This window comes from Salarias fasciatus, chromosome 11 (genome assembly GCF_902148845.1).
Source record: "Salarias fasciatus chromosome 11, fSalaFa1.1, whole genome shotgun sequence".
Taxonomy (NCBI): Eukaryota; Metazoa; Chordata; class Actinopteri; order Blenniiformes; family Blenniidae; genus Salarias; species Salarias fasciatus.
Genome location: NC_043755.1, coordinates 24,123,868 through 24,262,553, shown reverse-complemented (window position 1 = coordinate 24,262,553; position 138,686 = coordinate 24,123,868). Strand labels below are relative to the sequence as shown.

The 138,686-nt window shown below is 48.5% G+C and overlaps 5 protein-coding genes across 6 annotated transcripts in view; 2 read left to right on the top strand and 3 right to left on the bottom strand.

The window, feature by feature from the left end:
- Window positions 1-17,120: 17,120 nt before the first annotated feature.
- LOC115396424 (1-acylglycerol-3-phosphate O-acyltransferase ABHD5-like) lies at window positions 17,121-31,071 on the bottom strand. Its single transcript, XM_030102303.1, has 8 exons — window positions 31,032-31,071; window positions 28,360-28,440; window positions 24,372-24,457; window positions 23,542-23,917; window positions 21,123-21,277; window positions 20,665-20,776; window positions 20,344-20,530; window positions 17,121-19,674 (listed from the first exon to the last, which is right to left on the bottom strand). The coding sequence occupies exons 1-8, from the start codon at window positions 31,058-31,060 to the stop codon at window positions 19,585-19,587; spliced, it is 1,116 nt and encodes a 371-aa protein (XP_029958163.1). The 5' UTR covers window positions 31,061-31,071; the 3' UTR covers window positions 17,121-19,584.
- A 162-nt stretch (window positions 31,072-31,233) lies between these two features.
- LOC115396415 (anoctamin-10-like) lies at window positions 31,234-57,398 on the top strand. 2 transcript variants are annotated; one of them, XM_030102290.1, is made up of 15 exons: window positions 31,234-31,287; window positions 32,173-32,377; window positions 33,712-33,849; window positions 33,918-34,115; window positions 35,753-35,887; window positions 38,327-38,446; window positions 38,620-38,804; window positions 38,932-39,316; window positions 39,391-39,446; window positions 39,532-39,606; window positions 40,603-40,791; window positions 40,884-41,075; window positions 42,084-42,212; window positions 51,244-51,360; window positions 54,305-57,398. In XM_030102290.1, exons 3-15 carry the CDS (start codon window positions 33,723-33,725, stop codon window positions 54,344-54,346), a joined length of 1,950 nt encoding a protein of 649 aa, XP_029958150.1. In that variant the 5' UTR covers window positions 31,234-31,287; window positions 32,173-32,377; window positions 33,712-33,722; the 3' UTR covers window positions 54,347-57,398. The 2 variants fall into 2 exon arrangements, with proteins under 2 accessions (XP_029958150.1, XP_029958151.1); XM_030102291.1 differs by lacking the exons at window positions 31,234-31,287; window positions 32,173-32,377 and adding an exon at window positions 33,522-33,606.
- A 4,728-nt stretch (window positions 57,399-62,126) lies between these two features.
- LOC115396411 (SNF-related serine/threonine-protein kinase-like) lies at window positions 62,127-93,062 on the bottom strand. Its single transcript, XM_030102285.1, is given in 10 exon segments — window positions 62,127-62,508; window positions 62,510-63,243; window positions 63,245-63,464; window positions 63,533-63,645; window positions 64,238-64,436; window positions 65,632-65,766; window positions 69,516-69,728; window positions 72,502-72,643; window positions 87,741-88,454; window positions 92,851-93,062. Coding segments are annotated over 9 exon segments (2,586 nt in total). The 5' UTR covers window positions 88,420-88,454; window positions 92,851-93,062; the 3' UTR covers window positions 62,127-62,357.
- Window positions 93,063-103,166: 10,104 nt separating this feature from the next.
- Window positions 103,167-118,132, top strand: LOC115396418 (protein O-linked-mannose beta-1,4-N-acetylglucosaminyltransferase 2). The gene is made up of 2 exons (XM_030102295.1): window positions 103,167-103,457; window positions 114,479-118,132. The coding sequence occupies exon 2, from the start codon at window positions 114,567-114,569 to the stop codon at window positions 116,367-116,369; it is 1,803 nt and encodes a 600-aa protein (XP_029958155.1). The 5' UTR covers window positions 103,167-103,457; window positions 114,479-114,566; the 3' UTR covers window positions 116,370-118,132.
- Window positions 118,133-131,774: 13,642 nt separating this feature from the next.
- Window positions 131,775-138,686, bottom strand: part of LOC115396417 (Golgi-associated kinase 1A-like) — a 42,947-nt gene continuing 36,035 nt past the window's right edge. Inside the window, exons 4-6 of the mRNA XM_030102294.1 lie at window positions 135,494-135,616; window positions 133,697-133,800; window positions 131,775-132,913 (exon numbers count right to left, since the gene is read on the bottom strand). Of these exons, the coding sequence (XP_029958154.1) occupies window positions 132,709-132,913; window positions 133,697-133,800; window positions 135,494-135,616 (432 nt within the window). The 3' untranslated portion in view covers window positions 131,775-132,708. The remainder of the gene's footprint in view (window positions 132,914-133,696; window positions 133,801-135,493; window positions 135,617-138,686) is intronic.

Sequence of the window (138,686 nt, the reverse complement as noted above, 5' to 3'; positions counted from 1 at the left end):
GAGTGTCGGACCGAAGCGTCTAGAATAGCAGTACTTGTGGTTGTTGTTGGTTTCGGCGCAGCCTCCTCAGGCTCGTCTCTCCGTGACGCTGACAGTGATCCCAGGCGGAGATTAAAGCTTCCGGGACGGAGCGTCCGTACAGGCGGCTTCCTCCCAGCTGATTACCCCGACAGGCTGAGGAGCCCGGACCCGCATGCCTTCATCTCCAGCCTCTAATGACTGACGCTCTGTCAGACGGCGGTACAGATGCCAGGAGCAGCAGTGGCCTCTGGGGTTCAGGGCGGCGTGAGCAGCAGCTGCAGGAGGCTCCGGGAGGAGCGACCCCGCCGACCTCTGACCTCTCATCTGCACCTTGTTTCGGTGTTTCTTCTGCTTCTCCCATCTTTTGTGTAAAAACAGCCCCGACCAGTGGAGCTCTGCACTCACTCTCTACGCTTCTCTCTGTCCACATTTGTTGATCCAGCATTATTCATAAGTGGGTTAAATCTTGCCTGGTTTCCTCCAACACGACTCCCGGCGCTCGCACCACAGAATTCAGTCTTCATCTCAGCAGCCCAGAGAACACCGTTCCTCCTGGTGAGAGTGACCTTCATTTTGTCAAACTCCAGATGGGTCACGGCGAGTCTGAGATTCAGGAGAGGCTTCGTCCAGCCGCACAGCCTGATTGGTGGATTGTTGCAGAGAAGGTTCTCCTGTCTCCACAGGTGGACTGTGGCTCTCGGACAGATTGTCCATCGGGTCACCTTCCTAACTGAGGCCCTTCTTCTCTGATCGCTCAGCTCCAGGAAGAGTCCTGGTGGTTGAGCTTCTTCTGTTTATGGACGATGGAGGTCACGGCGTTCTCTGTCATCCTGTTCCCAGAGGCCACTGGCAGCAGACCGCTGGTCCTGTGGAAGTCAGGGTCCAGCTTCACAGACTGTAAACTCAACGTTTAATCAAGTATAACTCACAATCTTAATGAATTCACTGTTTGTACGTCTCTGTGAGGGAAATATACAGTTAGAAATCAACATAATGTCTCTTAAAAACCAAATATGTAAAGTCAGACAGTCTTTAGAGGTTTCTCATCGTGATTTATTATTATGCCTATAATCTCTGTCTGATGGTACAAAAACAACTTAAAAAAACCTCCTGAGTGAAAGAAAGATGGAAATAATATTTCTGTTTGGACATTAGAATCCTGTCTCAAGTGAAAACACAGTTTTTCCTTCTTGGATCACGATGTCTGTTCACTCGGACACGCCGGAAATGCTGAAAACGATGGAATGACCGAGCTGTGCCGCTGTCGCCCTTCTACTGAGCACGTGCAGAACAGCTGTTTCCTCCAGCGGCGGTGAGCATGTGCAGCGGCATGGAGTCACTGAAAATGCAACTTTCTGAAAACACAATGAAAGTTTAGTATTTTGCCTTGAAGGAGGAAACGGAGCCTCGGAGCTCGGCTTGTTTCTTATTCAGCCTGTTAAGTCAATCAGAGGAGACTCTTATTTACAACCTCAAGAGCTCCTTTGAGGAAGAAAAACAGGGACTGGAGGACAGGACGGAGGTGAGATGATCAACAGATTATAACAGTAAATCATAGATAAAGCACAGATCACTGAGAAGAGAACTCAGTCTGACTGGATGAAACCATTTCACCACCAGTTGCTCCAACCGACAGAAAAACATGACATTTTGATGCAGATCTGATGAATCTGTTGCTGTTGTCTCCACGGCAGCGGCCTGGTGTGTGCAGTCCGGGCTGAGCGGAGTTTACCTGCCGCCAGCAGGCGGAGCGCTGAGCGGGGCGGACGGCGGCGCTCTGCAGGCCGGCGTTACGGCGGATGTCATCAGACTCAAATCAGGCAGATCTGGGGAAGGTTCATCCCCACATCAAAGATCACGTCCGCCCCCGGCAACAAAAGGCTTTCTGCTGCGCAGATTTGCTCAATTTGTCTAATTCTTTGATTTTCACGGCCACAGTTTATGACCCCTAACGCCACGTCCGACCCTTCAAAGAGGCCCGCTTTACCAAACTACTGCTGCGAGCGGGACGTGAAACACTGAAGCAACAGCTGAGTCCTGCAGTCTGGGAGCTGAAGGGGCCGGTCAAGGAACAAAGCAGGGCGGCTTCATGAGATGACGGAGTTCTGACAGGACGGCAGCAGCAGCAGGCCTCTTCAGTCCTGCAGCTCAGACCAGGTCCTCCTGGACCAGGCTCGGTCTGGGACGACTGTTTAAAATGAGGGTGATTCAAAGCTTTTCGGGTTCATGTTCACTGCAGAGGGATTCCAGCGTTTTCAAGAGAAAACAGGACACCTTCGGTTTGTTTTTAGTGTCCATTTACACCGTGAGTTCAGGCTATGACAGTTTTTTGATGGAAACAGTAATATTTCTACAGTCCGAATCATCTTTGAGAGAACATTTCATCCTGTGCTTGAAGTCAAAGACATGAACTGTATGTTGGACAGCCCTGATTTAATCTATCGGTAATATCTATGGAAAGAGAAAAACCCTGCAGTATCAGGGAGAACATGGAAACTCCACACGGGAATCAAACCTGGCTCCTCTGGCTGTGAGGCAGCAGAGCTCTCCACTCTGTCATAGTCACATTATGGACATTGTCAAATGCATTTAGGTGTGTGTGTGCGTGTGTGTGTGTGTGTGTGTGTGTGTGTGTGCGCGTGTGCGTGTGTGTGTGTGCGTGCGTGTGTGTGCGTGTGTGTGTGTGTGTGTGGTGGTTTAATCTGTAAACACAACAGTACACGGTCTGGATGTGTTTTAGATTCTCTCGTTTCCATGACAACATTTTCCAGTGGGGAAAAAAAAGTATAAAACAACAGCAGAGCCTCGTATCCCGACATGCTAACTACATTCAGTCTTTCTACTGTTTTTAATGGAAACGTTCATCATTTTGAAAAGGTAAAACTTCCTGAAACTCTTTCTGGGGTGTTGAAGGACCTGAAGATGCTCGACTGATCAGCTTCATCCTGCTGGACACTTTCTGTTGGTCTGAGTTCACTTCAGTCACTGCCACTGAAATGTAAATCCCCGCTCCTTCATTCTGTATTTCTAGCTTTGCACTTTCAATGTGTTGCATGAAATACCAGCAGCTGAGAAACTGTTCTGTTTAACCTCACTAATGCAAACACTCGTATCCTCGGATCATTCTGTCATTTTGTGTTTTTTAAGAGTGACTTTCAACAGCAGTAACGTTTGTTTCCTGGAGCTTGAAGCTGAAACCAAACCAAACAGAAACTGGTTTTGCTAACACAGTGAGCTCCTAAATGAGTTTTGAGGATTCATTAAATATTCCTGCTCTGTGATCACAAGCCTGGAAAACAGAGGAAACACTTGAACCAAGGAGGAGGAGGACGGCTGATCCCACCGACCTGTCTGGATACGTCTGGACTGACGAACGCAGAGAAACAGACTCGTGTGTCTTCAGTGTCATGTTGCGTCATTTACTGCGGTGAAAGGAAAACATCGCTAAAACACATCCAGTAGAAAAACAGGAAGTGACTAGAATGGAGGTGACCGACGCGGCGTGGTGCAACGCATCCAGCATGGGCTCATGTGGGCTTTAAAAGAATACTCCGAAGATTTTGGACCCATGCCCTATCCCGATCATTTACAGAGTGAGATAAGCTCATAAATACCTTTTCGTGTCCGTTAGTCCAGTGCCTGGATAACAGCTGCTAGCATCGTAGTTAGCTTAGCCCAACTACGTCAGGTGAAGAGGAGACAGAGCCAGACTGAGAAAGTGGACAAAATACTCCTTCCAGTGGTCCAGGGAATGGCGAAGTAAATCCGAATGGTTATAAAACTTTTTAAAAGACGTGTTTTTTCTTCAATCCATTAAAATAATGTTTTGATCCACACAGACCTGTGTATGCGCAGTGCTCCGTGGAAGGATATACCGGAGCACAGCAGTAGAAGCCATAGACTCAGCTGCTGTGTGCCTGGTATATCCTTCCGCAGCGCACTATGCTTGTTCAGTTTTGTGTGTATCAAAACGCTATTTTAAGGGATTGAAAAGAAAACACGTCTTTTAAAAAGTTTTATAACCATTCGGATTTACTTCGCCATTCCCTGGACCACTGGAAGGAGTATTTTGTCCACTTTCTCAGTCTGCCTCTGTTTCCTCTTCACCTGCCATAGTTGAGCTAAGCTAACTACGATGCTAACAGCTGTTAGCCAGGCACTGGACGAACGGACACAAAAAGGTATTTATGGGCTTAGCTCACTTTGTAAACGATAGAGATAGGGCGTGGGTTCAAAATCTTCGGAGTATTCTTTTAAGGTTTATATTAATGATATCTGACTTTGACTTTTGGGGATTATTGGTTCTCCAGACAGGAGGAGCTCATCCACAGTTTAGACCAAAGGCTTCACCCGCAGTGTGTCCTGAGGCGCCTTCAGCTCCACGCTGATCATCCAGGGTGCGGCGGCGAGCGGCGGAGGGTCAGCATGGTGAAATGGTCTGAGTCCATCCAGGAAAGCAGGATCCACTGGATCAGGCGGCTCGTGTCTGGGACGACGTGAACGATGCTGTCGCCATGGAGACGTGTCAGAGAGCACAGCCTCACCTGCACCGGGCGGGATAACAGCCCCCCCCCCCCCCCACCCCCATCCACCCCGGTCGTCACACGACAGCCGCCGATCACAGTTATGGGGTATTTTTACACACTTCTCTGTTTTCTCTCCTCTTCACAGAACCCGACACAGCTGGCTTCACATTGATTTTGTGAGATCTCTCTCTCTCTCACACACTCTCTCTCTCTCTCTCTCTCTCTCTCTCTCCTCCACACTCACATTTCCCCCTCTGCCTGTCTCCCCCCCCCCCCCTTCATCCACCATCCTCATCCTCTGCTATTCATTCTCGCCGTGCTGCCGGCACTTTGCAGTCTTTCCAGCTCTCCTCTCTTCCTTCCATTCATCTCCTGCTCCCTCCTTCCTCCGCTTTCATATTTATTCCCCGTGCCCTGTCACAGCGGCGAGGCCTGCCACGAGCAGTCTGTGGGTACCTGAGCCTGTGTGTGTGTGTGTGTGTGTGTGTGTGTGTGTGTCTGTGTGTGTGTCTCTGTGTGTGTGTGTACAATAGGACCAGCAGTCCTTGTGAGGTGGGTGGCACAAACAACATCCGCAGGGCAGCAAACAGAATTTTATTCCACTGGTGCAAAAACACATTGAGAGAAGAAAGAAGGAAGCGAGAAGGTAGAGAGAGAGAGAGAGAGAGAGAGAGAGAGAGAGAGAGAGAGACCTTTGGATGGTGTTGAAAAATGCATTTTCTCTTCCAGATGCTTTTCACTGGGCTCTTAATTCCTCCTCTGGCTGGAGACTCTGGGTTTTTGTCGACATCTGTGCCGCTCTCCGTCCTGAGGATCCGGCCAGCAGAGGCCTCCGGACTGTTCCTCCTCTTGTCATGCTGCATCGGGCGGTCGGCGGGCGGGAGGAGACCACGGCCGTGCGGACCATCACCGCACCGTGGAGGCGAAGAGGAAATCCATCCCAGAACATAAAGAGAGCGTCTCGTTCTGCTGAGCAGGAGGGCGTCGGCGGTGGCGTTCGTCCAGTTCTGTAGACCATAAGGACTGAAGGTGATGACTGTTAATGCAGCATTGTGAGCACATTTAAACCTTATTTAAACCTGCTGAGGTTCTCATTAGTGGGATGAAGTCAGTTTAGACATAGATTAGACATAAAATAATTTCATGCCTGTAATTATCACTGGTAATGAACATTAATTGGGAATGAGTGAATCATAGGATCAATAAAAGGCTCAAACCTCTTTCATCAGCAATAACCATCAACACGCTGCACAGCATTTAACAGGGACTGCAGCCGCTGTGGCTAAACTGCAGCAGATTATCCTCAGACACAGCAGAACCAGAGCTGGACTCAGAACAGAGCCCACTAGTGGCCTGGCATGCTAACTGCATCCTTTTCAGCATTTCTGCGGTTTCAATGGAAACTGACGTCATTTTCAAAATGTTGTGGTGTAAACAAGAAACTTTTCTGAAACACAAATCCAAAACGTTGGCTTTTTACTTGAAACTTTATCGTGTGAACAGTAACACTCAATACTTCAATACTACTAACGCAATGATTCACACTTTTTTCAGTCTTGACCAGTCATCCAGCTTCCAAACAAAAATATTGCAGCACATACGAAGCTCAAAGTTCGCACCTGTCTGCTTGTTTTAACGAGGAAAACAGCTAAAAGCTGCCATTACTCACTCAGAATAATATATCTGGACAAGTAGTTTCTAAATCTCAGTTAAAGCTGGAAAAAAATTGACGTGAAGCATGATTCATGAAAGATTCATAGAGGCGGCCATTTTGAATGGTACTATGAATCCACCATGATTCTCAGCTCACCTCGGTTATTATTATGGGGTTTTTGCGAGAATATTAATAACTGTGTTTAATTTATTTTTAAAAATGTGTAAAATAACTTTCTCTTTTTTAGTGTCTTGATTTGAAACAACATAAAACGTTGAGCCAAAATGAAAACGTAAAAGAACTACTAGCCAGCGGTTACATTATGATGAGCTTCGGACTCTCTCCTGATTAGTTATCCAATGACTGATTTGGACACGTTGCCGTTTTGAGCGCTGACATGTGATTTGGACCACTAGAGGTCGCTGTACGACAAGAGAACACCGGTGCAGTGCCACAGGAAAACCTCATCACAGCTGGATTTCACTGACATAGCAGGAAGAATGTGGGTTATTTTTCTGTCTTGCTTGATAGTCCAGAAAATACAGTGATTTCATATCCAGTCTCAAACTGTCCTCCGTTTTTGGAGAGTTCTCTACATCCGAGGCAAACAACCGCAGTGCCTCACAATGAGGAGAGCAGTTTTCCAAATAGATTCTCACTGGCTGCAGAAGTCGCTCTAAGGTATTTGGCTCCCCATCAAGAACTTTCTGCTGGGCCCTCATCAATAATTACAGGCTCACTTGTGTTCCCCAAACTCCGTAATGATTTTATTTGTCACCCTTCCATCCTCACCTCCACGCCTCGGGCGCTCGGCTCTTCACTGTATTAGAGGAATCCTCTGGGCTTTGCGGCTCCGCGTGGTTTTAAGGCCTCAGTCTCTCTGTCTTTGTTCTCAATCAGCACATATCAAGACACCTCTGAGGAAAAACCCGGCCAGGATTTAGACCACTGCCTCGGTGCTCTGTGTGTACATGCACTGAATATCCACCCGGCGCTCAAGCAGACTTCCACTCAGCCTCTTCTGTCAGTACAGAAGTCCAGATTTTAGTGGAAGAACGTCAGATACTGAGACCAATATGAGCATGTCAGGAGATCATCAGAAAATCTCCCCTCAGCATTGAAAGGGTTTAACAGAGAACGTTAAAGTTATAGTGACGTTTAAAAAAGTTGTGGGGGGCCAGTAGAGGAATCGCCTTCCAGTCACAGCAGCATGTTTATGAAAGGCTGACCTCAGACCAGATGACGGACCACAAACAGTGACAACATGAGACATTATTGTTATAAATTAACCTTTTTGCTTGTTTGCAACATCTGGAACAAAGACTCGACCGTGATAACAATCCAGCTTGGTGGTCCGTCCATACGGATGTCCGTGTCCACTGTTAATGTTTGGGGTGTATTAACGTCTACATGTTTGCGTCTACGTCGTCACCATTTTCAAAACACTGCCGTGGAAACACAAAAAAATGTCTGAAATGAAACCTCAAATTTAAAAAAAGCCTTTCCACTTGAGAGGACGCCACGCCTGAAGGATGCGGCAGTGCTGATCTACGTGTGGATTTCTCTCACCCCCGACAGATGAGGGCTTTCTAAATCCCGGACTGAGTCTATTTATTTCCGTCCTGAAAAAAGCCTCCATCTGCGAGCAGACTTTCCCAACACGCTGGCTGACGGCGCTCCTCTCTGCTGTTTGCCGTGTCTGTTTGCTTTCAGCAAATCAAGCCTCTCAACACAGTCTGTAAAGCAGCTGCCCGGATTTCCAGCCACATCGCCGTCCACTGTCTTTTGACTGATTCTGTTCATAAGTCCACCTACGCCGCGGTGCTACCCTCCGAGTGGCGGCGGCGGCGGCGGGGGGTTCCAGCTGAGTGGAGTCCTCTCCTCTCTTCAGAGACATATCGAGGACCATCAGTCATCTTGGCAGGAGGAGCAGCTCCTCGTTCCTCCACCCAGCAGCGCCCACACTCCATCAGGAGACTCCATCAGCATCTGATTAACTGGAAAAGCCTTTCACTGCCGGCTCCACTGTTTGCAACTCATCACAAAATCTCCACATTTTCATTGTGTCCAGTTTTAGAATAGAAATATTGATGCATGATTGGCTTGACTCAAACTGTGAATCTCTTTTTAGGGTGGTTGAACACTATCGTTTCACTTTAATATAGAACAAACACTATTTCAGGGATTATGCATAAACAGGTGTTTGGCCTCCCGACTTTAACTTAAACAATTTATAACATGACCGGTGTTTCTGAGATGCCCTGAGGATAAAAAAATGTTTTATTTTGTCACATAGTTCAGAAAACTGTTAAGTTTGTATATAATAGAGACTGATAAACTGTCTGTGGTCCAGAATATTAAAATCCCTCAATAGAGACATACTGTCTGCCTCTTCAGTTCCTCATTTTCACTCTAGTTTTATACTCAAGTATGCAAATGGCCTCGCTAGCAGGTAAATCTCACAGCCCATTCTGTTAAATAATCCCCCAAAAATTCACAAATTTTTGCATTAATGAAGCTTTCTTATTCACTGAAATGTGGAACAATACAACAAAATACTGGGTCATTAATTTTGTCTTATCTTGAGGACAATAAAGCCCATTTAAACACAATAGAAAGCATTAAGTAGAATGACTATACACATCTAGCATCTCAAGTCATTACAATCAAGTTATTCTTACATGTGACTCAAAGCATCATAAATTAGTGCTATAAATGTCTCCAATAACGTCTTGTTAGTTAAAACAAATGGAACCTCAATGACTAAGATCCATCATAAAGTGAACTAGGTTGATTTTAATGCTAACAGATGATGCTTTAACTTGTGAGGTTGTGTTTTTGCAGGTGAATATTTACACCATGTATGATATCATTCATTCATTCATGAATGAATGAATGAATGAATGAATGAATGAATGAATGAATGAATGAATGAATGATATCAAATGCATTGAAATGATGGTCTGTGTGTTTTAGATCCTGTTTGTATGGGAAGAATCTTCTAAAAACTAGATCTTCTTCTTGTGCAGCTTTGCAGTGACTCAGCAGAGCAGTTCCACTCTTCTGGTTGTTCTGAAAACATGAAGTGTAAAGTGACGTTCAGGACTTTTGGGTTGTTGGATTCAGGCTGAGATTGCAGTCCTGTGAGCGCGCCGACAGCACACAACACAAACACACAAAAACACACACCACAAACACAACACGGGTCCGTCTGTATGAAATCAGAACTGACAGGAAGTGACAGTGGCGTGCAGCGGAGGGCCTCGGCGGGACGACACAGGAACAAGACCACCGAGTCCTGGATGTGAATTCAAATGTCTCAACGCATGCACAGTCAGAGCATTTGTGTGTGTGTGTGTGTGTCTGCTGAAGTAATTCATTAATCTGGCTGACAGTTCTCTGTGAACTCGGCCGTGCCGCCGCTGCTGAGGAATCACAATGAGACGAAGCGAACGCAGCGCCGCCGCTCCTCTGACATCTTAAAGACTTTTAAAAACAGCCAGACTGGGTTCCAGAGGTAATGAGAGAAGACAAACGTGGAGAGAAACTGGGAAAACAGTCCGTGATAAGAAGAAGACAAAACGCCGGTGAGAAACTGGACAACGTGTCTGCAGGACCTCACCTGACGCCAACAAACAGTGCTCTTTCTCTCGGCCCGGATTTACAGTGTTTCAGAAGCAGGTCGCTGAGTTTGTGTTCATCGATCAAACATGTCTGCATTAGTAGAACACAACTCTTGTGATTCACAGCAGGTACAGCGGAACTGCTCATCAGACGGTGACGATGCTAACTGAAATATGAGATTTGTTCCTGATTAAAGTAGCCTCCATCAAATGAAGTGAAAATGAGTCAGGTCAGAGTTTTTGCAGCGTCGTGGTTTTGACCCGTTCCGTCTGACTTGGACTTGACGTTCACTAAACAGAGGTAGAAAAATCCTCCAAGAAGCTCCATCACACCACAGCGTCTTCCACTTCCAATTCAGTTCAAGTTTCCCCCTGCCTCAAGGCGCCAAACCGGTGGGTGGGTCTTCCTCCCCTCCTCCATCACCGTCCCACACTGTCACAGCGGAGATCCTCAGGGCGCCCGTGATTCATGGGAAGTTGAGGCGGAGAGACGGCGTTGGCTGAGAGGGAACAGGTGAGGAGATGGAGATAAATTCCGGTTTAATAAGCGATCTGATGGCGCCGGTATTCCTGGGCATTTGACGCTTCCAGGCCAAACAGCGGCCCCCCCCCCGGTGATCCCACGCCTCGCCCATCTGCCGCGTCACCGAGCCGACTCCACGCTCACTCTGCTCAGGCCAACAGGGAGTGCAGCAGGGTGGGATACTGTCAGGTCGGCACCAATCCAAGTCGGCCCTGCCCAACTCGGCACCGCCCCCAGGATACAGTCAAGACGGCACCGAGTGAAGTCGGCATCAAGCCAAATCAGCCTCGCGGGGGGGGGGGTTGCTCTCAAGTGGCCAAGTTGGTCGGTCCCGACTTGACTGTAAGCTGCTTATCAACTCGGCCAAAAGCCTCCTTTTTTTAATCATGATGTCTGCTACGGCGTGACGATTTGCACGGTTTTTTTCGTGCGCCGCTTCTCCTCACGTAGCAGGCGGGGGGACTGGAGGACAAACTGTGTGACTATGGTGACTGACAGGTTAGAGGTGGATGATGTACCTGGAGCTTCATGTTTGACTTTCTGTTTGAAACAAGTAGCTTAGCTATGAGCGCGCAGCATGAGCGGCTGTCTGGTCATGTGACCAGATCATGTGATCAGGCAGCGTTCGCGGAACGCTGCCTGATCAAAGCAGTCGCCTGCATTATAATTTTATTGTCATGGTCTCCACCCCTGACGTTTGGTCAGCCAGTACAATTAATTTATTTTTACCCTATCAGTGGAAACCTCGGAAGACTGAAGCTGCATGATCTGATCACATGATCACATGATCATGTGCCCCCCCACACCTCCCCCTCCCCCCCACACCCCGCCCCCCCGCGAGGCCGACTTGGCTTGATGCCGACTTGACTGTATCCCGGGGGCAGGGCCGAGTTGGGCAGGGCCGACTTGGATTGGTGCCGACTTGACTGTAATCCTAGCAGAGTGATCGGGAAATAACCGTGACCTCCACCACCACATCCACCCAACACCCCCACCCTCAGCTGACCAGGACGAAGACGGGAAAACTCCCATGTCGCTCTGCACATCTTCTCCATTTCATCACAGCAAAGCACAATTAGGACAGACACAAAGGGCTGTGTGTGTGTGTGTGTGTGTGTGTGTGTGTGTGTGTGAGAGAGAGAGAGAGAGAGACAACCCCACACTCGGCAGTAGTGCGATGACTCATGTCAGCGTCGATCTGATCTGCCGAAAAGCAGCGATAATCAATCAGAAGCGGATTTATTTTCCACTGCCTACCATGGTTTATGTCACGGTATTAGAACAATAAATATACAGATATATCTTAGATGTGATTTAGAAAAATGATGCCCCTACTTTTTGGTTTGATGTGAGCCTCATGTTACTAAATATAGGTGTGCGAGGGCGATGAAAGGCTGCTCAAGCTTTGAAATACTTACGAGGTATGGCTTTATTTTGACTCATTTTTAATACTGGTGTTGTGAAAAGTGGCCATGATTCTTCATAAAGCCCTGCAGGGCAGCCGTCTGCTCCGGGTGATTCAATATGTAGTATAAACTGTAAAGTTTTGATGAGCTGTTTAATGGTAAGTGATATTTCTGGACTGTGTTTCTGTTAGTTTTGGTGGAGAGAACCTTCTCAGAAACGGGTCCTGGGGTGATGCTGTGGTCTGGAGCTTCATACATATTCAGATCAACTGTAATTCATGATTATGCATCACAGGGTGAAGGTTTCACATGCAGTTTATCTCAAAACGTCCAGGCGCAACAAAAAAAGGAGAAAATAGCAAAGTCCTCAGAGGATTAGTGAGGTTCCACCGTTCCAACCGTCCACTGCTGCAGTCTGTGGTTCGTTTACAATATACGATATACAGTATACGATCATGAGGAAATAAGGGAATCAAACCCGAATTCTCTAAGTAAATGAAGTCACCCAGCCTTTCCACTGTAGAGCACGGCAGAGGCATCATCATGCTGCGGGGCTGCTTCTCTGCTTCTGGATGGGGAGGTGGTGAACGCACTGAAGTGGTGAGGAAAAGAGAAGTGTGTCCTGCAGCGAGAGACAGCGAATAGGGACGTCTGGTTCAGGTGGTAGAGCGGGTTGTCTTTCAGGTTCAGTCCCCCGTCGTGCGTTGTCCGTATGTTAAAGTGTCCTTGAGCAAGGCGCTGAACCCAGAATTGCTCCCAGTGGATGAATTTAGTGTCTGGCATGGCAGCTGTCATGGGTGGTTTGGGTGAAAGTCAGTGAAAAGGTGCTTTGGAGGCTGTTGAAGTGGTGAAAATTGTGAGAACGAGGCTTAAAGTCAGGATGTTTGGTGCTTTAGAGACAACAAAGAGACAAACCTGACCTCCAGCAACACAGAGGAGAAACTACAGCGATCAGCAGTGACTTCTGGCCTCATTTCAAACCTCTGGGCCAAACTGAAATCCCTTCCTGAAGAGAAAAATCCAGCAAACCTCAGAGAACGTCTCCACGGACGCGAGATGTGTACTGAAGACACTGACATGCTGGAATTTGACTTACACTCACTAAGTTCTCATCTGGAAACAAAAAACACTTTGATTCTCTGGCATCAGCACTCCGAAGCATCCTGTGTAAAACGCGCTCCTGTATTGATCATGTGGAATGTGTAAGATCATCGATCGGGTTGAAGATAGCGATGGCGGCGTCTGAATAATTCAGCCAATAAGCAGAGCAAAGTGCTTGAGAGCAGGAGGGCTGCTGCATCAACATTTATGAATCCAGAGGACAGAGAAGAGCCCGAGTCCCAGTCTAAATGGTAATGCGCCGCTGTGCCGGTGTTTACAGGAGCCCCGTGTTCTGAGTGCTGCTCGGCGAAGTCGCAGAAGGTCTGGCTCGCCCGAGGGCGGCACTGCCGGCTCGGCCAGGAAGATATGGGGGTGGCGAAGGAGCCGCGGCAGCCTGGGAGAAGAAGGAGAAGGAAAAAGAAAGAGCGTCTGAGATGGAGGGAGGATGGGAAGGAGAGAGAGCTCAGGGAAGATACAGCCACGTACACTGGGAGGAAGCTGGGGAGCGCCTAATAGCAGCGGAGGAAGAGCGAGGAGAGGAGGGGTGAGGAGGGAGATAAGCTCCTTAGAGGGTGGGAAAGATAACGGCAGATAGGGAAAGCAGCATGGAGGCCGAAAGTGAGCGAGCCAGACAGACACAGGAAGAGAAAGAGAGAGATACAGAGGAGGCAAGAGGCTGAGTTTAATAAATTAGATCAGGCGCCTTGCTGGTTTCCTAGCAACCCAGACGAGACGAGCCCGGTCTGGCACGGCCTGGTCTGTGCTCCGAGTAAAGGTCTCTCTCCTCCGCTGCCGCCCTCCACCTCCTCTGCTCGCTCGTATCAGGACACGATCACCGTCCGGCGCTTCGTTACAGACGGCAGGTTCAGCCGATGGGAGCCTGACAGGCAGAGCGCTCACAACTCCTGTTGACCGTCGTCCACCAGGGACGGACAGAGCGTGGTGTCCAGACAGGAACGTTCCAGGTGCCTGTCCCAACGGTCCATCACAGGACGGAGGAACCTCCCAGCTGACTCTGGCGAATTTGTTGAAAAATGTACCCATGAGCAAAGCTTTTAGAGAAGAAGAGGTGCTCTTCCATCGACCACTTCCTGCTTCCTGTCTACCTCTGAAATGGATCCACGTCGTGTTCTGTTGTCATGCTGCATCATGGTTGTATTTACTCGCAGTTCTACAGTCTCAGCAGTTACTCATCCCGAAAACACGTCTGTCCAGGAGAACGAGGTTCTTCAGTTCAGTGCTGAATTCTTTGGTTTTCTATTTCCTGCACACGTCTAGGTATACACGTTTATAACGAACGAATGTTTCTATGTATCTGCTGAAAACTTTTGTTGCGGTTTGGGCGTCTGTTTGGTTGGCAGTGGCCTGTGGAGTCACCGAAAAGGCAACTCGATGAAAACATCTCGCAAGGTGGAACTTTTTGAAAACACTGTTTCCATGGAAATTATGGGATATGCCCCTTTTTCTGAAGTGTTGCTACTGCGGATCACAACATGCTAATTCCATTGTTTTCAGGGTTTCTTCAGTTTCCTGAGTAACCGGACATCGTTTTCAAAAAGTAGCCATGTCAATGTGAAACTTTTCTGAAATGAAAACAAAACCGAAGCTTTTCATTTGAATCGTCATGTAAACGGGGCCTGGATTTGGTTTAACCAGCCGAAGTTTAACCGGTTCTCAGTCTGAAAGGTTCAAGTTGAGTTCAGGAAGTTTAGATCTAAGAGTAGGAGTTCAAGTATTTTAATCATTTGTTGTTGAGAGCGTTCAGGTCTGTCTTGGTAGGGTTAGGGTTAGTTATAAGTGAGGTTAACCAGTAACCCTCTGGTTTGAATAAGTTTTAAGATTTCTTCAACTTCATGAAGACTTAAAGGGGCTGTATCATGCAAAATTCACTTTTTGTATGTTTTAACCTTGTCATATAGTTTTGTACTCACCTAAAACACCCCAAAGCATTTTTTTCCTTCGTGCCTGCGTGTTTAAGCTTTCCCAGTATTTGTGCTGCTCAGAGAGGCAGCCCCTCCCGTACCCGTGAAAACGCTCTGTTTTCCCACGTTCACGTCACACTCTGAAGATGGCTCCCCTCAGCCCCCTCCCGCAGGCCCTCAGCAATCAGCGTTGCTGCTTTTTGTAACTCCGATTTCGAGGATAAACTTTGACCATCGTCTGAAAGCAACAGTCAAGCAAGAGCAAGAGTCTGAAGGGTCTGGAGGGTCTGGAGGGTCTGCGCTTGGTGAGTTTCTCACAGGAAAAGACGTTTTTGCGTGTAGAAAAGCGAGAGCTAAAGAGCTAAAGCTAGCTAGCGTATTTGTTTTGAAGCGCTGATTGGTTGAAGTAGCTGTCAGTCAAAGTCCACAGGGGGAGAGGCGGGACTTCAGTGAAACGGAGCGTTTTGTCTTCCGGGTTTCAGAATTAGCCCAGAAAATCTTTTATTTCACACAAAATTACTTTTCCTTAGCGCCAAAAATAATCTATTACCATGTTAATTCCATTTCTAGGGTTTGAACTAGTTAAAAAAGCATGATACAGCCCCTTTAAGACTTAAAAACAGATTAGTTTCAGAGTCTGGGTTTTATTCTAAAAGGCCTGAAGACCAAGAGTCTGTTTTAAAGAGTCTAAGACCTTTCAAAGAGTCTGATTAAAGGTCAACAAGTTCAGGATTCTTCTAAATATGCTCCCCAGCTGCTATAAGTGTGAACAGAACAGGAGCACCGGGTGCAGACCAAACCCATTCCACCAAGACCTTCAAAGGTCTTCCTGTTGGACTCTGGTCTGGTCATCGTCTGCCTCACGTTCTCCAGATCTTTGATTTTTTTTTTTTAATATTCTAACCGTTTTTCAGCTGTCAGATCCAGTTTAGCTGCAAAGCTTTTTGTGTTTTTAGGAATTTTAGCCATTTCACCATATTTAAAGCAATTCTTCACTGTTTTAGTGTGTGACTTATAAGTAGTTTGTACATTTAAGACATTCAGATGGATGGATGGATGGATGGATGGATGGATGGATGGATGGATGGATGGATGGATTGCTGATAAACATCCTGCGGGTTTCGTGGAGGTCTCAGGTTTCGTGGAGGTCTCAGGTCTCAGTGTTCGTCTTGGTGACGACGTCGGCTGATGATTGAGCGACTGAACCAGCTTGATGCTTCTGCACTGCCTGGCTGTGATTGATGGTGAAGATATTATCTGATCAGCTGAGGAAAATAAAGACAGATGGTCAGACTGCGCTCTGAGAGGTGTTCACCTGCTCCTCGGTTCCCTCCTCAGTCTTCATCAGGACCTGATGCTGCTGCTGCTCCTCTTCCTCTCCCCTCACTTGTTTGAAAGCCTTCCGCTCTGCTGATCAATGCTGTGCTTCATCGGAGGGATTTTCTCGGTGAGCGGAGTGACTCTCGGGGTCCGGGGCGGCCCCGCCCTGCCACGCTGTGTTTAATGGTCTCCCATCAGGGGGAGGATGGCATTACTGGGGCTTTGCGGCCGCCGCCCCGAGGTGTGCTCCCGGCTAATTGCTCCACATCCAACTAATGCCGCAGATAAGCTGCAGCTCCTCCGGTCTGGAGTGGGCGGATGCATTTCCACGTGCGGCGCCGGTCACACTGGATGGAGCAACATTCTGACATGCAGAACGGCTGCTGGTGGAGGCATGGCGGTGCTCCTGATCCAGGGGTAAAGCGAAAAACAAAAAGGGAAAACAGACAGGAAGTCTGAGGAGGAGGAGGAGGAGGATGAAGGGTTAAACACTCTACACCCTCTGTCCACTCAGCCTGCCCCTCTGGGACAATTTAACAACAAGCTGGACAAGCTCCCCCCCCCCCCCCCCCCCCAGACAGTCTTTTGGTAATTGCCAGTGTGGAAAAAAGGATCTGCTGTCATGTGACTTTTCCATCCGCGACCCCTAACAGGCGAGAAGGTGGGAATGAATGGAGAGAAGCTGGACCTCTACACATGAGTGCCCTCTGGTGGCGAGGACAGGGAACTACCGCGCGCTGACACTAATGCAATAGGAGTCATTTTTCTCTGCTGCATGCAGAGGAGCTGACAGCAGGAGAGAAATATTGACTCTGCTGCTCTGAAACAAGGAGCTGAAGGTGTGGGAACAGGTTTACATGATGCAAGGAGTCAAATGGATTTCTTTCACTGCTTCAGCAGTTTCGAAGTGGTTCACAGCCATGGTGGCTCGTTGTCGTTCTACGTACATACAGGGCGAGGTGGGATTGAACCCGCAAGCCCGCAATTAAAAAACAGAAGGCAGTAGAGTCAAAATACTGCGAGTGTTTTATTTCATTTGTACATGACATGACAGCAAAACAGTCAAAGGAGAAACTGTGCAAGACTAAACACACGTCGACGTGACACAAGTGAAACGCAGAACTCTCATTCTGGGGTCAGTTTACACGACAGTGTTGCTCTGAGAGGCTGGAAACCTTTTGGAAAACCTGGAAGTTTTTATTGTTGCTCAGGTTCTGCAGAAACAAAGGGAAATGCAACTTTTCTGAAACACTGCTACCATGCATCTGCCATAGTAAATGAGGGAGTAGATGTTCTCCCATTAATGTTTAAAACGTTTTGTTCTCTGCAGCGTGTGTGTGTGTGTGTGTGTGTGTGTGTGTGTGTGTGTGTGTGTGTGTGTGTGTGGCTCTCTTGGCTCAACATGCTAATTCCATCCTTTGGAAACGCATCTTCTTCTCAAAATGCTATGTAAACGAAAAACCTTACTGAAACGAAAATGCAAAATAATCATGCTTTGTCACTTGAAACGTCGTGGAAATGGGTCTTCAGTCTTCACATTAACAATCAGTTTTAAAAAATGGAGCAAAACTCAGTCAGTGTGCGTCTCTGGAGAACACGATCAGTTAATCTGAATTCCTCACGTCAGTGGAATGAAGTCGCCTCCACTTCCATCATCTTAAAGCCGATTGAGTATTAAAGTGACCTCTTTTCAGGCCCATCGGTCACTCCTGGGTAAAACTTTAACAGAAGGAAAACCAGCCTGCTCCTCCAGCACACCCTCAACATCACTGTGGGGGTCTCAAACGTGTGGTCCGAGGGCCAAAACCGGCCCTGCCTGATGAGCTTTCATGAGTAAAGGAGACAGAACTGAGATGTGAGCAGAATCAGTGACCTTCAACACTCTGAGGGCGAATATGTAAATAACATGCATTAAATCTGCATAACACTGCAAGCACATGACTTTCTGGCTGAAGTTTGTATCAGAAAACTTTGTCAAAATGGATTAATGCTAAAATTAAAATATAAATTTGAGGCTGTTTTTCCAGTTGTTTTGAAAACATAAACTAAATATAAACTTTTCCATTATGCTCTCAAGCATCTTCGCCCTGAACCTTCTGGTTTTGGGTCACGTGAAGCTGAAGTTCCTCTTGAGTGGGCCGGACCAGTACAGCAGCGCCATAAAGAACAAGCTTTAGACCTGAAGCTTTGTCCATGCTGTGGTTCAGAAGACGATGAAAATATCTACATTTCCACAAAACCAAACAATTGAAAAGAAAAGAACGACAGTGTCAACATGAAGCCATGTTAATCAACCTTCTGCTGCAGAAACCCAGTGGAAAAAAAAAAGCTTCTCTCGCTGTTGCTTCATGCTTTTTTCTATAAACTCTCCCTGAGTTCGACTGGACTGGAGCCTCATGCGGGCCAGTTTGGGCCCGCGGGCCTTATGTTGGGCACCCCTGCACTAAACAAAAAGAGATCAAAGTATTTAGAGGCTGTTCTCATCTCACATGTTCTGCTGGTGTGTGAAAACGAGCGTCCTGGAGGAGATATCCGGACTCCGGGGGACGCTCTGTGTAAGAGGATCCGTGAAGATCCCCGGTGGAGAACCACAGGCGGAGAAACCTGACCTCTCAGTGGCGGGGCACTGCTGATCGCTTCTCATTTCATCTCCTTCATGTGCTTGGTTAAATCCCACAATGCATCATGTTGTTGCCAACTCCGGTTCAGGAAAAAACACCAAGAAAGCTTCTTTTGAATACGAACTTCTTATTGTAGTGAGAAGGCATAAAAACAGCTCATCACGCCTACTGCATGTCTGTTTTTAACCAAGGATCAGTGCAGTTTTTGAGGCAAAAAGATCAGTGAAATCCACATTTTACCATTTCATAAAGCTCCAGCTGTTTCACACTGACATTTAGAGTGATAAAAAATTTACTCCTGAGGAGCCAAACGGGTTAAAAGAACCGGAAAAGATCGTCTGGGACGCTGTGAAGCAGGCTATCATGAGGTGGATCAATGTGAACGGCTGCTTCCTGATGCTGACGGCGTCGTTCTGCGTGCTGAAAGTTATACTTCCGTCTGCGTCGTTCAGGAAAACCGCAAAGAGAAACACATGACGCTGCGGAACCCGGCCCCCCCTGTTCAATATTACTCCCAACTAATACCAATATCATCATAAATTAGCGACATATAATACCTCCTATGTGGGCGGCTGGGCTGAGAGGGCGGCTGCATGTCAAAGAGGCCGTTCTTGTGAGAGGCAGGCATGTGCTCCGGGCCTGCAGGCTCTGCTGGGAAATGACATTTTCTAGTGGGTTTGGTGGAGGTGGAGGAGTCAGAGGACGTATTGAGCAGGATTCCAGGAAGAGGCCTGACTCAGCCGTCAGATGACAGAACGTCAGCTCGCTCGCCCGCTCACTTGTTCTCTCACCGCCGGCGCAGCGTGTGCACACGCTCCAGACCAGAGGGGTTCAGACCGGGGAGCTCCCGGCCCGGGACAGCGCCGCTCAGTCCACCGTCTCACACACCTGCGATACCCTCTGGTTGAAGTCTTCGGGCTGGTCGGCGAACACGTAGTGCCCGGCGCCGCGGATCGTCTGCAGGGGAACCAAACCTCAGATCATTAAGCAGAACCCGGCCGGCCGTCGTTCTCCCTCCACAGCTCCACTTTATGCACATGTAGCCAGTTTAGCTAACGTCGGACAGTCTGAGGTCTCGTTTACACGACAACGTTTCAACTGAAAATTCATCATGTTTGCATTTTCATTTCAGAAAAGTTTCAGGTTCACCTGGCAGCGTTTTGAAGACGATGTCCCGAAAACAGTGCAGTTAGCACATCAGGCCACCAGGTGGCACTGCTGTTTGCTTGGTTAAGTTTCCATGGAGACAGAGTTGAAATTTTCAGAATCTCCAGGCATCGATGTCACGATGCACGATGTCTTCACCTGAATGCGTTGTCGTGGAAACATGAATTCAGAAAAGCCTTTTCATGTCTTTCACGCCGTGCTCTGAATCCTCCCAGACGCTGCACATCCTCCTTCTCCTGAGAAGCCCATGATGATGCCGCCACCGTGCTTCACTGCAGTAATCTCTCTATTCTCCGTGAACCATGAAGGCACATCAACTCTGAAGGCGTCGAGCCAAAACCTGCAGGTCCAGACTGAAACCTGCGCTCCTGAGTTCGAACAGAGTCGTGGACGGATGCAGAACTGGAAAAGCTCTGACTGAAGGTTTGACGGTTGACACAGGGAGCTGTAAGAACGTACCATGATCTCCACGTGGGAGTAAGGTCTGAGCTCCTTCAGCGCACCGCCGGCGTCGCAGTCGATGCTCGACCGGGAGCCGTAGACGACGGTGAGCGGGACGTCCGGTCGCAGCCGGTGGATCCTCTGCAGCATCGGCCTCTTGGCCCAGCCGTACTCGCCACGCATGCTCTTGAACGCCGCCTCTCCACTGAGGAGGAACCCGGAAGAATGAAGACAGTGATGAGCAGGGAGGGAAGGCAGACGGGGGCAGGAAGCGGCAGACGGGGGCAGGAAGCGGCAGACAGGGCAGGAAGCGACAGACGGGGGCAGGAAGCGGCAGACCTGGGAGTTTGCACGTTGAGGTGGTAGATGTACTCCGACACCGTGTTGTCCGTGAACATGGAGGTGAACTTCCTCCTGAGGTCGGGTCTGAAGGTCTGGACCAGAGACGGACCTGCAGGAGGACCACCAGTTTGTCAACCGACATTATATTCACTCATTATATCATTGTTTTGCTAGATCAGACTATTTATATTGCTAGCCTCAAACGTTTCTGAGAGTTTTAATTCAATATTGATCCCAGTTAAATTCACATTGATAATGAATAAACCAATGAGTGTTTTCCTACAAACCCCCATGGTCTTGCTCCCATCACACTTTCTAATCCTTTACTGCAGCTCTGCTCTCATCCCGGCTGGCTGTGCCACAGCACCAACCAAACTCCGCTCTGCCACTCCGTCCAGTCTCATTAGAGTTTGTGTCGCCAGCACTTCCCCCTCCCCACCCCCGTCCGGTCTCACCCAGCGGTCCCACCAGTCGCAGGCCGGCCAGCGGGTTGAAGGGGCTGAACACGGCGCCCAGGGCTTTGATCCACACCGGGACGGGCCGGTCGGCCTCCGATGAGTCCGGACGCTCGGGGAAACCCCACGGCTCCACCAGGATCACGTGCTTCACTCTGCAGAGCAGGAGCAGGAACATATTCAACTCCTGCTACGAAGGATGGACCAATACCCAAACCAGTACCAGGGATCAGGTCTGATCATGCACGAAGGACTGGTTAAAGAAGACCCTCGAAACCACTTTGACTCAAACAACAGGTTGCTTCATTACAGCAAAAATAAAACCAAAACACAAGATGGAAATGGTTGAGAAGCCATGAGAAAGTGGTAGGAGAGACAATGTCATCTAAACCGAATTCCTGGTCACTTTGTTGGAGTCAGTCTCACCTCCACCTGGTCCAGGCACCATCCTCAGTGACCATCTGTGAATGCCAGCTAACCCTTCATGTTTCCTCTCCTAGTCTCTGGTGAGAGGAGCCTTTCAGCTTTAAAGTTGAATAAAGCATATTTGAGTAGGAGCTAAACAGAGTTTCTGAGATTTAAGAAGATAAATCTGATGAAAAGCTGTTTTCATAATGACGACGTGCTTCGAGTAAATCTGCTCAACACAGAGCTTCTGTCTCTTCTGCTACTCATTTGTGAATGAACGGTTTTCACTCTGTATTCTGGGAACACTAAAGTGAGGACTCTCCCTGGCAGATACATTTGAAGGCCTCACATTGGGCACGGTACGAATTGGTTTTAATGGTGAAAATGGGCATCGGGATTTGTCTCCAGGCAGCCAGCTGAACAGTAGGCACAGCTAACATAAGAAAGTGTTGTGACTTAAAGGCCATTTTTGAGCCTGAGATAAGAGGGCCGGGGATTTTTCTGTGTTTTTGATGAGGAGGGCCGATAAGGGACAGTCGAGTCGCTTTATCAAACCATCCTCGGGGAAAACTGAAGACTTGGAGAAGAATCTGGGGAGAAACACTTTGTTATCATGGTCTGAAGACACCTTGGTGAGTGAACTGTGGCAGCTGGAGCCACTGCTCCACACCGCCAGGTTCTCTCATACCGGTCAAACTCCAATGGATATTTGGGGATTGTATGTTTTGCTCATTTAACAGTAGCGTTTAAAGGAACTTTCCTTCAAGAGTTTGGTCTTTATCTCACTCAACCGCTTCATCCTGTCGGTGAAACCTCTCTCTGCCACCCGACCTCGTCCTGAGCTTTGTCTCGACTCCATGACCCTTACAGTCCTTCGCCAGGTGGGTTTTGGCCTTGTTTCCTCCTTCCATTCGGAGTCCAACTCTTCCAGACCTTGGAATCCTGTCATTGGGCATCCGTCGGTCATAACCAAACCATCGCAGCCTGAGATTATTCCTGATTTCAAGAGTCACATTCATATTGTCCATCATCATTTGTGATCTTGTGTCAGGAGAGGACGCAGATCTTACAGAGGAAGTGCTGTTATAAAGCCTGATCTTTATTTTCAGGCTGTACTGTTCAGACTTCCAGATGTTACAGACCCGACTGAAGGCTCCTCTGGTTCTGCTCAGACTCTCTTCATGGGAACCACCGTGACCACTTAAGGCTTCTGAGGCCGGTGAGACCTTCAGTGCCCTCCAGTTCCTCTCCATCAGTGGTGACTGGGGCTAGTGGGGCTAGTGGGGCTAGTGGGGCGTGAACCTGACTCTTTCTGGTTGATATGCATACCAGTTTGCTTAACCGGTCACATATCTCCTGGAAATGGTGATGGCTGGGTGGTACGACTGCCGGGTCCTTGGCAAAGACAAGACGGATTAAAGAGGAACGGTCTGATGTTGCTTCATGCATCGCCCAGCCAATGAAAACAAGGCAACGAGGCTGGGAGGAGAATGCAGCTGCCTCATTCTCCAGACTCAAGAGGGAACAATTCAATTCTCCAGGATGACTCCACATTTAAACAGTCAGCTTGATCCTCACTGGTGTGTTAAATACCATTTATTTCATTTATTCATTCTCAACCTATTTAGGAACAGGTTTAGGAACAGTTTATCAAATATGGACAGAATACTAAGGAGTGAGGTGAGCAGGTGAGCAGCACCGTTGACCACGACAGCGGTCACCACCGCTTTCATTGAATGGAAAATAAAGATGCATTTCTGTTTTGTGCATCCAAATTAAACAGGCCAGAAAACTCCACTGAAACTCATAAAATCGCTGCCGATTTAAAAATATCTTTAAAAATAACAACCTTCAATAAGATCTAGAAAGTATCATCTGCTGGTGGCTTCGGATTTATCTCAGCTGTTGGCTTTTATTATTATGTGAAAAGCACCGGGATCAGCCACATGGGCACCAGAGGAAGACAGACAGATCCCCTTTAAATGAGTCCAGCCCTCTGAGCTGCACCCACCTGCCTGGATGTCTGATGGAGTACGACACCGCCAGGTATCCTCCCAGGTTGTGTCCCAGCAGGATCATGGACTCCAGGCCCACTTTGGCCCTCCACTGCTCCACGGCCTCCACGAACTGGTCCTCGGCCCGCCGGGGGTCTTTAGAGAAGTGGGGTCTGGAGCTCTGGCCGAAGCCCAGCAGGTCCACGGCGAAGACGGGCCGGCCCCGAGACAGAGCGTCCAGGTTCTGCACCCAGAGGCCCACGCCGCCTCCGAAGCCGTGCAGCAGGACCAGGGGGGTCTTCCCCCGGGACCCGGCTCCGCCGCAGGCCAGGGTCCACAGCTGGCAGCCGTTGGAGACCGGGATGAAGTGTCTGGTGAAAGAACAGCTGACGCCTGAAGAGAGAGGGGGAGGAGGGGAGGAAGAGGAACTTAAAGGACCCTGACCGAAACACCTCACTCTTCCTCATCTGAGCTTCGAGGAATCTGGATTCCTCCTCCTTCCTGAAACACTTCCTCCACCGACCCCGGGTTCTTCACTTTCTGTTCCTTTTCCTCGATCGCTCCGTCTGCAGCTTCCTGAACGCACATTTTGAAACCGAATTCCTACAAAGTCTTAAGTGAAGCAACCAAAACACTAGAATCTCTGTTCCTCCACACACAGCCGGTGGTCCACTCCGACCCGGTCCAGGAACCCACAATCTGAACCAAGAAACTCCCACTGAACACTGAACATGATCATAACATGTGACGGCTAACACATCGTGCTGATTTTCTGTTTCAAATAAGCTGATCATCACAATCATCGACCAACTCGACAGTTTGGTCTGCGGATCTGAGCACGACTCACATCGAAGCATCCGGGTCTCTGCAGCCTGCAGGTCTTTCTGAGAGGTGGGACACCAGGAAGGGAGCCAGTTTGGGATCCAGCACCACCTGAAACCACACAAACTGATGACGAAGGGTTTGATCCCGGTACAGGCAGGCCATCAAACATCAGTACCTACAGCTAACTCCCTCACAAAGGGGAAAATCTGCATGTAGATATTGTGACAAAATTAGAGTGTATTATAAAACAGGTTGATTTCAAACCATCTATTTATTCTTCTCACACTGATGGGAGCAGCAGAATTTCCAGAGAACTGGGCCACTAAACCAGAGAGTCTGTGTTTACTTCACAGAATTTAATACAAAATTATATTGGAAAGAAAAAAAAAAAACGGTTTCAGCATCTTGAAGCAGAAACACAAACAACAAATAACTTTCTAACTCTTTTAATAGTTTCATTTAAAACACTGCACACTGGATCACATTGGTGGCAGGTGTAAACACGTGCACGCACACACACGTGCACAAAGACGAAAAGAGATAAAGTCATGTTGAACTTTTACCAACACTTCAATGAAACTGGTTACTGGTTTACCAAACGCTTCCTGTTTGTTCAGTTCTTTATGACACACACGCACGCACGCACGCACGCACGCACGCACGCACGCACGCACGCACGCACACACACACACACACTAACTGGAAGCTGCAACTTGAAAAAAATCCACTGTGAAGGTGTGAAACAGCAACATTTGAGCAGCAGAATAAAGGCTGATGTTAGTGACGCCACAGGGAGCCGCTGGTATAACGGGGCGTTTATTCTGCGAGCGTCACGTCTCATGACCCCGACATCAGCTGCTCGGCCCGTCCTCCAACACTCCGGCAGCTCTGCGGACGCCAAACTTCACAGTACACTTAATTCGGCATGGAAAATGAGGAAAGAAAATGTTCTTTTTCTTAAAGCGGAGGATTAGGAAAGCTCAGCGAGGAGGTGTCGAAATGAAACATGAAGAAAGAGCTGAGGGATTTTAAAGTCCACACACTCCTCATAACGCCACACACGCTGGATGATTATGTCTGATATATTAGAAAAACCAAGCAGCGTCCATGAAGTGAAACATCACTGCACTGGGGAGTCCCAGCCTTATGAATACATGCTGACAGCTCAACACAAACACTGAGATAAAGGAGAAATGAATCATTTATCTGCACAGAGGAAGAAAAATGAAAAGTAAGAACTTTTCCTTATTTCCCATGACAGTGCTTCAAAATGAAGGGGGCGTGTTTTAGATCTGACTGACATTTTCAGTAGCTAGCTGTAAAAACGACACGGCCACCGGTACAGGAAGAGTCTTCAGGCATTTCACACAGTTTGTCACAAATACAAGAGGATAGGCACACGCACATTAAAAGAAAAAAAAAAACACCTGTTGTGGCCCTTCCTAGACGCGGGGTCCTCTACCAGAGGCCTGGGAGCTTGAGGGTTCTAGCACTGCACTCTTCTGGACAGAGATCTCAGATGCTGTTCCCGGTATTTCCTGGAGCCAGGCATCCAGCCTGGGGGTTCCTGCCCCTAGCGCCCCCATCACTACTGGACCACTGCTGCCTTCACAGCCCACATCTTCTCCAGCTGCTCTTCCAGCCCTTGGCATTTCTCCAGCTGTTGCTGTTCCTTCTTCCTGCTGTTCTGTCCCTGGGGACTGCTGCATCCATCACTGCTGCTCTCTTCTCATGTTTCTCCTTTACCAGTTTGTCAGTCTGACTCTTGAAGTCCCACAGGATCTTGGCTTGGTTGTTTTCCACCACTTTTGGGGGTGTTGTCCATCTAGACTCTGGGTTCTCCAGTCCGTACTCGGCACATATGTTTCTGGATACTATGCCTCAACCTGGTTATGGCGTTCCATGTCTGTCTTTCGTGCCAGCATCTTGCCCCCTGCTGTGATGTGTTGTTTCAGGGGCTTCCTGTCACAGTCTGCTCCTGGGGTCTGGTATAGTGTGTTCCACCCCGGCCTCTACTGATCTGGTATTTAGAGCCTCCGTGCTTCAGTCCTCTTCCTCACGGGGTTCCACTGTCTGAGGCATTCACGGAGCAGGTTGTCATGGGAGCCATTTTCTGGAGGTATTCTTGGAGGGAAGACGTTTCCTCCTGGGTGGTGGCTTTAACACTCACCAGTCCTCGGCCTCCCTCACTTTGCTTTGTGTCCAGCCTCAGGACGCTGGACTTCAGGTGAAGCCCTCCGTGCATTGTGAGGAGTTTGCTTGTCTTGTTATCGGTAGCTTGCATCTCTTCCAGTGGCCAGGACATGATATCAGCTGGGTATCTGATTACTGGTAGGGCATATGTGTTAGTGGCCTGGATTTGATTCTTGCCATTCAGCTGACTGTTCAGACCGGTCTCACCCTCTGAAGGGATTTGGCTGTGGCTGACTTCCCAGCTGTTTCATCCTGGTTGCCATTTACCTGTGGGATCCCCAGGTACTTGTAGCTGTCCTGCACATCTGTTATGTTCCCTTCAGGCAATTCAACTCCTTCAGTTGTGATCACCTTCCCTCTTCTAGATACCATTCGTCCACACTTATCCAGTCCGAATGACATCCAAATGTCTTTGCTGAATATCCTGGTGAGGTGAATCAGGGAGTCGATGTCACGCTCATTCTTGGCATACAGTTTGATGTCATCCATGTAGAGGAGGTGGCTGACAGTTGTTCCACTCTTGAACCGGTATCCAAAGCCGCTCTTGGTAATGATCTGGCTGAGGAGATTCAGGCCTCTGCAGAACAGCAGGGGGGACAGGGCATCTCCTTGGTATATGCCGCATTTGATTTTCACCTCTGCCACTGGCTTCCAGTTAGCTTCCAGTGTTGTCTTCCATAGCTTCATTGAGTTTCCCAGGCAGGTTCTCAGTTCCCTGTTGATGTTGTACAGTTTCAAGCACTCCAGTATCCCTGTGGCATTGAGTCATAGGCTTTCTTGTAATCAATCCAGGCAGTGCACAGGTTAGAGTTTCTGGTCTTACAGTCTTGTGCAATTACCCCGTCGATCAGTAACTGGTGTTTGGCTTCTCTGCTGTTACTGCCAATTCCTTTCTCTGCTCTGCTCATGTATTGTTCCATGTTCCTGTTCATCTTAGCCACTATGATGCAGGTAGGAGTTTCCATGTGGTGCTGAGACAGGTTACAGGCCGGTAGTTGGACGGTATTGTTCCCTTCTGGGGGGTTCTTCATGATAAGGACCGTTGGACCTTGGGTCAACCACTGTGGGTGGTTCCGTTCTCTTGGCAGCTGGATTATTTGGGCTGCCAGGCCTTCATGGAGTGCAGGTAGCTTCTTCAGCCAGTAGGTGTGAATCCTGTCAAGACCTGGAGCTGGCCAGTTCTCCATTTTTGCCACTTTTTTTCTGGATGTCTGCTGTTGTGATGACTACTGGTTCTTGTTCTAGGAGGTTGCAGAGTTCTACTTGTAGGTCTGCTAGCCACTTTGCATTGGTGTTGTGTGGCACCTCTTTGAGAGGATACCTTTGCTGGATTGTTGGAGAATGATGTTTATCCTCCTGGCTTCCACTTCTCTTGTATGTCTCTTTAGGGGGGTAGCTCAGGCTGACAGTCTTTGCTCTTCAGTCCCCAGTGCCTCGGCTGTGGACAACTTGCTGTATTTCTCAGGCAGTTCCTTCTTAAGCTTCACACCTCTGTTCAGTTCTGTCAGGAGGCTACCTGCTTTCCATGTTGCCTTGATTTTTGCCTCTAGCCTTCTTTTCTAAGGAGGGTCTGACTTCTGGCTACTCATGCTGTTCATCTTGTAGCCAAGCATCTCTAGGATAACTGATGCCGTACCGTAGATCAGTTGGTTGGTCTGTGACGTTCTGGGTAGAGATACTCAGCAGTGCTTTGTTTACATCGTCCAGTAGAGATCTTTCTGGTATTCTGTTCTTTAGCCTTCACGATCTCGTGATAAGAATGAATCAGCGATGTATTGTGATGGGTGTGATGGATTAAGAGGGTCAACCAGGATTACCTGATGGTGGTGTCCACGTAGCCCCGGACGCCGCTGGCCAGACCGTAGACCCCCACAGCGGTCAGCGCTCTGTGAACAACCCTGCAGCCACAAGAAAACCAGGACTGAGCAGACCTGGTCCGAGCAGACCTGGACTGACCCAGACCAGGACCAATCCAGATCCAGACAGAAGGATTGGTCAGCAGCACGGGGAAGCTGGTACTCTATTGGTAAAAATGATCCGTCGCTCACACATGACAGAATGTCAGGAAATATGAATTATTATTGATAATCCCAGAAAAAGAAATGGATCCAGAGATTATGAAGGAACCTGGCCTGACAATCCTGGGAGTTTAATCTCACTTGATTTTGAGAGGAAATGAAAAAGGCAGATTTCATTAGAGCACTTGAAGCTGTCTGACGTGTCTGTGACTGTTTTATGACCAGCTGTTTTCCTCTGATGGTGTTTTTATCTTCGTCTATGAAGCCATAAACTATTATTTCCACCCGGGGACAATAACATCTACTCTGTCTGTTTTTATGTAATTGTTGTGAATGCTCAAGCACACATGTGCTTACAAGTCTCCTCATAACACAGATTGTCTAGAGTTTTACCAAATAAAATCTATTTCTCCAGAAACCAATGCATCTTCTCTGACTTACTAATCTGAATTTCTGAATTACTTCATCACCGTGAATGTATCATAAACATAGAGCCACATTTCAGGAAAACAGCAAAACATTTGATCTCCGACCCAGTTAAATTTAATAATACTCAACAGAAATCCCATGTGAACTAAAATTAGGATCTAAAGGAAAGGACATTTCTCTTATTTTTTTGTTTTGTTTTGGGGTTTTTTTTTCAGAAAGAATGGAGCGAATGGAACAGAGTTATCCAGGAGCGTTGGACTTGAACGACTTGACAAATACTGTCAAGAGCAAACAAAATGACTGTATGGAATTTTGGGAACCTTACATAAACATCATTCGGGATAAATGATATATCAGCATCGATGTCGCACAGACAGGTCAGCTTCATATAAAGGAAGATCTTTTCCGACATGTAGCAGCAGCTTCAGTGATGCAGTGTTTGATTTTCCTCCTGTGATTTGTTCTGACATTTTTCAGATTTACCTGTAGTTTAAATGACATAAAAGAGGCAACTTCAATCAAAAAATGATTTTAAAATCAAATATATGTATGTGTTATGTATGGGAGAGCATCAGGGCCACCCGGGAAAAAAGAGGTAGACTCATTTTTAACATTTTCAACATTATATTTCAACTTTTTTCACAAAGTGCATGATGAAATAAACATATCTGTCCTCAAACTTTTTTCCCCCCTCATGAGCGTCTTTAATACTCCTCCAGAGTTGGTCTCTCTGTAAACCCCGGTCCAAGCCCCGGTCCAGGCCAGTGCAGCTGGACTTTCATGAAGTGCTGCAGCGAGCGAGCTGCCCTCCAGAGCTCTACAGTGCACTACATTAATGTGGCATTTTTAATCTTTTCACATTCAGATTCTCATTTGTGAGGAATGTCAGTTTCAACTGATATCATCGTATTTATGCGGAATACCATTGTGATGGTTCACTGTAAATAAAATACATTATAGTGTACAAAGACAATGTTTCTTCTTTTTTTTTGCATAATATTTTCAATACCTTTTTTGATTTTTGCACTGATTTGTTTCATTTTGCTCAAATTTTACTCATAATAAATGAAATTCCAAGATTCACATAAACTGTTGTCTATTGTTTTTTCAAAGTGCTTTTTTTGTGTGTAATAAGCATTAATAAATAGGAATAAAACACCCGACTGCTCTCAGATTATAACAGCAGGATTCCAGTCTGGGGTTGGTAGAGATGTTCATGACTGCTTGTTGAGAGAGGGCCAAAAAGAAAATGACAACATATGGAAAATAGACAGTATGATGGAAATTACATGTTCACCCACTGTTAGTTTGAGTTTTGATTTAATTTAAATTTGTTAAAACCTGACTGAATTTGACACATGCATCTCTTCTATATTTCATAACACATCATTCCTTGATTTTTGTGTCTGACTCAGCTCTATAGCCACCAGCTGGGAAACACGACCATCTCTCCTACAATGCAACCGATTAAAGACACAATTTCAGTAAATCAATTGTGGTTATTCACAGTTTTGTTTCGTATTTGAAATTCTGTCATTTTAAATTTTGCAGAGCATGAATGCATAGTGCATGAAAACATTTCATATCAGTCAGTCTGGTATAGTAACAGTCATATTTTGTTCGTACGCAGATTAGATCTGCACAGTTCATCACAAATGTATCAATATCTTCAATAATACACATATTCATACATATTTACAAAATTATATTTTAGCAAATTCAGAATGACACTTTTCAAAAATGAAAAAAGTGCAAATTATTGAAATAAATTAACTAAAATTGGGCTTAAAAAGCACAATGTTTGTTGTACAACTAAGAGTTTTGGAGGTTTTCATAGGACCTCCTGCATGTTGACATGTGAGAGGCACGGACAGGGGATGTTTACCTCAACTTCACTCACTCCGTGAGTGTCACAACTCGTTAAACCTCGAAACAAGAGCGGAAAACATTTGAAACGTGCGCAGCCAGAAGCTCTTCAACAGCGGCGACAGATCCGCGCCGAAAAACAGAGGTTAAAGCGGTGTTTTAGAGTAAAAACTCACCCTTTGCTCGCCGCCTCTTCTCCTGCCATTCCGCTGTCGGAGCAGCTCCGCGTCACGTGACCTCAGCGCCGCGATTCCAGCCGTTTGATTTACTCACCGGCGTCACGTCAGCGGGGCGGCGCGTGCAGAGGCCGTCCCCGCCCACTGCTCCTCCTCTTTGAAGTACAAAAACAAGCGTCTCCGTGTGGAATGCGGAAGTTGGTTTGCTGTCAAGTGAAGTGATCAGCTGCTGAGCAGAGAGAGAGGAGGGTTTCTGGTAAGTTTGTGAATAAAACTCACGATTTATCATCTGCTGCGCTCTAACTGAACTCCTCACGTCTAAATCTCTTGTGTGCAGTTTGTTCTGGAAGCTTTTAGCGCTGTTGTATTCTAATGTGCACAAAACTGGTGTTTGATGTTGAGTCATCCTAAAAAAAAAATCCATGTATTGACTTTTTAGTTCTTCATGTTTCTGGATGATGAAAACATTTATTATTGGATTAATCTGTCAGATAATCAGTGATTTCTTCGTCCAGCTTCACATCTGAAAGCCAGTGATAGAAGTGAATGTTTTAAAGTCTGTCAGTTCAGCTGTTTGAGCTGCACTGTTCAGTAACAATGCAGTGGAAAGTCATTTACATCAACAAACATGCACAGATTACAGGAGGAAAGGCAGCAAGAAGGGAGGATAAGCAGAAAATATCAGGGGAAACCTTAAAGAAGAGTTCATTCAGTGCAGCATTAAAAAAAGAAATAAAAAAAAACCTCAAGAATCAACAAACAGGAAGAAGTAACTTTATACAGAACTGAGGATAAAATCATGATTAAATCTGTGAAAACACATTTTCATGAGTGAACCTGTTCAAGGTGTAAGAGAGATGGATTGAAATCACAAAATGTGCTTGAAAAACTTTTAGTCCTGCAGATAATATATAAAGATTCCCCTGACCTTTGAACCTGGTACTAGCACAGGAGAGGACTTCTTCTTGATTGGTCGTATTGATTATGAACCTTAGTGTTGTCTAAAATCCTCCCGCAGTGAAGATTTGTGTATAAATAAACAGAGAAGGACCTGAGCAGTGACGGCAGGCTGGTGACGTGGAGAATCCAGCCCCCCCCTTCCACCCTCCCCCCTGACCTGCCCTGCTGTGTGCTGCTGCAGGTTAGACCCACACCGGAGTGGGAGTGGCAGCAGGCTGGTGACGTGGAGGCTGCAGACCCCACCCCCCTCCACCCCCCCACCCTGGGTGCAGCAGGCTTCAGACCGCTCAGACCTGTCCTCCACTCCTCCGCCCTGTCCCTGTGCTCCTCCGACCAGCACGGCTCCTGAGACCGGCGCTCACACACACACACACACACACACCGCAGTGAGTATGAGCAGGTGACCTCGGTAAGAAACCGACCGAAGGGGCAAACTGCGGGGAGCAGGGGCAGCAGTGTGAAGGCCCCTCCCTCTGTGTGTGAGTGTGAGTGTGTGTGTGAGTGTGAGTGTGAGTGTGAGTGAGTGACAGAGTGTGTTATTTTGTGTGTGTGTGTGTGTCGGTCAGCTGTTTCTGTCTGTCGTCTGGCTCTGTGGTTTGATTCGTCCTCTCAGATCCTCCACATGAACCCGGACCAACTGTTTCTATATCTGAGTTCCAGTCCCTCCATTCATTATGCTCACATGCACGCTCACATGCACTCATGCACAGGATCTCGTTATTATAACAGCACCCTCTGTTTATATTTCTTCTCCTATTTATCCTCGGGTTGTAAAGGGAACGGTTTCATGTTACAGTTTTTAATGGGAAATAAAGTTAAAAGGTCAAAAACGACAGACGGTTTAAAAAAAAAAACTTTCTAAAGACGAATCCTTTCAGTAGTATTAGACTAGACGAGTGCTGTCAGTTTTAATTGTGACTAATCACGATTAATTCATGGAGGGCTGTCAACGATTAATCGCCATTGGCTCAAAGAAAAGAAACAGCAGATAAAACTCATGTTCCTCGTTGGGACGGTGTTTTCCATCCCTGAGCAGTTCAGCTGAATTATGAGGTTTAGATTCCTCATTTGACGCTTGAGTACAAGTTCAAAAATGATGTGATTAATCGCAATTAAAAAAAAAACGTTGACAGCCCTCCCCGAATTAATTGCTGAAAACACTCAGCAGTATTTGTTGTCATTTTTTTTTTTTTTATAAAGACTTGAAACTTGAAAGTTTAAATATAAAGAGAAGCAGAAGATATGTGGTTAGAATGTCTGTATTTTCACCAAAGCCAAACAGTTGGTCACATGTCCAGAAATCTTCTCTGCTAGCAGTTTCATTCTGGCTGTTCCTCCAAACCCCCCCACAGCACGGCTTTGATAGAAAGCAGGCAGCAGTTCTCACAGCAGCGTCAGGTTTTGATTGTTTGGCCCCGTTTGGAGCCTGCTGCGGGCCAGTTTTGGCCCAGGGGCCTTATGTTTGCCCCCCTGAACTGAAACAGTGAATGGATTTCACTCACATGACTCCTGGCGTTCAGGATCAAGGACACTTCAACATGTGGCCCTCGGGAATCACACTTGCAACCCTCCACCACTGCACCCGGGCCTCAGAGGCCGTCGGCAGAGTGATCATGTGAGCCTGAGCCCGAGGTTTCAGTGAGGGAGGAAAGGCTTCCAGGACTCTGCTGCAGCTGCCTGAACATCTGGACAGGAAGTCAACAGCTGGTGTGTCCTGCAGGTGGAGCCACCATGCTGCAGGACGACGGCGGCGGCTCCGCCTTCGCCCCCCTGGTGGTGCTGGAGCTGGCCCCGGACACCAAGGAGGAGGCGGTGGCCTGGCTGCTGAGCAGGATCAGAGACCCGCAGCACAGTGGAGGTGTGGAGCTCCGCCCACCTTTAACCCCCCCTCCCCCCGCTTGTCTTTAACCCTTCACCTCCCGCCAGGCGCCGAGCTGCTGGTGCGGCAGCTGGGCCCCGGGGTGGAGGCCGGGGAGAAGACCAACCCCAACGTGTTCCTGGTGGGGGCGTCGCGGCGGCGGCTGCTGTCCGGGGCCGAGGACCTGGGGCTCTTCAAGGAGTACAGCGACGGCTCCATGAGGGGCTTCACCTGCGCCAACAAGCTCAACTTCAAAGGCTTCACAGGTGAACCGGGAGGCGGGGTCTGGTTGACTGTGGAAGTCCTGTAATTACCTCCGCCAAGGAGGTTATGTAATCACTTCGGTTTGTTGGTTGGTTGGTTTGTTAGCAACATTACGGAAAAAGTAATGGACGGATTGCAATGACACTTTGTGGAGAGGTGGGTCTTGGGCTCACTTAGAATCCATTAACTTTTGGTGATGATCCGGGTCACTGTCTGGATCCAGGAATTTTTTATTGTTGTTGGTGACTGATTTGAGCTGTGGTGGAGGTCTGCGCTCTGAGTGCCAAATTCTAGTTCATCATGGTTTAAAAATGTATATATTCAATATATACATTTTTAAACCATGATATATACAATATATAATATACAATATATAACATGTCATGTTATATATTATATATTATATATTGTATATACAGACCAGTAATGTCTTTAACCAGTAACCAATTCTCTTTCTCTTCTATGTGAATGATATTGTGTCTGCTTCAAATGTACTAAAATGTATTTTATTTGCAGACGATACCACATTGTTTTACACGGGAAAAAAACATAAATGAGGTGTTACAAACAGTGGAAAATGAGTTTGAGAAACTATTACAGTGGTTTAATGCTAACAAACTATCTATAAACATTAACAAGACAAAATTTATGGTCTTTACTTGTAAAGATAAAGATGTTGGTGCAAGACTTTCTATTCAAGGGTTAGAGATCGAACGAGTGCATGAAGTAAAGTTCTTGGGTGTTTTAATTGATGAACATTTAACATGGAAATCACACATAGAACATGTTAAAACAAAATTATCCCAAACTATTGCTGTGTTACACAAGGTTAAAGAGTCTCTCAATAAGAATGCTTTGTTACTGTTGTATAATTCCTTAATTATTCTACATTTGACTTACTGTATGTAAGGGGAAATGAATGTGTGGGGAAATGCATGTAAAACTTACCTTGATCCAATTTGCATTTTACAGAAACGTGCTCTTCGTGTTGTAAATGGCAGTGGATACAGAGCTCACACAAATCCTTTTTTTTACAATTAGGAACATTAAAATTTAATGAATTGGTTGAACTTAACGTTCTCAAATGTATGTATAAAGCTCACCAGAAAACATTACCAGAAAACCTGCAAAATAGATTCAAAAAGAGAGAAAGTGATCAGATTTTTTTTGTAAACCTAAGTTTAGAACTAAACCAAAGGAAAGGTGTGTCTCAGTCCACGGTGTAAATCTATGGAACAGCCTTGAGTGTGAAATCAAAACCTCAAAATCCATCCATTGTTTTAAAAAGAGTGTGAAACTAATTCTGATGGATAGATACATAGACGCCATGTAGGACATCTTTGAAATTTGTGTTGTATGATGACAACTTGTTTTTTTTGTTATGTATTGTTTCTTTGTTATGTATTGTATGTAGCGCGCACATCGGAAGTTTAAAGGATTCTGAATTGATGAGGGGCAGATATTATAAGCTTTTGCTTCTTTCTGTACCTTTGCATTCATATCTGTGCTGAAGTATGTAGATGCAAGTATGTTGCATTCACTTTTTGTTTTATTTAAATGAATGAAATAAATAAATCAAATCAAAAATCAAATCAAATCAAATGTCTCCTCCGTCGCTGGTCTCTCCTCGTCTCTCCAGGGGACGGAGACGACTTCCTGAGCATGGCCGAGTGTCAGTACATCATCAAACACGAGCTGGACACCCTGCGAGCCAAAGAGGAGACCCACGTCCCGGGACACAGCCAGGCCAAGCTCTACCCGGGGAAGTCCATCGGTGAGCGATCCACCGCCCGGCTCCAGGCTCCGCCCCTGGCTCCAGGCACCGCCCCCGGCTCCAGGCTCCGCCTCTGGCTCCAGGCTCCGCCCCCGGCTCCAGGCTCCGCCCCCGGCTGCACAGCGAGCTGCGTTTCCAGGGTCCAGTCACAGAACCGCAGTGCTGGAAACACAGCGTCTGCTGCTGCAGCTGGTTGGGTTCATGGATGGTCTGGAAGTTTCATTACAGATGTTGTTTTTAGATCGAATTACCCATAGTGCATTTCAGCAGGTGGTTCCTGAATCTGTGCAGGATAGGTCTCAGTGAGGATAAGGCTTCATGATACAATGTCAGCAGTATTTGAGAGAAATCGGTCTTTTTGTGAATTGCTGTTGCAGCAACGCTTCACCAGTCGGGTCAAAGTAAGAAAAAGTCTCATTCTTCCTTCACACTGACCAACTCGGCCCGCCGCGGCCTGCTGGTCACCACAGCAGTGGACCGCCGTGCGTCATGGTGCTGGGCTGGATGAGGAGCCTTTCTCCCGGAGAAAAGAGCTTGTCTGTGTCTCATCTCTAGCGGATGCTGGCAGAGTCGTCTCGTGCTGGTGGACTGTACAGAACACGTGGCTAAAACCACAGATGAATGCTGTTCATTACAGAGAGACGGCGTTCTGTTCTCCTGCAATTCAGTCTGATCTCGTTAAATCTCCCGTCGTCACAGAATGATCTAATAAAAACTGCTTCAGATTGAATTCCATGCGGGTTGCCCTGCACAGCCACGTATGCTTGGTTAAAACTGTAAACAGCAGGTGAATCATCATTTCTACCTGTGGTTTAGACCAGGACGGTACCTGGACTGAACAGTGGATATGAACCTGGAAGAAGTGATTTCCCACCATTAGAGAAGCTTTACTGCTGAGGAGGAATAACTGGATCTAGCAGAGAAGGTTTGTAAAGAGGAGATGAACCAGGAGGAGGAGAAGCTGAGTGGTGAGACTCTTGCTTCCTGCCGTTGGGAGACTGTTAGCACGCTGATAATGGATCCTCACTTATAGCTTTGGGTTCGGGTTAGGTTCATTAGTGTGAAAGGAGTCTCAGAGTTTGAGTTGTCATGAAGCATGGGAGCAAAACCAACAGCTGGAGTGTTGAGAAGCTTCTCCTGATGATGACGTTTGTAAAGACGAGTCCCGAATGAGCCCAGACATCACGATGGTGTAAACGTGGCAGTAAATCCTCAGTCTCTGCTCTGACATGTGGCTTTTTTCCCACACAATTTCTCTGTTTCTGTTTGGACTGAGGTTTTCTCTTCAGCTGCAGTGACGCCGTTATGTTGGAGGGAAAAAGCAGCCGCCTTTGAACAAACCCTCCCCTCCGTTTCTCGCCTGTCTCTCCCCCTTTCTGGCTTCAGTATGGAAACAATAAATATGCAAATGCAGTGAAATATTCTAACGGGCAGATAAGGAAGCAATGAACTCGCGGAGGAGATAGGACGCGTCTATTCAGCTCCCGTGTTCGACAAATCGCAGTGAAGCAGGACGTAATCACTCCTCGCAAATGATGCACTCAAGAGCTGGCAGATGAGCAGATAGGCCCTTCAAGCCGGCGTGTCGGACGGCGGGAATTAGCCCATTGTGCGCAATAATCCAGCTCACGCCTATTGTTTTAGGGCTTTTGTTTCTGGAAAATGAAGCTGCTTGTTTAGCAGCGGGGAGGCAGTCGATGCTCTGGTGTCAACAGGAAGTCAGTCCGTCCTCCTTCACGGCCCAGAGCGAGGCAGACAAACCCGGACGGCCTGAACTCACACTGAGTCTGAGGCTCCGGTCACACGACGGCGCTCCTCCTCCAGGTGAAAGGGGGAAACTTCTGTAGCGTTCTGGGTGTTCGTTCACACGGTGGCAGCTTGGAGCCGAGGAAAACACAACTTTCTGGAAACGGCTTCCAAAGTGGAACTTTGTAAGTAGCCTGACCACAGGTGACTTTAGTGGCATCTTGAAGTCCGTTTACATGACAACGCTGTCTGCAGTCGCTGGAAATGCACCTTTGTGAAATGCTCTGGCTCTGTCTCCATGTAAGACCGTGGAAACGCTGCTCCTGCTCCGGTCCTTCAGGGACCTGTGTGCTTTCATTACAAAGACAAGTGGTGCCAACTAGTGGCCCAACGTGCCAACTGCATCAACCTCAGGGTTCCTGCTGTTTCCATGTAAACAGAACTCGTGCTCAACGTGCAAAAACGCTGCGTTTTCACTTGAAGCGTCGAGATGAAAATAGAAGCTACAGTTTAAACCCAGCATCTTAGATCATATGGAGGTTTCTTCTCCGAGTGCGAACGCTCTTTTAGCTCATCTTCTCACACACAGAACCAAACACTCACTTTCACATCTATTGAGGACCATGGAGTTACTGAGCTATAAGACGTTCTGTTACCGTGTGGACGTAATGAAGCCTTCTGGTTTTCTTCCAGTTCGTAGACTGCAGTCCAAAGGCATCTTGGTCCAGATGTTTCCTCTCCACGAGAAAGAAGAGCTGAAGAGACTTTCTTTCTCCTGGTATAAGAAGGTCAAGTTGGCCTTCCAGCCTCTTGGTGAGTGAAGAAAGATCCTCATCTCTTGTTTGTAATAAAACGATGTGAGGGAGCTGGAATGTCTTCATTCCCTCCTCCTCCTCTTATCTCCAGCTCAATTCTTTATTGTTTTTGTGTGAATTCTGTGTTGCTGTTCCTCCACACACTTCTTCCTGCTTGTGCTCCGCCTCCAGACGATATCAGGCACTACTACGGCGAGGGCCTGGGCCTCTACTTCGGCTTCCTGGAGTACTTCACGTTGGCGCTGGTGCCCATGGCGCTCGTCGGCCTGCCTTACTACCTGTTCGACTGGGAGGACTACGACAAATATGTTGTGTTTGCTGCTTTCAACTTGGTCTGGTGCACGATCATCCTGGAGGTACGGAGCCGCCCAGTGCTTCAGAGGGGGATCTGATGAAGGGAGGAGGAGCCTCATCCTTCACACTCATTCGTCCTTCCAGTGTTTCAGCCTGACCTCTCAGCTGACTGAACCTTTCCTCCTCCAGCTGTGGAAACAGTTCAGCGCCTCTCTGGCGTTCCGCTGGGGCACCCTGAGCAGAAAGAGGGCCTTCGAAGAGCCGCGCCCCGGCTTCCACGGCGTCCTGGGGTTCAACCCCGTGACGGGGCGCGAGGAGCCGGTGTACCCCGCGGCCAAGAGGCACGTGCGCATCTACCTGGTGTCCGTGCCCTTCGTCCTGCTGTGCCTGTACCTGTCGCTCCACGTCATGATGATCTACTTCCAGATGGAAGGCTGGGCGCTGACGCTGCACGACCAGGACCCCACCTTCTGGACGGGCGTTCTGGTCTTCGTGCCCAGCGTCATCTACGCCGTGGTCATAGAGATCATGAACCTCATCTACAGATACGCTGCCGAGTTCCTCACTGAGTGGGGTGAGTCCGTCCGTCCGGTGGGGGCGGGGCCAACCCCACGGACGCCCTGGTGACTGTGTCTTCTGACTGTTCAGAAAACCACCGGCTGGAGTCTTCCTATCAGAACCACCTGGTCCTCAAGGTGCTGGTGGTGAGTGTCCTGAGTGGAGTTGGGGGCTCCGTCACGCCTCCACCCTCCGCCGTCTGACCGCAGGGCTCCTCTCTCCTCCTCACAGTTCAACTTCTTCAACTGCTTCGCCTCCCTGTTCTACATCGCCTTCGTCATGCAGGACATGGTGCTGCTGAGACAGGTGGGAACGCCGCTGCTACACCCCCGCTACACCTCTACTACACCCCCACTACGCCTCTACTACACCCCCACTACGCCTCTAGTACACCTCCACTACCCCTTCACTACAACCCTACTGGACTACACCTACACCCCAGTACAATCCCACGAGACCGCGACTACACCTCCACTACTACCCTACCACACCTCCACCACTCAACACCTCCCCTACACTGCTACTACACCTCCACTACTACCCTACTGTACCCCCACCACACCTCCACCCCTCTATACCTCAACTACACAGCTGCTACACCTCCACTGCATTCCTACTATACCTCCACCACCCAACCCCGCCCTACACTGCTGCTAGACCTCCACTACAGCCCTACTACACCTCCCCTACGCTGCTGCTACACCTCCCTTATATCCTTACTATGCCTCCACCACTCAACACCTCCCCTGCACTACTACTACACCCCTACATCCCTACAGTACCCCTACCACACCTCCATCGCTCTATACCTCAACTACACCTCTGCTACACCTCTGCTACACCCCCATTTCCACCCCCACTACGCCTCTAGTACCCCCCACCGCACTACACCTACATCCCAGTACAATCCCTCAAGACAGTGACTACACCTCCACTACATTCCAACTATACCTCCACCACTCAACACCTCCCCTTCACTGCTACTACACCTCCACTACATCCCTACTGTACCGCTACCACACCTCCACCTCTCTATACCTGAACTACACAGCTACAGCTGCTACATCTCCACTACAACCCGATTGCACCTCCACAACACCTCCACTACAGGCTACCTCCTTTACACCCCTACTACACCTCCACTACAGCCCTACTACACCGAGAACTGTACTACGCCTCCTCTCCACCTCACATCTGTTACTCTTCCTTTTGTTCTGTAATTCCAGCACATCAGCGTCCTGACCTGGTGTTTCTCCTTGGTTTGTTTGTTTGTTTGTTTGTTTGTTGTCTGGTGCCCCTCAGAGTCTGGCCACCCTGCTGATCACCAGCCAGATCCTGAACCAGGTGATGGAGGCCTTCCTGCCCTACTGGCTCCAGAGGAGGCGCAACAAGAAGATGATCCGCAGGGTGCAGAAGAGGCGGACTCTGGGGGAGCAGGAGCTCCCCCTGGAGGAGCAGGTCCGGCTGGAGGCCGACATGAGCACCTACCTGGTGAGGGAGCACACACCTGCTCCGTCAGGGGGGACGGCCCGGCAGAGGACTGAGGGAGGGTGTGTGTGTGTGTGTGTGTGTGGTGATCTCAGGGCACCTTCGACGACTACCTGGAGCTCTTCCTGCTGTTCGGCTACGTCAGCCTGTTCTCCTGCGTCTACCCGCTGGCCGCCGTCCTGGTGGTCCTCAACAACGTGACGGAGGTCTACTCCGACGCCTTCAAGATGTGCCACGTCTTCAAGAGGCCCTTCTCCGACCCCGCCGCCAACATCGGCGTCTGGCAGGTGAGACACACACACACACACACACACACACACACACACACACACACACACACACACACACACACACACACACACACACACACACACACACACAGTCTCGTATTTCTATCCTTGTGGGGACCTTCCATTGACTCCCATTCATGTCTAGCCCCTAACCCTGACCCTTACCCTAACCCTAACCCACACCACAACAAAGCCTAATCCTAAAGAAATGTTTTTGCACTTTTACTTTTTTCAGTAACAACAACATGGTCAAGAAAACACTGTTTGTCCTACTTAGGACCGGAAAAAGGTCCCACAAGGCACGTCGTTCCACGTTTTGCTATCCTTGTGGGGACATTTGGCCCCGACAAGGATAGAAATACGAGAACACACACACACACACACACACACACACACACACACTCTGTGAAGCCCAGCATGTTGCTGCAGTAGAAGCCACAGCCATGACGCTGCATTAAGCTGGAATCATGTATTGACCATGTGCTTTATCACATCTAGTCTGCATTCAGAACACATGTTGCTGTATCTTTAAAAATATTTTTGCTGCATTTAGCATACGTATAGCTGCATTTACTTTGCATTTTGTTGATGCATTTATTGTTTAAGTTGCTGCATTTAAAATTAATATTATCAAAATTCATATGCATCAGTTGCTTTTTGTTTTTACCTACTTAAATCTATATATTTAGAATGCATGTTGCTCTCAATTAACCTTCATATCTGTTGTTTATCTGTTGTTTCTCATACATTCTCAGTAAAACATTTCAATTCCTGTTAAATAAATTTCAAAGTGTTGTAACTTTTAGTGGAAAATCAAAGTTAGTTTTGTTTTTTAAGTGAAGTTGGTTTGGTTGGACTCTGGTTTACTTCACTGAAAGCAAATATGTCAAAGGCAAACCTCCACGTTTTGTTTTAAATATTTAGTTCTGTTAACAGCTAGCCGAGCCGAGCCGAGCTGAGCAGTGTGTCTGTGCGTCTGTGTGTGTGTGTGTGCTTCTCTTCCAGCTGGCCTTCGAGGCCATGAGTGTGATCGCTGTGGTGACGAACTGCGCCCTGATCGGCATGTCTCCTCAAGTCAAGGCCTACTTCCCCGAGTCGGACACACAGCTCATCCTGTGGACCGTGGCCATCGAGGTGGTCCATCCTCACACACACACACACACACACACACACACAGGATGAGATGAGCATCTTTATTGAAAGCAGTTGAGCAGCCATGTTCGCCACATCCTGACACTCGGTGATGTTTCCCACTAGGTGGAGCCACAGTTTAAACTAGCTGCACACACACTGTGAGGGGTGCTGAGGGAGTGTGTGTGTGTCTGTGTGTAACTGTGTGTGCATTAATGCTTTCCATGGATTATTTATGTGCCTTACATTGTTTGGGCCTTTGTTCATGTCTATTAATTTCAGTAATCCTGCTGTAGACTCCCGTTCTCCTCAGGCTGCATCTGTTAGCATTAACAACAGCGCCTCACACACACACACACACACACACACACACACACACACACAGACAGTAGTGAGCAGGGCTGTGACGGTGAAGAAGACATTCGTAGAGAAGACATTAGTATAAGTGATGAGAGGCTCCAGGCAGGTGAATCGTTCCTCCGTCTTGTTTCAGTCTCACACTGTGAAATGCTCCATATAGGTGTGTGTACCTGGCCGGGCTATAGGGGGAGAGTGTGTGAGTGTGGGTGTGTGTGTGTACGACCGGCAGAAACTGGGTCATATTGATCGTCTGCACGTTTGGTAGACTGTGTGTGGAGCACAATCAACCAGCCGTCAGCCGTGTGATTCTTCTTCCTCCTCTTCCATTACTTCTTTGACGTCTTCCTCTTCTTCTTCATCTTTGTGTTCTTCTACCACTTCTTCGTCTTCGTCATCGTCATTTTCTTTTTCATCGACTTCTGCTTCTTCTTTGTCTTCTTCTTGGAACAGAACCTCCCACATGTATTTTTCATGAAAGACTGTCTTTACCGTTGTGTAACTAAAAACGATCAGCAATATCACCATCTAATGTAAGTACACTCTTACAGTTTTATACGGGATAATTTCCCTACAGGCCTTGCTGCTGTTAGTTTATTTTATGATCGTAGGATGAGGATTTTTTTTTTATTATTCTTAGCATTTTACTTTTTTCTGTTAGTGGGAGAAACAGTATTACGACACAATAATGTTTCGAGTGGAAACACGTCGTTTTTGTGTTTTCATTCCAGGAAAGTTTCGTGTTTACATGTCAGCGCCGTGAAAACGCTGTGAGGTTTGGCCGCCGGTGAGAACATGGATCTGATGTTCAGCGGCAGTGTATCAGAGCTGTCTGGTTTTCCCCGGTTCGCCCCACGGTCCACCGTTCAGCCGGCGTTTGTGATTGATGTTTTCTCCTCTAACTTGTTGACATGTTCAACAGTGCAGTGTATTCCGCAGCGTTTAAGTGTTTTGCGTTAAAGCGTTCTCTGTTGATTTGAGTATCTGCATGTTTTGATCAGGGCTTTGTTTCTTCCTCTGGGTTTTTCGCCGCTGCAGCCACACAGTTTCCCATCAGGCCTGAATAAAGCACCAGTCTCTCTCTGACATGTTATGTCGAGTCTTTTGGTTCTGTTGAAGCAGAGGTCAGAGGTTACTCAGGGTGGGCCTGGCTGGAGGTCGGGTTGGGTTTACCGGACTGGGCTTCTGGGTACCGTGTGCTCGGAGCGTCTTTGAGTCATGGTTCCCCTCCTTGTGAGCTGGGGTCTTGGACTGGACTGTGGGGGGTCAGGGCAGTGCCGGGGGATGTCCCGATCCGATCACGTGATCGGAAATCGGCCCCGATCACGTGATTACGGACTCGCTCAGGATCGGAAGATTCCTCCCGATTTGGACTCGGTTGGATACAGATGTTTATTTTTTCTTTAATTTCCTTTTTAACCCATTGAAGCCGGGACGCGTTTACGATAGTGGTGTTGTTGCGCAATTCCATCATTAATCCCGGAAGCGCTGTTGCATTGACGCCGGGTCTTTTTTTCTTCTTCTTTGCGCTAATCAGCTGTTTCTTGGGCAATTAAATGCATCAAACTGGCGCATATGCATAACTGGTCCTGTTTCCGGGTCCGGATCGTGTTGCTGCACTGCCTCCTAACTTTGTATTGAACGTTTCTGGCCACTGCTGCTCACTGAAGCAGAAACTGAAAGGTCTTAAAAGCAGAGACTGTGTCAGCCTGAAACTGAACTGAAGCTGGGAGCCGGTTCCTCTGCCTCCTGTTCTACTGTTAGAGAACCCAGGAACCTCCAGCAGACCACTCTAGAACCAAGTGTTCTCCTGGGGCAGCCTGGGACTAACAGCTGTTTTTAAACACTATTGAATTAGAACATCCGACTCTGGGAGTAATGAATGGATGAATGGATTACTCTGAATCTCCATGTTCCTGATTTTAAAGACATTGTGTTTGACCAGAGAGGGTTCTTCTGTGAGGCGACAGAGCGAACCACTACCCCACCGTGCCATAAGCGGTGATCTTCCTCTTCTTCCCAGCCTGTGTCGGTCGTCTCTGCTCTCAGCCGATCGAGGATCGAGCAGAACTGGAAGCATAAAAACCAGAATCCAGGGCGGCTGGCACCGTTCCCCTCCACCCGCCTCCTCGGGTGGGCGTGTGTGTGTGTGTGTCGGCGGTTGACAGCCTCCATCAGTCGGCCCTTTCGTGCACACGCCTGCACGCACGTTATTTCCTCGCTGGTGGAGGAAACATGGCGTCGAGCCTCGATAAGAGGAGCGAGACGGTCGATACATGAAGGCAGGTGGGAGAGGCAGTTAAGGAAGGAGGGGAGGGCGATCCAGAGAGGAGAGGAAACCACACCGAGTGTGTGTGTGTGTGTGTGTGTGTGTGTGTGTGTGTGTGTGATGGACCTGAGTCACGAGCTGATTGTACATCTGAGCACGTTCCTGCCTGCTACCATCCTGCACATTTCCTGGAATAGAGCGAGACGACTGCTGAAGAGGAGAGAGAGAGGGAGAGCACGGCCGCCTGTTTAACGTTCAGTCGAACAAACATCCATGATCCTCAGCGGCTGGATCGCAGAACGCTCCTGTTCCTCAGATCATCTCCGCCTGCAGGCTCAGGTTCTTCCTTCTGTTATTAAAGGAGGGAAGACGATCAGGGATCTGATTGGAAAGGGCTTAAAAAAAAAAAACAAGCACTCTTATCTCAGTTATGAGGTTGGGTTAGGACGAGCAAGGGGGGTGGGGGTGAGCGAGGGGGGGGGGGGCAGCACCTCACTGCTTTCCAGTGGCGGTGCTATGATACCTGGGTAATTACTGTACGCAGCTTATACACATGAGCGAGCAGTAACCAGGCAACCAGCCGGCCTGCCACTGACACACACACACACACACACACACACACACAGAGCTAACCTGCTACTTCCAGACGCTGGTCCCTCATCGTCTGTCGCTCTGTACCGATGAAGACTTCAACACTAGACTGACCAAAAAAAGCACTCTTGGAGAAACAGCCAGGTGTGATTCATTGATCTTTTTGATCTTCTCTGCTGAGATCTATCGGAGAGAAAAGGCTGTTTCTGTCCGGCACACAGTGGAAACTCCAATAAGAACTCCTGATCCGACGGTTTCTCTGAGGAGACACGAGCTCGTGGACGTTTCTCTGAACACTGACTCTGCAGTCTCTGCTTTAATCACGACGACGAGTTCAAATAGTTGCTCTGAGAGCAGACATTGTGTTTCACTCAGTCATTCTCTCCAGCATTAACATAAATGCTGAGCAAACCAGCAGTTTATGGCAGTCAGATGAGGCTGTGACAGGTTCTGTTGGCCCAAGCTTGTTATCTTTCTGTGAAGCGATTATTTTCCTGTGGCTGTTTGGCCGAGCTCATGTGTGGTATCTGCCAGTCCCACCTCTCCTCAGATCATACTTAGCAGAGCACTGCGCAGTAATCTCCTCCCTCTGTTTTTAAAGATAATCTGATTATTTTAGACCACCTGGCACGGCGGCGGCCCTCCTCCTCATCCCTCATGTCCTCACAGTGCGCCCGCTGAACTCGTCTTTAGACACATTATGTAACGGGAAGTCCTCGGTGGCAGTTATTACCAGCTCTGATTGAAGGACGGTGGATCGGTTGGCAGAGTAGAGGCTCTCGATCGGAATGTTGCAGGCTCAGTTCCCCATCTATATGTGCTGAAGTGTCCTTGAGCAAGACCTAACATTGCAGCCGTCTTCGTTGATACGTGTGAATGGGTGAATGTGACTGACAGTGTGATGTGTGTTGGAATCGCTCTGGATGTGAGGTGCTGAATAAAGGCCTCCACACACTACAGGATAATCGGGCCGAATTTTGCCCCGATCCTCTCCTCCCGATCGAGGCCGACAGGGTCCGATTGTCGGGAGTATGCAAATGAGTTCGGGTCCGATCTTCGTGTAGTGTGCGGTGTGTTCCGAGAGATTTTTTCCGGTCGGAGCCTCTCGGGAGGCGTCGGAAGGGGAGATCGGAGATAATGAACATGTTCAATATTTCCGATCGCAAATCCTGTAGTGTGTGGTGCGCTCCGAGAGGCGCCGATCAGCTCTGAGTAGAGCTGTCCACACCCTCGAAATAAAGCTCTCTGATTGGATGAACAGCTCCGTCTCACCAAGGTGCCGCTGATTAAAAAAAATCCCCCCGCAGCTGTCAGAGCTGGATGAATATATGTCTGTGAAATATATTCACTATATATGACAGTGAAACAGAAAAGCCAGAGCTCTAAACTCAGCCGTGCAGAAAGTGATGGTTAATCCTGTCGCTCCTGGATGAACCGTATTTCCTCCATTCAGACTCAAACTCCGATCTAATATCTACATCTCCGCCAGTCCTGCAATAATCCCAATGTTTTAATTAATCTCCGTTATTAACCATCACGGAAGAATGGGGAACAAAAAAATAATAATAAAAGAAAAAAAAAAAACTTTCCACTGATTCCGTGCCCTCAGAGACAGAGCGGACTATAATGAAACTTTCCTAATCAACGTATTTTTACTCTGATTTAAACTATCAAATCTGTGGACATAAAGAATGATTTAAGATATTTGATGATTTAAAAAAGTAGCTTTTATTTGACACGGTCTGCTAATAACTTTATTCTACTGCTGCACTCGGGACTCAAAAGTAAAAAAAACCCAAAAAAAACCACACAAACAGATTAGCTAATAAGCTGAATTATTATTAAATGTAAATTATAATAAAATGATCTGAAACTATGTTTCCCTCTTCTGTACTGGAACATTTAAATTTTCTAACAAGGTGCTGACAGTCCGTGCTCCGTGCGCACGGCGGGTGGGGGTCTGCACTGAAGGAGCGATACCGATGTGAATGAATGAACTGAGGGAACGAATGAGTTCTCCACTTATTATTGAAAGTGGAGATGAATGTAAAAACTGCAATGAAGGGAAACAGCACAAAGTCACGTCGGACGACGTGAGATTTGGAGGAGTGAGGAGCCGATTCTCGGCTGAAGAATCTGCTAGTGTGTTGTCTGCTCCGAAGTGACACCGCACACTAGACGATCAGGAGAGGAAGATCGGGTACGATCTGTCCTCTGCTGTTGTGTAGTGTGTGGTGTCTGAATCGGGGAAGATTGAAAAAATCCTGTAGTGTGTGGCCGGCTTAAGTGAAGTTCAGTCTGTCTTCAGGGTGGATTAGTGTTTCATGATGGCGCCACTCAGAGTCACCTCAGGTTATGGATCATTTTGGGATTTCCCACTCATGACATGCATGACGCAGAGCCGCTGGAGAGCCGCTGGAGAGGCGCTGGAGAGCCGCTGGAGAGGCGCCCCAGCACATATACAGGTAAAGCAACGTTGTTCCGTCTAGTTTTTCCACCACAGACAATCTTTGAGAGAGACTCTTAATGTACAGACTGCTTCAGTAGTTTGTCAGATAAACTGTTTCACACCAGATAAATTAATCAGATGCACCTGTCAGTAAGCTCACCATGAATACATCCAAATAAAGTGGAACTCTTTGACACTAACCTATTCCACCATCAGTAATAGTGTATACCTCAGTGTTTGGTGCATGGAGATATGTGGGAAATTAAAGAATGTACATATGTGTGTGTGTACATATATATATATATATATATATGTATACACACACACACACACACACACACACACACACATATATACACTCTACTACCGGTCAAAAGTTTTTTTCCAGTTATTTATTGCAAGTCACTCAAGTCCAATCAGTAGCTTGAAATGATACAACGGTAAGTGGTGAACTACCACAGGCTAAAATAAAAAGTAAGGTTACCCAAAACTGAAAAACAGAGTACATTTCAGAACAATAACACACAGTGGGTTAACAATTGAAAGCTGTCCTGCAACAATGGAGGGTGACTAAGCCTTAAAAAGCTGGTGCTACTAATTCCTACAGGTGTTCCAAGTGTACTTGATTACTAACAAGCCCCTCTGTCAGCATAGAAGCAGTGTTTGAACACAGTGTGGTACCAGACCCTCATGAGCATCAGTTGAACAGTGTTGTACTGCAGAAAGTAGTGTGTTGCAACAGAAGTGGCAAGAAAAAGGCAATTAACAGTGGAAGAGAGACAGAACATCATGACACTGAAAACTATAGGTATTTCCTACAGAGAAATTGCAAAGAAAGTCAAGATGTCAGTGAGTACAGTTTCCTTCACCATCAACAGGAAGTCAGAAACTGGGGCAAACTTTGACAGGAAGAGGTCTGGCAGACCCAAAGCCACAACTGAATCAGAGGACAAGTTTCTGAGAGTCAACAGTTTGCGTGATAGGTGGCTCACAGGACAACAGCTTCAAGCACAGCTTAATAGTGGTCGTAGTAAGAAAGTCTCTGTTTCAACTGTGAAGAGAAGACTTGGAGCTGTGGGTTTGACTGGACGAGCTGCAGCAAGAAAACTGTTGCTAAGACGTCAGAATAAGACACAGAGGCTTGTCTGGGTCAAGAAACATTGTCATTGGACTACTGAAGACTGGAAAAAGGTATTATGGACTGATGAATCAAAATTTGAAATCTTGGGTTCATCACGGAGGATGTTTGTACGGCGTGGAACAGGTGAAAGGATGCTTCCATAGTGTGTGGCTTCAACATATATATATATATATATATATATATATATAATCTCAAAATCAACAAATGGCAGCTGTCGTTTTTTTTATTTAATGGTCCTCATCAGGTGGATTGAAATGCTAATTTTCTAATTAACGGTGACCCGTTGCCATGGTAACAGCCATATGTGTTGAATACTGAATAGATGAAGTGTTATGGTGCTTTTGAAGACGTGTCAGTACTCTAGCGTTTACATGGTTTAGGTTGGGTGTATTGATGATCTTGGAGAACGTCGGCTAATAAAATAAAGTTTCCCTTCACCAACGCAGAGGCTGTAAATGTTCTACTGGTGTGAATCACAGCAGCTCTCTGATGATGACGTCTTGCTGCTGTGATAATCCTGATCCGGCCACATGTCGGTGTGTGTGGTTGATTCTGTGCAGCCGTCAGTTCTTCCTGTGCTCCGTTGGAATCGGCTGCCGTGCAGCCTGAATTAGCCGCCCGGTGCAGGCATGGCCCCCCATACCGGCCTCGTAACGCTTCCTGGAAGTCCTGTACTTCCCCGCATCGGGTGTCGTCCTCTGCGTTCGGTGGATTTCCTCGGCCGTGAGAGAACGCTGAGCCCTCCAGCTCCGGTTTCGCCTCTGGAGCGAGAAGAAAGGTGCAGCAGCCTCACCTGACGGGAGGATTAGCGCTGGCCGGCGGCCATGTTGGCAGGGCAGAGACGAGCTGTCCTCCAGTCGCAAGTTTTATAAGACCCCGTTTACACGACAACGCCTCTCGTTTCCATGGCAGCGTGGAAAAATCAGGTCGTGTAAACTGTTAGAAATGCTGAATCTTAATGTGAGAGGATTAATCTGTCCCCGTTCAGACCGCCAGCGTCTGGAGTTCGCTGACACGCTTCCTGTCAGGCGAAGCCAGATTTATTGTCAGACGCAAACGTTTCGCCGGCCGCTTCCTGCTGGCAGCAGCGTCCGCCGTCTGCAGGCTGACCTTGTGCTGCTGAACACTCACAAATATAAATTAGCCCCGAATAGCATGAGCAATCAGCTAAGAGCCGGAGTGTTTATTGTGCACCTTCAATCAATGTGACAAGTCGGTGGGATCAGGGATTTCTCCTTCTGCCTGCTGATGAGTGGAGCCGACTGGAACGGCAAACCCTCCCAGTCCCCGCTGCTGGCTCAGCCCCGACCGCTCCGTCAGTTTCCCAGACGTCTCCTTTAGTTCTGCATAAATAACGTGGAGAATCCAGCTGAAGACGGCGTCCGGACCGCTGCGTTTCAGAGAAAACCTGAGGCCGGCTGAACGTTGCATGTTTCAGGATCTCATCAGAGGAAGTACGAGAACGGAGCGGCGTCCCATCATCGCTGATCTGACTGAAATCACCTGGTTTGATCAGGCTGGGGGGCGCTGTGGCCTCCCGCCGCCATTGCTGCGACGAGGAGCAGAGCGCTGAATCAGCTGCTGCCAGTCCTACACACACCGGCACAGGGGTGTGTGTGTACGTGAAGGTATCAGTGTTGGAGGGAACTAAACCTGTTCACACTCTCACAGGACAGGGACAGAAATCCAGTCCAGGAAGGAATCATGTGGAATCCAGGTGTAGACATGTTGTTCAGTCTTTGTTCTGAGCTGATTGCGCTCCTGAGTGATGAATAATTAGGACATACTGAATAAAGTGGACTCTGGACAAAATGTGACACTTTGCGTTTCATGGTTCTTGAATCACTGTGGTTTTTCAGCGTTTTCTGACATCTTGACGCAGCAGCTGGCCGTTTGGGAGTCAGAGTGAAGTAATTGATCACTGGAGTTGGACGGCTTCTTGCTTGTTGAGCACAGCTGGGGAACACACCACGAACACCACGACTTTGAACAGATGCTCTTCACCACCGACACACCCAAACACACACGAGACCGACAGACGCTGGTTCCTCGCCGTGTCTTTCATTGTGTTGTCAAGCGAAACCAGCAGCGACTGTCGGCTGACTGTCTTCCTCCCGATCGTCTCGTACAGACTCAGAACGGTCTAACAAAGCGTCATGGCGTTACGTTGATTCAGGATCTGTCTTCCTCTGCTTGGCTGAGTCCCGTGTTGTGACTTTCGTTTCAGCATTTCCTGCTGGCCGTCAAGTTCATCCTGACCTTCCTCATCCCCGACGTACCCAAACACATCCGGATCAAACTGGCCCGGCTGGAGTTCGAGTCCCTGGAGGCCCTCAAGAGGAAGGTAAAAGCCGACTCCTCCTCGCCACGCCGGTGTTAAAGTCTTTGCTGTGTCAGACGAGGTGGAAGGCGCTCTCTGTCAGTGAAGCGAGACGTCTTTAGGCTGAAAGAGTCAAAACAAACCGTCAGAGAGAGCAGAGACCCGAGGTGTGGCCGGATCAGCTGCTGGGTGCATCTTTAATGAGCAGTAAAGCTCCGGTGGGCTGAGGCCAGACCGCCGAGAACCAGTGTGGAGCACAGGAGGGTTCTTCCACTCATCCTGCAGGATCAATAATGGGGACAACTCCAGTGTTCTGAGGCCATCAGCAGTCAGGCTGGTGTCATTATGGTCTGTCTTCGTACAGTGAGACGGCGCAGGGCGGAATGTGCTGCTCCCAGTGAAATGGAGGACCAGAGCTGGTATCCATAACGGCCCGCCGCTCCGCTGCCTCTCATTTAGCATTCAGAACGAGCTCTCGGTGCCTGTCCCAGACCACTTTGGAGAGAACAAACGGCGCGGCCTCTGCTAATAGCACTGCCACGGCTCCGCTCTGCACCGCGAGGCTGAGTGCTTCCCCGGAGCTCCTGATGCCGCCGTGTCAGGAGCTTGACGCTCCATTCCAGGAAGCAGAGTTTGAATAATACCAGCAGATACGTTACAGTTCCTCCAGTTTCCCCGCCGCTCCACGGGGGAACGCCACAGATCGTACAAGGTTCTATCTCGATTGGGGCTTTTTGTCGGAGCCTTTTGCCTGTGGTGTAACTGGTGTTGTTGTTCTGCAGAGACAGCTCCATGGAGGGTGAGTAACTGCTGGTGTGTGGCTGCAGCTCACCGCGCTAAACGCTTCCTTTCTGTGTAAATTAATTTTCATCAAGTTAACTTCTCAACTGTTGTGCTGTGGATTGGTGATCTAACGCTGACTTGGATTTTGTGTTTTTATGATCAAAGTAGACTGATTTCCATTCTTTTCACTCTTGACTGATTGTATGCGCATCATTTTAAAAGTCGTGAATGAACGATCTTCACACAGTTGCTGGACAACCTGTTGAAAAGAAAAACTTGAAGGAACATGTGAGGAAGCTCCCGGTCAGTGTATCGACAGTTAGCCGTGGGACTGATATGTTGTAATTGGGGGGGTGAGGGTTATCTGAAGGTGGATGGGTTCCTGTAGCAGCTGTGTGTGTTTTAATGTTCAGAGTAGGACTTATGGCCACATGGTCCTGCAGTTCACCTGAGGATGAACAATAATACAATCAGGCCAGTAAACTGGATGAAACACATATTGAAGTATGTCCGTGTTGACGTTCAGTCACTTCTTTAGGTCCTGAAGTTGTATTAATGTCATTTCAGATGATTTTTGTTGATGTTAGTAAGTGATTTTGAACATGTGAGTCTGCTGACTGTTCTCTCCCGGTTGGATCTGGACATGTTGAGCAGCTAATCGACTTTGTCAGAAAGTGGATTTGAGTGATGAAAAGCTGCGCAGTTCAGGCTGAAGCGAAGGATAGGTTGGTACGGATCGTGTGTAACAAGGCGCCCTTTACCCTCAGCTGCTCACTGAATAATGATGTGGTGGCATTAAGATTAGCTGGGCAGCCCAGGGAGCTGCTCCAGGTCTGCAGGACGGAGCCGACGAGAGACGCTGGGCGAACGCCGGGCATTGCTCAAGGAGACACTTGATCAGGAGTCACTTGGTCGGCTGAACTCACCCAGCAGCAAGTCACCCGGCTCTGCAGGGTCTGCTGCCAGCATTCGAACCTCCGAGCAGCCAATCGGAGTGTGAGACACCCAGGAGCCCCCACCAAACACACTTCATCAAACAGCTACCCTGTTATGTCAAAATACATGAAAACACTACAGATTTTACCTTTTTAACTTCTGACTGAAACATCTCTGGAGCCTCCTGATTAGGGGAAAAAAAGAAAAAACTGAAGTGGGCCTAACACCAAACCCTGTGGAACACCGCCACAGCCTTTTGTAGTCATTACATGTTTCTTTAAGATGTGAATCAGAACATGACACTATGAAATACTAAGTTCTAATTTTTCAGGATGTTTAACAGAACATCAGGCTCACAGAACTCTACAGAGGGCCTGTTACTGCAGGAAAACGTCTAGAGAAGCTATCAGCTGCGTCAGTCCTGACTGTGATATGATTAGTTTATAATCTAAATCCTCGGAGAATGAAGTAGCATTCATATGATCCGTTAAAGCAGTGTTTACTCTGTGAATAGTCTGACAGTGTGGCAGTTTAGCTGTCATGTGATATCACACACACACACACACACACACACACACACACACACACACACACACACACACACACACACACACACACACACACACACACACACACACACACACACACACACACACAGCTGTGGTCAGACTGGACCAGGACTGCACAGGCCCGTGTCTTCTTCTGATGGTCTGAAGCTCCATTGGGGTTTCAGGACGAGGGGGCGGGGCTTATTCAGAGGAGGGAACTCAGGTCCTGTCTACATGATGTTTTCAAACGGGAAACTTTTGTTGCATTTCGGCTGCCGGTTTAAACGACAGCTGTGCTCAAAACCACTGAAAACACAACCTTTTGAAAACGGCTTCCAAACCGGAACGTTCTGAAAACGCTCCGTCTCTATGTAAATCCAACTGTGTCGCTATGGAAACAGGAGAAAACACAACTTTCTCTGAAACACTGCTGTTTGCCTGACGTTAGTTTCACTGTTCAGTGCATCGGGAGGATTTTACTGCTAGCTGTGCTACATGCTACATGCTAAAGAGTTGCTGGAGTAAACAGGATTCAATGTTAGGTCTGAACCGACACTATGACCAGTATCGATATCGGGTCCCAGGGTCTCAGATCAGTATCGGGGGCTGTAAAGTACGATCTGGACTCTGAACCCGGTCCTTTACTTCACTGGTCCCAGTGGGTCAGGCTGACGCTGATGAACTTCTTCTGTGTATTTCAGAAAATGCTGGAAGCCTCGGAGCTCCGGAAGGGGGGCCAGTGAGGACCTGAGGCTCCACAGATACTGACCCCGGCTCGGCTCGGCTCTGCGCACGCACACACACACACACACACACACACACACACACACACACACACACACACACACACACACACACACACACACACACACACACACACACACACACACACACACCCGCTGCTTCCACGGCAGAGCCACATCTGTCCCAGATGTGCTGCTTTGAACGAGCTGTACTGTGGAGGGGAGCCGCTGTAAACATGGTGTACTGTAGAAAGGACGGATTTATTCCGGAGAAAGTTTTTAATTTATGCTTGGCTTTCTGCTCTTCAGCCACTGAAGTCACTCCTGTCTTCTGGGACGATGCAATTTTTTGATCATTAGTTAAACTGCTGTCGGGTTTGTTTCCAAATGATAATAGGAGAGGATGAAGAGCGCCGACAAGGGACGAAGAGGATGAACTCCATGGAACTCCATTTAGCCTTTAGCGCAAGACAATCTGATACAGCGGGAGACCAGCACACTCCACACTGGTCCCAGCTGGTCCCGACAGGTCCAGGTGGCTTTAAGACACGCCCCTTTTGGTACGAGACACACTCAACACAGGACAGGTCTCCTTTCATGTTACGTTCATTTCTACTTGACCACGCCCTTAGTTTAGGCCACGCCCCTAAGTTCAGACCACACCCTTTTAGGTATTGGACACAAGCACTTAGTAACAAACAAATGTATTCAGGACACACACATTCACCACTAAAGACAAGATGAGCACCCTTAAAGACACACCGGTTTCATTTAAGACACGCCCCTTTGATTTAGGACACGCCCCTTTCATTTAATATCTCCTCCTCAGCAATAAACCCTTGTTTTCTCAGAAATCCACCTCCAGTCATTAGAAGTGAGATGAGCTGGTTTCATTTCCAGAACTTTCCTCCTCGGTTCATTGGGTGTTTGACGCCTTTAACGCTGGACGTCTGGTTTTATCGACGGATACTCCCCCTTCAGGACAAAAGGACACTTCAGGATTTTTGTTTTAAATTTAACAGTCTTTGACACTCTCAGTTATACTGAAATGTCGATTCTGTCCTGATCTTCATGCTTTTTCAGCTGGTTTTGGTTTGATAACTGTCCTGAGCGTGAAGTCGGACAAACACGGAGGGGGAGATGAAGCTGTTATTTGACACCGGACTCGTCCAGCCTGGAGTTTCAGCCCGTCTGATGACGCTCTGCAGCTTCTTCACGCTCAAAGCTTTTGATCCTCCAGTCCGGAGCTGAGGCTGTAATTACAGGCACCAGTGGAAAGTCGTGTTCTGTATCTAGAAGGAGGCGAATCGTTTTCCTTTTGCTTCAGTTTGAACAGTATTCTGAAAAAATCCCAGATTTAAAACTTATGATGAGAACCTTCATCACATTACGGAACGTGAGGAGCTCTGGTGTGATCAACAGTTCAGGTTAGAAATTATTAGGTTTTTTTCTTTATCATGTTTACGTCTAACCAGCTGACTTATGGTCACAAGTTCCACGTTCCAATGTGATGAAGCTTCACAGAGGACCATCCTCGTCTCAGAACATGAAGCCGTTCAGCTGCCCTGCGAGAACCGCTCATGAAGACACGATAAAGATAAAGCCTTCACAGTGTGGCGTGTTGTGGTTTGTTACAGGACTGTTATGAATAACCAGTGTGACGTGACGCTTTACAGTTTTACATGATATCAGTGTTCCTCATCACGATGTGGCGTCTTAACATGTTCCGTCATGACTGTTATAGTGATGCTTCATGGGTCACGGTTCAAACCTGGCGTTACTTCCTGTCACGTTATGCTATGCTAGCATTATGTTTTGTGTTTTTCCCGCCGTGGCCGTGACTCCACAGATATGCATGCCCACCAGGGATCTGGTTCAGCATGTGTGCTCGCCTCCACCACCCGGTGCCTTCAGATGTAACCTGTGCGTCTGCAGTTAGCTTCTGACGCTAACGCTAACCGTATGAGAACATGTGACCTGCCGGGCTGAAATAAACCACACATAAGGAACAACGTGCCTGCTGGCGGCCATCTTGCAGGGGTGGACCTGCTTCCACAGCACAGCGCGGAATGAAGAAGTGATCATAAACTGATCAGTTTTCAACTCTGCTCCAGTTTATTATAAACATCAGACATGGAGGACACACAGACACAAACAACGAGATGAACTCGTTCAGGCAGAGTGAGGCTTTTACTGAGAGAACTGGTTTAAGGATTTATATTGCACTTGATTGATTTTATGATTCTGATTATATTGTATTTTTATATTGATATATTGATTAATATTGCTATTGTCAGTCTTAATCATAGACCTATCACTTATATATTACATAACATATTATAGTATATATTATATTATATTATATTATATTATATTATATTATATTATATTATATATTATATATTATAATTTTGATTCACAGCCTCTGACACGTCTGTCTCATTAAAACCATCATATCTACAAACTACTATAAACTACTAGAACTATAAAATACTGGTGTATTTCTTCGGGCCATGGTGTCTCTCATCCAGATTCAGTCTGATCTTCCTCCAGTCTTCTTCTTTTGGTCAGGTTTAACGTGCACAGAAGTCAATTCACTTTTGGGAAAAATAAAAGCTGCAATTTCTACAATTACAACCCCAAAAAATCCAATCTGTCCCGTCTGGGTTTATTTCACTATTTAACAAGCAGCTCTCTCCATGTTATTCTTCATAAACTCTTTGCCAGTGAAAAGTGATTCTACAGTATCTGGTTTAATCAGAACATCCAGAGGGGGGGAAAAAAACCTGCATCTTTTCCACTTATATTGGATTTTTGTTTTTAAAACATCCACGCACCCTGTGTCAGAGCCACACGTGTGACGTTAACAAATCAAATCATTTGGAATCCTGGACAATTCAGTGAATAATTCTACTTTAAGATGGAGAAGCCCTGACCTCCATCCACTTTAACGCACTGCGTCTCTGACCCCCTCTCCAAGATGGCCGCCATGCAGGCACGTCTCTCCACACGAACGAGGCGTCCACCTATATGTCTGTGAAATAAACTACAAATACAGGAAATGAAACATGGTGTGTGTCTGTCCGTGTGTGTGAAGCTGCGGCGACAGATCTGATCGACCTGTAGAGCTGCAACGGAGAATCCAATCATCTAATCAATGTGAGGCTCCTGCAGGAGGAAACAACACGGAAACAGCAGCTTAACGACTTTAAAGCTAGGGTTGGCGATTTGAATGAGATACATTTTTTTAAATACTGGTTAAAATGATCTTTATGACCCGATGGGAAACAATTCATAGCGTGTTTTTAAAGTAGTTTGGAAAATATCCGCTATCTACAGCAGGAGTAAAACGGGACAAACGGCAACCAATCGTCTTGACGGGACACCTTTTTTTAAACCAATCCAATCCCTTCGCCTTTCGACCTGCCCCCTGCGCGTACATGTACATGTGCACTGACCCTGGTTCAGTGCGCGCGTAGAAGGACGGAGCGTCGTTGCAGAACGGCGGAGACGAATGTTTGGGGGTTTACTCACCGTTCAGTGCGCCATACCTTGGCGTTGTGCAAATAAAGAAAAGCGAAGAAACGAAGCGCTGAGGACAGGTTACGCCAGGAACGCACTGGACGCGGAAGTGGCGCGCGCACCGCACGCGCCGCGAACGTCTCCGCGTCTCCGCTCCCAACGGGAGCTCCTCCAATGGGGTGGGAGCTGGGCGGAGCTAGCTAGGCGGAGCCTTGGGGAGATGCTACATGCTAACGCTAGTTTTCCAAGATCGCCAACTCTAGCTTTAACTAAAAAAATTAAATCACAGTTACAAGAAAGAAAAAAAAAACACCAAAACCTGGTCTGAGAGGCAGCTGGTGGAAACCTGCAGACGGTGACGAGAGAAAGAGCACTGTTCTCTGGCCTCTCGTCCTGAAGTACATCTGGTTGAGTCTCTGGTTTCTACATCCTGGAGAGAAGCCGTGATGAAAGCTTTGGAGGGAGAAACAAAGGAGGCGGGACTCGGCTCAGAAGTAAGAGACAGTACTCCACGTTTTATTTTCTGGATATTACCATAGCTATATGTAACGTCTGACAACAGGTATCGACTACAGAATAATACACTGAATGTTTCTGTCGGTTCTTCTTTTGGTCCGCCGGGTTCTCAGAACACTGACACACATGCACGTCATTCACCTGGATACAGCGGGGGTGAGGCCAGACCCCACAGCGTGACGCCGCCTCCCCTCGCTCGGGGTTTTTTTGTTTGTTTTTTAGCTGAGGACACCCAACAGTGTGACTACAGTAATCATGGTAAGGCTAGATGGACTGTACAGCTCCCGGAGGCTCGCCGCGCTGCCCCCCACCCAGAGCACCGTATTTACACCCGTCTGTATGTACAGCGCCAAAACAAACCAACGCAAGAAAATAGATTCAAACCCGTCCTACTGTTTTTCTGCTTTTTTTTTTTTTTTTTTTTTGGATTATTGTCACTTTTGGATTTTTAAAAAAAATGGAACTAATGAAAAAGGTTTCTGTACAGATAGCTGCGACACACAGTATAGCTTATTTCCAATGCCCTTTAGATTTACCACTGTTCTCTCTGACGGTACGGCGATGAGCAGAGAACGGGTCGGTATCAGGTTAACCCGGTCGCTAACGGGTCAGTATCAGGTTAGCCTGGTCACTAACGGGTCGGTATCAGGTTAACCCGGTCGCTAACGGGTCAGTATCAGGTTAGCCTGGTCACTAACGGGTCAGTATCAGGTTAACCTGGTCGCTAACAGGTCAGTATCAGGTTAGCCTGGTCGCTAACGGGTCGGTATCAGGTTAACCCGGTCGCTAACGGGTCAGTATCAGGTTAACCCGGTCGCTAACGGGTCAGTATCAGGTTAGCCTGGTCACTAACAGGTCGGTATCAGGTTAACCTGGTCACTAACGGGTCAGTATCAGGTTTACCTGGTCGCTAACAGGTCAGTATCAGGTTAACCCGGTCGCTAAGAAGTCAGTATCAGGTTAATCTGGTCACTAATGGGTCAGTATCAGTTTAACCTGGTCGCTAACGGGTCAGCATCAGGTTAGCCTGGTCACTAACAGGTCGGTATCAGGTTAACCTGGTCACTAACGGGTCAGTATCAGGTTAGCCTGGTCGCTAACGGGTCGGTATCAGGTTAACCTGGTCACTAACGGGTCAGTATCAGGTTAACCTGGTCACTAACGGGTCAGTATCAGGTTAACCTGGTCGCTAACAGGTCGGTATCAGGTTAACCTGGTCGCTAACAGGTCGGTATCAGGTTAACCTGGTTGCTAACGGGATGGTATCAGGTTAACCTGGTCGCTAACAGGTCAGTATCAGGTTAACCTGGTCGCTAACAGGTCAGTATCAGGTTAACCTGGTTGCTAACGGGTCAGTATCAGGTTAACCTGGTCGCTAACAGGTCGGTATCAGGTTAACCTGGTCGCTAACAGGTCAGTATCAGGTTAACCTGGTCGCTAACAGGTCGGTATCAGGTTAACCTGGTCACTAACGGGTCAGTATCAGGTTAACCTGGTCACTAACGGGTCAGTATCAGGTTAACCTGGTCGCTAACAGGTCAGTATCAGGTTAACCCGGTCGCTAAGAAGTCAGTATCAGGTTAATCTGGTCACTAATGGGTCAGTATCAGTTTAACCTGGTCGCTAACGGGTCAGCATCAGGTTAGCCTGGTCACTAACAGGTCGGTATCAGGTTAACCTGGTCACTAACGGGTCAGTATCAGGTTAACCTGGTCGCTAACAGGTCGGTATCAGGTTAACCTGGTCACTAACGGGTCAGTATCAGGTTAACCTGGTCGCTAACAGGTCAGTATCAGGTTAACCTGGTCGCTAACAGGTCAGTATCAGGTTAACCTGGTCGCTAAAGGGTCGGTATCAGGTTAACCTGGTCACTAACGGGTCAGTATCAGGTTAACCTGGTCGCTAACAGGTCGGTATCAGGTTAACCTGGTCACTAACGGGTCAGTATCAGGTTAACCTGGTCGCTAACAGGTCAGTATCAGGTTAACCCGGTCGCTAAGAAGTCAGTATCAGGTTAATCTGGTCACTAATGGGTCAGTATCAGTTTAACCTGGTCGCTAACGGGTCAGCATCAGGTTAGCCTGGTCACCGTGTGGTAACGCGGCGGTCTGGCCTCCACCGGGGGGCGCCACAGGTCCCGTGTGAGACCCTGACCCGGTCTCTGCTCACCTTCTGTCCATGGTTTTTCTTTTCTGGGTGCGGGCGACGTGACCTGAAGCTCCTCGACCCAAAGAAAATCATCCCAAACAGCAAAGAGCTCAACAAAATGTACAAGTTTTAAAAAATAAACTTTTCATCACACTGTATGTACAAACTCATCGAGTGGCACGCAGCACCCGGGGGGCTTCAGGACGGGGGGGGGGGGGGGGGGGGGGGGGATTCTCCAAATCAGCAAAACGAGACGACAGCATGTGGCTACAAAAATAAAACCAGCTTGTTCTCAACTTATCAGGTCAGCAGGACGTTCAGATTGTCTGAGCCGGACCGGACGGAGGAGCCAGACCCCGAGGTCGGACCCTCACACACTCACACAGCTTCAGACTGAACCGGATCCCTGGTGGTCTGCAGGTGGGCTGCATTCAGAGGACAGAGGCTCTACCGCTCTGCTTCTCCCTTCAGGCCTTCAGCTCATCTGGACGACTACAAAGAGTCCAGACCACCAAGAACCCAGACCACCGAGTGTCCAGACCACTGAGCATTCCGACACCATTGATCAAGCAATGACTGAATCTTTGAGAATCAGTTTTATGAGGAAAAACTTGTTGCTGGAGGAGAATCTTGGAGTTTTTCAGATTAAAAGCTGATGGCATAATAAAAAAAAAACATGATCTGGAATATCAGGACTTCCTTTTCTAAATTCTCCAAAACCTCACCTGACGCCCGTCTGTGGCGTGAGCCGTGCCAATCTGGTTTATACCTGTTGTTACCTGGACAAAGCCAGTTCCGACTCCTGTAACTTGAATAAGGTCGTAGAAGAAGTAAAAGATGGAGAAAGTGGCGAAGAAACACTGAACTGCTTCCTGTTGTGGAACAGCGATAGAAAACTGACTCCGGGTCTGAGCTCCAGCAGAAAAGACGATCGTCTTCCTCTGACTTCTGATACGTTCTGAAGATTGTTTTCAGGAATATCCTCATCGTACACAAAGCATCCAGCCCTGTAACGCCACTTCACACCACAAGGTGGTGCAGTGAGTCCTGGAACTGCCAAACTGTGACCATCAGACTGGATCAGTACCTGATCTGTGAGCAGAGGTTCAGGATTCAGTACAGTTAGAACCCCATCAAACCCGGGGAGAGGAAAACACTGACTCCACACTGCCACCTGCTGAAAAAGAGCAGTACTACAGGCCGGAAGCTAACTTTAACTTAATTAACATCAGTAACAAAGTTTCATGATGGCCGAGAAGAATCAAGCCAGACCTCCGAGAAGCGATCTGAACCTGCTTCTCCTGGCTGCCGTTGGTCTCTGTGAGGCTGTAACGGAGCTGTTTGGCTGTGCTCTGAAAATAAACCCTCTCTTGTAAACTATATTTGTTTTTTCACACATGCAAACATTTACACATCTGCGTAAACCTTTTCTTCTTCTCCTTGAACTTTTGGCTGAAAGCTAATCGCTCTCCCAGTTTCCAGATGTGGTTGTTCCAGTGGCCTGAACACTCAGTCAGTCCGGACGCTTTACCAGGTTTGATTCATGGCTTTCCATAATCCAAACCCCCCCCCCCCCCCCCCCCCCCCCCCCCCCCCCCATGCCCCCCATGCCCCCCACCAGCCCCATAAATATGTTTAAACAAAACAAAACAAAAACAACAAAACGTCCAATTCTCATTCAGAATGTAAAAGTGCTCTTTTGGTTCATGAAAAACTTCTAAAAAATGTTAAAAACAATAAAAAAATCAAGAGCAGGCAGTGGACACGCGTGGAGGAGTGAGCTCCGCTACCTGCTACAGCAAACCGGGGAGTGGGGGGCGGGGCCTCAGATGACCTGACAGCAGCTGGCGGGGGCGGCGGTGCACAGCAGGCCGTCCCGGGCGCCGCCGCCCCGCTGGATGTTGACGGAGATGGTCTTCTCACACAGAGGTAGTTGGAGGACGCCGTTTTTCAGGGCGCTCAGGTTGCTGTGAGCGTCCCCGCCGCGCCCGGGGGGGCCGGGTCTGCGGGGGGGGGTGGTGGTGGTGGTGGTGGTGGGTGCGGGTGGTGGGGAGGGTGATGGTGTCCAGGCCGGCGGCGGAGCCGATGCACATCCTCCAGGCGGACTTCTCCTGGATCCTCACGCTGCCGGGGTCTATGAGGAACTTGCCGGCGGCCGGCCCGCGGCCCCCCCGGCCCCCCCGGCCCTGCTGCAGCTGCGAGCTGAGGCACAGGCTCATCAGCTTCAGGCTTTCCACCAGCTCGCTGCCGCGGCCCCGCCCCGGCCGGGCCGGCGCGCCCAGGCCGGGGGGGCCGCCCGCGCTGCTGTGGTTGCAGCAGGTGGAGGGGCTGTCCTGTCCTTTGCCCCCTCCCCCGCCGCCCCCCGTCCCCGAGCCTCCGTCCCCGCCGCCGCCCCCGCCGCCCTCGCCGGGCGGACTCCCCCGGTCCGGGCCTGAGGAGCCGCCCCCCCCCTGGGCGGGCGGCTTGCCCTGGCCGGAGCTGCTGCCCCCCCCGTTGCCGCCCTCGCTGCCGGGGGGGCCCTCGCTGCTGTCCCGCCGGTTCCAGCCGTAGCTGAAGCCCGAGTCCTTGTCGAGGCGCCGGCGGTGGCTCTCCGAGTCGTCGTCGCTGGTCTCGGAGCTGGAGCAGGACGAGCCCCGCCCCTGGCTCTTGCGCCGCTGGTACCTCTTCTGCGCCGAGCCGGGGGACGAGGACGCGCCCGAGGGGGGGGCCGGCCATGCTCATCTTGAGGCGGCTGAGTTTGGGGGGGAGACCCTCGTCCATGTCGAAGTCGTCGTCCGACTCGCCCTCCTCCTCGAAGATCTGGTTGAGCACGGGGGCGCTCTTCCTGGACGTGAGGCGGTTGGTGATGGAGGGGGGCTTCCTCCGCAGGATCACCTGGGTCGGGAGGGGGGAGGGGTCCTGCTCCTCCTCCTCCTCTTCATCCTCCTCCACCCTGACAGACACACGGGGTTTATTAGGACCAGGTAAAGCGCAGAGCGACCAAGACTCCTGGGTTCCTACCTGAAGAGGCAGGTGCGCTGCTTTGCCGCCGCGGTGGAGGCGGGAGGGGGCGGAGCTCTGGCAGTCCCAGAGGTGGAGCTGGAGGCTGGACCTGAGGTGGCCGCACAGGCGCCCTGCCACAGGAGGTGAAATGAAGCAGAGGTCAGAGGTCGACGCGGCCCCGTCCCCACCGTCCTGAGACGCCGTCACATCAAAATGAGCTCGTATTCACAGTCAAACCAGAAAAAGTCACCGTCTGATAGAGCTTTTCAAGTTCCACTGACAAAATACTTTCATGAAGTTTGCAAATACGAGGGGCTGAGCGAGGGGCGTGGCCTAAAAAACAGTTCAATATTTCACAGGGGTTAACGGGGGTAAACAAAGAAAAAGTAGAAGAAGTGGAAGAAATTAAGAAAAAATAAGATAGAAAGTGGGAAAAATTCCTCGTCATGAGGAAAGAGGACAAAATAGTCAAAATGTATAAAACAGGCTACAGACAGGAAGCTGGAGGTGGAGGAGTGAGAAACAGGAAGCTGGGGGTGGGGGGAACAGGAAGCTGGAGGTGTGAGGAACAGGAAGCTGGAGGTGGAGGAGTGAGGAACAGGAAGCTGGGGGTGGGGGGAACAGGAAGCTGGGGGTGTGGGGAACAGGAAGCTGGGGGTGTGGGGAACAGGAAGCTGGAGGTGTGAGGAACAGGAAGCTGGGGGTGTGGGGAACAGGAAGTACCTGTGGCGGCGCCGCAGCAGAGTCCATCAGCGTCTCCTCCCGCCGGTTGAGCTCCAGCAGGCCCTTGGACCGGTGGCCATTAAGCAGGTTCTCGGCGCTGCGGGCCGGAGACTGCGGTCCTCCGGCGTGGGAGATGGACGACGCCGCCAGGCTGTCCTCGATGTCCTGGTGCATGTCCACCCTGGTGGGCCAGGACTGCCTGCAGGGGGCACCGCAGAGCCGGGGTCAGAGGACTCTGAACCCGGCTGGAGGGCTCTGAATCAGTAACCTGCTCCGTGTTTCCACATGTGGCGACATGCTGGTTCCACAGCCGACTCTGTGATAGCGGCGAATCGACGGCTCGCCTCGCAGCCGGGCCGTCGTGTCATCCGGACGTTTCTAACCGAGCCAACAGATGTGATCCCGATAAGAAACCATGACTGCGCTTTGTTTGCATCGCAGCTTCACATTGCATCACATTGTTAAAGTAATCCTGCGCTGGCAGAGATGATGAATAATGCACAGATTAAAGTTTGAAGGCAGATTAGTCGGCGGCGCGCCGAGCTGCGGGGAGCTGGAAATGTCAGCGGGTGGAAAAGCTTTCACTTGGACTAATGCTACGGATAATGGCTCTGCCTCTGCTACTGTAACCGATGCTGCGTGACTCACGATGAAACTCACAACATCATCATCATCATCACCGCGTCGCAGGCGGCGGCGATCCGCATCAACCCGGCCGGGAAAAGGTCGCCTCCGTCTCCTCTGACGACTCGGAGCAAACAGGGAAGTGGCAGAGAGAGATTTCATCTCCAGGACGCGGAGCTTTAATCACTGCCTTCTTCCTGAGGATCAACCTTTCAGCTGCATCTACGCTCTGCTGGATCAGTTTCTTCTCAGCAAAGCAGGAACCAGGCAGAGACGATCAACCTCCGGAGGTTTTCTGTGGACTCAGTGACCCAGAACCAGGACTGAAGTCCTGCTGAGGCCCACCTTTCATCAACCATCCCCACACAGGACCGGTCGGCCCGACGCACACCGGCGAGCGGAGCAGCAGATCTGAGAACATCGCAGTCAGACTCCACGCCTCCCACCAGGCTCTCACCAGGAAGACTGACTTTTAACGCTGGAGCTGAACGGACAGTCAAAAGTCAGCGTTTCAGCAGAAACCAAAACCGTTAGGAGCAAAACAGACATTTTTTAAAAGTGAATAACTTGGTTTATATCAGAAAACTCCAGGACTCCACGAGTCACCATGACGACCAGCAGCGAGATCCAAGCCACGTTCATGTGATCATGCTTTCCATTTACACTGCAGCGGTGCTCGGAGCCACTGAGAACAGCTCCCAAGGCGCAACGTTTTGAAAGCGACTCCGTCTCCACGGGAACGGGGAGCCGAGTCCTGGCGGGGCGGTTACCTGAACTGGGCCTTGATGTTGCTGGGGCTGGAGGAGCGGGTCTGGACCTCCTTCTCCTGCTTCTCCCTCAGGATGCGCTCTGCCAGCAGGTAGTAGGTGGCAGTGATGTGGTTGTACTTGTTGGTCTCCAGCGCTCTGGAACACAGAGAGGAAAGAAACCGGTTTGAGGACAGAGCCTGAGAAAACGGGGACAACAAGTCAACGAGGGTGCAGGCTGGGCGGTAAAAACACCGTATTTTCTGGACCACAAGCCTTTGATATACATATAGATATCGGTACAGCAGCAGCATTCTGCTGCCGTACAGCGACATCTAGTGCTGATGGTGGTAATGACAGGAACAGTCACGAGACAGCTTTCTGAAGCTTCCATGGGAAAATGTCAAAACTGTGCGAACAAAACCCTCTGAGACGTCTTGTGTCGCGGAGAAGAAGCGAGATCCTAAAGGTAACAAAGGGATGCTGCTTCACGGTGGTGCAGCAGCCTGCCACCAGGTGGAGCTACAGAGTCTTCCTCTCAGGGACAGAGCAGCAGACGGTCAGGCTGTGGGACGCAGGACGGCTCGTAAGAATGCACATCTAGAAGACGGGTTGTGTTCAGGTGAGAAGAAACACCCCACTGGAGCGACGCTCAACCAGAACTGCACCCAACGACGGCTTCTGCTGCTAGCTAGCCACATTCGGGCGAGCTTGGCGTAGTTTACCCTGAGTCTCTGATCGGTCAGCTCCGGCTGGAAATGACCCCGAACATGAGGCGGATGTTAGAAACAGGCAGAGCGCCGTTCTGCCAGGTGCAGGCGGCGCCAGGCGAGGCATGCAGGCCGTCAGCTTTGACACGTTTACCGTCCAGCCACAACGTGTTTTAGCACGGCGCCAACAGGTACAGGAGAGAGGACACTACCTCCAGCAGAGGCATTTGAAGCATGGCTGACATGTGGGCGTGCTGCTGCGCTGAAACGACGTCGCTCAGACAAGGCGTCAGGATGGACACCCGCCACGCGGGACAAAGTCTCTGAGCCACAAAACCAGCCCAGTGAATAGTTTCTGGCAGATGGAGCCGAACGAAAACATTCTTTCAGTTACCTGCTGACACCCCACAGTGTCTGAAGTCTCTGTGGACTGAAGCTGCATTTACTTTACATTCTGCAGAGATTTTTCTTTTTGGGGACGTTTTTCTTGCTCTGTCAAGTCAGACCCGGTAGAAGCTGAGGCTGCTCTACGCTCCTGTAGAACCACCCTATTGCCAAATAACATCGAGGTACAGGTGGTTCATACAAATGTATTGTAGAAGGAAAATTGACAAACACCTAAAAAATGCTGTGACTTATGGTCCAGGCAGAGTACTGGAGCATCTTCAGAGCTGCAGCCTGATTGGCTGTAAACTCTGACTTCCACCAGATTACCGAGCACGTTGAAAGAGACGGACTACAGTCACAGAAATAAGACTAAAGCCAGGTTTTGGGTTTTTTTTTTTTTTTGCCTGGCCCAGTTTGAGTTAAAGTGCACCAGGCGCCAAGCTGTTGGGATCCTGTGGGAAACAGGAAACAGCCTGAACCCAGACTGGACGGCCTGCAGCCCCGGTGAAGAAAGTGTCTCATCTCCACAACACCGCAGACTCAGTACCCTGTAAAGTCTGACCTGCTGACCCCGGAGACCCAGACCAGGCTCCCCGGGCGGCCGGTGGGATTACAGCTCCGAGCGTTCCATATTGATGAAACTGAGCCAGTCTTCAGAGGAGCGGGGCTCCGTACTGACCCCACTCTGAGATCAACCAACGTTCAGACAGCGACAAAACGTTTCTGCTGGTCCTAAAAGAAAAAAAAGGGGGGGGTAGCGGCGCCTCTTCTGCAACTTGATGGCAACTCCCTTCTCCCTTAACCAATCGCACTTGAAGCAATTGAAGCGTTTACTAATGGTTTCTTTCTTTCTTATGTCTGTATTCTTGCTTGTGTTGTACGTCGCTTTGGACAAAAGGGTCTGCTAAATGAAACTGTAGAATTGTAGAATTATAGATCCAGACCGCTGGACCACATCTGTGTCCAGAGGGAGGAGGACGAGGACTCTAACTGGGTTCACTGTTCATCAACGAGTCGCTTCATTTAATCCAGCTGCTCACGAATGATGAGACTGGAAGCATGTTCAGTGTGTGGTCAACTCACACACACACACACACACACACACACACACACACACACACACACACACACACACACACACACACACACACACACACACACACACACACACACACACACACACACACACACACACACACACACAGGGTCTGCCTGTGTGCAGGTTACCATAGGTGTGAATGTGTGATATTCAGTGTGACCTTTGACCCTTCTGAGGTATTTTCTGAGCGACTCTGTTCCGCCGTGGATCGACAGGAAGTGATGCAGGTGTCGAAGACGACTGGAGGTTTCAATTCGCCGGAGCATTTTGAGAATCACACAACAGATTTTTTTCTTGAAAACTTCATCCCACACGGCTCCAATAACTCCAACAGAACTTTTTGCCTGGAAATTTTTGTCACGTCTGTGTTGAATAAACGCCGAATTTGAATAAATACACATTGACGAGTCGAAAGAAACAAAATAAAATAACCCAGAAAACATAAATCCGGTGATTCACTTTCTAGTATTTAAAAAAATTCCACAAAATATTTCAGGCCTTGACTCAAAATATTCAGTAACTATCAGATTTTACAGCCTGAGAGTCTCTGCTGCCTGTCGTCCTCTGGAGGTTAGCGTTTAGCTTGTGGCACTGTCCCTGCGCCGTGGATTCAGACTCTTCCAGGAACTCAATAAAGCCTTTAAAGCTTCAGTCAGTGGAGTGAAGCAGGTGGTTGAGCTTCTCAGTGGCGTCTTCTCTGACCTTCAGCATGGCAAACTAGCCTGAGCGTGGCTAACTGTAAGCTAGTAGACAGCAGCCAGCACCTAGCAGCGAGCAGTTAGCAGCTAGCAGCCAGCAGCCAGTAGTTAGCCGCTAGTAGCTAGCAGCAGCAGCGCGTTCGGTCAAAGTTAACATCCAAGCGTTGCTTCATGTGGTTGTGGAAATACCAGTTCAAAGTTTAGCCAATGAAGGATCTGCACCCATAATAACTGCACTGAAGATGTTGGCGTTTCTCTGCTCCGTCGCCGCTGCGGTCGGCCCTGCTAAAGCATGTCTGACACCTGAAACGCTCCCACAGGTGGGCCGTGGAACAGAGCGTGAACGTGGGCCTGAAGCTCGACTCTGAAGGGAACAGCTGTTCTGGGCTTCCCGCCGTGCAGCGGCGCCGACGGCTGCAGGGGAAGGAGCCGGCGTAGCATCCAGAGAAACATCTGTCAGTTCCCCCAGGCGCCGCGCCGCGTCGCTTCACGCCACGCGCTCAGAAAACAGGCCGGCTCACATTTTACAGCGGCGCCAGGCGGAATCCAGAGACGCCTCTGCTGAACGTGTTGAGTGATGCTGTACCAGCTGGTGTTGGCGTGGGCGGGAAGCCATTATGTTTTATGACAGGTTGGTGATGATCGGTCATGAGTGTGATGATAGGCTTGGATTAAACACCGACTCCTTTACGACAGGCTGTGGGTTACATAACTCATACAGTAGGACTCCACTTCGAAACCTGGAACCGATGTGACAATATTTGAAAACGGCTGCAGCCACAATCCTGGAAAAGTCCAGAAGAAGAAGAGAACCGAGTGCCTGAACCTTCTGACAGTCCGTCCCTGAGCTAACGCCTCCCAGCTGGCTCACAGGTTACAGGTGGCTCAACGGTTGGCTTCAGTTCATGTTCCCACTAAACAGTTTGATTGCTGATCATAAAGACTTTACAGCTTTGGGTGAGCCTGGCGTTGAACCGTCACACTCTGAGAGAGGAAACCTGAGGATGGACTCACTCGACGATGGCCTCCCGGTCGGCGATGTCGCCCAGCACCATGCGCTGGATGATGCTGTTGTGCTCCTCCTCGGACAGGTTCTTGTGGGACACCAGGGGCGTGTTGTACTTGGTGGCCGGGGACGGGTCGACGCCCTGCAGCCAGGCGTGGCCCTCGATCTCCTCCAGGGAGGCTCGTCGCTTGGGGTCCCTCTGAAGCATCCGGTCGATGAGACTGAAGAGAAGGGAGAGCGGGTTCAGGGCGGGATGAACAGATACCGATACCGGTCAGACGCTGCACCGAGTATTCATGCATTCATTCAGCTGACAGAGGCTTAGCGACGACCTCTGACCCTCCCCAGAGGGCATCAGCTGTGCCCGGATGTTATATCCACAGCAGATGACTTGGACCTGCTGGTTCTCCAGCGCCCTGAGGACTCCTCCTGCTCCACCACCTGCCCCCTCCGCCTGAAGGAGCACACCTCTCAGGACGATGCTGTCAGAACCGCGGAGTGTGGGAGGCGAGACCCTGAAGCCGTCCAGACACCTGCGGGCTCCCCGTCACCGGCGATCTGCGTCCAAACGCTCCCCTTCAGTCTGAATCTGCCGTTTTCACCGAGTTCATCTCAAAGGGAGAGCAGGAAGCAAACACCTGTCAGCTCTAATATAAAGCTTCTGCACTGCACGGCTGCAACCACTGAGGCTGAATTTGTTTTTGACTACAGTGCGGTCTAGTTGAACTGTTCATTGACTCACCACCTCCTCAAAGAAACTACTGTGAATACATCGTGAGCACTGCAGACTGGAAACCAGACCGGAGCTGCGGTTCAGAGATTCTCTGATTTAGATGTTGAACTCTCTGTAATCCAGAAGCTCGTCTTTTTCTCTGCTTCTAAAACAGCATCTTGAATGACAGTGAGAAAATCCACACAGCAACAAGCTCCGCGATGAATCCTTTGATTTATTTTATCATATCAATCCTCTCTGGGGAAATTCACCGACTCCGTCATAATGCTGTGGCTGATTGGTGACAGGATGAATCAGGAAGGTTTCAGTTTGGGATGGAAGCGTTAGCACAGCTGTGAGGATGAACCAAGAGTTACACATCAGCAAATTCAGTCCCCGTATCAGCTCAGTGCGAGCATGGCGCTACGAGCTAATGCTGCTTGGACTGTGACGATATAAACACCAGGCTGAAGCTCTGCAAGAAGAAAGAAATTCTGAGGCTGGAGGAGCGCCGCTCCGCCCTGACTCTACTGCAGCGGTCAGACCACAGGTCAGCAAACTCCGCTCAGTAATATTTCAGGTTCAATTCTAACTAACCTCCTTAAAGAATTCCATTTGTGAGTGACGTCTGAGCTGAATGCTTCCTCTGAGGCAGCCTGCTTTGACGTTACCGTCAAATGAACCTCCACCATAACCTTCCAGCCTGAAACACTCTGCGCTTCATCTACTCAAAATCAAAGACTGGTTTAATGAGGAGCCTGCATCGTTATGAACTACACAACGCAAATGACCGTCAACATCACCGCATGTTTCCTGAATGTCGAGCTGAGTTCCTGACAGCAGGAGGACAGAGAAGAGGAGCAGCGACGGTGAGCAGCTATCCAGCTTTATCTATAGTACTGGAACTATAGGATGATGATGATGGTGAGGAGGAGGAGGAGGAGGAGGAGGAGGAGGAGGAGGAGGAGGAGGAGGAGGAGGAGGAGGAGGAGGAGGAGCCCAGCCGGTGAATAATTCATGAATAGATGTGAGTAAATGGGTTTTGGTGAGTCAACAGAGAAAACATGGAGACGTGGCTGATGAGCTGATCGGCTGGTCCTGAGAGAGGGGACCGCTTTAATGCTGAAATATCCAAAAGTTGACTCAAAATGTTAAAAAATGCAGAAGATATTATCACCACCTTAAAGGAGTCAATACAGAGGAAAGTTTTCAAAAACAGCCTGAATGTGAACATTAAAAATGGTGAGAATAACTTAAAAAAATAAAAATAACAGGGGATAAGTCACGGGACAGTGGTGATGAATAAAGTGGTGATATTTTGAAAAGCTTGGAAATTTTAAGAAAATTTAAAATGTTGAGAAAATAAACTTTATGTTCAAAAAAGGTAAAAAGCCAAAATAAAAAAGTAAATGCTGATAATGGAAGCAATACAGTGAACAAAACCAAAGCCTGGAAGCTGTGATGCCAAAGCGTCACGACGTCTGTTGATACGGAGCAGTCGGCGTCTGGGAGGCCTCGGCCCGGCGGACCGGTCCTGGAGGGGCGAAGGCGCCGCTCTGCTCAGGAATCCACACCAGACTCTGGACGGAGGGCGGCGGGGGAAAAACACGAGACGCCGCGGCTGTCCTCTGAAGTCCGGCCCATCAGACCCTCACAGCTGCTGCAGCTCAGCACCTCCGTCCAGACGTCTCTCCCTCCGCTCCGAGGAGATCAGCGTTTATTTCCTGTGTCTAAAAATACCGTCGGACTCTTCAAGACTGATCTGATGGACCTGAACGATCCTATGTTGTGAGGAAACCCAGAGTCCAAGCAGTTTCCAGTCCAGATGAAGGCAACAAACAAAACGTCAAGGCGCCTCGTCGACCTGGAGAGAATCACCAGGAGCTCCCAACCGGAGGAGCTGGAGAAGAGACACGAAGAACTATTTCTGAAAGAACCCCTGGTCAGGAGAGTTGGAAAGAAATCTCACTTCATGAACTCTGTAACTGTGAGGAGTTTGCATGTTCTCCCTGTTCTCTCCTGCTTAACATGGTTATAGAACTGCTGAGAGGCTGCAGAACACAGAGATGGACGGACGGGTGGACGGACGGATGGATGGACGGACAGATAGACGGGTGGGTGATGGACAGATATGATGTTAACCTTTGACACCAGCCGGATAAAGACGGGTTCTGCTCGGTTTTACACTCTTTCATTCAGAGACTGACGTTCTGAAAACCGTCTCCGCCCCCGCTGGAGGACGGGACTGGGACACGGCGGGACAGAGAGGACGGGTCACTCACTCTTTGCAGGCGGCGGAGACGTGAGGCGGGACGGTGTATTTACAGTCCATGATCATGGTGAGCGTCTCGCTGTCGTTGGCCTCCTGGAACGGCGGCTGTCCACACACCAGCATGAAGAGGATCACACCCAGACTCCAGATGTCTGCGGGACACACACACACACACACACACACACACACACACACACACAGAGGAAGACATGAGAGCTGCTGGACGGTCAGCAGGGTCAGGAGCTGAGAGCGACGGCGTGACGGATGACAGCACAGGAAGCCAGGCCCCGCCTCCCCGGCACGCTGCTAACACTGACACCATAATACTACCTGACACACACACACACACACACACACACACACACACACACACACACACACACACACACACACACACACACACACACACACACACACACACACACACACACACACACACACACACACACACACGATGGCTTCCTGCATAACCCACCGGCTAAACACACTCATGCTCCACGCAGTCACCTGTAATATTCGTGTGTGTGTGTGTGTGTGTGTGTGTGTGTGTGTGTGTGTGAGAGAGGGAGAACAGTACAATACATGTCAAGCCGGTGTGTGTGTCCATCCAAGTGAGCTTGTCAGTCGCACCCAGGGAAAGCAAACTGTCAGCATGAAGCGCACACACACGCACACACACACACACAGGTTCAACATGAGGTCGTATCACACTGAAATGAGTTGGAACCCGTTTATTATTATGCAAAGCTCCGATACATAAATACAGCGGAGCCGCAGGAACAGCAGGCTTTATTACAGCCTGGTCGTCTCACAGCTAACCTGGTTTCAATAGGATGTAACACACTGCCTGCACCACACTGGATAACCCCCCCCCAATGACAATATTTCAAGTCAACAGTTTCCCGTTTACGTGACAACACTGAACGTGATGCCCGTTTTCATGGAAACGACAGAAACAGTAAAAACACCGTGGCGAGCAGGCGGGAAACGAGCTGTAGCTGCTGGTGTTCAGGTGCATCTGACGAAGGCGGGACGAACATGATGCTGCTAACAGTCGCTGGCCGTGTCGGCCGAGCAGGTCCAGGTGTGTGATCGCGTCCGGGGAGGAATCGCATCAGCGTCCCAGCATGTCCCGGAAAAACACGCAAACCTTTCAGAGTCAATGTGCAACACTCCCAGAGCCAGCTCGCTCACTCTGGAGGGGCAGAAACACACACACACGCACACACACCCACACACACGTCACAGAGATTTCAGTTAATATTGGCACGTCTGAAGTAATTACCACGATGAGGATTTTTAAGTGACTTTCTAATTAAGCTCAAACGCTCAGATGCCCTCAATAGTTAATGGTTTGGCAGAATGAGGCTCTGACGGAGAGAAAAAGGCCTGAATAAGCATAATGAGGACTTTTCAGAGAGATTATAAAATGCTTTTAGCTCGCAGGCGGCCTGCAGCAGCGGCGCACGCTCATTTGGAAGAGAACCATATTTAGACGTGGCGGTGCGGGGCTGGTATCAGCGCTGCAGGACTTGGCCCGGGGCCGAGCGGCTCGGCGTGGAATCACAGCCAACAGTCGGGCCCATTCTGAACCGAGGAGGCCGCTCCATTACCGGTCACTTCGAGGGAACGGAGATACGTTTCTCCATCAGTCAGCACTAACAGGCCGGGCGCGACACACACTCCACACACTCCACTCAGACTGTCAGCTTTAAAAGTTCAGTCTCCACTTCTGAAAGTCAGCAAAAGCAGATTCGTCTCTGAGAGTTGGTCCAATTAAAGGAAAGGCCTGGTGCAAAAGACAGCAAAAGGAGCAGGACTCCATGAAGAGCTTTCTGCGGCTGAACACACACACGCTGCTGAGGTGTGTGTGTTTACAGCTCCTCTATGGGTGGACGGGCCTGATTACACACTTTCAAGTGGAAACGGAAAACTCCTGCTTCTTAAATCCGCTCCGGGTTTGAAAGCGAGGACTGTGCTCAGTTCACGGCTTTCAGCACTGTTGAAACTGACTGAGGGTTTCCTTCACACTGCTTCCTGAAAGCTGCTGTGCTTGTAGCCGATTGGCTGATAGCTGAACCGGACTGGACATGGAGTCACGGGCCACAGTTTAATGACGCTCACACTGAACCAGCGAGCCTGCAGGCCGTCCGGCCTCTGGCTCTGGGCTGGAACTCGGCAGACCTCTGAGAGGGACTCGTGGAACTGATTGCAAGGTTTAATGTGTTTGGTTTGGGTTTTAATAACGTCCCGCAAATTCAATCTCAGGGCGCACCTGTGCTCCGGGTGGCCTCGTCCTCCGGGTCTGAGACACACTGAGGAGAGCTCAAAAGTAACTAAGTAATTCTTCATCAGCAAGTATGAACACAGAAAACTCCTCAAGAGTTTGTTCCACAGTATTCTGGCAGTGAGAGCTAATCCAGTGCTTCTGGCACTGAAATGTAACGAAGTACTGCACCCAAAATGAAGCAAACAAGGCCGGCTTGTGCTTCTCGGTGGGGAAATCAGCCTGATTTCATGTTGTGCAGGAGGTTTGGCTGTAAAATCTGGTGTAAACTGACGTGAGTTTCCTCTGTTTGGCTCGTCTGGAGTGTTTGGTGTGGTTCGTCAGTGTTTGGCTGCTGAAATATTAACAAGACGTGGACGCAGAGAAAGGTTGGCCCGGCTTGACGTCGGTGTAGCAGCCTGCGGTTCGATGTACCAATTAGGCCTCCTCAGGGTGTTGACACAGGGCGGATCAGACCGCTGCTGCTGTCTGCCTGGGGGAGGCTGCTGTATCTGCATGGACATGCTACGGCGGGAGATCAGCGGTGTTTGTTTCCTGAAAAGCCAGCGTGACATCGAACAATGAGCGCATCGCAAGAAATAGACATTGAAAATAGCACTGAAAACAACTTCATTATGAGGAAGTTGTTAAACTCCTGCTTCTTAAAGAAGGTTCCTTCAGTCTTCCATGGCGGGAAAAGGAGGATCTTTTTGTTTTGGTCTGTTGTCGAGACAAACCAAGACTACTTCAGCTGCAGCTGATGGAGTCGCCATTTTCTTGTTGTATTAAAATCCAAAACTTTTAAAATAATTATCAACAGAAAAATTAAAAAGCACTCATTAACTGTCTGTGAAACGGCGTGGGTTTATCACTGCGGTGACAGTCCAACCCGTCCCTGTTCAGGTTTGCAGTGTGTTGCTCTCTGCAGGTGTGTCAACAGCACCCACTAGTGGAACGACATGAAAACGGCATCATTTCTGGGGTTTCTCTGTAAATGGACGTGGTTTTTAAAACACTGAGGTGTGAGCACGAAAGTTTTCTGAAGCCAAAGAGCTAAAGCGATTCGTTCTCACTTGAAACGTCATGAAAATGGGGCTAGAGGAACTGGACTGCACTACTCACTCTGAAACAGCAGACACTGGAGCAGGATGCCGGTTAGCCCAGGTTCTACGGAGCTCATTGACGACGTTTCTATTCTGATCAACACTAATCAGAAGGTCCTTCAAAGCCCATTGAGCTGACTGACAGGAAACATGGAAACCAACCAGGATCTGTTCGATGACACCCACTACAGCCCTTATCCTTCAGAAACCCTGTTTGTTTTCACATGGCTGCTGATGATCATTGTGTATTCCACTAAGCAGGAAGAAAGATGTGAAGCTCTTCAGTTTCAGTTTCAAACTGCTCCAGAGGGAAGAGTCCACTAACATCCTCTCGATCCCAGCAGCCTCCTTCATGTCTTCTTAATGTTATGTGGAGTACCAATACGAGAAAGTCTGGCTCGGGGGCAATCCAGAGGGGACAAAAATAAAACAATACCTAAAGACGTTCTGGGTCACAGTGGAGCCACGTAGTGTACGTGTTCATTCTGTTCTACGGTCTGAGCAGCTTCTAGCAGTGAGATTAACTTTGTTTTCGCTGGATTCCTGCAGGGGGAAGATTTCTCAGTCATCAGCAGCTTGTTAGACATCACAGGAGGACCTGCTGTTGGTCTCAGCTCTTACTCACCAGGAGAGTTCCAACTCTTCCTCTACAGACTCAACAGCGTGTCTTCCTGTCTGCTCAGGTGACTTCAACCACGTCACCACCGCCTCCACACTCAGAGATAATGGGATGAATGTACTGTATTTTCTGTTCTAGCAGTGGCAGGGGGCAGGAATGGTTTCTGGGTTCTTCCAGCCAGAGGAGCCGTTGCTGCCCGGAGGCGTCGCGCTGCGGCGGCGGTCCTCGCTCGACCTGTTCTGCAGTGCAAGGCTATATCATCAAACACATGCAAGGACAGAACAGGTGGAAAACCCGGCGGCACACACCGTACCCTGTAGACATGAGCTCATGTCAGAGAAGGCCAGGAGACATGGCTGCAGTGCTGCAAATGCAGCGATGTTCAGAGCTTCTCGTCGTCTGGCAGTAAGACAAAGCCAGCAGCGGGACGACAACAAGAGTCATCACACTATAACTGGAGGAGCCGTTCAAACTCTTCAAGAATGTTTAGAAGCCTGTAGACTGCATGCAGCATTCTGTTTTTACTGACTGGATGTTAGTCTGTGTCTCTGAGGCTGAAGCTACTTCCCAGCAGAACGACAGTCAGCTCTTCATGATGGTGCAGAAGAGAAACGAGCAGAGAGACACTCCAGGATTCAAACCTCTTCAAAAATGAAAGCAGGAAGCGTGCAGAATGTGGTGAGAGGATGAGACTGTTTTCAGTTGCTACTTGAAAACGTCCAGAGAGCCACTAAAAGACAGGTATCAGAGGGACGGCTGAAGACTCCCTGTAATGACTCCCTGTGGGTCAGGGACGTCTCTCTGCAAGAAATACATGTTGGAATTTTCATACCTTAAATATTGATTCTGGCACAAAAAGCATTTAAAGTCCTCAAAGTATGACGTCTCTTTCTGTCATGTTTAAAGTGCTTGTGCACGGTGAACACCGCAACAATGTGAATATAGCAAAGAAAAAAGAACGAGTCAAGAGACTGGGACATTTTTCAACATAATAAAAAGAAAACAGGAAATAGGGGCAGATCGCCGGCATCCGTCGTTATTTCTCGTGGCCACGCCCACAACTCAGTGAAAACAGAGTATTCCCAGGCAGAAAGCAGCACGAGCAGCGCCGCCAAAAATAGACTCAGCGCAAACAGGAAAACGCAGCAGAAAATACCACACCAGCACGGCTCGGCGGAAACCAGCTGAGCACACGCGGCGAGCGGCAGGAAGAGCCGAGCCGAGCGGCGAGCGAAGCAGCCGGGGTCACGGTGGCACCTCCAGACAATCCCAACCGCCCCGCTGCCAGAGCCGCCGCTGGAGGCTGCACAGTCCGGCTCAGCAAGGCTCAAGGGAAAAGGAAAAACCTGTGCTGCCTTTCGGCGGCTGCTCTGGCAGAGTACGGTTCTGCACAGAAGCATCGTTTATTCAGCTGCAGTGTTGTGAAAGTTGATTAGTTTTTCACTGACAATCAACCAGCAACACATCATGCAGCTCCAATACCCAGAGTTCCATCTGGACTGTTCTTCAATCAAACAGTCTCAATGAGACGAGCGTCAGTCTGATGTTAATAACATCTTGAGGAAATGTGGTCACGCACGCACACACACACACACGCACGCACGCACGCACGCACGCACGCACGCACGCACGCACAAAATCATTTCACACAGACTCGATGCTGACAAACATCTTCACACTGGTTTCATCATTTTACTGCTGCAGGAGTCCATAAGTGGACAAAACAGTCCTGTTGGCGGACAGGACGACACCAACATGTGCAGAGCTGTCAGCCTGAAGAGCGCTCAGTCACACACACACTCACACTCAGTCAGATACACACACACTCGCATGTGCTCAACACATCAGTATGAATGGTGCTGTCAGAGACAGGCGGAGGAGGGAGGAAGAGAGCACTCAGGGTGACAGCACAGTCTGCTGAGGATCTCTGTCTACACACACACACGCACACACACACACACAAACTCTTATTAACCACAGCAGCCCTGCGTGTGATGGAGTCCAGCTGAACTTACAGTGGAAACACTTCACTGAAACGTCTCCCTGAGCTGTCGGACACTGAACAGCAGGTCTCCTGCAGGCATGGAGAGCAGAACCAAGCGGAAGGCCCCGTTTCCATGGCGACGGCGTCCGTTGACACAACGACAGCGTCCGTTTACACAACAACGGTGTCCACTGACACGACCACGGTGTCCGTCCGTTTCCAGGACGACGGTGTGCGTCTGCTGCCATGGTTCATGTTCATTGTGAACCGGCCTCTGCAGGCCTGGCCGTGTGGCTTCATCACCAGCTTTCAACACGTCGCAGAAACGCTGAAAACAACGCCGTTTTCCTGTGGGATCATGAGCAGAAGCTGTTTTTATGTAATAAAACCTGTATGCGCACAGAGAAGAGCCCACAGTGAACACTGACGCTCCGCTGTCCGGGTCCACTCAGCAGAGGAAACGCTCGCTGATGCGTTTCGACGTCTCGCAGCCCGACAGCAGCATCACACCGGCTGCCAAGCAGCAGGTTTCCTCCTGATAAACGCTGACGTTACATAACTTTACGAGCAGGCTGACTCATCCCGCTCAAACACAAACAGTATTTGTGTACCGGAGGAGCCGCCGGGGCTAAAAGCAGCAGCAGAAAGTGAGAACGAGCGTCGGCGAGTGAGACGAGCTAAACTGAGACGCCGCTTTGTTGGTTTTTTTTATCTTCCTTCCGTCGGTGACGGAGTCGTCCTGACGCACACTTCCAGGGTCTCTTTCTGTCATTCGCTCGGTTTCAGCGTGTTTGGACAACAGCGGGACGCGTCTCCACCGCGGCGCAGGCAGCCAGGGAGCCGCCGGGGAACCGGCTCGCTGCACTAATGAGCCTCCTGCAGCAGCAGGAACCAACGAGCACAATTAGAGTGTAGAGAGAGTCTGGCGCCGCCGGTGTGTGACAGCAGTGTGTGATGGAGTCTTCTCATATTCCACATGTTGTCTTCAGGGCCGCCAGCTGGCAGCTCTGGTTTCACTCCATGCTGATGAGCAAGGCAGCGTTTACATGCCGACGTTTTCAAGTGAAAACAAAACTTTCTTTGCATTTCAGATGTCTGTTCAAACAGACGAAGCCACCAAATATGAAACTTTACGACAGCAGCTCCCACGGCGGAACTTCTACAAAACAATTTTCACTCAACCTTCTGAAAACGATGCATTTTCACTTGAAATGGTGCGAAAACGGAGCCGGCTGAAGTTTAATCGTACTGAAATCAAATATGATGGAACGCAGAGGAGCCAAACATGGATTCCTCTGAACCTGCCGCTGATCTGCTCGGTTGAAGTAGAGTAAAAATAAAAAATGAAAATGAAAGTACGTCTCGTTTCTATCTTTGCTTCTGGAGGTCGAACCATTTCAGTAACGGTGCAACAGGGAAACCCAGACGTGACCTGCAGTCAGCCAGCAGCTTCCTCAGTACTGCTGCAATAACCGGAGACTCAGACATCCTGTGGAGGAGTGTTTCCCAAAACACACAACACACACCGTGATGAAAGGATCCTTTCTCTCCTGATGTGTTTCTTCCAGCGACTGAAGAGACGGAGCTCATCGACGCTCAGCAGGAAAACTGCTGCTTTTAGGGCCAAAACAACCTGAGAAGGAAGGAGGGAACATGTGGGATTACTGAGTGACTGAGAGGAGGAGAGGCTGAATGTGGATGAGAGACGGATGGATCTCTCTCTCTCTCTCTCTGGCTTCCATTAGCATGGTGGCTGCAGGTGTTTCTCCACTGCCTTAATATGGAGGAAACTCCACAACTCCTCACACATCACTGGCAGGTATAAGAGTGGAGCAAACCACCGGATGTCCTCTCAGGCTACAGGCCTCCACGGCTCAGATCCTAATGTCAGAAATGCCCAGAGCCAGAAGATTCCTCCATCGACAGGAAACTGGTCTGAAGTGAGTTAAACCACTCCAGCTGACGCTGTGTGATTATTAAAAAATGACAGGATGAAAGCCAGCTTTCTGAAAGGCTCAGACTGAGTCACTGATGATCGTTTAAAAGCAAAACTCAATTTTCTCAGCTTCTTTTCAGTACCGTATCAAATTAAACCTCTCTTCATTCCTGAGGTACACTAACTTACCTTCACAAAAATCTAATAAACTCCATTTTAAAACAAATCTCACAAAATAAACTCTGAAGAAAGATCGTGATGTTTCACTGGCTCTGGTCTGGAAGAGCTATGAACAGCTCCGACCCTCCTGGGACCTGCTGCCAGGAGCAGGTCAAACACCCTGACCCCTCAGTGACCCTGACCCCGCAGTGACCCTCGGCCAGCAAAGCTGCTCTCAACAACTGCTGTCAGCGCTCTGCCGCCGCCGCCGCCGCCGCCTGCTCAGCGCTTCATGCTCCTCATCCACTCCCATCATGTGCCGACACTCTTCACCGTCTTTGGAGACGCGGTGTCCGAGTTTGACCCCGGTCAGCAGCGGGGTCAGGGAGGGGGCACTACCGACACCTGGCTCTCTTCTGCTGCCAAGCATCTGTAACCATAGCAACAGTCACGTCAAATCAGGGCTGGAGAGCGAGCGGCAGGCTTCCTGTCGCACCGTGTGGCCGAGCGGAGCACCGACACCGGCAGTTCCCGGTCACGTCTCCATCCGAAGGGCAGCGATCCCCAGTGGAGAACCAAACCCTCCCCTCAACTCCACCCAACCACACCGGGCCAGGAGGAGGACTGGACCTGGACCAGGAGGAGGACTGGACCAGGAGGAGGACTGGACCTGGACCAGGAGGAGGACTGGACCTGGACCAGGAGGAGGACTGGACCTGGACCAGGAGGAGGACTGGACCTGGACCAGGAGGAGGACTGGACCTGGACCAGGAGGAGGACTGGACCTGGACCAGGAGGAGGAGGACTGGACCGGCACCGGGAAGCCGACGGCTCCACTGAGCTTGAGGAGCAGGAAGGGACCCGCTGAAGCCCACATTCCCCTCGCAGGACAGGTTTCAAATGTACGGCGCCAGAAGAATCCATCTGATCTCCAGAATAAGCGTCTGAAGGCTTTTACACAGCGGGAGTCGACAAATGTGAGCAGAAATGCAAAACACTCGCTGGCAGAGTTTCCCAACAAACCTATTTATATCAGCAGAGATGCAAATGAGCTGCAAACCTTCAATAAGGAGCTCAAACACATTCTCACAAGCCGATGTCTGGAGCCTCTGTGGAGCGATGGAGCGGTTATGTAAGCGTAAGTCAGGGCAGCGAGCCGACGTTTAGACCGTTCTGGGATCTGGTGACGCCAAGTAAACAACAACAAACAGCCTGTTTACATCACAAGGTGTTTTCAAGTGAAATAAAGACGAACTTGTGTTGTGTTTGGGCGTTCGTTAGGATCAGGGGTCGTTAGGGGTTAAGCCTATTCCATTGAACAAGGCACTTAAACCTCTGAACGCTCCCATGAGTGTCTTGAGCTTCATGGAAGTTCAATCAAAATCGATGAATCAGGAATGGAGCCGACATGTAAACGGCAGAGGTAACTCCGAGCCCAGGTAACCCGCCCACTGGTCAGTCTGCATATCAGCCAGTCAGCTGATGCCTGAGCCGAGCGGCCGGCGAGTCGGCCCGGCGGCCGGCGACCAGCGACCATCCCCAGGGAACGCAGCAGCAGCTCCTCCCGTTCATCACGGATCACTGAGAGGAATAATTACACTTAATCAGCTCTCTCTGTGCAGAGGAATCCCACTGAGGTAACAGTTCATCTGGAGGCTGCCGGGACTCCAAAACCTTCTCAGCAGCTTCTCCGATTTTCCTCTGATTCAGTTTTCATATGAGAAAAATAATAAGTCAATACAATCCAAGGCAGGACTGGACGGAAGGTGGATTCATTCAGTTCTGTGTTGAGCTGTACTCTGAAAATACAACAAATGAACACTTGAAAAGAACTGGATCCTGGCTCAAGCCGCTGGTGGATCTCTCTGCAGTGGAAAGCAGGAAGTTGCTCCAGGTCTCCTGCAGGAGTTCCTGGGAATGGAACTCGGAGGTTTGCTTTAACTCAGTTCTTCTCGTTTGGGATCAGGTCTGATCGCGGTCTGGCCGGTCCACGGTGGGCTCTGCAGACTCCTGGATCAGAGATAGTGTGTGTCTGCTGTGTGGAAGGGCTTATCGGGTGTATTAATAGCACATTTGTCAGACACAAAGCGGAGCCAGCTCCACCGGGAGACGAGCGGAGGAAGCAGCAGGACGGGGCAACGAAAGACGAGGAGAGAGCAGAACCGCCTGCTGGTGAGACTGGAAAGGAAGCAGTCGAGTGGAATCTGCGGCCGTTGCGTTCAGTCGTGGTGTCAAACATCCAACAAGGTGTGAGGAAAGAAAATATGGCTCCATATCGACACGGGAAGAATTCACTCGTTCATCAAACCACACAGAAGCTGAGCTGGACTGAGATCAGCTGATGAAGTCCAGCCGAGCCCGAGAAAAACATTTTAATGGCTTGAAGTATCCATCAGAAGGTGGCGCTGTGTGCTCAGCAAGGGCTCATCGTCACCAACAGCAACACCCAGGTAGACTGTGGGGTTCAGACCAGGCCCAGCTGGTGCTCTGGAGACCGAGGGCTTTTCTTTTGGTCTGTTTTAAGAACTGAATTCTAAGACAACCGTCGAGATAAGGCAGCACTAATCCACACTCATCATTCTCTTTCTGCTCTAACGGAAACTTTTAGGAACTGGAATAAGATTATTTTTCATTTTTTAATTTAAAAAAATTCACGTGTGTCGATGGCAAAGTTTTTCCAACAACCAATGAGAGAAAACAGGACTGTTCAAGAAGCTCCATACTTCGGTAAATATTGAACTTTTTCTTAAATGACACAATACTGATAACCCAGTGGTGGAGTTTACTACCGTCTTCTCTAAACATTCAGCCTCGCTGCTCCAGTCGGAGTCGTGCTGCCTTCATGCTCTGGGTCCTTTCCTCTCGGCTTTGGGGAACTGGGGACATTTCAGTCCAGGGATCAGCGGGAAGCAGGAAGTTGGTTGTATTGAACCGATTTTATGGCGGAACGCCTAACGATGAACCAGCTGAGGAGATGGAACGATCACGATGATGTTCGACGATGCTAGCCTCGCTCCGTCCTCATTCTGGATCAGACTGCAGAGGAGAAGCGAGATTTAAATATGCGAGCAGCATTCCTGCAAGCTAACCTGACGGTTACCCAGCAGTCACGTTGGCTGCGGTCCAAACACAACAAGACCAACCTGCCTTCTGCCTCACGCCACACACTCCTGTCCCGACGCCTCTGAAGCGCACCTCGCCCCCGCTCCGCTCAAACTCCCCGAGTCCTGAAAGCCGGCTGGACAATGGAAAGTGCACGGCGGCGGCGGCAGTCCGGCAGAGCGGCGTCCAAAAGGCTGTCGCTAACACCTCCGCAGTGACGAGGTCCCGCCGCGCCGCCGCCGCCGCCCAGAGAGCGAGCTAATGACTTGTTGTTCCCCCAACTGTCAGCTCACTTTAGCCCCGGACGGGACCGGGTCAGGACCTGCTGGAGGGCCAGGCTGCGGGGGAAGTGCTGCTGGAGGGGCTCGAACGCCACGCCTGGAGACGGCGGAGCGACGATCAGACCTCACACCTCAACTCTGTCTCCGATCAAACCTGCTGAGTGAAACAGAACCGAGCGTCTGCCAGCAGAGTCCTGGACTCGGGTCTGTCCTCGCGGCTTGAGACTGAACACGCTGCACAGCCTCTGCCACCTGTCGCCCCATCCATTCACATGCCGCCCACCCCCCCGCCCCCCCAGGGGGATCAGCTCGCTCCGGCTAATCCCACCATAACCGACTGACAGCTGACCGCTGCCTCTCTGAGCGGCCCGGGTTCACGCTGGGGACCGACGCGGCGGCCGAGCCGGCGCTGCTGGGCCGGGATGAACGCACTGGCGAGATTACTGGAGTGATATTTTTATCATCTGAGAGCTGAACAAACCTGCTCGCAAATAAACTAAACGATGAGCGCAATGGAAGCAAACAGGACAGATTCCACAATCAGCTCACGTCAGATTATCAACATATTCCTTCAACACTCAGCATCTTCCCACAAACGAAATATTTGCATCAGAATTGAAGAATCGCAGTGTAGATCGAGTCAGCACCTCAAACAAACGGAATCGTGACAGAAGCACGTCGTCCCAGTCCTGCTGAGAACATCTGCTTCACCCACCAAAACCCAGCCGGGGTCCTGGTCCACATCGCTCAATCAGACGACAGTCCAACACGCCCTGCTCCTCCGGAGATTATCTGTCTCCACATCTTCATTAATATGAGCAGTGAAGCTGCAGGAGGACCAGCTGATGAACGCTACAATACCCACAATGCCTTGTGTGTGTCTGTACAGGCCTATCAGATACCTCAATACCTGATATGGATTGATGAAAACATACAAGTATTCATCCACAGCGCAGGCACAACAGAGGACGCACGCGCGCGCGCGCACACACACACACACACGGTCAAAGACAGTAATAGCATTCGGCCGGTCCTGGAATTAACCCGTGGAGCAGAGGAGCAGCTCTGGAGGAGGAGCTCACCTCCACGAGGCGGGCGGTTCCTGACGAGACCAGACCTGCCGGCGCTCAGCAGGCTCATTAGAACCACGCGGTGCACGTGGTTCCACCCGGTTCACACGCAAAGCCTCTACCTTCTAACTCAGTGTCAAAACCTAAGGCCCGCGAGCCAAAAGAGGACCAAGACAGAGTCCAATCAGGACAAACCAAGCCAGCGGTAAACCTGTCAAAGGCTCTGAAGAGCGGCAGGCAGAGCCACCGAGAGCCGAGCGGAGACTCGGAGCTGCTGCGGCGAAAACTGCTCTCAGAAGCACGAGGAGTGGTTCTGACCTGCCGACCGTCGAGAGTGAGCGACGAGCAGCGATATCAACAAACCCATCAGAGTTCCTGCTGGTGCCGAGCGACCTGACGGACCTGTCGGACCCGTCTGTGTCCAGCGATGGAGAAAGCAATGCAGCGCACTGGAGCGGAAAACAGTGCACGTGCAGCAGCTGCGTCCTCGCCGTCTTCACGGGACGAAGCCCGACCGCTTCCAGAAAGCTTTGGTTGCGTTACCCATTTTATGAGTAACCAATTGCTAGCTCTGCCAGCATTCTGAAAGTTCTTTCACGGTGTTTCTGTGGAAAAGAACACAAGATTTCAAACATCTGAATTACAGACCACGGGGTGCACTGGCCTCTCAGTGCGGACAGTGGCTCTCCAGCTTGGATCTACTGTGATGCTAAAGACACAACAAGCCATCAAAGAGTCTGGTCTTTCACCAGAACCAGAAGCTAAAAAGCTCTTGACTGGGCTTTATTCTTTATTCAACAGCTAATAAAGTCCCGCAGAGCATTTTGTTGGGATTACAGTTGTGAGAAGTCATTTCTCCTTCTGTCTGTTCAGGGTAGGAAAAAAAACCACTGGCAAATATTGAGTGTGTGAGAGGAAAACAGTGGATGTAATGAGGAAAGTGGCGTTTGGCCGAGTGGTGGGAGGCGGCTGAGTGAGTTTTAATCAAAGCCAGTCAGTCCATGTCAACACCGGCCTCCTCTCCCCCGCTCTGCCACACAATGGCATGGATTAGCTGTTCCTCCACCGGCTGGCAGAGGGTAACAGTAACCAGGCAGCGCTGAGCGTCGCTCTGGCTGCTCTCTGGAGACGCAGCGCCGATGCCCCGGTGATGAACGCCGCCGCCGCCGCTGCCTGGTGGAAACCTGACAGAACAGCCTCCTCAGCCTCCGATACCGGGCTTCTTCCCGTTGGGTCATTTCTGTGAGACCCGGCGCTCTGAGAGCGACTCATCTTTAGCGGTACTACCTGATTAAAAATGTACTTCCTGTGTGTACGGGATGCATACGCAACTAAACACACCCCGGGCTAAAGGTTCAGACCGCATCCAGCGCAGGCAGGCTGCTGCAAGAAACACACTGAGCCATCACGGCGGGCAAACAGATCAATCATGACGTGGACTCGACCACGTCTTCGTGTCGAACTAAAGGAAGGTCTGCTGAATCAGCAAGGTAAACAACTAGCCCGAGACCCCTTCCCTTGAAGTACCACATTACTCCACCAGATGGTGTCATGGGTAACTGCAGCCTTTCACCTCTACCTTGCACAACATGAACGACAAAGTTTTCTGAAAGCATCTCCCAAAGTGGCACTTCTTATGAAAACTCTTCAACTGAACAGTTCTGCTGCTCGAGGTCAGCAGACGGACAATCACAGAGTTTTCCTCCAGAGGGTCGTGACCCTCGGTCCAGATTCTCCGGGACGAAAACCTTTCAAACATCTGTGATGGAGAATCTTCTCTGACCGTGCAGGATGAAAGCTTTCTATGTCAAACATCTCATTATCCGATCCCGATTCTGGACCCGGTCCCACGGTTCTGCCTGACGGATCACACCCCCCCCACAGCCCCCCACGCCATGCGGTGAGACACACCACACACTCTGCTCCGTCTCAGGGAAAATCAATGAGGCGCTTCATTTGGTGCAACGGGACACCGGCGGGCGACACGGCGCTGGCAGAGCCGACTCTGCAGACTGACGGGTGTCAAACCGTGTCCGCGGCGTCGGGACACGGAGCTACTCTGGGTGTTGGGTTACTGGGTGTTGGGGGGGCACCGGGCACACAGCGGAACGGAGAGCAATTTACATGCAAAGCAGGCGCCGGGACGAACACGTGTCCGAGGTGACGGAGGGCGCCGCGGCACGGTGCTCTTAGCAGCGCCCGGCGTGGAGGACCCGGCCTGGGGGGGGGGGGGGGGGGGGGGGGGGGGGGCTAAAGTCATCTCCCTAAAGGGTTTTCATCTGAATCAGTATCGTTCTATATCGTTCATCCAGTTCATCACCAAACAAAGCGACACGTTAAGATGATCAGCTTTAAACACATCAGATAAAATCCAGACGGCTCAAATACAAACAGCCACTGAGGATCGAAGATCAGAGCTGAAAATCACAAAGACGACTGAGACGAAAAGGGAAAGAAGTTGAGAACAGAAAGAAGTGTATACTTTAAGGGGAAAGTCCCGAGTTGTTCTGCTTCCAGCCAACAGAGACACAGAGACAGAACTGACGACAGCAGACACTTCAAGACGCCACAAGCAACAAAGGCGGCGGCGTTCTGACTCCAACAGGCCACCAGTCAGAACCACACTCTGCTTTGTGTCTGGGCTGCTTCAAACATTCGGCTCACATCCTGTCAGCGGCGCCACTGTGTGCGTTGTGTTGCGTTGTGTTGCTTTGCGTTGCGTTGCGTACCTACGGCGGGGGCGTCGTACTCGTCGCCCAGCAGGATCTCGGGGGCGGAGTACGCCAGCGACCCGCAGCTGGTGGTCAGCTTCTTCCCCGGCTGGAACTTGTTGCTGAAGCCGAAGTCGGTGAGCTTCACCAGGCCCTGCTTCTCGAAGAACACCACGTTCTCGGGCTTGAGGTCGCGGTGCACCACGTGCAGCCGGTGGCAGTAGGAGATGGCGTGCACGATCTGGGCGAAGTACTTCTTGGCCAGCTCCTCGTTGAGGCCCTCCTCGTGCTTCATGATGTAGTCGAACATGTCGCCGCCGTCGCCCAGCTCCAGGATGAGGTACAGCTTGGTCTGAGTGTCTATGACTTCGTAGAGCCGCACGATGTTGGGGTGCTGCACCAGCTTCATGCAGCGCACCTCCTGGAACAGGTGTCCCGTCGCCACCGTGTCCAGCTTGGTCTTGTCGATCACCTTGACCGCCACCTTCTCCCCGGTGAAGACGTGGCGCGCCAGCTTGACCACGGCGAAGTGGCCGCGGCCCAGCGTCTTGTCCAGGTCGTACAGGCCGGCGATCTTGCCGTCGTAGCCCCGCTTGAAGCCCGCCATGGCCGGAGAGGGCGCTGGGGAGAGGGGGGCCCCCGCGGGGGCCGGGGGCGGCTTGGCCGAGTCTCGGGGGTCCGGCTTACTGGGGTTCATCGAAGGCAGACGGGGGATCCCATCGCTCCGGCCTCCTGCGGGAAACACAGCGGCAGAGAGACGGTGAGGCTCAGACTCAGACTGATGGACGGTCAGGAACTTCAACAGGACACCAGGAGAGCCGAGGACCGCCGAGGACCGCCGAGGACCGCCGAGGACCGCCGCCGGGACCAGCACGGCTCCACAGCCTGCTCTGCACCACGCACCAGTTTTAAACCGCAGAGCAGCAGGACGGAGAATAAGACGACTTAACGGGAGTTCAACTATAGATTCAATGAAAGTGATGGAGCTAAGCGCACGAAACAGGAAACGCTGCTGGAAGTGACACATTTTTCAAAATAAAACCCAATGCCGAATAAAATACATTTAAATGCACACTTTCAAAATAAAACTTGATTTAGTCTGTTCGATGGTTTCGTTTCACAAATAGTTTATTTCAGACAATCGTCACCATATTAGTGTTAATAAAGGTGATTTCTTCAAATCATTGCTTGATTGATCTTTTTTAAAATCTTATTAAAAAAGAAATTAAAAGGAGCACAGATAAGAGTTAAAGCACTGTATTGATAAGCAGGACTGATATGAGTAGCAGTGCTGATAAATCCTGATGACTCTCCTCCCGAACCACACTTCACATAAACCTCACGCTCAGGTGACGCGAACGATCCGTCAGGTGTGTGACGGCAGCCGGCAGCTGTTCAACACACTTCAATCCCAAAACCTCACAGTTCTGACTGGAAAACATGTAAATGACCTGATATTCAGAGCTGCATCTCAGCAGTGAGCATCATCCAGACGAAGGCGTGACGGAGGTTCCTTCAGAGCTTTGCTTCAAAAAAAGCTACTGTGAAAAAAACAACTGAAAACGTTGATGCTATTTCTAAAATACAGAGGAAATTGCTAAAGTCTTATTGCAAAAAAAAAAAAAAAAAAAAGAAGGTTCAGTTCAATTCACTCTTCTCGGGAAAAGTCTTTAGTTTAGGATGATCAACATGACGAGATGTTAAGAGGCCAAAACTCTCTGCTCCCATTTTACTTCATCTTATTTATTTAAAATTCTTGTTTTTTCAAAGATATTTTCAACATTAATATAAGTATTCTCCATTTAAAAAATGCTTATTTCAAGCTAACTTATTTCATTAGAACACCGTAAATGACTGTTTTCTATTTGACCTTACTGACACTGAATGGTTGGTAAAAGTCCGTGTTATTAACTGAAGTCTGAACTTCTCTCAACTCCATTAAAACTTCATGAATTCTAGAATGTGTCACTCAGAGAGCGCAGACCTCCGCCACGGCTCAAATCAGTCACCAACAACAATAACAACACCATATATAATAAAAAAACATTTTATTTCTCCCCAACACAAACAAAGTCTGGGAGAAAACTGTTAGTTGCATGTTCATATCAATGTGTTTCCTCACAGTGACTGACACTCCGGAATCCCCCTATTTTTGTCTGTTCTGGATCCTGGTATCCGGAATACTTCCGTGATCTGGACCAGCAGCTGATATCTCTTAGAGTCATTGAAGAAGTTACACTGTAATTTTCTGCTAAGCCCCCTTGTCATGTATTGTTGAGTTATGCCCAACTATGTCAAAGACTCCCTATCTCTCAATGATAAAGAATCCTTTAAAAAACTCCTGGATCCAGACAGTGATCCGGATCATCGCCAAAATTTAATGGATTCTAAGTTAGGCCAAGACCCACCTTTCGAAAGTTTCATTGCAATCGGTCCATAACTTTTTCCGTAATGTTGCTAACAAACCAACAAACCGACGTGATTCCATAACCTCCTTGGCGGAGGTAAAAATCACCTGGACGATATACAAATCCTGTGTTTAGTGTAAATACCATGTTTTATCTGAGCCTGATCACTGACTGCCTCGTCATTTGATCGAGTGATTGATTGATAGAGATATAAAAAAGATAAGGTTTCACTTTGAAATCATTCTTATTGTCTTCTGCGATAATTTACCTACAAAAGTCATTCATTCATTCATTTTCCACCGCTTTATCCCTTTCGGGGTCGCGGGTGGCTGGAGCCGATCCCAGCTGCTGTGGGCGAAGGCGGGGTACACCCTGGACAGTTCGCCAGTCTGTCGCAGGGCTGACATATATAGACAAACAACCATTCACTCACACATTCATACTTAGGGGCAATTTAGGGTGATCAATTAACCTACCATGCATGTTTTTGGACCGTGGGAGGAAGCCGGAGTACCCGGAGGGAACCCACGCACACACGGGGAGAACATGCAAACTCCACACAGAAAGGCCCCGAGCCCCGGCCGGTATTTGAACCCAGGACCTTCTTGCTGTGAGGCAAGAGCGCTAACCACCGCGCCACCGTGCGGCCCACCCTACAAAAGAGCAGGATTCAGGAAATAGACTTTTTTTTTTTTTTTTTTAGACCTACAAAAGTCTATTTCCTGAATCCTGCTCAAACTGAGAACATTTAGAACTCATTAATTTTCAGTCATTTTAACCTATTTAGAACACCATGAATGTCATTTTCCCACTGGTAACATCCACGATTTGATAAAATACTTCATTCCTACTGTTAATATATAATCAGGTCTGAAATCTGATTTTCTCACACCTTGGTTACTTCAGAATGAAAACTTCAGTCTGTAACATGAACACTGTTCTCCAGTCTCATTTTAACATCGAGTGTCGTCGCTCACTGTTCTATTTCTGTCTGTTCTATAAATGTGTTTCTATAAAGCTTATTCTGTTTTAATAGTGAACTGATGTTGCTCAGTTTTAACATATTTTTCTCCTACTTAAACTGTGAAGCCTTCTGAAATGGACTGTATTAATGAAAGCTACAATATAAATGAATATTATTAGTAGTAGAAGTGGTAGAGTCGAGTTACGTATATGATGTAACAGTACTGTTCTCTAATCCACTTTATTCATATTATATAAAGATATTATCTTATTGTTCTTAATGCTGAGGCCTGATTACATAATGCTTCACATGAAAACATTTCTGATCACTCTGATCAATCAAAACGCAGCCACTGAAGAGGCCCGAAAAAAATTACAATGACATTCTATTCTTTCCACTCATAAAAGCATTAATGTAATGGAGTCGGTCTCTGTAATCACTGCAGATCATTTTGTTCTCGCTGCTCATTAAACAGCTCAGGTGGACTCGTGTGTGTTGCTGTACAGAGTGGATGCAGCGTGACCCTTCGTTCACCTCAGAGAGTAAACTGACCTCAGGACAGCTGCAGCTTGATGATGGGGACCAGAAAATATGAAAGACTGCAGGAAACCTGTATGACGTTCAGGAAATACAAATATCTCTCAACACAATGTGGCTCCTGGCTCTCTGGAGGGTAGTAGCCTGGATCCAGATGTTAGTAGCCTGGCTCCGGATGTTAGTAGTCAGGATCTAGACGTTCGTAGCCTGGATTTGGAAGTTAGTAGTCTGGATCTTTATGTTGGTAGCCTGGATCTTTATGTCTTTAGTCTGGATCTGGCCGTTAGTAGCCTAAACATAGATCTTAGTAGCCTGGATCTTTATGTTGGTAGCCTGGATCTGGGTGCTAGCAGCCTGGATCTAGTCGTTAGGAGCCTGGATCTGGGTGTTAGTAGCCTGGATCTAGTCGTTAGGAGCCTGGATCTGGGTGTTAGTAGCCTGGATCTAGTCGTTCGGAGCCTGGATCTGGGTGTTAGTAGCCTGGATCTGGGTGCTAGGAGCCTGGATCTGGGTGCTAGGAGCCTGGATCTGGGTGCTGGTGGCCTGGATCTAGTCGTTAGTAGCCTGGATCTGGGTGTTAGTAGCCTGGATCTGAGTGCTAGGAGCCTGGATCTGTGTGCTAGAAGCCTGGATCTGGAAGTTAGGAGCCTGGATCTGTGTGCTAGGGGCCTGGATCTGTGTGCTAGGAGCCTGGATCTGGGTGCTAGGAGCCTGGATCTGGGTGCTAGGAGCCTGGATCTGGCCGTTAGGAGTCCTGCTGATCCCTGGATGTTGTCTTGAGGACTCGGGTTGACAGCCAGGCGGCTGTCAGCTAACATCCCTGATGCGCGGCTCCGATGGAGCTCACACTCCGCTAAAAACCACCAGGAACCGCTTCGCTTTCTCCCGCATCGCAGTGGAGCGACCAGCCCGGTAATCCGGCTGTGTAACGGGCCCGGCAGCGGGGACAACCCGCTGTTAGCTTGACGGTAACCGGGGGCTAGCTCGTTGTTCATTGATTGATCCACGTTAGCTCCCCGGGTGAAGGATGTTCACGGCTCGGCTTCATCCGCCTCACAACATCCCGGTCCGTCCCCACGGAGCCCCGCCACACACACACTGCTCTCCCCCGGTGGGAACCGGGAGCTCCCCGGGCAGGTACACAGGTGCTGCCGGGGATACGGCTCGGCTAGCCCCGTTAGCATGTAGCACGCAGCGGGCTAAAGTTACCGCGGCTCACCTCTTCCAGCGGCTCTCCGGTAAACACGAGTCCCCGCCGGGCACCGCGCGCTCCTGTCGGCGCTCGATCAGAGAGACCGGGGACGGTTCGGTCCGCTCCGTGCGACCACGGCACCTACACAGCGCCTATGCCCGGGAATCCTCTGCAGAACGGGGCATCGCATCGCTGGCAGCCGCTGCCCGGATCGGAATGGACGGATCCTCCCAGCAGAGGCGGCGGGGCTGCGCGCCGCCTTCACGGACCGCACACACGGGCGGAATTCTCACGCTCACAGGATGGACACACGGCAATCAACTTTTATTCACCGCTTTCTTCCTTTTGTTTAGGTAAAAAATAAAATGAGTTCATCACATGTTTAATGTTCATGTCTACTTCGGCATGTAGATGGGGGCAGATAGGGAATCAAACCCGCAACCTTCCATTTGATGCCTCCCTGACGAGAAACAGCTGTTCTTCCTGAGGTTTAGAGAAGTTATAAATCCATTGTAAACCCTTATAGATCAGACATAACATCCAGAAACAGGACTCCTGAGAGCTGCTCCTCTTCTTTCTACAGATATTCCTTTAGGCAACAGTCACACCGTCTGTTCAGATTTAATACTGGGCTGTTTTGAATTTGCAGATCATGAATGAAACATGATTGACAGCATCATGTGAAATCATAAACACCTCTGAAAGATCAACCATAAGATCCAGAAACATCCAACAATCTGGCAATGCCAAAGACATTCACAACCAAAACCAGAAGAAAAACAAAGAAAAATGCCATGTAGTGAGACACAACGTGATCTTTTCTGTAGAGAACTACTACAATAATCACACCTTTCTTCAGGTTTGTTTGGAATGCACTGTGGCATAATCCACAGCATTATTCTTCATTAGATGTAATACACAAGTTAATATGATAGTATAGCTCAGTATTAATATATAACACATGTACATACACACGGAGGGAACAAAACAAGACTCACTGGACCCAAATACAGTCTTATAGGATGAAAAAGTGAGTTAATAATACTAATAATGACATCATAACATCCACATGTGGTCCTTAAGCTTGGCATTACTGGCTCTTTGTAGAATTTTAGCTATCAGAGTGAGTAACTGTTATCTCAAAAACCTGGTAAAAAAAAAAGACAATTATTGAAAATACATAATTTTTATTTGTGCATTTAATGAACTCAGAATGTATTCAAATTTAATCATGATTACTAGTCAACAACTGAGAAAGTAAAAGATTAACAGCAGCTCATTATAATGACTCCAGATAATTCTTATTCAGCAAAGTCCAGGTCAGCTTCAGGCTCTCCTCTCAGTGACACAGTCCATGTTTCATGTGGTCCTGTGGGGAAATGAGCTGCCCAGCCCTGTATTAGTGGTTTTTATTGTTATGTTGAGTTGGCCTGTCCAGGAGAAAGTACAGGGCTGAAGGAATGCTTTTCACAACTTTATTCTCTAATTAAAAAAAAAAAAAGCAGAAGACGAAACTATTGATTATATTAATAAAATTCACATTTTCTGTTATTGTAAGACAGTAATAAAAAGTAATTGAAATGTTAATTAAATAAGGCTTCTGTGCAAAACCATCAGTGAACTCATCCTCCCACATGGTTTTATTATTTGTGGTAATAGAAATATTTTTGGCAGTAACAATTTTAACAGGTAAAAATGATTGATCTTAAAAGTAATCAGTTGCTTTAGAAGTAAGTTCTAGTATGAAAGTTGTGAGAGTGAATGGTTGGTGGTGGTCGGAGGGGCCGATGGCGCAGATTGGCAGCCTCGCTTCCGTCAGTCTGCCCCAGGGCAGCTGTGGCTACAGTCGTAACTTACCACCACCCAGTATGGAGAGAATGAATAATGCATAATGCAATGTAAAGCGTCTTTGAGTGTCCTGAAAAGCGCTATATAAAACCAATGCAATATTATTTATTATTATTATTATTATAATTATTATAATTATAATAATAATAATAATAATTATTATTATTATTATTATTATTATTATTATTATTATTATTATTATTATTAAGTTGTAGTCTGTTATGTGGTGTTGGAGTTAAGACCACCTCACCCTCGATCCTAGACCTGGAACATGTGGTCTGAGGACCGGTCTGGTGTTCTACAACACTGCTGTCACACATTTCTGCATTCATGTTCATGCATTTTCAGTTTCACTTGTTAACTTATTTCAACATGCAATACATTTATTTTCATCGATTCTCTTTCTTCCAGAGGTTCAGTGAACGCAGCACGCGAGCATCACTCACCGCATTGTGCTGTGACGTCAAAGCGAGTCTTTAAAAGAGGAGCTGCTACACAACAAACAACACAACACAGTAACACAACACAACAACACAACACAACACAGTAACACAACACAACATAACAACACAACACAACACAGTAACACAACACAACACAACACAGTAACACAACACAACACAACACAGTAACACAACACAACATAACAACACAACACAACACAGTAACACAACACAACATAACAACACAACACAACACAGTAACACAACACAACACAAAACAGTAACACAACACAACACAGTAACACAACACAACAACACAACACAACAACACAATAACACAACACAACACAGTAACACAGCACAACATAACAACACAACACAACACAGTAACACAACACAACATAACGACACAACACAACACAGTAACACAACACAACAACACAACACAACACAACAACACAACACAGTAACACAACACAACACAACAACACAACACAACACAACACAGTAACACAACACAACAACACAATAACACAACACAACACAGTAACACAACAACACAACACAACAACACAACACAACAACACAACATAACAACACAACACAACAACACAACACAGTAACACAACAACACAACACAACACAACACAGTAACACAACACAACAACACAATAACACAACACAACACAGTAACACAACAACACAACACAACAACACAACATAACAACACAAAACAACACAGTAACGCAGCACAACAACACAACACAGTAACACAACACAACACAACAACACAACATAACAACACAAAACAACACAGTAACGCAACACAACAACACAACACAACATAACAACACAACACAACACAGTAACACAACACAACAACACAACACAACACAGTAACGCAACACAACAACACAACACCGCAACACAGTAACGCAACATAACAACACAACACAACATAACAACACAACACAACACAGTAACACAATACAGTAACACAACACAACAACACAACACAGTAACGCAACACAACAACACAACATAACATAACACAACACAACACAACGCAGTAACACAACAACACAACACAACATAACACAACACAGTAACGCAACACAACATAACAACACAACACAACAACACAACAACACAACACAACAAAGTAACACAACAAAGTAACACAACATAACAACACAACACAACACAACAACACAAAACACAAAACAGTAACACAACACAACAACACAATAAAACACAACACAATAGTAACACAGCAGCACAACAACACAACACAATACAACAGTAACATAACACAACAACACAATAAAACACCACACAGTAACACAACAACACAACACAACACAACAAAGTAACACAACAAAGTAACACAACATAACAACACAACACAACACAACACAACACAACAACACAATAAAACACAACAACACAACACAATAGTAACACAACAACACAACAAAACACAACACAATAAGACAACACAACACAATAGTAACACAACACACCACAACGCAACACAGTAACACAACACAACAACAAAAACACATTATCACAACAAAACACAACACAATAACAAAACCAAAGAACACAACACAGTAACACACTACAATAACAAAACAGCACAGTAACGCAACACAGTAACACAACACAGTAACACAACACAACACAACACAACACGGCCTGTTTCTGCTGATCTTGGTTTAATGTCTGTTTTTAAAGCCTCTAAAGTTTTTAATGATCAACATGGTGAAATGACTTGATTCAGACCTGCAGGTGTCACAGCAGCAGCTCCACCTCCTTCACCTCCACCTGCAGCTCCACCTCCTCCACCAGCAGCAGCAGCAGCTTAAGAAGAAGCAGAGTTGACCACAGGAAGGTTGAACTCTGACCTCAGCTGAGGATGAGTTCAGTTTTTTCACGTCAAAAGGTCCAGAGGCTTTTCAAATAATCAGCTGACAGTGACCTCTAGTGGCGGAGAGCCAGAAGTACACTTCTGCATACTCAGAACATCTGTTTGACCACAGGAGCTGAACACTGTCCCAGCGACCAGGAATGGAGAGCTACCCACTAATGAAGAAGGGATGAAGAATGGAATGAAAAGAAAGGAAAGGACAAAAAAAACATGAAAGGAACTAAAAACTAAAAAACAAATTTAAAGAAAAAGAACAGAAAAAGGAAAACACAATAAGAACAAAAGCATAACAGGAAAGAGAAAAACATGGCTAGATTATATTATCATAAAAACTATAAATAGGTAAATATCTGAAAACCAAAAAATAGCCAAGAACCATTAAAAGGATGAAGCAGAAAAATCCATTAAAAGGAACAAATCTCTTAAAGTGGCAAAAAAAGACTAAAGCTGGAATTAAAAGGATCACACTTCATTAATCAAGCCTCAATGTTTATTTATGTAGCCTTTTCCCCTTCATTCCAGACAATTAACATGTTTTCTGTCACCAGATAAATTTTATTTGATGGAAATTCATCAAACGGTTCTTTTGTTCACACATGGTGCAGAGTCCAGACATCCCTCTGATTTCAAAGAAACCCAGTTAATCCTGTTCATGTATTTGTACTTCTTTTGCTGCAGATTACACCCTCAAAGTATTATTTAAAGTTACATACAGTATATATTTATGGTGTTGAGATCAGGAGTGAGAAGCTGTGCTGGAGGCTCGTTGTTTTCTGGTTTTATCATCCAGCCTTCACCATGCAGAGGTGGAGATGTGAGCAGCAGACAGCTCAGCGACTCGCTGCTCTGCTCGGTCCAGACTCCAGGTGGAGACGTTGCTTTGTTTCCATTCTGGCTCCACATGCTGAAGAGAAGAATCCCACAACATCCTCATGACAGTAGATAGATTTAATACACCTCACTGGCCCACTTTATTAGCCACACCCGTCCAACTGCTTGTTAATGCAAATTTCAAATCAGCCAATCATGTGGCAGAAACTCAATGCGTTTAGGCATGTACACATGGCCAAGACGATCTACTACAGTTCAAACCGAGCATCAGAATGGGGAAGAAAGGTGATTTAAGTGACTTTGAATGTTGCATGATTGTTGGTGCCAGACGGGCTGGAGTAGTTCAGAAACTGCTGATCTATTGGGATTTTTACACACAACCATCTCTAGGGTATACAGAGAATGGTCTGAAAAAGAGAAAATATCCAGTGAGCGGCAGTTCTGTGGGCAAAAATGCCTTGTTGATGCCAGAGGTCAGAGGAGAATGGCCAGACTGGTTGGAGCTGATAGAAAGGCAACAGTAACTCAAATAACCACTCGTTACAACCAAGGTCTGCAGAAGAGCATCTCTGAGCGCAAAACATGTGGAAGCTTGAGGCAAGAAGGGCTCCAGCAGCAGAACACCACACTGGGTGCCACTCCTGTCAGCCAAGAACAGCAAACTGAGGCTACAATTCGCACAAGCTCACCGAAATTGGACAATAGATTATTGGAAAAACGTCGCCTGGTCTGATGAGTCTGGATTTCTGCTGAGACATTCGGATGGTAGGGTCAGAATTTGGTGTCATGGATCCATCCTGCCTTGTATCAACAGTTCAGGCTGGTTGTGGTGTAATGGTGTGGGGGGTATTTTCCTGGCACTCTTTGGGCCCCTTGGTACCAATTGAGCATGGTTGCAATGCCACAGCTTGCCTGAGTGTTGTTGATGACCATTTCCATCCTTTATGACCACAGTAGACCATCTTCTGAGGGCTACTTCCAGCAGGAGTCATAAAGCTCCAGTCCTCTCAGACTGGTTTCTGGAACATGACAATAAGCTCACTGTACTCAAATGGCCTCCACAGTCACCAGGTCTCCATCCAATAGACCTTTGGGATGTGGTGGAATGGGAGATTCGCATCATGGATGTGCAGCGGACAAATCTGCAGCAACTGCATGATGCTGTCATGTCAATATGGACCGAACACTCAGAGGAATGTTTCCAGTTACCTTGTTGAATCTATGCCACAAAGGAAAGCATCAAGGCAGTTCTGAAGGCAAAAGGGGGCCCAACTCAGTCCTAGCAAGGTGTACCTAATGAATGGATATATATATGCTCTCTGACCTGCTCCAAGAACATCTTGTTCCAGTAGCCAATTTATCATCAGTATGTCCTGGTTCCACAACAACTGACACGGACCTTGTGGACCCAGGCAACGTCCGAGCCGGTATGACTCTTTGTCGCTTATGCTGAGGTGTAGACATGTATGTGTTAAGGGCCTTGTCCAAGGGCCCAACTGGATTACCATACGCCCTAACTGGGATTTGAACCACTGATATCCTGTTCCAAAGTTCTTGTCCCTAACCACTAGACTATCCAGCCACATATGGCGCCATGGAAGACAAGTCGAGAGGCCAACTCAAAGGCAGTGGCACAGGTGAGCATCAAATGTGGCATATACCAAGGAGATTCCCTGTCCCCCCTGCTGTTCTGCATAGGCCTGAACCCCCTCAGCCAGATCATTACCAAGAGTGGCTTTGGATATCGGTTCAAGAGTGGAACAACTGTCAGCCGCCTCCTCTACATGGATGACATCAAACTGTATGCCAAGAATGAGCGTGACATCGACTCCCTGATTCACCTCACCAGGATATACAGCAAAGATATTGGGACTTCATTCGGACTAGATAAGTGTAAACGAATAGTATCTAGAAGAGGGAAGGTGATCACAACTGAAGGAGTTGAATTGCCTGAAGGGAACATAACAGATGTGCAGGACAGCTACAAGTACCTGGGGATCCCACAGTAATATAATAAGTAATAATACAATAGTAATAATATAATAGTAAGTAATAATATCCTGGCCACTGGAAGAAATGCAAGCCACTGATATCAAGACAAGAAAGCTCCTTACAATGCACAGAGGGTTCCACCCTAAGTCCAGCATACTGAGGCTATACACCAAGAGAAACGAGGGAGGCCGAGGACTAGTGAGTGTCAGAGCCGCTATCCAGGAGGAAACCAAGAGCCTCCATGACTATACCAAGAAGATGGCCCCCAGTGATGATCTGCTAAGTGATCGCCTCAGACATCAAAAGCCCAGTAAGGAGGAACCAGAGGAGCTATCATGGACAGACAAAGCCCTGCATGGCATGGACCACCGACAAATTGAAGAAGTGGCTGACATTGAGAAAACATACCAGTGGCTGGAAAAGGCTGGACTGAAGGACAGCACAGAGGCCCTAATCATGGCTGCACAAGAGCAGGCCCTTAACACAAGATCAATACGAGTAGAGGCCGGATCTACCACACCAAACAAGACCCCAGGTGCAGACTGTGCAAAGAAGCCCCAGAGACAGTACAGCACATCACAGCAGGGTGTAAGATGCTGGCAGGCAAGGCATACATGGAACAGCACAACCAGGTAGCGGGCATTGTGTATAGGAACATATGTAGTGAGTATGGACTGGAGGTCCCAGGGTCAAGATGGGAGACACCTCCAAAGGTGGTCGAGAACAATCGATCCAAGATCCTGTGGGACTTCCAGATCCAGACTGACAAGCAGGTGATGGCCAATCAACCTGACATAGTGGTGGTGGATAAACAGCAGAAGACAGCTGTGCTGATAGATTTAGCAATCCCAAGTGATGGCAACATCAGGAAAAAGGAGCAGGAGAAGCTGGAGAAATACCAAGGGTTGAGGGAAGTGTGGGGCGTGAAGGCAACAGTGATACCAATAGTGATCGGGACACTGGGAGCAGTAACCCCCAAGCTGGGAGGATGGCTCCAGCAGAGACCAGGAACAACATCTGAGAGCTCTGTTCAAAAGAGCGCAATCCTAGGAACAGCTAAGATCCTGCGCAGAACCCTCAAGCTCCCACGCCTCTGACCTTTGATGAATGACTCATCAAAGTAGCCACCTTTGGCAGATATAACAGCGGAACACACACGTGGCATTCTTTCTACAATAGAAATCAAATATTCTTCAGAAAGTTCTTCCCATGTCTGTTGCAGAAGTTCCCATAAATATGTGGCACTTGTGGGTTGCTTTGCTTTCACTCTTCTGTCCATTTCATGCCAAACCAGCTCAATGGGGTTTAAGTCTGGAGACTGTGCTGGCCACTCCATGTTTTCAAGTTTACCAGCTTCTTCTTTTTTCGCAGCATAGTTCTGGCATAGCTTGGACTTATGTTCTGGGTCATTATCTTGCTGTAAGATGAACCCCTGTCCAACTAGATGCATACCAGAGGGGACTGCATGGCGCTGCAGGATGCTGTGGTGGCCGTTTTGGTTCAGGGTGCCTCTCACTCTGAACAAGTCACCAATCCTGGATCCAGCAAAACAACCCCAGACCATCACACTTCCTCCTCCATGTTTGACAGTTGAAGCCACACACTGTGGAAGCATCCTTTCACCTGCTCTACGCCATACAAACATCCTGCGTGATGAACCCAAGATTTCAAATTTTGATTCATCAGTCCATAATACCTTTTTCCAGTCTTCAGTAGTCCAATGTCATTGTTTCTTGACCCAGACAAGCCTCTTTGTCTTATTCTGGCGTCTTAGCAATGGTTTTCTTGGTGCAACTCGTCCAGTCAAACCCACAGCTTGAACTCTTCTCTTCACAGTTGAAACAGAGACTTTCTTACTACGACCACTATTAAGCTGTGCTTGAAGCTGTTGTCCTGTGAGCCGCCTATCACGCAAACTGTTGACTCTCAGAAACTTGTCCTCTCATTCAGTTGTGGCTTTGGGTCTGCCAGACCTCTTCCTGTCAAAGTTTGCCCCAGTTTCTGACTTCCTTTTGATGGTGAAGGAAACTGTACTCACTGACATCTTGACTTTCTTTGCAATTTCTCTGTAGGAAAGACCTATAGTTTTCAGTGTTATGATGGTCTGTCTCTCTTCCACTGTTAATTGCCTGTTATGTCTATATATATATGTGTGTGTGTGTGTGTGTGTGTGTGTGTGTGTGTGTGTGTGTGTGTGTGTGTGTGTGTTCCACTTTGCTGCTTTCATGCATAAATATTGTGACTTATTGGTTAATATATTGATATTTTGACAGGTGTTTACCACGATGTGGCCAAATTTTTAACTAGAATGTTTTGAATAGCATCTGCTACTTAAAAATAAAAAGTGGAAAGATTTACTCTTCATGAATGTTTTAAAGAGCAGGAAAGTGTATTATTTCCGTTTTACACCATCTGTTTTTGACAAAAATTACACAATATAATGTCCTGTGATGTATGCAAGACATAAAATATATTCACGAAAAAAAAAACCTTGAATTTATTTGTTCAACCTTGAAAGTTGCATGAACCTTCCGGAACCTTTGGATTTGATGTTAGACCCACTGAACTCTGTCTTCTCTGCCTTGTCAGAAGCTACAGTGAGGGTAAACTGCATTCACAGCAGGGGGTTTTGCTTGGCTCGGTGCTCCCACCCATCCAACACTGTTTACTCTACCTTTACTGTACTGTTAATGAAAAACAAAGATTCTTGATCCTTGATTCATACGTGTTCATTCATAGTTTAGATGCTTCAGGGAGAATCTACAATTTAAATACTCATGAAGGTAAAGAAAAAAAAACATTAAATGAGAAATTTTGTCCAAAATTTTGACTGTTCTTATACAGTATGTCCATGTGTCCACCTCTTGTTACAGATATGTCTATATGTATTTAGCTGATATATTTTTATATGTTTCTACTTTTATATGGCTTTGTTTTTATTCATGCATTGTTTTTTTTCCTGTGGTTTTAATATGATTTTGTGATCCCTGTCTTTCTGAACCGTTCTGAATTACTTCATGTACGAATGATGCTGTTTCCACTCTTAGATATCTATGTGTTCGCTCTGGTGTTCATGTTTCTGCTCTCATATATCTATGTGTCTAGTCACATATCAATGTTTCTGCTTTTACACAGTTGTGTTTCCAGTCGCCTTTTGTTTCTACTTTAATAGGTCTATGTTTCTACTCTCATACATCTATGCTGCTCCAGCTCGCCGAAGGCTTCTGAGTTCTCGCGAGATTTCGGAGCGGGATTTGCCGCGGTGGGTGGAGCCTGGACTCAGAGTCGGTACCCAGGCAGCTGCCGTCTGTGCCCGCCGTCCGTGTCTCCAGCGGTCTCCCTCCGTCCTCCGCCTCCCGGTTCCTCTCACGGCTCGGATAATTTCTAAACGACACCCAGGGCGGCGGAGAATCCTGACCGGAGCTCTCTCTCGTCGCAGCCTCCGTTCTCTCCCCCCCCGCCGCTCGCTCCATGTCCCCGGCTCCGGACCGAGCCCGCAGCCCGCCGAGGAGCTGATGCTGCCGGCTGGAGGAGCTAACCTCCGTCCGCAGAGACAGAAAGCAGAGACGCTTTCCCTGGAGGAGCAGCAGGTAAGATGTGAACGGATCTGTGTGTGTGTGTGTGTGAATGTGTCGTGGTGCTCGGTGAGCCTTTTCCAGCGGAGAGGAGCGCCACCAGCCCACATGCATTATCTGAAATCTGAGCAAATACACCCAGCGACCCTGCCAGATGCGCTGAAACCTGGATTTCCTCTGTTAAATCACCTTTAGCTGGCTGCGAGCACAATTCCTGCTCACTGTGGAAAGTATTCGCCCTGTTTTCTGTGCAGATTAATGCTGAGTTTCGTTGCATTTTCAAATCTTTCGTCATGTTTCCAGTGGATGTGGGAAGAATCCAGCTGATCACTGTTCAAATGGGAGCTTCCCATTTGGGATGTCGCGGCTCCATGAAGCCAGTGTTAATATTTGTACATTAATACTGCGATATGTGGCAAATGTTTTCTTTTGTACTCTGTGTGTACTCTGGGTTATAGACCTGTAATGTGTTGGAAGCAGATGATATCTGTCTCTCAGCTTTGCTGATCCTTCACCGCAACAGTGAAGTTTCAGTGTGTCCCAAACCTCAGACAGTTCCCTGAACTATCAGCGTCACCAGCCACTGTTGCCCTGACCCTGACCCCAAGGGGCTCCAACCTTCAGTGTCACCCCATCGCTTCAGCCTTGACTGTCACTGTCCAGTGTTGTTGTCACTGTCACCCTAACCTTAACCATCATCTACCAGGGCTGTCCTCATTGTCACGATCTTGTGATGTCCTTGTCTAGAAGGTCACCTCTCAGTCCTGCCCTGACCCAAACTGCACTCTTCAAACTGTTAACCTTCAGCGTTGCTCACTGCTGTTGCCCCAACCGCAGCAGAGCAGTGTTGCTCTTACCCCAACCCCGACTGCAGCCCACATATACTGTACTGTCATTTGAAAATGAGTGTTGCCCTTTTTCTGACCTTCAGCTGTTGAGTTGCCCTCATCTTGACCTTGTCTGGGGAGTATTGCTCCCAGACTTGTCTTCCCCTCCTAGTTACCCCGACTCCAACAGTAACTGCTAGTGCGCCTACACACGGTCTCCGCTCTGCTGTAGTTTGTACAAAGTGTCTTATTCTGATTTACTTTGGCATCTGCAAATCTAATTATACCAACCTGAGAGCCTCGGGCGCCTCTGCTGATTTCTTGTCTGTGCACAGCGGGGGTCCTGCTCCCCCGGTTCGGAGCGGTCGATCAAAGGCAAACGTCTTTCCTAGACTTTTCATAACTCAGAGGGAGATGAATGTTCTTGATATGTATTTCACCTTCTAATGTTAGTTTTTTGTGGATATTTAGCCTAAACAGTGTCTTTAAGCTCTTGTTCTCTAATCTGTTGTCTTACTGCTCTCTAACGGGACAGTCTGAGCGTGGTCGGTTTAGCTCTGTTACCTGGAGCCCCGGCTCTCGGCACACAGCAGTGACAACACTGCTGAAGTGGAAATGAAAACACCTCGTGTGGTATTTATGGTCTGTCAGTGCTCAGCCCAGATGTGTTTTCACATCCCTGGGGCTGCGTCTGACTGAGATGACGCCTCCGCTGTCGCTTTGATTTACAGTGTTTCGTTCGACATTGATAACAGTCATGGAGTGTTCATGAGCCACCGGGAAGTTATGACTGCTGAGGCCTTTTGTAAATGCCGGATTTAACACTTTTACAGTCAGACGGCTCCTCGCCAAACCTCACATCTCTGTACGTGTGTTGCAGCCGAGTTCACCGCTGTGTGAACAAACGACACCTAAATCTAATCCAGTCACTCACAAGCAAATGAAACATTTCAAAGTCATTGAAGGAGCTGTTTAAAATGCAGTTCGTTCTAATCTGCGGTCATGGTGTCTGCACTGATCCAGTGAAAAGGGGTGAAACCTTTCGACCACGTAAGATTCAGGTTTCTAAGTGTCTTAATATTTTATTTTGCTAGACTCGGGTGTCAAGGACTCAGAGAACTGACTACCTGTCAGACCTCAGAGTGGAAGGACGTCACGTACTTATGTCCCTCTGCTGGGGACAGGCCGCAGATTGGAGGTGTTGTTTTTAGGCTGTCTGTCCTTCTGTCCGTATGAACGTCTCTGGAAAAGGAGGAAAACAATCCGTGATGGAGCTCAGCCGTCTGTGAGCTCCGTAGCAGAATGTTCCGGTGTGAAAGCTCATCATCTGACTTTAACTGAACGTAGCCCTCTAGCTGCTAGATCAGGGAGAGCTGAACTCTCCAGTGCTCGGTTTATCCGACTCAGATCATCTTCTTGACATCATGGAGACTTGGTAACGCTCGATCTGACGGGTGAGTGCCGATGTTCCTGATGCCTCTGCTGGATTACAGTCAAATTCATTGATAACTTTATATTTATTTTTAGGGATCAGATTTGCATTTGATTACTGTGACTTTTGCTTCTATCTCTGATATTATTTCACCAAGAAGTCACTCTGAGGTTCAGCCCCCGTTTACACCAGCTGGTTTTTGTTTCAGAACATTTTGCTTCCACATTAGAACCGATGCTCCTTTACATGTAATCTGCGGTTCCTGCGGTTCCCAGGTCTCGGATCAGATCAGCATCTTGTGGTTTCATCCTTTGCTATCCCTCTTCTGGAGGACTGGAGTGCCGCGCCGTCGTGTTTTAGCAGGACGTCCTTTCCCACTTTGTTCCTTTTTGTCGGTCTGTCACCTCCACACTCAGAAACACACACTGTGCAGATTGTCCACGCCAGCCTGCGTGTCTCCGCCGTCCCCGGGGGGGAGCACGTGGCACAGTGTGCAGTTTTCGTCTTGTATCTGCTGGACTGCAGAAGGCTCAGCGGGTCACTGCTGGCCGGCGACACAGAGGAGCCAGGAAACGGGATTAAGTGGCGGCCATCAATCAGCCGGGTAATCACTTTCAGTCAGAGCGGTGTGACATGTGACGTGTCCAACCGAGACCATGTTCTGACGCTCACTGCCGGCCATCGAGGAGGGACCAGCCTGTTTTACAGCGCTGCTCGGCCTTTTCTTGTAATGGAGCGGGTTTTTTTTGTGCGTCTGTCTGAGAAAGAGATGCGAAGCGAAGGCTCTGTACGGCCAGATAATGGCTGCTGGGGCATTAACTCTCCCCAGTGCCACACTGAGCTCCAGCTAGCCTGATCCACCCTGACAGGCCACATTTGGTCCAGGAATAAAGATGACGGCCAATCAGGACGGATCACGGCGGCCGGAGGAGCTGTGCAGGTGGAGGGGAGAGGAGGAACGCCACGCCATCGCCGTGGGGGGGGGGGGCATCTGGGACCTGGGACCTGGTGCGACCACGGCTGCTCTCCCACGGGCCCCTCGGCTCTGGATTTCCAGGATCCTCATTAAAATGCATGAGAGTCTCCCGGCTGCCCCCGCGCCGTATTTCCAGCACATCATTACGGCGCTTATCATCTCCAGAGCAAACAGATATGCTAACCCGGTGACGCCGGGGAGGCGGCGAGCTTCAGGGAGCGCGGCTTAACGAGGTCCTGGATCCGCTGCTGTGGGTTTAAGACGGGGAGGCCGGTTGAAACGGCGCCGCGTTTAGCCGCACTGCAAATCTACACACTTCTTCAGCCAAATGCTAATGTTTGCTCGCCCTCGGACAAATCGCGCCGTCACTTGAGTCTTTATTTTTTCGTATTTTTTTGGGACGGAGGCTGAAATGAAGTTTTCTAACAGAAGCTTGAAGTTCTTCAAGATGTTGTCTTCCGTTTTGAAGGATTGTTGTATTGCTGAAAAAATATGGCTCCAACCACTGCTGTTGTGTAGACAGACGCCAAAACACAACAGATGCTTTGTGTTTTCAAGAACAACAGGACGTAGTGATGCCTGGTCGATGACAGAGCAGTCTATCGCCCAGGTTTGATTCCATTTCACCACATGTGCTCCTTTCCACAGCGTTAAACTCTTTTCTTAACTTCATTTTACAAACATAAACACCGTTGTGGATTAAAATTCCTGCGCTGAAGGACCGACTGGCAGCAGCTTCCTTTTGAAGCCTTCCTGCTCAGTGATGCAATGACACGGCGTCCGCCTGCAACTCCGCCTCACCCCAACCAGAGGTCAACTTCTCCTCTTCATCACCAGCTCCTCCTCCTCTTCATCACCAGCTCCTCCTCCTCTTCACCGCCGGCTCCTCCGCAGTGCCTGCTCTTCAAACCACAAACGTCTCCATTGAGCTGAGACGTATGTCTAAGTTCGTGTTCTGCACCAGAGGTGTCAAACATAAGGCTGGTGGACCAAAACCGGCCCGCAAGAGGCTCCAATCCGGCCAAACCGATAAAGCAGATGGTAAAAATTTAAAAGAACAGTTTTGTTTCACTGCATAAACGTTTGTAACGTTGTGTCTGCGCTGTCCGCTCCCCCCGCTCCGTGCACGCCTGCTTTTTGTTGGCGTGCTTTGAAGCAGCTACATGCTGAATATTTATCACAACGTGAAGAATGTTGGTGTCTTAACCAGCAGCAGCGTGTGAGCATTTTAATCCCATTTCCATTTTTTCACTTCAGTACATTTTCACACTGAGCGATGATTAACACGGATGTAAAAATCCTGTTTCTCTCCAGAACCTATGTCGGCGAGCACAGCGAATAAATGGAGACGCCAAGCAGCTTGAGATTTCCCTCGGTCGATGGAGGGGAAAACACGGCTTGATGGTGTTGCTTTTTATTTGTACATATTTTAATGAGGAGACAACATGTCAGCGCCAGTTACCTCTCGGCTCGTTTCTGAGCTGGTCTGACCTCCAGTGGCCACGGATCAATGCGGCGTTAAAGCACCTCTTTCCTTCACAACGTGCACAGCGTACTCGGACTGAACATGCTCGTGTTTCACTTGTCAACATAGCAAAGGGACTGAACCCCAGTCCTATATTTTAATAGTTTTTTATAGTTATTTTAAGGTCAGGGACAGGTGAGCGATCAGATCACCCAGAGGCAGTGTGTTTGTCACACAGCAGCGTGCGACTCCTGTGTCTGAAGCACTGAAGCGTTCAGTGAAGAAGCCATCAGCTTCTGCGGTGTGGCCTCCTGGGATTTTCTGTCACTTGTAATTAGGGCGGGACGATAATAAAAACAGCATAGCGAATAAAAAATATCATTTTGATCAATAACAGTGATTATTGATAATTATCAAAATGTAACAACATATATTTAGAGCGCAGCCCCGGATATTTTATGCTATTGTCTAATGAGCTACGCTTAATAAAGAAACCACAAACCATGTACCGTGTGAACAAACACCACAAAACAACAACAGTCTGCCGGTTACAGTCAGCTGTCCTTCCAGCAGCACTGAGGCTTTCTTCACTGATCCTCCTGGAGGAGCTGCTGGCCATTAGCCGCTAGCTGCTAGCCGCTAGCGCTAACACTCCAAGAGCAAAGCACGCCTCGGTGTGTTTGATTGGTTGGGAGGAGGTAATGATCGATTAAGCTTCATGATTGGCTGTCATGTAAAAGAAACTGAAACAGTTTCTTCTATCGAACTTTTTATCAGTCCTGTTTCTTCTGATCGCGCCACTCGTCTGTCGATCAGTCTATCTTGCTTTCGAATTATCATCCAGCCCTACTTGCAATTTTGTGAACTTCGGAGCAGGCGAAGCCACGGTGTCCACTCAGAGGACTGCTCAGCCCTGGAAACATGAAAACCCCTCATTAGCATGAGGCTTGGAGCAAAGCTAAACTGGGCTAGCAGCTTTAGCGCGCCGGTGTGTGAGTTCTGCATGAAGCGTGTCCATCTCTGCATTATGTGTTAGCAAGTGGCTAAACATGGCGTCTCTGTGTGGCCCCGGGACACACACACACACACACACACACACACACACACACACACACACACACACACACACACACACACAGTATGGATATGAGCTGGTTTCCTGGCATTAGCTTCGCCCAGGAGACGCGTCTCTGCTCACATTTCATTATATTTGGAAGCGTGGTGACCTTTGCCTAATTCCAGCATTCTTATTCCGGAGCGGCTCACTTCATCACTCCGCTGATGAGAAGGTACACCAGCCACTCGTCTTCAAGGTCACTCTAAATGACTGCCAGCCCTCCACCCCCACCACACACACACAGACACCAGATCCAGGAGTGTGTGTCTTCCACTGCGATTGCTGCGGTATCTCTGACATTTCCCAGTCTTGCGGTTACAGAGCGTTTGAGGTAGTTCTGTTGGGAGAGCCCGGTGAGTGAGGGGCATTCCGCCCGGTTCGCTGGCGCCCACGTCCTCCACGGCGCCCTCGTCCTCGCGTGCAGGACGCCTGCCTGACGGCAGCCTCGTCTTCACGCTTCACTTCATGCTGCATCAGCGCCGAGGCGATGTGACGGCGTTCTGCCGGCTTCTTTGACATTTAGTCACGGGGAGTATCAGACTCCTTCCACCGCTCAGCTCAGCGGCTCTTCGTGGAGGCAGCGAGCTGTCTTCACTCCAGGACAGCTGCGAGCATCAATGCCCTGAACGTCTTCCCCATCGTTTGAACATGTTGATAGCAGTTCATATCGCTGATGTCCAGTCAGCCTGTCCTCTGTCCTCCAGCGGTGGAGCTTCCCCGTGGACACACTCCGTGTCTTTCAGGACTCGGTGTCTTTCACTTTGCTGTGCTCGGCAGCTCACTGTCTCACACTGACTGCCGCCGGATGTACTGACTACCAGCTAGATGTTACACACGCTCTCACCTGAAACACACCCCAGACGGCTTCCATCGTCTGGTTTCACAGGTTGAACCGTCGGTGTAGATTATGGAGGTGGTTCACTCCCCTCCTGCCTCACACTGACACCGTCGCCGTGAATTAAAGAGAGCAGGCTTTGTTTTACTGTCTGGATGATGATTTCTTTATGGATGTCAAAGGAACGCACAGCCCTGGATATTCACTTTCTACTGGTGTAAATCCTGAACCGAGCAGGTCTTAAAACCCTCCAATAGTCTGCATTGCCCTTAAAGGGATACTTCAACATTTTGGAAAATTGGCCCATTTAGCGCAATTATTTAGTCATTTCGAACAGCATACTTACTTTTTTTGTGAGGGTGAGCTGTTGTTTATTCAGAGGTGAGTCGGGGAAGGTTTTCGGGACGGACACAATGGAAGTGGATGGTATTTTTGTTCCCCCTCGTCAAACTCATCAAATACACAATCCAACAACCCCAAAACACTTTGGTGGGCAAATTATAATCCGCACATTCACTACGCTGTGGAACACCAACAAATAATATTGTAGCGTTACGACACTGAAGCAAATATTGGGAACTACTTTTTCTTTTGAAATCACTACGCCCAGACAAGTAGTTCCGTCTTAGCAGTCTTCGCATAAACAACTCAATCTCGTAATTTTGCATTAATATTTCACAGCGTAGTGAATGTGCGGATTATAACGTGTCCACCAAAGTGTTTTGGGGTTGTTGGATTGCGTATTTGATGAGTTTGACGAGGGGGAACAAAAATACCATCCACTTCCATTGTGTCCGTCCTGAAAACCTTCCCCGACTCACCTCTGAATAAACAACAGCTCGCCCTCACAAAAAAGTAAGTATGCTGTTCGAAATGACTAATGAATTGCGCTAAACGGGCCAATTTGCCAAAATGTTGAAGTATCGCTTTAAGGAACCAGACTCTTAACAAGAAGACTGTCCCTGTTCAGACTGACTGCAGGATCTTTCATCTGACTGACTGACACATGTTATGCATGAAAGGTAAACCAGATTTGATCGTTTGGACAGAGCTCAGGATGCTCTGAGAGAGGGATTTTTTTTTATTAAAAAAAAAAAAAAAATAGTTACAAATGAAAGAAGGAAATAGTCAACTAGTATAATTTATCATCAGCTGTTTTAAACGTCGTCTCCATGTGGTGAGCGGGACCCATTTGAAGTTTTTTATTATGTTCAGCAGCTATGTAGGAGTTTAAAGGCTGCTGAAATACGAGGGGAGTGGGCCTGAGCGCTGCTCCTGCAGTATATCCAGGCTCCCCATTAACTTCCTGAAGCCTTTACTTCCAGTAACGGTTAATGGAAACAGGTGAGGCGCGTCTCCGGCTCAGAGTGACGCCAAACCCCGTGTGGTGAACGTTAATTTAACTTAATTTAATGATAGTTCAGGAATACTGTTTTATCACTTCATAAACCAGTGGCAGCTGGACTACATACGAGCTGACAGTGGCGTTCTTTCACATCTCGGAGCTCGCCTTCCAGCGGCGGCTGCAGCTCCTCAGTCCTGCTGGACTCGGACTGAACGGGACAGAGGTTCATTAAAGGAAGTGAAAGGTGCATTAACAGTTCCACTGAAAGCGAAGCAATCAGGCTGAAAAAAGGCTGCAAATTTAAAGATTACCCAGAGTTCATCACTTCCACTTCACCTGCAGGCGACTGATTTATTATGAACGAGGAAATATTGATTGATGGAGCCGCGGTTGAGACGTTAACGCGCCGCTCGGTGATGGCCACTGCGGGGCTGAAATTAAATCTGAGAAGTAAGGAGCTATTTCTGAACGCGCTGCAGTCGGGTCGGTATAATTAGAGTCAACAGAAGCTCCGGCCGGCGCAGAGTGCAGAGTGCGCTCGTGTTACAGCTGATGGTGAGGAATCGGCCCCGGGCTGGAGCCGGACTGAGACCGTCACTTTTCCTTTGTTCAGTGTTTTCACTGTTCTCACTGTGCAGGAGTGTCTGATCACTGACGTGACGCGATACACTCGGCTGGATGTGAAAAAACATCTCCATGGGACTCCAGAGGAGAGTCTGCAGCTGAAGACGGAGCTCGGAGGAGAGGCTGAAGGGCGGCTGTGTGGGACAGTAGCAGGAACACAATAATCAGCCGTGGAAATGTGATGGTAGGAGAGGTTAGAAGGAAGGTCCGCAGAGACAACCCAGCTCACGAAGATGCAGCCAGACAGGGAGTGTGTTCTTGAACCGTTAAAGAAGTTTTTTTCTTTTTTTTTTCTTTTTCTTTTTTTTAACTTGATGCTGATATGTGTGCGTTGTGGATGGGCTCGTCCAGTGAAACAAAGGTTTCTGTAAATATCAGTAAAATGTCCCATAACCCCTCGAAAGTAGGCGCTTCATGACCATGGCCTATAAAACAAGCGTCCACCGCTCCACCACACACTGCTAGGGATGTCCCGATACAACTTTTCCACTTCCGATACGATAACGGTATTGCAACCTTGAGTTTTGGCCGATATCGATATTGGTCCGATACGATACCAGCGAGAATCATACTTACTTTATTACTTATTTTGTAATGTGGAATGTTAGAAAAGGCTTGATCAAGTGATGTTACACAGAGAACGACAGTCAGCAACAGTAGGTATGAGAAAAACTGACCCATTTATTATTAACCAATTGGTTACAAACATTTTAACCTTCAGCATAATATCTGCAGTGCTCTACAGTTGAATAAAATAAAAAATACATTAGAATATGCTGAAAAGTAGTCAAAATAACCCCAATAAAACCAAATTATACTTTTAAAGTGCAAACAATTCCAGTCCTCTTCAGTTATTTTTTTTACTGTCAGTATATGGTGGGAACAACTGAAGGTGAGGATGAAAACAACAAAAACAACACAATACTGTCCACCGTCCAACTGCTCAAACCTCATAGTTCACAGCTCCAGGATCACTGACTGGCTCTTACTCTTCACTAAAAAAAAAAAAAAAAAAACACAACTTGCTTCAAACATGCCATGAGGTTGGTCGTATTAAACGTTCCGGGTTCTCTGCCACCACAGGAGACTTGTGCATGACAAGTGTTGCACTCAGCTGCAGCGTCTCTGTCCGAGTTTACAGTAAAATACTGCCACACGGTGACTTCCTGCTCCTACAGTACCGCACACACAGAGGCGGTGGTGTTGTGATCACGTGGGCTCTGCATGCTGGATATGTGACGTTCTATTGGCTGGATCCGGGTGCTCTTCTTCTTTGGAGTTTGTAGCAGACAGCACCAACGTTAAGGTGCATTACTGCCACCTACTGTTTGAGAATGTGAACCAGAGTCGCCTCTGGATAGAAGTGCTGGAGCGGAAAATGAACTGCTTAACGGGGCGCTTATATCAGAGATTTTAGATTCAATCCGATAAAATCTGAAACTTGTTTTTTGGCTGATATCGGACCGATATCCGATATCAATATCGGATCGGGACACCCCTACACACTGCTCACCACACTGGCAGATCGCTCTCTCTGTTGCATTCCAGAACATCTCATTTGAAAGTGTGTGTATTCAGTTCTACCTTCCTGTGAATTTGATTGTCTTCATGCATGTGAGAATCTTTCAGGAATCATTAAACACTCAGTACATGATGCTCCATATTGAATTCTCACCATCAGACTGAATTTGATACCCAGAAAAGTGAATTTTTATAGTTTTTGTTTAAATCAATGTTATGTTCTTCAGCTGTTGTGTGCTTGTGGTTGATTCCTGAGCTTCTCTTCGACCCGGTCTGGCTCCCTCGCTGGTTCCTTCTGCCTCTCAGTCAACAGATTTGCTCTGGTTCCTGAAGCCTGGAGTGCGTCTGTAACCTGCCCTCTGATAAATGAGCGGCCCGCTCGCTGATTACAGTAAAAGCTGTGCTGTGAGTCGGATCGGCCGACCCTCTGATGGGTGCTTAGCATGCTCGCTGCCTCCTATCTGCAGGCAGCTGCTGGCCATTACCCGCCGGTTTGATTTCCAGTCTCTCAATGACTCACTTGTTCTCTCCGGATGCAAATGAGAGGCGTTGCGAGCGCCGTGCGCTCTTGTTCTGTGCCCGCGCCGCTCGCAGCGTAATTCGTCTTGACACATCCAGGTAGGGCGACGGGGGGCTGCGAGGCTCAGAAAGCGTCTGGTTTGTCCGCCGAGGTAAACAGCCACGGGTGAAAGCTGAAACCTGGTGAATCACCGGGTTGCGTTGCTTACATAAAGACCTCCGCAGCGGCGCCGCTCTGGCTATTGATTTGTTAATCATGTCGCTGTTCTCTTGCGTCTCCTGCATTCCTAATGAAGTCCTTTTTCTTGCAACAACCGTGATTTTGGAAATCTTTTTAAACCTGCGTTTCTTTCCCCTCCCCTCCTTCTGCTTCAGCTGTTGCCGTGCGGCGGATGTCTCGCCGCCTCCCCGTGAGACCGGAGGCCAGCGGGCGTCGGGAGGCGGGTCCTCGCCGCCAGCAGTGATGCGGGCTTCGGTGGCGGGCTGCAGGATGAGCGTGGGCGCGCTCCTCAACGGCCTCCTGGTCTCCGTGGTGGCGGCCCTGCTCTGGAAGTACTCTAAGCTGAGCGAGCACGCCGCCCTGCTGGAGGAGGAGCTGCACATGACGCAGCAGTCCCAGGAGGTCTCGCAGGCCCGCATCGACTACCACGTGGCCCTTCAGGCGCTCCAGGAGCACGGCACCCGCATGGTCTGCACCGGCAAGATGCACACCGACCGCATCTGCCGCTTCGACTACCTCTGCTACTGCTCGGAGGCGGAGGAGTTCGTGTTCTTCCACTCCAACTCCTCCGTCATGCTGCCGAACCTGGGGTCCCGGCGCTTCCAGCCGGCCCTGCTGGACCTGTCCTCCGTGGAAGATCACAACACTCAGTACTTCAACTTTCTGGAGCTCCCCGCCGCCGCCCTGAAGTTCATGCCCAAGCCCGTGTTCGTGCCCGACGTGACTCTGATCCTGAACCGATTCAATCCCAACAACCTCATGCACGTGTTCCACGACGACCTGCTGCCGGCCTACTACACCATGAAGCAGTACCTGGACCTGGACGACGAGGCGCGCCTGGTCTTCATGGAGGGCTGGAGCGAGGGGCCGCACTTCGATCTGTACCGCCTGCTCAGCAACAAGCAGCCGCTGCTCAAAGAGCAGCTGAGGAACTTTGGCAAACTCATGTGTTTCACCAAATCCTACGTGGGCCTGTCCAAAATGACCACCTGGTACCAGTACGGGTTTGTCCAGCCCCAGGGACCCAAAGCCAACATCCTGGTCTCAGGAAATGAGATCCGGCAGTTCGCCAGGGCTCTGATGGAGAAAATGAACATCACAAGACCGGAGGAAGCGGACAGGGACGGAGGAAGTGTAGAAGAAGAGACGGATAAGAAAGACCAGTACATCGTGGTGTTCAGTCGCTCCACTACCAGGCTCATCCTGAACGAAGCCGAGTTGATCATGGCGTTGGTTCAGGAGCTCCAGATGAAAGTGGTCACCGTGTCTCTAGAAGACCAGTCTTTCTCCAGCATCGTCCAGGTGATCAGTGGCGCCGCCATGCTCGTCAGCATGCACGGCGCTCAGCTGATCACCTCCCTCTTCCTGCCCAGAGGAGCCGCCGTGGTGGAGCTGTTCCCCTTCGCCGTCAACCCGGAGCAGTACACCCCGTACAAAACCCTGGCCTCCCTCCCGGGGATGGACCTTCACTACGTCTCCTGGAGGAACACCGTGGAGGAGAACACCGTCACCCACCCAGAAAGACCCTGGGAACAGGGAGGCATTGCTCATTTAGAGAAGGAGGAGCAGGAGCGCATCCTGGCGAGCAAGGACGTCCCCCGACACCTGTGCTGCCGCAACCCGGAGTGGCTCTTCAGGATCTACCAGGACACCAGGGTGGACCTGGCCTCCTTCCTGGACGTCCTGCGGGAAGGCATGAAGTCCAAGCCCAGCCTGAAGAAGTCCAGGGCGGCCAGCATCGTCCACCCCGGCCGGGTCCGAGAGCCGCAGTGCCAGACCTCGGTCCAGACCAGCAGCGAGGCCAGGCTCACCGTCTCCTGGCAGATCCCCTGGAATCTCAAGTACCTGAAGGTTCGAGAGGTGAAGTACGAGGTGTGGATCCAGGAGCAGGGAGAGAACACCTACATGCCTTACATCCTTCCCCAGCAGAACTACACCTTTTCAGAGAACATCAAGCCCTTCACCACCTACCTGGTGTGGGTGAGGTGCATCTTCAACAAGAGCCTCCTGGGCCCCTTCGCAGACGTCCTGATGTGCAGGACTTAGAACAAACCCCAGACCCCTTTGTTGGAAAGCATTTTCTCACTGCAGTCGCAGCCTTTCTTGGTCCAGATAATCAGATCGGAGCAGGAGACAGTCGGATTACAGTTTTCAAGGCCTCTTGCTCGGTGATGTTTGTACCTGCCTTGGCTCCGAGTGGACGGAGAACCTCTACGGACCGAAACCACAGGGTCTGGAACCAAGGAACGTAGAGTTCCAGTTCTTACGTTCTTAACCACGCCTCTCTACCAACACTACCAGGACTCAGATCAGCAGATTTATTTATATGTGAAAAAAAAATTAATATATACGGTTTTCTAGAAATAGTTAAGACACTGGATCTTTTACAGTATGCAATGTAGCTTCTTTGTGATGCGAAGAGATTTTGGAACAAAAGGAATTTTTTATGTCTTTGGTTTCCGTCCAATGTCGTGTTTGCGTGCGTGCGTGTGCGTGTGCGCCCCATACCTTTACCAACCCTGTTAGATTTCATTCATAATCCTTTGCGTACCAAAGTACCTGAACAGCAGACATCCGGTGGTGTCTTGCGGTGGTTCAGGCCCCCCAGGGGGTCCCAGGCCGCTGATTGAGAACCACAGTCGTATCACAGCCTCGCAGTCAGCGGGAAGTGAACAGCTGGTAAATGAACCTGCCTTGAAGACGTGGCGGAGGGTTTCCAGGAGGATGTTTTGGAGCGCGGAGCAGCAGGTTACATGCACTGTTTCACAACGCGTTCGCTGCCTGAAGCCTGATTAATAATTAACGTGTTCCTCTGCATTAATGAAATATTTATTTTGCTGTAATTGGCACTAAACACTTGGACTCGTAATTTCCTGTGGCAAGCGTCATGCTAAGTTGTAATTAGCGTAAAGCCGTCCCCGTCCTCCGTGCGCCTGGCGGTGTGCTGCTGGACAGCCGGGTTACTCCCATAACGATGTTCTGTTCAGCCTGGGATCACACTGCCCAGCTCTGTTATGTCTCTAACTAATTTCTGCTGGTATGAAGCACTGCTCTCACATTCTAAGTGGAACTTTCAGATATATCATGTTAGAAATTCTCCAGCTATGAGAGTAATTTGTATTTGATAACAAACAAACCAGCAGACTTGGTTATCTTGTGCCGTCGCTGAGATGCTTTCAGTTCTTTTCTGCAGCCACTGCTGATTATTTTGACACATTGTTCCCTCTACAGTGCCTACAGAAAGTATTCACCCCTCAGATGTTTTCCTCTGCTGGTGCAGAATCATAGTTTGTGGATTTCCATCCCTCGTCTGCAGCAGCGGTTCATAACCTGTGTTCCTTCACATCTTCTTTACCGCTGAAAGCTGTGCTTGTTCTGCTCCGTCATTGTATTATCAATCCAGCTTGGTTGTCAAACAGCACCCACTAGTGGTTCTACATGTTAACTACATCATTTTTAAAAGCAAAACTTTTATGAAACGAAAACGTTTTAACATTGTGGTTTTCTTATCAGTTGGATTTGCAGGGCAGTAATCTGATGCTCTTCTGTTCTGGTAAATAAATCAAACTGAGGGGAGGATTTTCTTTCACAGCCGCTGTAGCTGCCCCGTCAGTCCAGCCTGTATCATATCTCTGAGTTGTTATTGTGCATGACTGCAGCTGTTTGAAGCCATCGTCGGTGTGTGTGTGTTTGTGTTAATGTTGGTGCATGTGTGTGTGTGACGAGTGCAACAAGCGTCTCCGTTTTCTACTTTAGCACATCGTTTCTTTCTGAGTAACTGTGATTGAATAAAGAAGTTTATTTCTTACCGATGTGGTTTTATTTTTGTCAGGTTTGTGTAACGTGGTTCTAGTTTTTGGATTCTGTTCTGAAGGATCTTCAGAGGTCATGTTTGGGACTGAACGGATTTCACCAAACGCTCCTGGATCCGGTCCTGCTTGGACGGCGGCGGACTCCTCTCAGCTTCAGTTCCCATGATGCTCTCTGCTCTCGGGGCTGTTTTCTGCTAGCTTAGCGGCGGAGACGAGATGCCCGGTGACAGGTGCAGATGGGCGGCGGCGGCGCCTCCCCTGGAGCAGCAGGCCCAGCGCAGCACTGCGAGGCGGAGCGCCATGCTGACGGGTCACATCAGGACTCGGCGCTTCAGTCGGCCTCTTCTCACGACTTCAGCCCGGCAGAGAGGTTCAGCAGCCGTCCCTGCCTCAGGGCGCCGGCTGCTGGAAGCTCACCACAGCGAGATTCATACTGCTGAATGTGATTAATATAATACAACACTTCAGAACGTAGAGGGCTGGAAAACTGCTGCCGGGCTGCGATGCTGTGGCCGAGCAAAGGTTATTCAAGTTTATGTGAGGAACTCTGATTGAGGAGCCACTGGTCCACACTAAAACACACTGGTTGAAGTTGGTTATTTTAAGCAAAATGCTGAGCCGCGTTAACATCTGACCGGTCAGGGAAAACAGGGTGCTGCAGTCATGTCCAAGTTCAAAGGTCATTCTGAAATGTGCCTGCCCTGGAGTCAGTTACTGCTTCAGTTTGCAACTTTATCCAAAAAACAAATGGTTATATTTAGTAGAGCTCAGATGTCATGGCTGGGTGGGATGAAGCTGTCAGAGTCTACATCCTCACTGATGACCGACGGGCACAGAACAAAAGACCTCCTCTACCCGGAGAACAGGGCAGGAACCTGCGGGCCTCCAGTGCCAACGTCCTGCAGGGCCTGTAGTATGTAATAAAATAAACACCAAACATTTTTGCCCACTCATGAAATATCATGAATTAAATGCAAAAATCAAAATGCATATTATTGTAAAAAGGAAATTATGCAAAGCTAATGTTCAGTTTCTCAGAAGTCAGATGCCACAGTGCCCCCCAAGTCTGGAATAACCCATATGTTCAGCACATATATATTTAACTTTGTCATAGAAGTGTGAAAAAATGGTCAGAAGGTCATAAAGTGGACCGAAATCTCATATTTGTTTAGAATTGGTTATAAAATCTATACAAAAGGGCTACATTTTTCACTGGAATACTGTTTAAATTTATATATTCTGGCTGAAACATCCATACTAAGTGCTGTTTTCCTATGTTTTAGTTGTTATTGGTGAAAAATAATACACTAGGCTTGACTTCCTCTACGTATTGGATGTATGTCTATTAACGGGTGCTAAAGGCCGGCACCAGATTTACCTGAATATGTGGTCTCCATTCCTTTACACTTTCATGACATTGTAGAAATCCCAAACAAACTACACTTCTGTCAATGTAGTCAAACTACTCACTATCATACTGAGTTTCACTCAGTCACTGTGGTTTCTTTTGACACTAGGACTGTGATTTGGATCAGCAGGGGGCAGAAAACCCAATTTCTTCATTTATGGCGAATCTAAAAAGTTGGAGACTCCAGCTGGCTGGTGATTGGTCAGAAGCCTCAAGCAGCTCTGCTGCTGATCGTCTGGATGCAGTTCTGGAATTCTGCCCCTTCTCTGAGAAACATGGAGCCAAATATGGTTCCTTGCCTGATAAACACATCGCAGCTCTGTCCCTCGGCTGGGGTCAGGGGTCAACTGTGGTCTCATCAGCTGCCTTGGATCCAAGCTGGACGCTGCTGTTGGGTTGTGTCTCACTGAGTGGCAGTATCGTCAGCCAATCAGATTCTGACGTTCTTCACAGACAGCTGAGCTTTCTAGAGATTCTCTCTGGGGTCTTTCAGATGAGCTTCACTGATTGGCTCCTGAGCAGCGGCGAGTTGACGTTGAAGTGCCGTCTGGAAACGTGATGGAGGATGATAGATTCAAGCAGAATTTTGCTAAAAAATGGAATTTCAGTCAGTTGAATATCCTAAAATGCTAAAAAGGTTGTGTTCCTGCTGGTCCTGGCTGAACACCACTGCACTGCTTCTGAATTATGTTTCATTTTAATACATTTTATTTGAATAATTCAATTAGGTTGAAACAAAGTTGGCTCGCTCATTTCAGGGTCCAGAACCAGACTCAGAGGTTAGACGACAGGCAGACAGACAGAATGTGTGGAGGGATTCAAACCGCGGTTCTAGTAGTGAGTTATAGAGATTCTCTATTCAACTATTAGCTAAAACAGCAAAATGAAAGCATAGTCACCAGCGAACACCTACAGTAACAACTAATAACAACAATTTTATTTACTCTTTTTTTGAGCATTTCATGCCCAGAAACCCTCCCTGAAGAGAGTATATTTATAAATCCAGGGTTTAATGTGGGTGACAGATCAGAGCACACTGGCATGGTTCGATAAACTCACCTTCTCCATACGGTTTTAATACTGATGGTATTTTTTCTGAAGAGCTGTAGCTTGGATTTTAATGGCTTCCTGACATTTAGGCTTCCATCTGCTGCTCTGTCTCCATCTTTACACGACTGAATACTGAAGGAATTGATCAGTGTCCTGTTTATCCAATAGAAATGCAGAAGAGAGGGATGAGGTCCGACAAAATGAGAGCTGGCAGACTCTGGAGGAAGTCAAAAGAACGACCACGCCCACACTACCCTATCTATTTCTAGAACAACTTGACTGTTGGCTCCGTTTATCTACTTTCTGAATGTTTGTTTTTCCCTTTGCGTACTGCTATAGTTAGCAGCGGTCGTCTGTTCAGTGGACTGACCTCCAGTCAGGTTTATCAGACAGGGAGCTGACAGATGCTTAGTGGAGTCATACCACCGATCACCTGCAGGGGCAGTGTTTCTACTGTTTTTGTACCTCAGCAAAGTAAAAGGGACTGAAAGAGAACTTAGAAAACAGAAAAGTTGGCTCTGTTGATGAAAGGCGCCTGACGTTCCCTCTCCTGGGTGGCGGGGGAAAAGAAGCTATCGAGATATTTGGTGAGACTGTTGGTCTTCTGCGTCACACTGCCCTCTACTGGAGGAACTACTGAACAACCACTCCAATGTGAAGTGTCTTGGAATAAGAACGCAGCGACGCTTCACACCGTTTTAAATGTACGTACCAGTTCACCAGTTGTCTGACTCCTTCAACTTTATGCTTTCAAATATTTTCAATGAAATTGTTTTGTGACAACAAAATACATCATATATATCTATCATTCATATCTAATGTGGATGAACTCAAAGTCCCGTCCTGACAGCCATGGACAAAGAGATGGTCAAAACTGCAGGGTAAACAAAAAACAAAGAAAATCCCCAAAATGTTTTTGTTATGAATGTCTTGTGAATGTGAAAATTTATATTTTTATTATGTGAAAAACATAAAATCCAAGCATCTTTATGAAATGACGGAAACATTTCTACTTGAAGTTGTCAGAAAATGTGAAATAAGATATTCCTTTCATGAAATATCAGTCGTGCCAGGATGTTTAACCAGATTGTTTAGCGCCTCGTTCTTCTGGAGTTTGTATTATTGTTGACGTTGAGAGAGAATTGATGGCTGTGAAGCTTTAAGACATATTACCGCAGCTCTGAGCTGCAGTGGAAGCAGACAGACATGAAACGCCATGAAGGATGGATCTATTTAAAGAGGAGTGGTGAGGATGGCAGGATGTTTGGTCCACAGTGGAAATGTTCCTCACCGATCCTCCACCTGCACATCATGGACAGAGCTAGCAGTCCGTTCTGATGAGTCGACAGCTGGCGGGAATAAGAAGCGTTATTAGCAGAACGATGTGGAGTTTAACTGAAGGTCAGGAGAGACGGCTGGATTCTGAGCTCAGGGATGAAAAGAAAAAACTTCCTGTGAAAGCTCAGCTTTCATCGTCGGCAGGAGTTCCTCACCTGCATGAAAAGAGAAGAGGAGCGTTTGACCCGGGATGATCGGAGATCCTGGCTGGGTGGAGGCGGGTCCTGGGAGCCAGGATCAGTCCAGGTCAGGCTTCAAACTGTCTCATTATGGGCATGAATGTTTAATCCTGGCAGAGGAGGAGGAGGCACCGTGGCCCTGTCTGAGGAGACGAGCAGAGCAGAGTCTGCGTTTACAGAGTGGACTGGGAAAAGGCGACGAGCCGGAGCAGCATCAGAACAAAGAGCGGCGTGAAAACACACTTCGGGACCACACACTGCTCAGACACAGCGACACAGAGCTGCTGTGAGAGGAGGAGGCGGAGGTATCATGACAGATAAACGAGAATCTCCACAACACCAGAGAGTTAGGCAACAGTTACATTACATAATGATTCATGCATTTTAGTTTCAGAAGGGTAGGTATGTAGGACCAGGAGAGGACCAGGACCAGGAGAATCTGGACTGGGCGTCATGGTACTTCAGGAAAACACTGTTCGTATTGTCCATGTGCAGAAGACGTTTTTACTATTCACAGTTGCAGCACTTCTAAAAAGTTGCTTTCACCCATTTCCACGGAAAAAAAGTTCAAAAAGTTACATTTTCAGTGGCGCCAAACAGCGTTTCAGTGTGAACAGACCCACAAAACGTCACAGAAGTTGTTTGTTTTAATCTGAACACGTTGTCATGTGGGCGGGGCCTGAAGACGCGACTCACCAGCAAAACTGATGCATGTGAACTGAAGCTCTGATGGAGTTCCACACTTATCTATGGCTCCAGGGTATTGTACCCACCTTACCCACTGTAGCCGTCGTATCTGCCGTATCACCTTACCCACTGTACCCCCCATACTCACTTTACCCACCGTACCCACTGTACCCACTGTATTCACCGTATCCATTTTACCTACCGAACCCAATGTACCCACCGAACCCACCGTACCCAGTGTGCTCACCATACCCACGGTACCCACTGTATCCACCGTACCCACCATACCTACCATACCCACCGTACCCACTGTACCCACCATACCCAATTTGCCCACCGTACCCACTGTACTCTCTGTACCCTCTGTACCCATCGTACCCATTTTTCCCACTGTACCCATTGTACCCACTTTTCCCACTGTACACGCCATACCCAATTTGCCCACCGTACCCACTGTACCCACCATGTCCACTGTACCTGCCGTACCCTCTGTACCCACTGTACCCTCTGTACCCGCTGTACCCTCTGTACCCACTTTTCCCACTATACCCACTGTACCCGCCGTTCCCACTTTTCCCACTGTACCCGCTGTACCTGCCGTACCCAATTTGCCCACTGTACCCACTGTACCCACCATGTCCACTGTACCCGCCGTACCCTCTGTACCAGCTGTACCCTCTGTACCCACTTTTCCCAGTGTAACCTCTGTACCCGCTGTACCCTCTGTACCCACTGTACCCGCCATACCCTCTAGCCTTGTGGCCTGATGCTGCAGAGAACAGATCTTGGAGTGACGACTGGCCTCAGTGCAGAAACAAGGAGCAGCTGTGAGGTTAATCTGTTCGTGTTTGAAGTCAGGCCTGTACCATTGACTCTCTCCCTCTCTGCTCTCATCACTGTCTCACAAACACACACACACACACACACACACACACACACACACACACACACCATACCCAATGTACGGTGGGTTCACACACACACACACACACACACACACACACACACACTCAGCAGCACTTTGAACTGTGACTAAAGCTTTCTGGTGTCTCGCCTTGCATATTTCGTTCGCTGCTCCTCTTTGATCTGAGTTAAAAAGGTTAAGGTGACTTTGCGGGATTGCGTCGGCCGGGGAGTCGGTGAAGTTCGGCTCTACGGCACTCGATGATAGAAACACAGAAACCTCAGAGTTTATCAGCATCAGAGTGAGGAGCAGCCATAAAGACAGCGTTACGTCTGAATTTACAGAGAAATGATGAACTTCATCAGGAAGCCGTCAATCATGGATGACACTCTCATTCTGTTTCGGACAGATGTTTAACAGATCAGTATTATGACAGCATAGTCATGAATGGCTTCTGTTGATACCATCTGTGTCGCTATAATCTGTAGAAAGGTTCAGATTTACAGATTCACCTTCAGGATGTTGATTCTGCTTCACCAGCAGCCCTGGACCAGCTGAGCAGCTAATCCTGCTTCGCTAAAGCTCCGTTTGAAGGACCCTTCAGTCAAAACATCACTTTTGGACTTTCCTTTCAGCAAGGTTTTGCAGCTACAGGATAACGATCTGAGCACCGGCGTCGAGTAAACACACCCTCAAAACACTCTGGACGTTTTGGCAGTTTCTCTCTTGAAGTGGTAGCCCTGTAGTGGAGCACAGCTGGTCACCGAGCCGGGAGGAGATCTGTGTGTGTGTGTGTGTGTGTGTGTGTGTGTGTGTGTGTGTGTGTGTGTGTGTGTGTGTGTGTGTGTGTGTGTGTGTTCCTGCTAACGAGGCAGCAGCTTCCTGTGAGCAGCATCGCCTCTTCTTCAGGGTGATGGATGGCTGAGACAGAGTTCATTCATTTAGAGCAAACTCCATCATTCTACAGCTTATCCTCTGAGCCGGGAGAACCAGGACACACACACACACACGCACACACACACTCAGAAGAACAATGCAGAAAAACGAGCCTCTCTAAATAGATCACGGTCGTGTTTAACTCTTTAAAAACCCGACTCTGTAAGAGAAAGTGTGACAGGAAAGAGTGACGAGGGCTAAAAGCTGAAATCCTGAAGCATCCAGATGTTACAGCTGTGCACCACCAAGGCTAACTGCGAGCTTCGCATGAATATTTCACCTGACTGGAAGCACGGCGACGATCACTTCCTCTCCTGGCTTTAATATTTCACTGTGTGGCGGAGGAGCCCACCCCGGACGCTCTGACCATTCCTCAACATAACGCTGCGGCAGTATTTCAGAGCTCCCTGGGCTAATAGCGGGCTCATCGCCGCCATTTATGCGCTGCTTAAAATCTCTGCTCCTGCTCCTCAAGCAGAAGATCCACAGGAAGCAGGACTGACTGCAGCGGGTCGGCAGGAGCTGCTCGCCTCTTTTTCCCCATCCCTCCAAAAATAAAGTGCAGGGTGACAGAAGTGCAATAAATCAATGTGTGTTGTGCTGCTTCTGCAGAGCCTTCAGGTTCTGCTGCAGCTTCCTCCAGGATCGGGTTTTATGAGGAAGAGTCAGCCTGTTTCAACACTGCAGGGTCAGAGGGATGAAAACAATGAAGAACGACCTTCAGAATGACCTGATGTAAAGTAAGACCTACTAATTTAATAGTTCATCCTTTATTATTTGATTTTAATACTCTGTGTGAAGCACCTGTAATGGATTTTGTTCTGGGATTAATAAAGTAGGCCTGCATGTGGTAGTGGTTCGCTCTCTCACCTCACAATGAGAAGCTCATGGATTCAAACACTGTGCGGAGTTTGCATGTTCTCCCTGCGTCTGGGAGTTTCCTTCCTGAAGTCCTGAGAAACTTGGTTAAAAAAGAGCAGGATTCTCAACCCTCACAGAGGCTGAGACACACACATTTCAGCCCACTCACACCGGACACACACCACACCGGACACACACCACACCGGATTTTTGTTCCCCCTCGTCAAACTCATCAAATACACAATCCAACAACCCCCAAACACTTTGGTGGACACGTTATAATCCGCACATTCACTACGCTGTCAAATATTAATGCAAAATTACGAGATTGAGTTGTTTATGCGAAGATTGCTAAGCCGGAACTACTTACTAAACATGGCGTCTGGGCGTAGTGATTTCAAAAGAAGAAGTAGTTCCCAGTATTTGAAACTAGTGATGGAGACCAGAACATGTTCTGAAACCGGACTAATTCATCATTTTTCAATGGATTCCAATGAGACCCGGGCTCCTTTTGAAACCAGGATCATCGCCCCCTGTGGGAACTTCCCTGGTATTACAGCTGTTCTGCACTTCTGCTTTGGCTTCAGTTTTCACCTGCTGATGGGTTGATAAATGTCACTTACACTCAAAACGGAGCCTGGATAACAGCGTTGGGTTTTTTATAAACTTCGTGACGTGAGAACGAGGCATCGCTGCGCCAGCTTTAACCCTGGAGGACGGAGCGTTTGGACTCAGGAGAAGCAGAGCAGGTGGAGGATTGAACCAGGTTCATCTCATAGATTTCATTTCATCATTAATCAGACTTTAAGATCCTGAAGGTTCATTGATCAGCAGGCAGAATATTCAGGAGCTACTTTGCGTCGACCATATATGGTAGAAAGTGGGCGTGTCAGACTCGTGCCTTGCTCCCCTCTGCTGCAGACCCAGGATCAGGGCGGCAGTCTGACAGCCAGCTGTTCGTCGCCTGGCTCCACAGCTGGTCCTCGTTACTGAGGCCGGTCAGGACTGAGGTCTCTGCCCCGGTGCAGCAGCAGCTCACGGCTCTTTAACGAGCTGTTAGAGAAAGACAGAAAACACTCCGACACCGAGCCAACCCGTCGGCACTCGCTGTGTTTCCAGATGAAGAGCAAGAAGACATGAGAACAGAATTTAGAAGAATGACCCATCACTAATAAACTAATGAAATCACTCTGATGCTCAGACAGTCTGATCCGTTGATATGAAGGATTTTATTCCATGTTTGGAATGAAAGCAGGATGTGAAGAGGAGGAGAATCTGAGGCGCTCATTAAACCTGTCAGCCTCTGCTGCCTGCCCTCCATCTCTCCCTGCTCCTCCAGAGCCCTGAGGTCCTGATTCTCCAGCCCGCTCTGCCAGGCCCTCCTGGTGGTCCTGGGAGGCCCGGATCTTTCTGCAGAGCCTCCTCCTCCGCTGTCAGCTGGGAAACCTGCAGTGAAAACTGTCAATGATCCAAGGCACAGATCCAGTAGATCTGGTCACTGGATGTTCCGTCGTTCTTTCTTTCTCCTCTTTGATTGTTCAGATGTTGGAAATGAAGCATAAATTAAATGAAAAGTGGAAATATTCCTTCTGATTAACAAGTCTGTTTGAACGACTCATTTCAGAATGAAGCATTTTTATCAACAGTTTAACATGAATGAATGAAAATATCCAAACTGAATCCAGGGGCCAAACGAGTTCATATAACCGGAGGAACGTTTTGGAGAAATCATCCTGAAACAGACTGAAACTGTTTTCCAGCTGAAACGCAAAACCATAGAAGCATTTTCAGGATTTGTTTACAAGAATTGAAATGCAAATTTTTGAAAACACTTGGCGTCGTCTCTCTGCAGACGGGAAGAAACAGTGGGACGTCAGGCTGTCGTGGACTCCTGCTGTTTCCAGGTTAACAGAGACTGCGGGGCTTCGTCTGCTGGATTGTGTAGAGCTGATTGTTTCTCGTTCAGATAACTGTAGAGCTTCTGACGTCTGATTGCATGAATGTTCTGATGTAGAAAGACACTGTAGGGTAGAATCCAATCAGCTGATACCAAACTAAGAAAACTGATTGTTTCACACAAGAATGAAGTTCGAAGGAAGGATGTAGAAGTGTGTGAGGAGAGAGATCCATTAAGGCTCCAGACGGAGCCATGACACCTGACGCTAGCTGCTGTTAGCGGGGCAGAAGCAGCACACGGCCTTCAGAACAGACACTGCGGGACAGTCCCGCCACAGCCGTGGGGGTGGAGGACGGTCTGCAGAACCACTGACTGTATGAAGGAGGGACGAAGCAACCTGGCTCCAAAACTGAGGCAGAACCCGACGAGAGCCATCAAAACATCTTGCTAGCTTAAAGTTGGTTAAAACTCATGTTCAGGACACAACTTCTCAGAAAAAAAGACCAAGTTCAGGGAAAGACTCCACATATTTACTGCTAAAACCACATATGAATGCAAAACTGTACTTACAGACGGATAATAACTCTGGATAACAGAATCTTTGGAGGGTCTAGAGAACAGTTCATCCATTCATGGTTACAGTGAGCCGACAGCTAATTAAAACGAATCAACAAACCGAGTCCCTGTGGGACCGAACACACCCAGGAGAACGTCATTCTAATGTCGGCTCCTCAATGTAAACCTGCTGGAAGGATCTGTGAATCATCCAGAGCAGACCTGTCAATCAAGTAGCCACGCCCCCTCATTATGAAAACCTGTTTTCAGATGGACCACCTGATCTCTCGTCCGGACATGAGAAAAAAAAACACTCTGAGCTGCAGAAACACAGCCGATCAGTTTTATTAACGTTTCATTTTGAACTGGAGTCTATGGACTCACAGCCTTTCTGGAGCAGCCCCTGGTGCATGCTGGGATACTGTAAGTTTTTGACACTTGTGGGTAGGCTTTATTTTTGGAGTCAGGCGCTCCGTCTGTCTTTCACCCTGTCACACCGTTAATGAGTGAATCAGTCAGGCTTTGGTCATGTTCAGCATGGAGCATCACTGGAGTGTGAGCCTGAGCTCTGTAGCATGTAGCATGTAGCATGTAGCATGTAGCATGTAGCTTTCAGGTTTACAGCACCTGACATGAACACACCATTCACCAGAGCAAACACTGTGACCTCTGACCTCTGCCAAACCACACGGGCAGCCTTCACTTCAGCAGATCTGGGCTGGACGGCTTCCTGCAGGACCAGGGACTGAATGACAGGCTGGATACACACATCAGCGGGGGTGGATGTGCGAGGGTCAACAGAGCGGCGCTTCACACGGCGGCTGTGTGACCGCAGCTCCGTGAGGTTTTTATTCAGGCGCACTAATGACGACAGAATCATTTCATTTAAACGTTCTTTAGTTGGAATCACTGACCGACCCTTCGGCACACAAGTAGCAATATTTATGTTTACTGAAAGGATGATGATGCAGTAAACTAAACGTTTTTATGTAAAGCAGCTCCCTGCTGCTGTGGCTGATCAGTTGTAGTGACCTGATCTAAAAATACTGCCGAGGCGTTCAGGGTCAACGGTTTTCTTTCACTCCGAGTCTTCATGACTCTTGTTAGGAAGAGGAGGATTTACAGTTTCAGCTGCGAGTGCTGTGAGAAGAGGGAGGGTTGTGTTGTGGAGCTGGAGGCCTGGACCTCCACCCTGATCCTCGTCTCCGAGGCTCGGAGCGCCTCTTATTTACTGCTCCGTCACAAAACATCATCATGAGCCGAGAGGCGCCGTCAGAGTGTGTAAATACTCCGTCAACAGCCGGAGGCCTGCAGCGAGCAGAGCAGCGGGACGAGAGCGGGACGCAGCTCCAGCTTCTGCAGTTCAGAGACCAAGGATTCACAGCCGGGTTCACAGCCGGGTTCCTCCACCTCCGCTGCAGCTCCTCAGAGGCTTCAGCCCGGCTCTCTCCTTTATGGATGATGAATTCTGTAGCTGGGTTTTTATGAACGTATATTTTCTTCATTTACAGCTCTTTTTCAGGAATTTATTCGACAATTGTTATGAGTTTTCACCTGAAGCGTGTCAACATTTCGTTCAGAATCCTCCTCATCAACACCTTGTGTGGTTCGGTTAAATACATCCATGTTCAAATCCAAATCAAATCAGTGTATTAAAAAGTTTCCATGGGACTCAGCAGGTCCTCAGGCCACAGTTTGGACAGCCTAATAGACACGAGTCTGTCGGTTTAAACCATTTCACACTGGTCGTGTTACAGATCTGGATCAGATCCGCAGCGGAAAATGAAGTCACACAGCAGGAGGTACAAGCGGAGATTTATGCCGATATGACCGGCATCTGATGGTATGTGACTCTACAGGCCCGCCGTTGAGTCCCTGGCGCGTTCGCTGCCATATGTGGAGAAAATAGAGCTGCTGTCTGATCATCTCTGACTCTGTTGCAGCTGCAGGTCGTCAGCCACAAGTAAAATGCATCCAGTAGAAATCCAGCCGTTTGCTACAGTGGGAGCTAATGCTAGCAGCCATGTCTATGGCTGTAAGCTATGCCTGAAGCTCGTGTTGCGTGACAAAGTTTTTAACTGTGCATTTGTTCCTAATCCGCCGCCAGAGTAGGACGGCTCTAAAAGGGTCTGACTGACCTCTGCAGAGAGACCTGAACATTCACCCTCATCACACACACCAAACACGTCACACGTGCACGAACTCGGTTAGCAGCGTCGGAGTGTTTGGAGAAGAGCGAGGCTGCGGCTCCTCCCAGAGAGCAGCAGGCCTGCGGCGTTTCCACGCTTCACCGGATGATGACCTTCAGCCCGCCGCGCCGCGATGGACGCTTCACGCCTGTCATCTGTGTCTCCTGCTCTCTCACGCTTACACACACTCAGAAAAATACACACATGTGTATAAAATACAGAAATACATTCCTGTAATGGATTCACAGCGATGTGTCTGAATTATGAAGACGACACACACTCCGACCCTGGAGTCAGCCGGAGAGGAAGGAAGGGTTCTATCACCATCTGCACTTTTTTCTTTTCAATATTCTTAGTAAAATCAGAAACACGTAATTTGCCAAATCATTTAAGCTGAAAGGAAAAAGTCTGTTAAATTCAAACTATCCTCTGTGAAGACAACGAGTCTAATAAATTTTACATCTCGGCTGAACGTGCGGCTGTGAAACTTCCTTCACTCCTCTGGATAATCTGCTGTTTGGACCTGCAGTGTTTCAGCTCCGAAGGCTCATCTTCATGTTCAGATGGGTTTAATTAAAAAAGATTATCTCAAAATAGCTAAATCTAACACCAGCCGGCGGTTTGACTGTAGAGGAGAAAGAGACGGAGTGAGGATGAAGAGAGGATCGCAGATCTGAAGCGTTTCTCATTACAGCCATTTATCCGGTGATGAGAGCGGCGTGCAGCCGCGAAAAATGTCATTAATCCAGCCGCCGCCAATACCAGAGGAATTCTAATCGGAGCGGGGAAACCGTGAAGCGGCTTCAAGTGATACGATCTGTGCTTTAAAGCGCAGAAAGACGCCGCTCAGGCAGCAAAGCCTCCTTCCTTCTTTCTCTTCTGACACTTGATTCTCGTCCAATTCCACTTCCTTTCTCTGTGAGCTGCCGCCACCGCCGCCGCCGCTGCTCATCCCAACAATACCAGACCAGGCGCTTTGAAAACACGCTTCAAAACAGCATTATATACTTCTGTTTAGCGGGCTGCAGCTCCTCAGAAGAGTCCCGGGACGGGCTCCAGCTGCCGGCAGACATCTTTAATCCCCTCCATTAAAAACTTATCTCCTAAAAACAGACGTCCAAATCAATCAGCGATCTGCCGCCAGCGCCAATAAATGATTAAAGCAGAAGAGAAATGTCGTTCCTTTCACTGAACCATCTCTCGTCTTGTTGGGATGAAGGGGACAGACATAACAGGAGGCGTAAAAAACAGGATGTTGTTGGGAGCGACGAGCGTCTGGATGGACACGGCGCTGTGAGGGACTTCATACGGAGCGCCGCCAGTCCGTCTCCTTCAATCAGGCTTTGAGGGCCGGCGGGAATTTCAGTTAGCGTCAGTCGGACGGAGCCGCGCCCGGTTGTGCTTCTGCTGACATCCACAGCTGCATTCACACATCTGGAGAAGCTCTGAAGTGCAGAAGCCAACTTTACATGGTGAGAACATGCTGAGCCTCACTGGGACTCTGGAGCACCTGCCCCCCCTTCCCACCCCGGGACCCAAACCCCGGGCAATATTCTGTAATGAGTGCAGAGAAATGAACATAATGACAGGAAGCTGACATTTCAGCTAAAAATATCCTGGTTTATTGATCCCATGTAATAATTACATTCTAGGCGACGGTCAGTTTCAGGTTTTCATCGTCTGCGAGCCTCAATCATCCAAGTTTCAAGAAATAAAGGATCAAAATCTGTGTGAAATGAATCGTCATAGGTTTTACTGCCTGAAATGAGAGATACAAAATATTCTTGATTTTTTCAGTTTCCAGCAGAAACAGCAATAAACACATAAACCTTCATTTCATTTGTCTGAATGTTAGATTCTCTGTTGATAACACAAAATATTCTCAAACTGAAACTGCCATTTATGTGCCCGAGCAGGAAATTTAATGAATCAGACCTATGAACCCAAACTAGGGTCAGCATTATCATTTGAAAAAACAGCAAGCACCAACAATAAAGCCTTATAGGACACCTGAAATATTTCAGCACCAGCGTGAAACGACGGCGTTATTAACTCTTTATTGGTCAGTTCAGGGCTAACAGGATTAATTAATCTCAGATCATTAAAGTTCAGGCCGGATTTGAAGACGCTGTGGAAAATGTGACACTGAAATGTTCCGGAGAGCCGCTGGAGCGCTCTGTGTTCACACCGGGGAAACACTTCCTTCTGTTTTCAAAGGAGGGCGTTACATTGCTGGATATCCGTCGACGTCCAGAGCTCATCAGTGACGAGCTGCAGAACTGTTACCTACAGCAGGAGCCGTTTCAGAGGCTCCAAGCACCGTTGTCATGGAAACGGACACCCGAAATACAACCAGAGTTCTCCGGCTTCACCTGAAATCATTGCTGTTGGATAACCAGAGTCAAATGTCTTTTCTGGAACGGTTTCGTAACGGTCGCCATGGCGATGAGTCTTGGTATCAGACCGGAGGTTGGTCAGGCTCGTCCCGCGTCTGCAGCTTCCTGTTCCCTCAGTCTCTGATTGAGATGAACGATTCATCTGATCACTGAGGAGACGGCGGCCCGCCGGTTCAGAGGTCGCTGCGGAGGCGGAGCTTCCGGTCCTGGATGTGCCGGAGGAGGACGTCCCCTCGCTGCTGCACCGTGCGGACCAGAGGCCGGAGGCCGGCGGCGCCGCCCCGGCTCTCCCAGAACTCCCGGTCGGTGTACAGGGAGCGCAGGAGAAGCCTCTCCAGACAGCCGGAGCGCAGCACCGACGCTGCTGTCTCCGGGAACCTGGAGGAGGAACGGACGGGGGGTTAAAGAGACACGACAACGGACCGGACAACCCGACCCACGTCCTCACAGGATTCTTCTCTTTGTCGGAGGCAGAAAATGAGATTATCTCAATATCTTCCTGTAAAAGTCCTGGTTCTGCTTCAGGACTGAACTCAAGGAAACTAAACTGAAGTGAAAGATAAAAAAGGTCATTTGGCAGGACAGCCGGTCAAGTGACTCGTTGCTGCACTTTCGTTTCAGAAAAATTTGACTTTCACCGCCCACTCTGTTAGCTTAGCATGCTAACGGCATCGTGTTCACATGTTAATGAGTGTGTGTGTGTGTGTGTAATCTAAATGTGATAAAGACTTTAGGTGTGATCTGAGAAGCAGGTCAGCAGCACCTGTGTTCTCATCATTTATTTCCACATTATTCAGCCTTGAGAAATATTCTGAAGACTCAACAGTCTGTTTTCTCCGTCTTTCATCTTCTGGATTAAGACATTTAAGACTCTTGTTTCTGTGTCAGACGGAGCGGCTCAGTAATTGTAAGTGGCAGACAGAGGGGACGCTCCGTCCGACCCGCTTCACTCGACGTATCGAGCGGCGGTTCACAGAGCGCTCGCTCCTCTCATCAGACAGGAAAATCCCAGCGAGCTGACTCTAAAGCTTCTGACTGTGGAGACACTGTGTCTCTGTGTGAGTGTTTCCTCTCACTGAGAGCGCCGCTGGGCTCCTGAGCTGCTGAATGAAGCTGTGTTTCCGTTTGTCTCTTTAAAAACTGATCCGGCGTTGGACTCACTCGTCGATGCCCTCGATCAGCCTGAAGTTGAGGTTGTCGGCGGACTGCTGCGGTCTGCCGGCGTTGTCTATGAACACCAGCCTGGAGGGGTCCGCCGTCCTCACCTGGACACACACACACACACACACACACACACACGGAACAGGTCATCACAGTGCATCTACCTGCAGACTGACTGGACTGAGATAAATAATCCTAAAGAGACGAGTGAGAAAAATCAGGGCAAAGAGAAACTCTGGATCATTAAATCCTAACGAGTCTGTTATTTACTTGTTGATGTCAAAACATTTACAAAATACACACCCATAAAAAAGGGAAAACAATCTTACCTATTTCACTCAGTAAATAATAAAATTAATGCTGGGCAAATGTTACATTTCTTAATCACGACTAATCGATTAATTTTTCTTTGATTAATCGCATTATGTGCAAAATACAATAATGACATAAAAAATACTCTGGAATGATCATCCTGCCCCCAGCCGGGGAAAGCCATTTTTCAAGAATTTTGCAAGAAGCATAATTTTACAAAAATATTTTTACAATTCATCAAATATGATCTATAATAACTTAAAATACCAGGTCTGTACCGAGACTGCCCCCGGAGCTGGGATCTATTTCTTTATTTTATCTTTTCATTTCAAAGCTTCCTGCGTTCCTGTGTTGGAGGAGTGAGGCGAGTCCTCCAGTGTCTGGTTTCACTGGTGAGTCTGGTAGGAACAGAGGTCGGAAGTCGGGGGGTCAACAACCGCTCTCTGGGAGGGTTCAAGGTAAAACACGTTGGAGAGAAATGCTGAGCCAGAAGAAGGGCAAAAGGTGAAAAACTGACTCTGCTGTGGACGTCTTGTGTTTGATACTATTGGATTTTTAAAGCACTGATCACCAATCAGCCGTGTGGAGGAAAAACAGCCAAACCCATCATCGGTTTCGGGGGAATAATCTGTAGACATGAGTTTCAAGATGAACCGACTCGCTGAATTTTGATTTTCACTGTCACCTGCAAAGGCGACGCATTTTCAAAGTTTGACTGTAACACAGTCACAGTGTGAACTGATACGAGGCGTCAGCTGTGTGGATGCAGGAGGAGCTTTAATGGAACGCTCCTCACTACAGCTGGTTCAATTCAACTTCTGGTATGAAACGGGAACTCGAACTAGCAGGACAGAAAGAAGAGACTGTTTCACTGTATCAGCGCTGATCGGCAGAACGGGCGTCCTGACAAACCATAATTCATGAATCATCGGGCAAATGACTGCAGATACAGAAGAGAAAACCCTGCTGGCTCAGAAGAGGAGGGAAAGGTTTACTGAGTGAATGGATGAGCAGGTTGGGACGCTTTGTATCAAAAAGAACGAAAACATTAAGAGGATGTGCTGATATTGACACCAGAATCCGGTCGGTGGTTCAACAGGTGGTTCACAGCAACTCTACAGCTTTCACATGCTGTTTGTGTATGGAGTAAGAATTCAACCCTAACAACATTTATTCAACTTGTATCGTTTCCTGGTGTCAGTAAAGAGCTGAAGGTTGGTATTCGTGGAAAAAATCTGCCACAGAAAAGTTTTCTTCAAACAAGTGTTCTTAACTTGCTGAAATCTGGTTTTTAAATGGGTTTATCTTCCATAAAAACAAAACTGCTCTGTGGAAACAGACATTGTTTTCAAAATTGAGTAAATAAGGCCCGACACCAGTAAACAGGAGTTCAGATGAATAGTAACAACAGTGGCTAACACTGAAACGACCCGAGAGAAAACGGCTCTTTGGATCTTCGGCTCATTTCCAGTTATTGAGACATACCAGGATGTGAACCAGCAGCAGGTCCTTGCTGCTGCCACACTTGGCGTGCAGCAGGTTCTCCACGCAGAGTTCTGCCGGGTCGGGCGTGAAGCCGCAGCAGTACCGATCCAGACGGTCGCTGACCTGCAGGACCAGAGAGTGAAGGTGAGTTGGAGTGGGTTCTGTCTCCACTGCTGCTGTCAGTCGTTTCCATCAGCTGTGCAGACAGTGGACAGTCCCACAAGACATTTACTCGAGTATCTGAACTCCACTATTTAGTATTTATTTAGAAACTCGTGTCGTTCTCTTCACTCTATTTCTAGGAAGCGTGTTGTTCCTCCGCTCTGTCAGCTGTTTGTGTTCTTCTTCTCTAGAATTCGACTGCAGTTTGCAGACAGACTCAAGACACCACCGGACTGTCTGGAGCTTTTGGGCAGTGGATGGATGGGATCTACTGACTGAGCGGCACAAGTGATGGATCCTTAATGAGAGAATATATCTGTCAATCAACCAATTCCTTCACAGAGGAACTGCTCATTTCACCAGTTTGACCTTGAGCAGAAAAGCAGTCTTAGAGAACACAAGAAACATGTTTGGACCGAAAGTGAAGGTGTCCTGAGTGAGAAAACAGAAGAATAATCCACGAAACCAGGGATGAGTCCAAACAGCAGGAAACACTGGGGAAACACAGACGAATGGACAGGACAGGACAGGACGGCAGCCAGGCATCGAGACAGGAGGGACGGGGGTTTAAATAGCCCATAATATGCCAAATTAAGAATGTATTAATGAATTTCTTTTTGAGCGACACCACACTAAGAAACTGTATTGTTTGGTTTAATATTGTGTTTTGTGTTTCATTCACCTCTGAAAAAAATCTGGATTTGCACTTTCGTCCTCTTTCCAACCATCTGACACGCCTACTGCTCCCTTCCTGAGCAGATCAGTAGTGTTATTGGGTTAAACTCGTCAACAAAGGGCCCGTCTGCTCCCTATTGATAAACCTGGAGAACACAAGCAAATGAAGACAAAGCAGCAGTTCCAGGTCCTCCTGCTGACAGTCCTGCTGCTATTCTCAGTAGATCACCCCCCGGTTACACACTGAACATGAAATCTATTCGTGTAAGGATGCGATTTAGCACACTTTATGCCTGATCTAAGTAAATCAGGCCAACGGTACGTTCATCATGCCAGAAAAAACAAAGTAATGAGGAAGAAATGAGGACATGGGTGACAGTCTGGAGGTGTTCTGAACCTGGAAACAAGGCACAAAATGCTCATTCCAGCCGCTTGTGACATGATGAGGTGAAGCTCCTGTTTTCTGGTGTGTCTCACACACACACACACACACACACACACACACACACACACACACACACACACACACACACACACACACTTCTTTTGATGCCTGCTGCATTAATTTCATCAATGAAGTCAAGAGGCAGCCGTTCATAAAGTAACAACGGCCTTTTGAAAATGAGTTTCATCAAATAAAAGAAGAAAGACTTTCTTGTTATTCGGCAGCAACACTTGAAAGCAGGATGAGCGGTTAAAGGGGACAACAGACTTTAGCTTCCAATTAGTCAGTGTACTGTCACCCAAAATTGTCTTTTGATCAGAGCGGTGTGAATATTTAAGACTGTATAAATGGTACAATGGGACTGAGCTCCTCTTCTTTAGCGGTGCCCTGACACTGAGCGGCTTTTTAGATAATAAGCATAAAAAAACACGAAGTTTCTGAAGGAACCCAGCAATAGAGAGGACTGTCAGAAGCCAGTGATGGATGCACACACACCTGATTTACTAAGATCCTGCATGAAGCATGCTGAATAGGGAAAATGAGCAAAAGAAGAGATTCAGATAAGATCGCATCAAGTAAGGTTTGCAGAAAAGTCTGCTAATAGGAGTCATGGGGGGCCAGAGGAGAACATGCCTCTTCCAACAACAACATCTCTGCTCAAATCAGAGCAAATGTATCATCTCCTTTTAGAGTGTGCTGAATTCAGTACAGTTTTTGCTAAAGCTATCATTGCTAACTGTCCAGTATTTCAATTTGAAATGCGGCATTTTGAAGCCTTTGAGTGAGGTGTTAGCAACGTGTAGCGGGCTTCATCACCTGCCTCTTCCTCGCTGTACGCTCATAATAACACTGGGAGCAATGTGTTTGGGGGAGTTAAGAAAAAAAAAGAAGCATGACTTATATTCAGATCAATTTTTATTCATTGGATGTTTTGAAAACGTTAATGTTTAAACGTGAAACTTTTCTGAAAAAAAACCCCCCAAAATGAAGCATTTTCTGAAGCGGCCTCGGAAAGCAAACCACCACAAAACGCAGAGAACTACAAAATGGAGTGGAAATTAGTGTTGACTTCCTAAAAGACACACCTGGTAAAGAGACGAGGGGACAGATGACTTCAGCTTCACTGAAATCCCAAAGTGGGAAAACAAATCACAAAAACACAAAATCCAATCTGATCCCCGAAGGGAGGAGAACTGCTGAACGAGCCAGAACGTCTCTGGGAAATGAAGTGAGGACGTCTGTCTTTTTCCTTTGCTTCAAACGAAATCAAGTTTTGTCTAAAATTAGAACAAAAGTCTAATATTTATTTTTCTTTCATTTACAGTGAATAAATTTACACTCAGCACAGGTATTAGGTGTGAGTAGACTTATTATGCATAGTTACATTTGATACTTACTCAAATCACTCTTTAATGAAACTGGAAGGTGAGTTACAGTTCTGATCAAGGCAAAGGAAGCGCTAGAAGTGTGATTTCTGTGAATTTAGACTCGACTGAGTCTGAGTTCATCATTTCTAACAGACACTGTTCTTCACCGTCACACTTTGGAAGAAAAGATCATGAAATGAGACAAAAAGCGGCTCCTGCCTTCAGATTTGCGGCGAGCCGCTGCCAGCTCCGGCGCATCGCGGCCAGGCGGCGATCTGCTTCTGGCGGCGGCTCTGACAGATAATCACACACAGCTATCAGCGTAAAAACAGGCTGGCGCCTGGCACAGCGCACGCCACAGATCTGACGGGAGGAAGAGGGAGGCGAGAATTCAGCTGAGAGACAGAGCTGGAGACGACGGGCCGGCCGGGGAAACGTCCCAACACTGCCAACCGGAGCTGCAGCTCGGGGGACGGCGAGACGCGTCGCTGCGAGGACGACGTCCGCCCAGAACGACGCGAGGCTGCTAACCTGCTAGCTAGCT

What these genes read in the sequence shown, in the direction of transcription:
- LOC115396418 (XM_030102295.1), top strand. Translation starts at nt 114,567, where the DNA reads ATGCGGGCTTCGGTGGCGGGCTGCAGGATGAGCGTGGGCGCGCTCCTC.
- LOC115396415 (XM_030102290.1), top strand. Translation starts at nt 33,723, where the DNA reads ATGCTGCAGGACGACGGCGGCGGCTCCGCCTTCGCCCCCCTGGTGGTG. An exon ending in CCAACATCGGCGTCTGGCAG is followed by an intron (nt 41,076 to 42,083) that starts GTGAGACACACA and finishes CTTCTCTTCCAG; the next exon opens with CTGGCCTTCGAGGCCATGAG. An exon ending in TGGAGGCCCTCAAGAGGAAG is followed by an intron (nt 51,361 to 54,304) that starts GTAAAAGCCGAC and finishes TGTGTATTTCAG; the next exon opens with AAAATGCTGGAAGCCTCGGA.
- LOC115396424 (XM_030102303.1), bottom strand. Translation starts at nt 31,060, where the DNA reads ATGGCAGGAGAAGAGGCGGCGAGCAAAGG. An exon ending in GCGACTGGTGGGACCGCTGG is followed by an intron (nt 20,777 to 21,122) that starts GTGAGACCGGAC and finishes GTCCTCCTGCAG; the next exon opens with GTCCGTCTCTGGTCCAGACC. An exon ending in ACTCCCACGTGGAGATCATG is followed by an intron (nt 19,675 to 20,343) that starts GTACGTTCTTAC and finishes GTTCCCCTGCAG; the next exon opens with ACGATCCGCGGCGCCGGGCA.